This window comes from Stigmatopora argus, chromosome 19 (assembly GCF_051989625.1).
Source record: "Stigmatopora argus isolate UIUO_Sarg chromosome 19, RoL_Sarg_1.0, whole genome shotgun sequence".
Lineage (NCBI taxonomy): Eukaryota > Metazoa > Chordata > Actinopteri > Syngnathiformes > Syngnathidae > Stigmatopora > Stigmatopora argus.
In genome coordinates, this window is record NC_135405.1 from 3,234,907 (window position 1) to 3,342,227 (window position 107,321).

At 39.8% G+C, this 107,321-nt stretch overlaps 6 protein-coding genes across 9 annotated transcripts in view; 4 read left to right on the forward strand and 2 right to left on the reverse strand.

Annotated features, from left to right (window-relative positions):
- Window positions 1-395: 395 nt before the first annotated feature.
- Window positions 396-31,028, reverse strand: slc5a6a (solute carrier family 5 member 6a). Of its 2 annotated transcripts, none has more exons than XM_077587317.1 (17): window positions 30,905-31,028; window positions 17,040-17,266; window positions 16,747-16,968; window positions 14,081-14,146; window positions 13,768-13,819; window positions 13,337-13,404; window positions 11,736-11,890; window positions 11,513-11,653; window positions 11,305-11,434; window positions 11,140-11,228; window positions 10,766-10,878; window positions 8,576-8,643; window positions 7,258-7,344; window positions 6,989-7,167; window positions 6,790-6,893; window positions 6,229-6,350; window positions 396-5,381 (listed from the first exon to the last, which is right to left on the reverse strand). In XM_077587317.1, exons 2-17 carry the CDS (start codon window positions 17,163-17,165, stop codon window positions 5,187-5,189), a joined length of 1,917 nt encoding a protein of 638 aa, XP_077443443.1. In that variant the 5' UTR covers window positions 17,166-17,266; window positions 30,905-31,028; the 3' UTR covers window positions 396-5,186. The 2 variants fall into 2 exon arrangements, with proteins under 2 accessions (XP_077443443.1, XP_077443442.1); XM_077587316.1 differs by lacking the exon at window positions 30,905-31,028 and adding an exon at window positions 30,439-30,525.
- A 128-nt stretch (window positions 31,029-31,156) lies between these two features.
- On the reverse strand, window positions 31,157-36,173 carry rpl7l1 (ribosomal protein L7-like 1). The gene is made up of 6 exons (XM_077587797.1): window positions 36,032-36,173; window positions 35,522-35,630; window positions 33,354-33,520; window positions 33,100-33,237; window positions 32,918-33,027; window positions 31,157-31,674 (listed from the first exon to the last, which is right to left on the reverse strand). Exons 1-6 carry the CDS (start codon window positions 36,064-36,066, stop codon window positions 31,466-31,468), a joined length of 768 nt encoding a protein of 255 aa, XP_077443923.1. The 5' UTR covers window positions 36,067-36,173; the 3' UTR covers window positions 31,157-31,465.
- Window positions 36,174-38,190: 2,017 nt separating this feature from the next.
- On the forward strand, window positions 38,191-75,555 carry fynb (FYN proto-oncogene, Src family tyrosine kinase b). 2 transcript variants are annotated; one of them, XR_013296832.1, is made up of 12 exons: window positions 38,191-38,356; window positions 49,159-49,412; window positions 50,175-50,271; window positions 54,614-54,712; window positions 56,139-56,242; window positions 56,330-56,479; window positions 64,220-64,384; window positions 66,200-66,379; window positions 68,440-68,516; window positions 69,820-69,973; window positions 70,224-71,136; window positions 75,300-75,324. XR_013296832.1 is itself a non-coding variant. In XM_077587242.1 (12 exons), exons 2-12 carry the CDS (start codon window positions 49,169-49,171, stop codon window positions 75,506-75,508), a joined length of 1,611 nt encoding a protein of 536 aa, XP_077443368.1. In that variant the 5' UTR covers window positions 38,191-38,356; window positions 49,159-49,168; the 3' UTR covers window positions 75,509-75,555. The 2 variants fall into 2 exon arrangements, 1 of the variants encoding a protein (XP_077443368.1); XM_077587242.1 differs by having other exon boundaries at window positions 71,005-71,136; window positions 75,300-75,555.
- Window positions 75,556-80,661: 5,106 nt separating this feature from the next.
- On the forward strand, window positions 80,662-84,490 carry LOC144064951 (putative G-protein coupled receptor 139). Its single transcript, XM_077587866.1, has 2 exons — window positions 80,662-80,740; window positions 83,469-84,490. The coding sequence occupies exons 1-2, from the start codon at window positions 80,662-80,664 to the stop codon at window positions 84,488-84,490; spliced, it is 1,101 nt and encodes a 366-aa protein (XP_077443992.1).
- Window positions 84,491-86,727: 2,237 nt separating this feature from the next.
- Window positions 86,728-94,371, forward strand: traf3ip2a (TRAF3 interacting protein 2a). The gene is made up of 10 exons (XM_077587964.1): window positions 86,728-86,920; window positions 88,222-88,289; window positions 88,375-88,812; window positions 91,232-91,310; window positions 91,379-91,563; window positions 92,252-92,340; window positions 92,439-92,507; window positions 92,799-92,903; window positions 93,409-93,483; window positions 94,002-94,371. The coding sequence occupies exons 2-10, from the start codon at window positions 88,274-88,276 to the stop codon at window positions 94,146-94,148; spliced, it is 1,203 nt and encodes a 400-aa protein (XP_077444090.1). The 5' UTR covers window positions 86,728-86,920; window positions 88,222-88,273; the 3' UTR covers window positions 94,149-94,371.
- Window positions 94,372-98,927: 4,556 nt separating this feature from the next.
- The window catches only part of rev3l (REV3 like, DNA directed polymerase zeta catalytic subunit), a 55,354-nt gene continuing 46,960 nt past the window's right edge, over window positions 98,928-107,321 (forward strand). For both annotated transcript variants that reach the window (XM_077587892.1, XM_077587893.1), the window contains exon 1: window positions 98,928-99,543. In XM_077587892.1, coding sequence (XP_077444018.1) covers window positions 99,405-99,543 — 139 coding nt within the window. In that variant the 5' untranslated portion in view covers window positions 98,928-99,404. The remainder of the gene's footprint in view (window positions 99,544-107,321) is intronic.

Genomic DNA, 107,321 nt, shown 5'->3' on the forward strand with positions numbered 1-107,321 from the left:
TTGTGAGGACATTTGTGTGCATTATTTTCGGAATAATTATTTAACTTATTTTTGAGTGTCTGCATTGTAATCCAAGTTCATTTAAATTTATTTATGTTATGTTACGAGCACGTTGACGTGCGTTGGGTGTTTTTTCAGAGGGTTGGAACAATTTATTTTGTTTTTAGTTCATTTCTATGGGAAACGTTCATTTGAGTTACGAGTAAACCGACATACGAGCTCAGTCTCGGAACGAATTAAGCTTGTATCTCGAGGTACCACTGTACCAATATTGGACCGTAAAAAATTACAGTTTTTTCACTAGTGTTGTTGAATGTGGGTATTTTCTTCATTGTGCTTAAACGTTTTAAAGAGTACATCAATTAATTTTCACAAAAATCATATATACTTAAAAATAATTTCAGCAAATTTTACTGATGTAGTTTGCTTTCCTCACAGTGTAACGGGACATGTATCCATAATATCATTAAGGTAATGCTACAGGCACATACACTTCAAGTAATTTCAGGTACCATGAAGATCTTCAATCATTAAAAAGATTCATCACATACAGAGGATCATTTTAAAAAAGGTAACATTACAATGTGAAGACCGAAGCCTGAATGTGGGATGTAAAATTGCTGCAATCCCAATTCAGCCTTTCATTCACAGATTTAAAAAAAATGTTACTGCATATAGAATACCACATTTCTACTCTTGAAATGTGAGGAGGCTTATTGAGAAATTATAAAAATATACAACTTTGGTCTGAAACATATGCACTGTTAGTAGAAATCAAACAGTCAAAAATAAGCAAGATATTCTATATGCGTTGGACAAATTGAGGTATTTCAGAAAGATGAAATAAACATTTGTGAGGCTTCAAAAGGTCCAACAAGTGAGATACAGTCAGATCCTTGTAAAAATAAAAATAAATCCAAACATGCAAAGTTGCATATTTTCTATGGTTTCCTTTGTCACCTTGATTGTCTAAACAGTGCTTCAAAAACCCAGTTTAATATAAACAGGAGTATGTGTAAGGAGACTAAAACCGAGATTTCTTAAAAAAAAAAAAATGTATTATGTTAGAAAGTTCAAGTGTACTTTTCTTTAGGGAAACCATAAGATTGACTGTAGTCTTTAAACAAACCATTGGAAGCCATATTATAACTCAAAATGGCGATGGAGTTTATCAAATCTTGATAAAACTTCATTTCAAACAAAGAGAATGGATGGCTAAAATCATTATGGGATGGGCAAAAATTCTTAGATTCCAAAAAAACAAAGACGATAAAACAAACAGGGACAATGACTTCAATTAGTCACATACTGGCTATGACAGTGTACTATACCATTGTACATAATTATAAGACAGTACATTCATGGCAGTTCTGTTAAAGATAACCTGAAATCCTACTCCTATTCCCAGTCTCACAACGCAGAGATGACAAGATGAAAAAAATGAGGACATTTTAACATGGTGGCCAATGAAGAGTTTAAAAAAATATTTCACCCTAAATTCACATTTTCTGCGTACCGTCGCTAATAAAAGTTTAAAATCATCAAGCAAATGAGTAGACAAAAAAAAACCCAAGTAAATATAAAATGCATGTTTAATTACTCAACCCTTGTAAAAGCATGTCTAAATGATTTGGACTAAAATACCTAAACAAGCTGCAAACAATGCAGTAGTAGTGCGATTGTCAGGGATTGCTTTGCTCATACAAGACCTGGCCAACTTGCTGTAATTAGTGGTACCATGATTTTTTTTTTTTAACATAAAAATCTTAAAGGAGAATGTCAAGCCTTCCGGTTGTTACGGACGCCGTGAAGTGTCAGGTAATCCACCAAAATCTTAAAAAAAGAACACTACAAATATCAATAGCCACAACACGAACGCAGTAGAGATAATTAGTAGTAGAGATATCATAATTATATGATATTACCTGCTGCTCTTTTCACTCAGTAGATATCCTTGCTTAACATTAGCTGCTAATTCTATTTTACAAGATCAACAATGGAAGTACTGCATTACAAAGTAAGTACCGTATTTATTCGAGTATAACGCGCAAAATGTTGTACCAAAAAACTAAACCAGTTTTAGTGTTTTAAGTGTGCTTCCATTGTGGTCATTTTGAGTTTGTGTGGCTATTGGCATTTGTTTTCTTTTGCAAAATCTTTCTAACATGCAATTGCCTGACACTTTCCGGCAATCGAAGTTTGTGACGTAGATTTTAAGAGTACTTGGTTTACGTAGTAAAGTAATAGAATCCCAAACAAACCACCAAGATAACTTCTGGATTAAATGATAAAAGTTTGGGGCTGGCCAAATCAATATCCATATTTCAGTATGAATGAAATCCTGCGGCATGACCCTAAAATTCTGAAAACGATCCAGTGTTGCTGACCACAAAATCAGTACCGTATTTACTCCCATATAAGCCACACCCTTAAAATTGCCTTAATTTTTTTTAATTTTACAATTTCTCGCGTATAAGACGCCCCCTGATTCCCAATTTTCACCTCCAAGCGAGCAGTGATGGGAACATTAGTTTTTTCACGTTTTTTTACGTTTTCTTGAACTTCATTCATAGACGTCAAAATAAATTTTGTTTACCCTTTTGTTTATCTTTTCTCTATTGTGAAATAAATGACCGTATCGGGGGCAGTCACTTGCGTCGTGGCGTCAACTTGCAGTTCTGTGCATGTTGTGTTTTTATGCGCATATAAACCGTACCCTCGATTCAGTCATCATTTTTTGTCCGACAAAATATGCGAGTAAATACAGTATTAGGTTTAGGAACAATTAGTATATTTTTTGCACAGGGCTTTGCTAAATTAAAATAATAAAACGGGTCATTTAAAAAGAATCTTCATTTAAAGACTGTGCTCATTCATACTTGGCTTTGCTTTGTCTGACAGTTATATTTGCTTGAAGATATTAAACATGACATTAGGAGAACAGGCAAATACTTTTTCACTGTGCTGTAGTTGAAAGAAAGATGAACATCTGTCCAATGTGTCGTTTACCTGATGTGGTACAGTAGCTTGAGAAAAACTAATATATGTAGCTGTAATAAATCATTGATTAATAAATACATGGGTAAACTGACAGCTAATGTAAGCAATCGAATGCATTCATCTTTTATAAAAATCAAAAAGAAAAAAGGCCACCCAATTGACATTTGAGCAGCCTTTCTGTACAGAAAGTTAAAACCCAATCGGAGGTTTCAACGACAAATTCTCTAAAATATGTAATGCAATAGGTATTACATAAGTCCCATTATTATAAATGGATTAAAAAATATCTACCATTGTTAAACAATGTTTTTCTAGGCATAGCTTTTATGTATCTCTCTAAATTCATCAATACTTAGTATTAAATCAAAATAGTGGAGCGTGCAGGATTAACCAGCAGTGCTAAACTAGGCTTGATCTCATTTAAAAATTGACAATCTATCAGTCGTCCGTTTACATTTTAACTAATTTAATCTTGAATAGTAATCATCATACTTCAAATAATAAAAAATATGGTCGGGATAAGATTGATTTCCCATTTACAGATTAGTAATTGAGGACAGATGATGGTTGCAAAAAAACAAAAACAAAACCCAAATTAGACTAAAAGGGTTAGCACACATGAAATGTATCCTTCTGATCGAACTCAGACAATCTCAGACTAACAGTATGGCACATTAACTAACAAATCTACACCAGGAACTAAATATCGCTTAAAGAAAACCAAAGTCATGTACTTTGCACACTCCACAGCACGAGAACAAATGTTTCTGTTTTGGTTCTTTGTCATTTTATACTCTGATTATAGTTCTCTTGTAAATATTCCTATCTTTGTTAAATCAGTAGAAAATGTGGCATATTCCCACTTTCTACCTAGTTCAACTCAGAACAGCTACTTGTGTTTTTCAATCAGAAAGGATCATCTTTCTGAGCAATATTTGGAAGGTGCTACTTTAAAAAGTTGTGTTTCAAGATACAGTGGTGAAATGAGATACAAGTTAATTTTTTTCCGTAATCTAGCTAGTCTGTCAAAATATGATCTCAAAATTATAAGTGTAATTTGCATTCACATTTCAAATTTTGCATTTCAAGATAAAATGTTGCTTAAAGGGACAGACAACATTTTTTTCATGTGCATTCATTTCTGATATGTAATATAGTAATCCCTCGATTATCGTGGTTAATGTAGACCAGACATGGCCGCGATAAACGAAAAATCATGAAGTAGGGTCACACCTATTTAAAAAATAATATATATATATATATTTTTTTTTTTACTTCATTGCTGAGTCCTAGTAGCAAGCGGATGACAGAGGAGCTGTTTCCGCTTGCGAGTTTCAGTGTGGATTTTTTATGAACTTACAAAAAAAGATTAATAAATCCCCCAGAAAAAATCTGCGATGTAGTGAAGCCGCAATGTAGTGAAGTTGCGAAAGTTGAAGCCGCAATATTCGAGGGATTACTGTAGTGGATAAAAAAAGTAAAAAAGTATTTCCACTAAATGGCCACCCTTAGTGTCTTCGTCTTTTATTATTGTGGTTACTATTTTAGCCAATCAAAAAACAAGTCTCCCAAATTGCCCTTGCTTCCCTAATGATGTCATTAATACTAAATGACGAACACATGTGCTCGAGTAGATCAGTGTGCATGTGCGTAAGCATAATTGACGTCACAAAATGGCTACTCTCGTAGTCTGTCATTTTTTTGTTTTAAATATATTTTCTCCATTATCAACGGTCTGAGATATTCGCCATTTACATTCTTAAATAAACAACCATCAATCACATTAAGGTCACTTATGCTACCTGGTGTCTGTCCCTTTAAGGCACCACTGTATCAGTTAGACCAGGGGTAGGCAAACCGGTCCTCGAGGGCCGCTATAGGTGCAGGTTTTTGTTCCAACCGATCCAGCACAGACACTTTAACCAATGAGATTTCTGCAGAAAACAGGAAGCATCTGACTGCAATCCACCGATTGCACTTGTAGGACACCAGATTGGTAAAAAGGTTTTATGGGTTGGAATGAAAACCTGCACCCACTGCGGCCCTTTGTGGAATAGTTTGCTCACCACTGAGTTAGATAGTACTTTCCCTCAACAGTTACCAGTGCTTATTTAGGGTAAGTAAATTATTGCATTACCCTACCAGGTCTCACTTTAGTTATGGATTTGGTGAAGTGATGAGGCGTTTTAGAGGGCAGTTTCCTCCGTGGTATGAGCAGTGAGCTTGCATGATGGAAGAGCTGCCTTGCTTTCCTCGTCTTCTGTTTGCACACTGTCACTCTCCATTTCTTTGTCCTCGGTGACCATATCTTCTTTGCAGTAAGCCTCTCCATTTGCTCCTTTCTTCGCCCTCTCATAATTCTGGGCGTTGACTTCATTGTTCTGGTCAACAAAGACAGTTTGACTCACAACAAGAAAGGAAAAAGGAATTCCCGGGTCACTGCTATATTGACTTGCTTTTAACTTAAAAAAAAAAAATTAAAAATGAATAAATAAAATTGTAGAGATCTGCCATTGAGTCCAAATGGTGCTAAATGTATTAACGTATGCTAATGTAAACCATGCGGTAAAAACGTCAACTTCTACGCTTTTCTTAGGTTTACCTATAGATGGCATCATTTATACAGAACTACAACATTAACTATGCACTTACCGTATTTACTGGCATAGAAGCCGCACCCTTAAAATTGCCTTAGAATCATTGAATTTTACAATTTCTTGCGTATAAGCCGCCCCCTGATTCACAATTTTCAACTCCATGATTTAACATGGTTATAATAGGAGTACAAATGTGTTACTTTGTTTTTTTGGAACGTGGGAGTTAACTGGAGTACACGGAGGAAACCCACGCAGGCCCAAACATGGACGTGACCTGGATTTGAACCCGGGAACCCAGAGCTGTAAGACCGACGCGCTAACCACTCACGCCACCGGGCCACCCAAAATAAATCATGTATATGTATATATGTATGTGTATTTCTGAGATACTGTATGAATCAAAAGCACATTATTAGGGTCAATATCATAAGGAATTAATTCATAGTCATGGTTGTTTTCTTACTGCAAAACAGAAAATAACCAACAAATAGTAAATGTTAATTTGCCAACATCTACTGGTGAAAAAGAGTACACCAAGTCTTATGCGCATATTACCCGTACCCTTGATTCAGTCATAATTTTCTTTCTACAAATATGGCTTATATGCGAGAAAATACGGCAGTATGGTTACCTTTTGCGCTAGAGGAGTGATGCAACAGAGCTTCTCTCGGTAGCGTTCAGGGAGAAAGAAAAGCAGATTTCCAAAGACAGGGTAGAGCGTTCCTGGTGTCAGTTGCTTCTCTGACATTGGCCCTAATGTCAACAGATGTATGGGACAGTTCAGATATGGCAATTGAATTCAAACAAAGTACATTAATACCAAAAAAGAGAAGAAGAAATACAGTAATCCTTCGAATATAGCGGTGTGGGTTTTCTCCGGGAACTCTGGTTTCCTCCCACATTCCAAAAACATGCATGGCAGGCTGATTGGACGCTCTAAATTCCCCCTAGGTATGAGTGTGAGAGTGAATGGTTGTCCGTCTCCTTGTGCCCTTCGATCGGTTGGCCACCGATTCAGGGTGTCCCCCGCCTCTGGCCCAAATTCAGCTGGGATAGGCTCCAGCACCCCCCGCGACCCTAATGAGGATAAAGCGGTTGAGAAAATAAGATGAGATGAGAAAAGAATAATACATTTTTTAAAAGCATTAAATATTTGAAGTTAGTTTGCTATCGTGCAAAGAAGGGAATTTACCTGTAAGTAGACTGACGACGAGTCCTACTACTACCACAGTGGTGGAATTGTGAGCACTGTACCACATATACGACAATGAATAGATTGCGTCAACACCGATTGGCCTAAGAGGTCAAAGAAAAGTGAAAGTGAAAGTGAGAATTGGATTTAAAATCCTTTGTTGTACTTCAACGCAAGTATGATTTATCTATGACTTTACCTAGGTTTGGCTGTTGTAGCGTTGACCAATGAGGTCATGACTGTAGTGGTAATGTTCGTAAAGGGGGGTGGTGTGACATTACTGAGCGCTGACACAGAACTAGGCATACGCATCACGAAACTGCCAATGCCAATCCAGAAGGCCATAGCGAGACCTGATGCTAAACCAACTAATGCCCCCTGGGAAAGAGAAGCAAAAACATTATTGTAATACATATTGTGACATCATGCCCATCCACCTCAATATTGGATTGAAAAAAGTGTACTTACAATGGAGTTAGCCCAAGGGAAAAACATTCCCAGGCAAAAGACGCCTAGCAGGGGACCACCTACCATACCAAAGATGCTTAAGGCTGCCTGAGGGTAGAAAGGAGAGATGTTGCTTATGTCGTTTTTACTGGAACTTGTGTAACACTACCTGACTTTGTGGCATTTGAGAGTAATGATTTTCAATTATTCGATAGTGGGAGGAACATTCATGAACCTAAAAATGAGTTTATTAAGCTTCATCCAAAGATTCAAGGTACTTCGCGATTCCATCAAGTGCACAATACAGGCAAAGTGGGTAGAATGATTAAAACCACACCACAGCCTAGTTCAGGGTTGGCCAAACCAGTTGTCAAGTCCCATGGTGGGTCATAGTATTTGGTCCAACCAGACAAGCACAGACAGTTTAACCCAGGGGTGGGCAAACTATTCCACAATGGGCCACAGTGAGTGCAGGTTTTAATTCCAACTCATAAAGAGAACACCTTTTCACCAATCTGGTGTCCTACAAGTGCAATCAGTGGATTGCAATCAGGTGCTTCTTGTTTTCTGCAGAAATCTCATTGGCTAAATTGTCTGTGCTGGATCGGTTGGAACAAAAACCTGCACCCACAGCGGCCCTCAAGGACCGGTTTGCCCACCAATGATTTACCAATGATGTTTCTGCAGAAATAACAACCACCTGACTCCATTCCACTGATTGGTGGAAAGGTGTCCACTTGATGGGTTGGAAGGAAAACTCTAAGGCCCTTTGTGGAATAGTCTGCCCACTTGTCGCTTAGATGTATGAAATTTGAAATTAAATTGCTCTGTTTGATCTGATGATAGAGCAACACAAAAATTATTGGGAAGTCTGTTGTAGTGCTCAATGACTTAATACGATCCACAAACATGGAAGCACCAATTTTTGTGTGAATTAACAAAAAATTAATTAATTAAAAAAATTGCATTCGTGCATGCATTCATTGAGTGAAAATAATGGCGGTACCAAATTGGAGTTTACACGCATAAGAAGATTGTTGTAAAGAAAATGTAGACTACTATTTTTGAAGAGCCAATATCCATTTTGGATATAATAAATGGTTTGAAAAAATTCAGCAGCAAGCGGGGATATTTTTTAACATTTGTTTAGTTTTTCATATTCTGACCATTCTCTTGGATTTAGAAGCAACCTTTGATCCAGATCAACCACTCAAAAACATCTTGCAAAACATGGTGCCGGATAATTAGCCCCCTGTTTACATTACTATGACCAATAATTTGATGGTGTTCACGTGCCCCTAATAAAATCTTTGCAGTTGCTTGCGAAGTATTTTGTTACCTGCAAAACAGATCCCATGAGGGAGGCGAGGTAGGCCATGGCCAGACACACCAATCCATAGGCCAGTGCTGTAGGGACATATTTAAAATCAAAAATTAAATAATTTCTAGTTTATTCCGATCCAAAACGGGCAGCAGGTGGGGGACAACTCGAATTGGTTGCTAGCCAATCATAGGGCACAAGGAGACAAACAACCACTCACGTTAACACTCACACTGCCACCGGGTGGGAATCGAACTCATATTGCCCACATCAAAGCCAGGAGGAAGAACCACTGGACCAACAGGTGGTGCTACTAGTTTAAAAAATATATTAATGTATAATATTTTAAGTTCCAGACTAGTCATTTATGGTTAAAAGTAAGTTGTTTAAAAAAAATACTGGCTATAAACAACCTTTTTAATGTTCAATATAATGTTTTAGAAATTACAAAGAAAGGCAATTTATTCTCTCATTCATTCATTTTCCGTATCGCTAATCTTCACGAGGGACAGGAGGGTGCTGGAGCCTACCCCAGCCAACTACGGGCACCAGACGGGGGTTGCCAGACAATCCCATGGCACAAGGAGACAAACAACTATTCACACTCACGCATAGGGAACAGTTGGATTCAATCAGCCTACCACACATGTTTTTGAGATGGGGAAGGAAACTGGAGTACCTGGAGAAAACTCACGCAGGCACAGGGACAACATCCAAACTCAACACAGGAAGGTTAGAACCCAGCAGGGATTGAAACCTCAAACTCAGAACTGTGAGGCGGATGTGCTAACCACACTTTCACTGTACCACCATAGTACCAATACAGTGGTACTGCTGTATCTACATATGAAATTTTCAGGTTACAAAACACTTACAAAAAGCTGTCCAACGTACAAAAGATCGAGTTAATTAAAAGTGCAGATACAGTCATACCTCTACTTACGAATTCCTCTAAGTACGAAAGTTTCAGGTTACAATTTTTTAATATACAAATGAGTGACTCGAGATACGAAAAAGATCCAAGTTACAAAATCCCCCAAAAAGTAAATGCATTCCCTTATCCATTATTGTATTTTGAATTCCCCTTATTACGAGATTAAAAACGGCAAATGCAACGTGGCACATATTTTCATCCACACACACAGGGCACATGTAAACGTCTAAAATGTACTACAGTAGACGGCTTTTGGCCCTGGTAGAATGGGCTCATGCCGCTATCTGGCAGACAAACACGGGTTTTACATCTATTACGGACGCAGAGGGAGATATTTCAGTGGCGCTGGGCACATTTTCATATGCTTTATTTATCTTAACACATTAATAAATCATTTCCTTATAATTTTCTCTAATTTTTGTGTTTCTTTTTCATAAAAAAATGGGACACTTTGACTAATTTTAAAGAGTTTAGTTGGTAGTTGTGTTAGGACCATGGAACAAATTTGAGAATTTATATATAAAGTACACCTCTGCTCACAAAATTTTTAAATTTCGAAAAAAGTCTTGGAACTAATTAATTTCATAAGTAGAGATACGACTGTAATACATTGACATACGTATAATATAGCTGGGGTTAAAGTGTTTCTCTTGAATGCCCACTCTGAACTTAGCAAGCAAGACATGCTCACTTGCCACTCACCTCTGTCACAAAATCCACTCATTGTTTAGCCCCATTGACACTTATTTACAGTCATGGGCGCAATACCCATCAGGCCTTGCGCCTGCGAATGCATCACATCGCCACACACAAGCAATGCTACAATACGCTTCCTGTATCCGATAATTTTTCTTTTTTATTGTTGTGCTGGAGTTGGTTTCCTATTATCTCCCAACACCTAGCTGGCCGGGCGGCCCGGTAGAACGAGTGGTTAGTGCGTCGGCCTCACAGCTCTGAGGTCCTGGGTTCAAATCCAGGTCATGTCCACCTTTGTGGAGTTTGCATGTTATCCCCAGGCCTGCGTGGGTTTCCTCCGGTACTCTGGTTTCCTCCCACATTCCAAAGACATGCATGGTAGGCTGATTGGACACTCTAAATTGCCCCTAGGTATGGGTGTGAATGTGCATGGTTGTCCATCTCCTGTGATCGGCTGGCCACCGATCCAGGGTGTCCCCCGCCTCTGACCCGGAGTCAGCTGGGATAGGCTCTAGCACCCCCCGCCACCCTAATGAGGATTAAGCACACACACACACACACGTACACACACAAATTACCCAGTGCTTTTGACAGTAGTGTGGCTCTAGATTCATTCATGTTGGGAAAATAAGGTTTAATTAAGTCCTCCATGGTTACTGTTGCCAGAGAGTTGAAGGCTGAAGAGATAGTGCTGTAAGAGAAAACAAAATATCAACATATGAAAGAGAAGGCATTTAAATGGAGTTGTAGTTGTGAAAATTTAATTTCTATCCACTGTCTTTACGTTGATCAGAATTCAAATTAAAAAAAGACAGAATCACCATTTCAAAGATGTAGTATCAATTTCGAAACCATTATTATTTTGGAAATCTAAACGTACAATAACTGTAAAAAAGACAGTCCTCATCTCATATTAACATGAAGATGGGCATTGCTTTTCTGAATTGTTTACCTGAGTGCTCCACTGAAGAGACAGGCCACAAACAAGCCTGGAAGGCCAGGCAGATCCTTAAACACATCCATTACAAAGTATAACACCATCTGCCAAAAACACGATAACATGACGATGCATTTTTTAATTCCATATGAGAAACCATATAATGTCATTTAATATTACCTGATCATTTGTTTTTACATAGCCCTTATCAAGAGGGCTGTCCTCTCCATAGCGAGCAAACATAACCAGACCCATCAAACATCCTAAACATAAGACAATCTGTTGGCATGGGAAAACAACATAGCAAGACCTAGAAGACAGAAAATAAAATTATTTTCACAATACATTAATAAAAGTAAAATTTGACTTTAAGCAGGAGGACACTCACATAATAGCCTCTTTCTCCGTGCGGGAACTTAGGTATCTCTGGACTTGGGCCTGATTGACTCCATATAGAGCCAGCATCAGGAAAATTCCACCCACACCCAATGTCCAGAAGGTGTGGCGCTCCAATGGATCTGGGTTTAGGCTACAACAAAATAAATCTCAATTATTAAAAGGTCAGTTTAAGTTGTGTAGTTGCCCATTTTTACAATACATTCTTAACTCACTCTAGTCCAGCAATTCGGCTGCCGTTCATTGCTTTCCTCCAAACCTCTGCAATCCCACCTGCCTGGTGTGCACCTACAATGATAACCGCCAGCTGCCCAGCAAACATTACCACTGTCTGGAAGACATCGGTCCACATCACTGCCTTTAGGCCCCCCTAAGGAAAAGGAGTACAAAGAATTCTAACACAGTATTGTCCAGTATTGAGTGATTGTACACAATCAACTCAATGTTACCAATTGAACGTCTCTTACAATGTACTTATTTTATTCAGGAAATATTATCGAATACCGTACTTCCTCACATATAAGCCGCCCACGTATAAGCCGCACCCTTAAAATGGCCTTAAAATCGTAGAATTTTACAATGTCTCACATATAAGCCGCCCCCTGATTCACAATTTTCACCTCCATATTCACGGTTTTAATAGGAGTACAAATGTGTTACTTTGAAGGGAAAATCTTAAGAAAAATAATCGCAGGTGGTATTTCTGAGATACTGTATGAATCAAAACAGTCAATATCATAAGAAAGTTAGTAATTCATCCAGTAATGGTTGTTTTCTTACTGAAAAACAGAAAATAACCAACAAATAGTAAATGGTAGTTTGCCAACATCTACTGGTGAAAAAGAGTATAGCAACGCTGTAAGTATTGTGTGCATATAAGCCGTTCCCTTGATTCAATCAGCATTTTTTTGTTACAAATATGGCTTATGTGCGAGAAAATACAGTAGAAATGATGAACACATCAAGATGTTTGAGTGCAGGGGTCCTCAACACTCACAATTGAAAGATCGCACGACAATACAATTTGATGAAGTCTGTTGTTTTTTTTATGAATTTTGCTTATCTGCAGCCAATCATCTAATGGGATGAAGCCACATTTATTGGTGGTCTCTTTAGCCGATGATAACGCGGGAGGCTGCCCCTTATGTGTGTGCCTCCGAGTCATGTTTGGTTTGCTGCGAAACATAGTATACTCTCTTGCACCTCATGATGAAACAAATTTCTTTTCCAGAGGTGATTTAAAATTTTAGTCAAAGTAAAATGTACTAGGTGAACGTTTGTGTGTGCAGGGTCTGGTTTTACAGAAAAAGTTTCATATTTTGAACAACAAACAAAATTAAAGATGTGATAGCAATTACCTAAAATTTGAACAATGGAACCCATTCATATACAAATTCAATGCTGCTCTCAATGTACATCTAAATTAATGTATGTTAGCCATGCTAATTAGCAAAGTTATTGTAAATGGGTTTCAACCTGTAAAACATTTTTCTAGCTTCTAGGTACTCAAACAACTTCGACATGGTTTATAAATATTATGAAAACAGATGCATTTAAAACTCAGCAATGTAAACCTGACTCACACTAGCTTTTTCAATCTTTCGCAATTTTCAAAAGCAGTATGAAAAAAGACAGACATTACGGTCAGGAAAAATAACAATATTTAAGTTCTAGCGGGAGCCAAGCCCAAGAGCGCTTACATACTCAAACTGCAGGACAAGCATATTCTACAAACAACACATATAAAATGACTAATCCATTAAAATTTTAGAGATGATTAAAAGGAATAACTGCAGTCCAGCAATTCTCAACTTACCAGACAGGTATAGAGAGTACACACAAGTCCCATGGCAAGCACTGCTCCCCATAAATCAAAACCAGTGACTGTAAGTAAACACAGCAATACCATTAAGTTAACACAGCTTCTACATTTAATCCCATCTATGATGGAGATGATCTATTTGTTTTCAAAACCATAAAATTATTTTTAGATATTTTTGGGGGGATTTACACGGTAATTTACAAAACCAATGACAGCAAGGGTGCACAATATAGACTTAGACTTATACACACTGAATAACAACAATGTATATCAAATAAATTTATCATTTAGCATTTGTTTAAATGTTTCCTTGTTTTCCTGCCCAGTTTACAACAATTTACTTGGACATCGATGTGTCATGGTCAATTTACAAAAGAGAAGCATTTGTTACAGGAGAAAAGCAGCAAGTTTTTCTGTTATCTCACCTGCATTAAGTGCCAAAGCCGGCGCATAAAGGACAACCCCCATATATATGACCTGCAAATACAGGGAAAAAAAATTAATACATTAAGATCACTATATTGTTTTACTTTAGAGGAAAACATGACTAACCAATTACTACATGCACTGAACAAGAACTCCTTTTCAATTAGTTGAGTAAAGTGAATGATTACCCTTACATTACTAAACACCCCTGGGCTTGATTAGCACTTCGGTGGGATGGAATTTCAGTCAGACTATACACATGAATATCGTGACATAATTATGACTGAAATATGAATTTAAGAGTTAGGATACCATCTGAAAGATGAAGGTCATAGTTCCACAGATACGGACTGTCTTGTTAAAGCGCAGCTCCAGATACTGTTTAATAAAAAAGAGAAAAGAAAAGGGGGAAAAAAGAACAAAAAAACAATAAATGCCTGTTACAGATAATGTCAGAGTCATTTTCATGGTTTTAGATCATAAAACAATGTTTTCTCTTCATATGCAGTATAAAGCTGACTTAAAAGCGACTATAAAAACAGACATTTGCCTGTTTTACTGTCCGTTAACACATCGAGAAAAAGGCCGAGCTCTGAGATTATCATGACAAGACAAACATAAGAAATGGGAGTTTTGAAGGACAAATAAACAAAAGAGAGAAGATAACATTTTACATCAACTGCTGATAAATCCACCAGATGTTGTCTTCAATGTATTATTCATTCACAATAAAATTGATAAAATGTGTCAAAAAATTAAATACTAGTTCTTGTCATCTAAAGAAATTATGTATTTTTTCAATCAAATATTTACTTCAATGCAATCCCTGGCAAATTAAAAAAAAATGGAATGAGCAACCAAACAGAAAACTAGGTCTATTGCCACTCCGAAGTCAGGAATTTTTGCTAGAGTCACAAAGTATGAATGAGGGCTATTTGGCAAGCACATTCCAAGGTAACAAATCTGCTGGCTACAACTAGCCTCCTTTGTTGAATGAATTGCTCCATTTTAGGGATTTGTTGATACCTGTTGGCTTCAATATACCTAATTTGTTAAACAAATTGCTCAAGTACTCCAGTTTTAGTACATTTTAGAGGATTTTTACAGAACGGATTGGTGTTGTCCTGCCAACAAGACTCCACTCTTGTTTTAAATAGGGCTGGGGAACCTATGGCTCGGGAGCCACATGTGGCTCTTTTGATGGGTGCATATAGCTCGGAGCTAAAATATGGAAACTGGTGGTGAAAGAACCGAGTGCCGAACGCACCAATAGGAACGTCACGTTGGCACTCTGGCATTGACTTTTTTTCATTAGTCTTCTGCATCCATTCTCTCATTGATACTCATTGAACTCATTAATATTCATTGATTAGCAACAGCGTAACATTGTTGTCAAAAGAATTCTGAGACTTTTTGTACAATAAAAGTGGTAAAATGACTAAGAATTTCGCACATTTTCATGTATTTTAACTTTTAAATTGTGAGTATGGCTCTCAAGGAATAACATTTGAAAATAGGAATTGTTTATGGCTCTCTCTTTCAAAAAGGTTCCCAGCCCCTGTTTGGAAGACACAGAAAAAAATAATAAATCCGAGTAATATCGGAGTTATTACTCGGATTTATCCAACTCTTCCCCCCTGCCACACAAACAAATAGTACCAAATACTGCTCCGTCATAAAGTAAATACACCTGCCCTATCACACAGTTATCCTTGGACTTCACAAAAATTAAGAAAACACATAAATACTTGCCCTTTCCACCAACACTAAAATCTTACAAAGAGGGAAAAAATATATATTTTCCGAAAAGTGGTAACTGTTTGGGTGTGTTTTGTTTTAGCACTTACATTTTTACTATTTTAAAAATGTGTATGTGTTTTCAAGGGACATTAAAACAGCATTTATCCTTGAAAAATATCCTTCCAGCTAGACTGTTTTTTTTTAAATCCAAAAGCCTTACAATTAGTTTGTGTGCATATTTAGAGATTTGTTATAGGTGGGCATGTATAGTTTTAGAGGCTATGACATTTAACCTGTTAAGATACACCTCCATGTTAGTTTTGTGTCATATTTAATGTATCTAAATTCTTAATCTTAATTCCCATTTATATGCATATTTCGTGTTTCAATCTTTATTATTATTAGTACATATATTTTTTGTAGCGATACCTTGTTTTAATTCTAATGAGCAGCCACTTAAAACTGTCTGATGTCTGTATCAAACAAAAGCTGTCACATGATTGATGAAGTTTGAATAAAAGGAAATAAATGATTAAAAAAATAGACACTCGAAATTTGGGAATGTCAGCAAAATTAGAGGTGGGTGAGTAATTCTGAAGTTCCAACTGTTCGTGTCACTCTAATGTCAAACCTCTCTTGGCTTTGACGGAGTGATGGGCCATCACTCTCTGAGGACTGAATTGCTGCACAACAGATGCCCTTAGACGATTCAACCGGTATTTCCCGGTAGTTGCTACTTTACCAAACAAAAGCCAATGTTCAAAGCTGAAGTGGCCTATTAGCTGAATGCCGTTTCGCTAATTAGCTCTGCTTTTCTAGTGTTACACTATACTTCACATGTTGCGGTCCCTAAGGTATAGACTTAAGGAGGGCAAACGGTGCTCTTCATCAGTCTGGCCCCATCTTTCTCTGAATGATACTTCCAGATCAGTTTAGCATGTTGGAGCCTGGTTAGGGACCATTTTCTTAAAATTCCACAAAATATTTTCAAATTGGATTGAGATCCAGACTATTGTGTGTGTGTGTGTGTTTCCTGTGTCTCATTTCAAAAGTTGCTATTTGAAATGACTCTTTTCTACACAATTGAATATAACTGAAAAATCATTCTGCAAGAGTAGTGAGTCTAGGATTTTTTTTTCTAGGAATTGTACACACTTTTACAAATGTTATACAGTATTTCAAAGCCTTTAACATGAATATAACTACAAAGAGTTAGTTATCTTTTGAGCCCCATTTACCTCATATGCGCTGGAAAGCCTCAGCCTGTAAAAGACTGGTATAAAAACATGAGCTGGGATGAGGAGGCCCAGAAAGTATGAGCAGCCCAGGAACCAGTACTGTGTGCCAAAGGTGTACACTTCAGAGGGTGCACCCAAAATTGCCACAGCTGACTGGAAGGTAGCGAGCAGTGACAGAGACACGGGTAGCCAGCTCATTGAGCGGTCAGCCATAAGGAACTCCTGTGGTAAATACATTTGTTTCTAATTAGACTTAAAGCTCAGATTTTGCTTAACTTGAAAAGAAACCTTACTTGTGTTGTACGCTGGCGTCCACCAGAGAAGGCGTAAAATAAACCAATACCAGCTGAAGCCACCAATAGCAACGCAAAAATGACATAGTCCACCGTAGTAAAGTGCATCTGGACAATTCCCCCCATGTTGACTACGGCTGGGGACAGATGGTAGTGAAGTTGCCTCTGAAGTTGATCACAGTTTTAAAGATGGTACATCCTCCATTGTGATGATCCTCCTCGGCGACCTGGAGGGACAAAAGCATGGACATTAAACGGATGAGCTGTTATGATTTCTCTGAGACCTGAGGGAAGAGTTTGGAGTGGACGGTTAAGTGCTCACAACATCGAAAAAGGGACATGCGAAACAATAGTGGGTCATATTCACAGAACACCATCTTCATTTATTCCACTGTTCTAAAGTCGGGTTGCGGGGGCAGCAGCTTCAGCAAGGAAGCTCAGACTTCCCTCTCTCCAGCCACTTTATCCAACCCACTCGGGAGGATTCCAACGTCTTCCTGAGCCAACCGGGAGACACAGTCTCCCCAGTGTGTACTGTATCACTCACTGGCTTCTTCCCGGTAGGACATGCCCGTAAGCCCTCACCATGGAGGCCTCCAGGAGACATCCTAATCAGATGCCAGACACAGAGCTAACACATCTAGCTCCTCTCGATCCGGAGGAGCATCCACTCTATGACCGAGCTTCTCATCTTATCTGTAAGGGAGAATCCAGACACCCTGCGGAGGAGACTAATTTCAACCGTTTGAATCTGGAATCTTGTTCTTTCGATCTCGACCCACAGCTCGAAATCATAGATATTAGGGTAGGAATAGAGATTGGCCGGTAAATAGAGAGCTTCGCCATTCGGCTTCAGCTATTCTTCACCACGACAGACTGAATCTGCATCAGTGAAGAAGCCGGACCGATCTGCTCGTCGATCTCCCATTCAATTCATCCCTCACTCATGAACAAGACCCAGAGATACTTAAATTCCTCCACTTCTGGAAAGATTGCAACCCTGACAGGCATGCCACCTTTTTCCGACTGAGGACCATGGCGTTGATACTCAAAAGGACAATAACATGACCGCTTCACACTCGTTTGCGAATCATTCCAGTAAAATTTGAAGATCGTGGCCTGATGAAGCCAACAGAACTACATCACCTCCAAAAAGTGGGAATGCAATACTGAGGCTACCAAACCAGTTGGGTTTGTCTCAACACCACGGCTGCATTTCGTTCTGTCCACAAAAACGTATGAACAGAATTGGTGACATAGGGTAGCCCTCACTGGAAACGGATCCGACTTACTTCGGCTACGTAGACCAGACTTTGCAGTTAATTTTTTCATGCAGTTACTATATTGCAGATTTTTTAAATTACTAACAAACATTGATGGTAGAATTTCAAACCTGTTAGGTCTTTTCTGTTAGCTCAAAAATTGTTAACAATCCAAATTCAGAGTTCATTTTCAGTGTAGTACCACATGTTGCAACATCATACTCTGGAGCACTACATTAGTGGAAAAAAGCAACAATCACTGATTTATTTGTCTCAACATGATCCATGATATTTGAGGGATTACTGTATATTACAGAATTGTTCGATTATCGCGTCCATATCTGGTCGACATGATCCGCGATATTCGAGGGATTACTGTATATTACAGTAATCCCTCGAATATCGCCGATCATGTCAACCAGACATGGCCAGCAATAATCGAATAAACACCAAGTAGAATCACCCCTAACATTACTACTATACTATATGGTTGTGCCTATATTAAAATACCAGTAAACAAGTACAATTATCAAAAAGTGTATTTATTAAGGCATATGAAAACTGTAATGTGTTAATATCTAAATATAATCTATGTATTTAAAAAAGTAATTTGTTCCAACCATTCTAAATTCCCCAATACTGCCCCCCAAACCTATTTAAATGATAAAAAAATACCAGTTTTGTATGACATGTGCGAAACACAAAAAAAGCGAAAAAAATAGGAAAATTATATATTAAGCCTAGAGGTCGGCGAAACGTCCGGTCGGCGAAACGTCCGTTCGGCCAAACATCCGTTCGGCCAAACGTCCGGTCGGCGAAACGTCCGTTCGCCGAACTGTCCGTCGGCGAAACGTCTTTCGGCAAATCGTCCGAGTACCGGACCCAAATGACAAATATCTCTGGAGCTGCAAAAATGAAAAGCCTTATAATGAAGGCAACACATGCTGTATGTACATTCATTCATTTTCTGAAATGCTTATCCTCACAAGGGTCGCTGGAGGTTCTGGAGCTCATCCCAGCTGACTGGTCCTCCTGTGTGGAGTTTGCATGTTTTCTCCAGGTACTCCGTTTTCCTCTCACATTCCAAAAACAAACATGGTAGGCTGGGTGAACACTCTAAATTGCCCCTGGGTAAGAGTGTGAGTGTGAATGGTTGTTTGTCTCCTTGTGCCCTGTGATTGGCTGGCCACCAAATTAGGGTGTCCCCCCTGGTGCCCGAAGTCAGCTGGGATAGGCTCCAGCACCCCTGCGACTCTTGTGAGGATATAAGGGATTAAGAAAATGAATGAAAAAAAGCTCCAGGGAGCAACTAAGCTAGCACTACAGAGCCGCGGGTTGCTGACCCCCGTTCTAGCCAATAGGAGGCCAGCGGAGTGGTGGGATATTAATGGAAGAGCAGCGCTATCATGACAATTCCAAAATAAATACTGGATACTACAAAAATATGTTTGAATTTTTCTGATGTCGTATTTTGTAACTTGGAATTGCTTTTGTATTCATGCATGTGCGTGCGTGAGTGTATAGAGGCAATGCAGGGGTGGCCTGATTCAATGTCTGACCTTTGGCCTAAAGTGAGGTTATTTGAAGGCAAAATGCCATACAGGAAACTTGAATTGAAGACCTGTGTGAGATATCTTCAATAACATTTTTAGTATTGTGGAACATGCCAGTTTAGGGAAACAAAACCCAATCCCCTAATATGTTTTTGTTAAATTGAAAAGTAATCTTTTTCCAGGATTCACAGTATGTAGCGCAACAGGGAAGATTGGTTTCCAAGGAGCATGGGAAGTGAGTCTTGTTTGTTAAAGGTCCACTCCCCTAAAATGCTGACTGGCTACATCAGAAGTCAACTAATTCTTAATTTGGGTTGAATTCGACTCCCCAATTCCCAATCAACATACTATATTGCACACAAAGCAGGGCAAAGAAGCCAGCCAGCTATGTTGTAAAAAAAAAACCTTGGCCTTGACCTTTTAATTATTTATTTCCTAGTGCCTCTTGTAGCCATCTTTTAGATGCTTACTCAAACAAGTTTGGGATGCCTTTCGTCCACAGGAAGCTGGGAAGGGTTCCCAGAGCACTGCGACCCTGCACAGTGAGAAATAGTATGGATGGATGTCACCATCAGCTCTAAGAGCAATGGCCAGTAATGTTAACAGAAGCCATGTTACTCATAAAGATAGATGCGGTTTAAATATCCTCATGATTCTGTAACAACCATACAGCTAGGCTTGTTGATTTTATTTCAGCCCAACCATGACAATTACAACAACTCGTAGCTTCCTGCCAGATCAATATAGAGAAAAGGTTAGCGCAAATTCTGTTTATGCAGTGGTGACAAGGGACTGCTGCTAAGATAGTTTGAGAAGAGCATCTAATAAAACTGGTATTTTCAATTCATACGTTAATTGCTAGGCGGACCAGTGGGGCGAGTAGTTGGTGCGTCGGCCTCACAGCTCTGGGGTCCTGTGTTCAAATCACATCCACTTGTGTGGAGTTCGCATGTTCTCCCCGGGCCTGCGTGGGTTTCCTCCAGGTACTCCAGTTTCCTCCCACATTCCAAAAACATGCATTGTAGGCTGAGTGGACAGTCTAAATTGCCCATAGGTACGGGTATAAGTGTGTATGGTTGTCCGTCTCCTAGTGCCCTGCGATCGGCTGGCCATCCATTCAGGGTGTCCCCTGCCTCTGGCCCAGAAGCTGGGATAGGCTCCAGCACCCCCCTGCGACCCTAATGAGGATAAAGCGGTATAGAAAATGAGATGAGAGATTAATTGCACATACAGAGCTGCCAACTACTCCAGAATTTCTGGAGTTTAGCCGGAAATACAACGCAAACTCCCGGACACCGGACAACCTCCCTAAACTCTGGAAATCCCAAGAAAATGTCACTTAAATTTTTTTTGAAGCAACCTTTTCGGAAAAGTGCCAAATTTCCAATTTAAATGCCTCAAAATTCATCATGCCATCTTGATTCAACTGCACTGTAAACGGGAAGAATTCGGTAACGAGTGCATTGTGAATCATCCGAGTTACACGTTCTGCCGAATGATTCGTCTTGTGCGACTTCAGCGTGGCAATCGATTCTAAATCGATTGCATAGGTTGCCTCTATTGCTTTAACATTTTCGTTTTCGTTTTTTTCATAAGGGAAGGACATATTATTAAGGCTGACTAAACCACAAGTCTTTTGTTTTGAAACTAATCCTATAATTTCACTTCAGCGTGACACATGGTGGAATTACTGACTGTAAAACGCACGTAGATGGACCCAAACACAAAGATAAACTTATTTTCATTATGCTGTACTTTTTCAATAGTTTGCAAAAACACAATATTTCAATTAATGTATAAACATGATAATAACAGTTTGGTTTAAATTGTCCAACGTTATTTTTTCTACATTTTATATCGATTTTGCATTCACTCCGGATAAACTCCGGAAATGGGGGAAACAAAGGGTATTCCGGAAATGGGGTCGACGGAGGTTGGCAGCTCTGCACATATAATCTTGTTATATTTAAGTTCAGATTTCCTATCAGAGAAAGATTTATGGAAACAACAGTTAAATTGTAATTTGTTTTCGCAAATATCAGACAAACCCCAAAGGAAAGCTTGGTGGACCAAAATGGTAATGTGACCACGATCAAGCTATTCAAGAGTACATCATTTATCCTCTTTGATAAGTCTATCGTAAATACAGAATCAAAACAATAACAGCTTTAACTGGCTGTCAATCGACTTCTAAAATGGGAAAAGGCTTTTTATCATTGATAACTGTTATAAGTATTTACCAAAACGTATTTCTTAAAGTCTATTGATATATTATGACAATTTAATGAATACTTCAAGTGCATTTCTAGGATATGGCTCAATAAAGTAACTTTTGAGATAGGACATGTTTCTTACGCATTCCTGTCTAAAGGTCTGGTCTCCCAAGCAACCATTGTTGACTAAGTTATTCCACATTTGGGAGAGTGCAAATGTCAGCAATTTTCTATATTACGTAAAGGGGCTAACAATCTAAATGTTCTCTCTTTATCATCCTCACCAAGATGGGAAACTAGAAGCTGACACATGATCACTCCCAACAAAAGCAGTATTATTTATTCAGCTAGAACAATGCATTAAGTTCATATTGGCACCTTAAAATAATTATTTAATAAGAATTTTTTGGCCACCAACAATTTCACTTGTAAAAAACATACTATTATTTCAAGACAGTCGTGATAAATTTGTTCACTCAAGTGACCAATCTGTAATAAATACAAAATACAACGAAAACCTGTCTTGCACAACCTGACCAAATCAGGGCAAGCAAGTGCATGGAAATATGTTCATTGTGTGTGCTCCTCAAAGTGAGATAGTGATCTAGACTGAGAGGCCTGTCAGTCTGATGCAGAAGCTGTTTGATCAAACACTAGAATTAATCATATCCTCCTGACTACCAGTAGTACAAATATGTCCTCTGTAGAGGACATTTATAAACCTAAATATCTCCCACCCAGTGCATCCAATCGCATTAACTCATTTTGAGCCCTACAGAGGACATTCAGAGCTTTCCAATGATACCAAATTATTTTGCAGTATTCCAATGACTTCACATAGATTGGGGAATTTCAAAATAAATGTGATTGGACAACATTTTTTTTCCTGGTAGTCGGTAGGATATGACTATGGTGAATGCTTCATTGCTTATACAAGTGAGCATTAAAATAGTTTGGAATAAAACCCCATGTAAGTACATTTCCTGTTACGACATGTTAGGTCATCAAAATGACGGCTGTACAGTAATCCCTTGAATATCGCGGTTAATGTAGACCAGACATGCCCGCAATAATTGAAAAATCGCGAAGTAGGATCACCCCTATTATAATTACCTTTTTTTTCCTTCAGTGCCAAGTTCTAGTAGCCAGCGGAAGACGGGATTGGCTTCCACTTACGAGTTTCAGCATGGATTTTCACATTTTTATGAACATTAAAAAAAGAATTAATAGCAGAAAAAAATTGCAAAGAAGTGAATTCGCGATAAGTGAAGTCGCGATAATCGAGGGAAGACTGTAGTTTGGTATTGTTACGACACTAAAATCTTCAACTCGATACCCATACAAAAAAAAAAAACACCCAATACGTCACACGCTACTATGCAACATTGGCACTTATGATAAGGTTGTTAGAGTGCTGGACTGAAAAGTGTCTACAAAAAATATTTATATATAATTTCCAACTCTGCGGCCTGGTGACGCGAGTGGTTAGCGCATCGGCCTCACAGCTCTGGTGTCCTCTGTTCAAATCCAGGTCCTGTGTGAAGTTTGCATGTTCTTCTCAGGCCTACGTGGGTTTCCTCCGGGTTCTCCGGTTTCCTCCCACATTGCAAAAACATGCATGGTAGGCTAATCGGACACTCTAAATTGCCCTTAGGTATGAGTGTGAGCGTGAATGGTTGTCCGTCTCCTTGTGCCCTGCGATCGGCTGGCCACCGATTCAGGGTGTCCCCCGCCTCTGCCCCGGAGTCAGCTGGGAAATGCTCCAGCACCCCATGCTACCCTAATGAGGATAAAGCGGTTCAGAAAATGAGATGAGATTAGAATTTCCAACTCTCATTTATTCATTTTCTGGACCGCTTGTCCCCACAAGGGTCGGAGAATGCTGGAGCCTATCCCATCCAATTATGGGCAGCATGAATTGGTTGCCAGCGAATCGCAGGGCACAAGGAGATAGCCAACCACTCACACTCATACCAGGGGCAATTTTAGAGTGTTCAACCAGTCTTGTGTCTGTATCTGTTTTTGTTACTGCAACCAAGATGGCGCCGATTAAGTGGCAGCCGCTAGCGGTAGCTCCGTCCGCTCTTGCTCGTTTTGTGTTTTTGCTGCTTTTCTATCTTTTTAAAGTGCATTTTCATAATATTCTTTGCCTTTTACTTTGTGCTTTTTGCTTTGTTGTTTTGCGACCTTTGCGACTCGACCCCACCCAGTCGCATGGCTTGGTCTGCTTGCTACTGTCTTGCTACTGCAACCAAGGAAATTTCCCGAATACGTGATGAAATAAAGTTCCAATCCAATCCAATCCAGCCTCATGCATGTTTTTGGGAGGAAATCGGAGAAGAACACATGCAGGTGAACATGCAAACTCTATACACAAGAAGATCGGAACCCACTGGGGATTGAACCTTTGATCTCAGAACTGTAAGACGGATGTGCTAACCACGGTACTCGGATGTTTCGTCGAAAGACGTTTGGTACCCGGACGTTTGGTCGACCGGACGTTTGGTCGGCCGGACGTTTGGTAGAACGGACGTTTGGTAGAACGGACGTATGGTAGAACGGACGTTTGGTAGAACGGACGTTTGGTCGCCGGGTTGTTACTGTTGAAACCAGCTCTCAAAATTATAATCATGAGAGAGAGAGTGAGTTTAATATCTAAATATCTAATATCAAAATATCAACAGTAAACTGTCATAATTTGACAGCGAGCGAACCCGGCGACCAAACATCCGTTCTACCAAACGTCTGTTCTACCAAACGTCCTTTCGACCAAACGTCCGGTCGACCAAACGTCCAGTCGACCAAACGTCCAGTCGACCAAACGTCCAGTCGACCAAACGTCCGGGGACCAAACGACCGGGGACCAAACGTCTTTTGACGAAACGTCCGGTCACGGCTAACCACTCTTTCACCAGTCTGCCCATAATTTAAACATTACTAAAAGAAAAGAAAATTACTCTCTTGGTCTTATGCTATTTTTGTAGTGATTTTGTGGGATTGACAATAGAGAAACAGCCCCATTAGAGAAAGGTGGGACATTGGTGCTACAAAAACTGAGCTGCTTGAGCCAAAAAGAATCTATTAAACTTTAGACTCTCTGTCTGTTGTTTTTACACAAAAAATGATCAATCTGAATACCTTAGTAACAAAATCTGGCCTTTAATAGTTATTAAATAACCCACACTGAGACATTTTAAACTAAAGGGTTTAGTTGGTAGTTGTGTGAGGACCGTGGAACGAAATAGAGAATTTACATATTGTTATGTGGTATAACAGATAAGCAAGCATGATATTTATAACAATATATTTATTGGGTTTAGTAAACTTGAGCATCTTTTATAATTCTGTGATTTTGAAAAATGTTAGATCTGAGTGGAACTGCCAACAGATCTGCTGCTGTTATCTTAAAAACATAATACAAGTTTTTTTGCACTGCTGTGCTAGTGTGTAGTGTTAATATTATAAAAAAGTGGCTATTAAAACATCAGAGGATCACACAGCAGACAAGTACCCTGAGAAAGCTTAGCCTTAGAGCCTTTCATCTCTCCACAGATAAAACACCCTTTCCCCCTCATCATTCATCAGGATCCAACATTATTTTCAAAATATTGCCGCAATAAAAGATGGAAAAATTGCAACAGCAGACATACTAATTTCTCATGATTGTGGAGATGCCAATGTTTGAATTCTATGTGAATCAATTGCAGGCTTTTCATTCTACTGTAGGAAGCTTCAGTCATATTTTTTTCAGTTTTTAAAGGATAAGACTTGGGCACCCAATTGATGCCGGAATCAATCCAGCTGTGACTTATGTGCGTTGGCTGAGATGCAGGGCTCCTTTATTGTAGTAAATAAGACAAGATATTTTTATCACAAAATGTAATGATTCTATAATCATCAAAGGGTAACAAAATCCAATGTCTGCCCACACAAACAAGGACACAAACAGTTACTTAGCAACACAGGCACAATGTTTCCAAATTATCTGCTGGTAGTGGAGAATTTCATGGACAGAAATGTGGACAAACTTCTGTTTGATTTCTTTGGGTACTCAAGTTCCTGCCCGCGTTTCAAAATGTTAAAATACATCCTCACACCATGATTGTCTGTATGAACTTCTCATTGGATTCCTGATCTTGACTTGACTTTTGTGCTACTAGTACATTTTGTAGATTACGAGACACCACATGACTCCTCTGCTGTACCATGCCACCTCAAGTTTAACTTTATAACAATATTAATGAATTGTTTTACTGCTTTAAAGAAATCAAAGAAACCAGTTTTTTTCTCATTTTTATTTTGAGGATTCGGTCTGTGACATTGTGACATTATGGTAGCAGAATGATAAGCATTCGAATAAGGAGAATCCAAAGACCGATATCAAAGTAAATGAAAATTAGACTCTCCACCCTAAGCCACAGTGATGTAGAAATTATCCACGAGAAAAAAATGCTTATTGCATATTACTTAAACAAGAGACTATTTTAGTGCATTTTTTTTTAGCTTTTATTTCGGTAGCTATTCAACTCTTAAATAGATTACTGTGATCCTGCACCACTTTGCGGCTTCTACATTCGCGGCTTCAGTATATTGAGTTTTTTTATCTTAAGTATATTTTAAAAAGTTCATAAAAATGTCAAAATTCACGCTGAAACTCGCAAGCGGAAGACGGTTAGAAGAGATTAGAAGAAGGGATTAAAAAATGGCAGAAGTCAGGGCTCCGCTTCTTCTTCGGCCCTGAATTGGATGCCACTCAGCGCTGAAGAAGAAGAAACATTTCACCGTAGAAGAATAATATAAAAAGGCCGACACCTTGCCTTCTCCTGTTTTGTTGCGAGTGAATTTCCCTTTCGCACATCCCTTGACAAGACTACTATTTTGAGTCGCCCTTGAAAATGCCTCCTAATCGTTCTGACATCCAATGAGCCCAGGAAAAACAAGACATGACAGTGACCAAGAAAAAGTAACGTTGCTATGCTAAAGGGCATAGCACGCCAATGCGGCATAAATGTATCTATCTTGGTCCCTTCACCACCAGCTTTGTTTAGATTTTGAGTCGCCGTTGAAAATGCCTTCTAACCGTCCTGGCATCCAATGAGCCCAGGAAAAAAATGAAGACAGTATGTAATTGAGAAAAAGTGACGTTGCTATGCTAAAAGCGTAGCACGGCATTGCGGCATAAATGGATCTAACGTGTGTTTTATCAAGACATACGAAGCGAACATTCGGAAGACGTCCAAAATGTCCTTTTCCGAGGACACTAAGCGAGTGGTAACCATTATGAACACAAAAATTAACCAGGGTATGAGGAGGGATTTACGCCGTAGATAAGTGAAGCTGGCATGACGAGTGGACATTAACAGTGGAAAGGCAGCGGACAACAACAAGGATGAGAATAAAGAACGTGGTTTTCAGTTTGCAAGAATAGTTCCAGAGAATTGATAACAACATGGTCGGAGGAAACAAACGGTGGTCGCCATGTTCATTGTGCGCCGAAAACCTCTCGAAGAAAGAAGCTCCTCCTGAAAAGCTCTCCCACAGCGCCTCCTGAAGATTAAATCAATGATCCAATGCCTTTCGAATCTGATGAAGAGGACTTGGACTATGGCTCCCTGTTAGAATTCACTCCCAATAACCTGTTTTTTCATTATTATTTAAATCAAGCAAAGAGGAACTATTTTCACTGTGAGTATAGTACCTAAAGTATTCACATTTTTGTATTTATCGATTATATTTAAATATTAATATATAATCTTCATATGCCTATAACTTGAATATTTAATAAATACACTTCTTGATAATTGTACTTGTGTACTTGTATTTTCGTATAGACGCAAAAACATGTCGTATGGTATGTATTAATCATAGGGGTGATCCTACTATGAAGACCCGAATAATAGTAGGCACTGGAATAATAGTAGGGAGTGGAAAATTCCAAATGAATTAATAATAGTAGGCACCGGAATAATAGTAGGCAGTGGAAAATTCCAAAAATAATGAATATTAGTAGGCACGAGATAATTAGTGTCTAAACAGATTCGATGCATAGAATTGCGTATAACGTAACTCTCGTATATATTAGGCCTACCAATACATTGTAATTATGTATATTGCAACTCTACCAGTGGCAATTGCACGTTCTTACTAGTACAAGTACGTTAGTAAAAACAGCACGTGTGCTTTACACGTAGAAAGTTAATGACATAGAACAATGTTGCTGCTGCACGGACTTAATTGAGGCAAAAATTAATAATCGTAGGCACCCGAATAAGAATCGTAGGCATGCGAAAATTTGAGTTGAAAAAATAATCGTAGGCATACGATTATTCGGGTCTTCATAGTACTTTGCATTTTTTCAATTATCGCGGCCATGTCTGGTCTACATTATCCGCGATATTCGAGGGATTACTGTACCGTGTTTCGGTGTGCACTCCCCTGTTGAAAAAAAATAGAGGTCCACTACTGAAAACACTCACAGAAAAGCATACACATTTAGGCGATATGGTGCAGTGTGGTTAGCAGTCCGCCTCACAGTTTTGGGTTGAATCCGGGTGGGTTTTGACCACTCGTGTGTGGTGGAGTTTGCATGTTCTCCGGGTTCTCAGGTTTTCTACTGCATTCCTGAAGCATGCATGCTAGGTTGAATAGTTGTTCGTCTCCAGCCCTGTAATTGGCTGGCAACCAATTCAGTTCCCTGCCTACTTCAGCACCCCAGCAACCCTTGTGAGGATGAGCGGGACATGAATAATTGCATGAGCATACAAATGTTTACAACACAAGTGACTGTTCTTCTCTATGGACCCTCTTGTTTTTTTTACCCCTTTGTGACAAAAACTCAATAATTTGAGCAAACATTAAACTTCGAGTTGAACCCTGGACAAACTGAAATTATCAGAAGCTACCACATCAGGTTTGAAGTAGCTGGCATAAAATGTGGTGAGAACATGTATTAACAACAATTCATGGTATTTGGAATAAAAGCGCAAACTTTACAGTACTAAAAATGGATTGTATATGGGACATGACCTGTCACACATTAGCTTTTATGACTTCTGTTGAGACTAGAGTTAGGAAAATAGTCCCTGGTGGGGCATTGTGACTTATCACTATCTTGCAGAAGAGATTATTTCAAATATAAGATAGTAAGGGAGGTCAGAACACTTAAGTCTCATTTACAGAGAGCGGCCCACTGTTGCGAGTGGTAAGCGCGTCGGCCTCACAGATCTGGGGTCCTTGGTTCAAGTCCAGGTCGGTCCACCTGTGTGGAATTTGCATGTTCTCCCCGGGCCTGCGTGGGTTTCCTCCGGGTACTCAGGTTTCCTCCCACATTCCAGAAACATGCATGGTAGGCTGATTGGACACTCTAAATTGCCCCTAGGTATGAGTGTGAGTGTGCATGGTTGTCCGTCGCCTTGTGCCCTGCGATCGGCTGTTCACCGATTCAGGGTGTCCCCCGCCTCTGACAGCTGGGATTGGCTCCAGCACCCCCTGCGTCACTAATGAGGATAAAGCGGTTCAGAAAATGAGATGAGATGAGGTTAGTGGAGAGTCATATGCACTCATCCAAAGAGCCACATATGACTCCCGAGCCATAGGTTCCCCGCCCCTGTTATAAACCATGGCAAATTGATAATTACATTTTTTTAATACAGGGCAAGGTCGTTTTGAAAGCTTTTTTGGATTGTTTGTATTCTACAAATTGCTGGTGGTTAATTCGAGCTGAAATTTATCATGCCAGGATGTGCACTGAAAATGTGCTCGTGTGTGATTATTTAACATGAGGACCAAAATAAATGAGCTTTTTAAAAAATTGACTTGCATCCATTTTTATACGTATAACTGCGGGTGATGCAATCAACTCAGCCGGTGAGTTACATTTCTTTATGCGCAGTGACGTCGGTTATAAGCGACAATACGTTAGAAAACTACATTTCCCAAACAATTGTAGGAGGATTTGGACTCTGGAGCATTTATTTCTATATGCGGCTTTTCATTTCTTTCGTGTTGACCGCTGTGCGATTTCCGATTCTCTTTAAACACAACTGGAATCGCTGAAATCAATATCAATCTCATTGGCTAATTAATAGGCACGCGCTCGCCTTGCCATTCATTCGAGCTACAGTATTTAACCTAGGATTATATATTTCGAATACTAGCTCTTTTCTAACTGCTCGTGTGAATTAATGCCAAAACCGGTGCTTACAATCTAAAGTTACAAGTAGAGCTTCCACGAGACCAATTTTTGACATGTGGTGCTGTCACCCAGTCCAAACTTTGCTAAGCTGTTCCCCTCGAGATGAATCCTCAAACTTTGATATTGATTTAATTATAAATAACTACTTTTATGATCAAAAATATATGATCATCTTACCTTTCTGGATTGGTGAAATAAAGCAATACGTCAAGTTACGTTTGGTCGTGTAGGTTAGAGAGGTAGGTCACGGTATTGGACCGTCCCTCTCTCCTAGAGGCAGTGGTGCATTCGCGTACATTTAGTAGATTAGCACTTCACAGGCAGGCGCTGATTTCGTTTTCAAGCATTTCATCCTTCCTAATTAGTCGTTGCACTGGTTCAAAGCAACTGGCCATTTCTAACGTTCTAATGCCGTCGAATGCAGTCATAAGGTGTATTTGGTTTGTTAAACACTGCGGGGTGACAATATATCGCTTATGAGATGAATTAGCCCCTACGGATAGTGCAGTATTACACCGCTATGTACTAGCACCCGCCGTCATTACCTGAGATGCGTCTGTAGAAATGTGTCGTGACATCAGCCGAGAAACTGAATCACGATCTGTCAAGGTTATCGTGCAAAATGACATGGTTCTTTACTTACCTTTTCTTCTTACTCAGACCTTGATTTTGGTTCACTTTGAACGGTGAATCTTTTGCCGAAACACCAACCTCCAGATAAATGAGTGCAGTATTTCGCAGTAGCTGCCACTCTGTATACCCCTCAAATTGATGACGCATAGCTCTTCCATAATCTTCTCACATCAGTTACTATACTAAGCTACTACTATAGAAAAAAACAGCACGACTTCACCTTAATTCTAAGCTTATTGCAACAATCAAATGGTCCAACCTATTGCATTGTATAATTTTATTACAAATGTCATCTTGCTTTTTACAACGGAAACAGTTGAGAAAAAGACAGCACGTTTACTGCCTACATACAACAATCCACCACACTGCACAAAGCTTCCCCGATTCATCATGTCATACATTAGAATATTTTACAAGTCAACAACAAAGTTCAACTTCCAATGGGACCGAACAGCTCTTTTTAGTGACTCATAGGCTCAAAAAAGATTCCATGGAAGTCTAAATTGAAAACCATGAGCGGCACGTTTATTCCCCTTTTAGGTTGTTGCCCATTTCGTTTTATGCATTTCCCTCAGTTCAGTTGCCTGACGATGGCATTAATGTCTGTGCCACGAAATCCAGGTTCGCCTAGGTCCTTTAGCAGTCCAGCCTTGTCCTTGGCAGCATGACGCGCTACTGAAAGTTTGAAAGGCATCAGGAACCCGTTGGCTTCCTGAAAGGCCTTGCCAACAGAGTAAACTTCATGAATCAAGTCCTCCAAACAGATAATTCCATGTTCACCTGAGAATCAAAGGAAAAGTTGATATTTTTAACAGCCCATATCAGCACATCACTGTCTTACGTGCAATTATCAAGACAGAAAACACTTGTGCATCCCAGTGAGAATACGCGATATTGAAAAAAAAATGGAATTTCAATTTTTAAAATGTGTAATAGTGAAGAAATTGCAAATAAAAGGCAGTATTTCAAAGTTGCCACGTGACATGAGGGCAGGCATTTTACCAAAGCTGTTATTATTTAGACCAATGAACTGCGACTATCTTAGGCCGTCTTCAGACTAGAAGCCAAAATCCAATTTTTAGCCCCTCCAGATTTAAAAGTGGATGTTTTTTTGTAGTCCAAACAGTCACAAAGCACAGAATTTAGATTTTTGAGAGCCAACTAAAAACCGCATATGGAAGGTAGTTTTAATATTCCAATATTTACAACAGCTTTTCAATCGAAACAGCACTGTGCTCTGTCTGTGATGTCACTCTACATGATGGACTAAATTTAGGCAAAGAGCTCCAATCAAAATGTAGAGCGCTTAAAAGAATGGAGTACGCTGAGGAGAGGAAGAAATATTTTCTCGTCGGTCTGTGAGGAGATATAGCTTCACAGGCAAAGCTCAAGAAGCTAATGTATGAAAGTATTTAGTCAATTTTTTTCTCTCCAACGACCTATCTACCGTATTTTCTCGCATATAAGCCGTATTTCTAACTAAAAAAAATGAATGAATCAAGGGTACGGCTTATATGCGCTCAAGACTTACAGCGTCGCAATACTTCTTACACCAGTAGATGCCGGCAAAGTAACATCTACTATTTGTTGGTTATTTTCTGTTTTGCAGTGAGAAATCAACCATAACTGATTTAATTCCTTATTATATTGACCCTAATATTTCAGAAATACCACGCGCGATGATTTTTCTTATGATTTTCCCTTCAAAGTAACACATTTGTACTCCCTATAAAAACCATGACTATGGAGGTGAAAATTGCATATCAGGGGGTGGCTTATACGCGAGGAATTGTAAAATTCAGCGATTTTAAGGGTGTGGCTTATATGCAAGTAAATATGGTAACTTATGGTGGTTTATGCAAACATGATCCACTAATGACAAACATATCAGAAGTTAAAAAGTCAGGTTTTTTTTCCATAATCACAAAATTAGCAACCTTGTATATTTGGGGCAACTATCTTTCGCACGATGGCAATTTATTTTCAGTGTTGACTTCCCCTTAAAGGGTTGAAGAAAACTTACCCATATGTTCCTCAATGAAGTTGTTATCTGTTAAAGCAACAGCCCTTTTATCCACTTTGGCCTGTCCTCTTTTTAAAATGAGCTCACGAACAGACTTCAAGTTAGGATATCTATTTGGAAAATAGGTATTTTGTTAATGATGAGAAATAATTAACCATGTATTGCAGGGGTTGAACACTTACCCCCAAACTACGTAAGGCTCAACAATTTTTAACATGGTGAGGGAGTTGTTGCTGATCCGGACAAAAGCTCCACTAAAGATTTTTCTTAGCCTCAATGTCTGGATGACATTCCTCACTTGGGGACTGACACCTTTAATACTAAAAAGAAAATATTAATGGTTACTTACATTCAAGATATATTTTTTAACATTGCCGATTGTGTAATGCCTGCCAATTTTCAATCAACAATTATCAGATCAATAGTGAATACTCACACTCTTACGCGAATGGCTAAAGCTAATTTGTTTTTTGCAGGAGGCAGCATCACAGACGACGGCCTCTTCATAAACCGGCGTATCCGAGTCTCATCCTGGTGTTTCCTGCGGCTGTCCTTTAAAAATTCTTCCAAACGCTTGAATTTTACCGGTGCACCTTTGGAGACCTTAAAAAATATCAAAATCCAACATTAGTCGATAAATATGATGACATTGTGACCAACACTGTGTAGATACTAAATATACCATATTCTCTCGCATACAAGTCGTATTTGGAACTCAAAAAATGATGACTGAATCAAGGGTACGGCTTATATGCGCACTAGATTTACAGCGTTGCTACTCTTTTCCACCAGTAAATGTCAGCAAATTAACATACTATTATTTCTTTTTGGTTTTGAAGAAAACAACCATTACTGGATGATATGGATCAATAATGTGCTTTTGATTCATACCGTAGATCAGAAACACAACGTACGATTTTTCTTAAGATTTTCCCTTCAAAGAAACATAATTGTACTCCCTATTAAAACCATGAATATGGTGTTGAAAATTGTGAATCAGGGGGCTGCATATATGTGAGAAATTGTAAAATTGAACGATCCTCAGGGCAATTTTAAGGGTGTTCGGGGGCACTTTATCCACGGCACTCGTAAACGAACAAACAAATTTAAATTAACTTGGATAAATATATACAGACACTCAAACATATGTTTAATGTAACTTTACACAAAACTGAATTCTAGTTTTGTCTTAATCTTTTGTTACCTTCGTTTTCCGGATTCGCGGTTTGCCACGCCTCCACCCTCACGTTCGCTATCGATGGACTGTTTGTTGTTGTATTTCCTTCAAAATATTCCGAAAATGATGCACACAAATGTCCTCACAATAGGATAACGCACGACCACTTGCCAACTAGAAATAGGCTTAAATGAGCGATCGTGGGAGCTCCTTTCCTTAGAAAGAATAACAGGAAATGCAATAGCCGAGCTTCCCACGTATTGATTGTGGGTAATGACGTTTTATTCTGAGAAAGGGTGCCATTGGCTATTGGTGTTGTGTGCACGAGTATACTTCATTACCCAGAAAGCCCTCTTTTGGCCCGCGCATGCGCGTTGTGCGTTTCCTGGACAAAACTAGTCTGAATAAATCGTTCAGTCCTCGTAGATATAGTAGTTATACACGAAATAGATGCGGCAAAAAAAGACAGTGCGCTACAATGATAAACAGCCTGTCACGTCATGGCCACCTGGCTTCGTCGCATCTCGAAATTTTAATTGTATCGCGAGCAAATTATTCGATCGAAATTTTCGTCGTAACACGAGCATGTTGTATGACAAGCACGAGGTACTACTGTATATATTTATATTTTTTTCTTTCTTTTCTACTTGATAAAATCTTACTGTCATACGATCTACCAATAGTACCTAGGCAATCAACTGGTAGCTCGCGATCAACGTATTGAGCACCCCTGCCTTAGATGGTCCAGGGTGCTGAGGCATTTTCAACGGCGATTCAAAAAACAAACAAAGCTGCAATAGGCTCATCTTAGTGTTTCTCCACAGGAGCGCGATGCGAAATTCAATAGGAACAAAACAGGAAAAGGCAAAACGTCTTCCTTCTCGGCCTTTTATATTAGTTGATGTATCGTTCTTCTCTGCCGAAATGTGGCTTCTTCGGGGCTGAGTGCCACCCTATTCAGAGCAGACAAAGAAGCGCAGCCCTGTCATCCGCCAATTGTCATTCCGTCTTCCGAATGCGTGTTTCAAAATTAATTTTGACACTTATGAACATTTTGATCTGGATACTTAATATAAAAACTGCAATGTACTGACGCCGCAAGGTGGTGAAGGGTGACAGTAGTTTGGGGAGAGGCCATGACAAATAATTATACATTATGTAAAAGCATTTTTAGGTGGTCATAAAATAAAGGTTAACTTTTGTAAGTGTGAATTGATATTCCAAACAACTAATGAATGTGCAGTGTTACTGTATTTTTCTATTTGAATTGGTCATGTCTGCTAGGTGACGTGATATAGTTTGTTATGTTCCTGACTGATGCCCAGGTAAAAAAAAATGCATTACCAGTCAGTGGTTTATAACGATGGTTAGTTACCACCTTTTAACTTCAATAGTACGTTTACCACCAAAAACAACATATTACTCACCTTTCTCTTATCAAGCAGCGCAAGCTTCGCTTGTGTAGCTTTAATGGCCTGGTATTTTTTTCTCTTCTTCAAGAGAAACTCTGGAACTAACTTGATCACCTTATTTGACCTGGTAAAAGCAGTAGGGTAACTTATGAGCCAAGTAAATTTTCGTCGCCCATATGGTTAAAATAATAATACAATTGTTTCGAAAACTTTCCACGTGGAAAACAACTAGCTGTACGTTGTCAGCATGGCAAAGTAGTTAAACTATCAACCGTTTAAGTACCACAAGTAATACATTTCATATATCCCATATATCTGATATAAAAGGCAAAAAACAACAGCGGGGGTACGTTGGGCAAGTAGCTCTATGTGAAAGAAAAAACTTGTTTTCTACTAGCGTGATAATCAAAATACAAATTTGAACAATGAAACATAGGCCGTGATTATCCATGGAAGTCCAAGCATTGATGTTAAGTGATCAAACATAAGCAGATGGACTGAGATTTAAATAAAGGCGATACATACTCTGATTCAGCCATGTTGGAACGTTTGTCCGGCATGATTTTACGTCACTATTCCGCGACGCGTTTCTTCTTGAACGAATTTGTGTGCCTCACAAGGAAGGAAGTATATTACTGCCATCTAACGTATCGAGGAGGAAGTAGAAAGTATATATACGTACTATAGTATACAGGGGTCGGGAACCTTTTTAACGAAGAGAGCCATAAACAATTCATATTTTCTAATGTTATTCCTTGAGAGCCATACTCCGAATTTAAAAGTCAAAATACATGTAAATGGGTGTCTTTTATTTTAGTAATTTCACCACTTTTAAAGTGGAAAAAAGAACACTTTTGACAACATTCTTATGCAGTTGCTAATCAATGAGAGTATGCATTCTAGCAGAGTCTAATGCAAAAAAAGAAGACTAAAGCAGCACTGGACGTAGTATTTCAGTTCTGTCCCCAGCTGGTTCCATATTTTAGCTCACAGGTTAGCGAAGAGCCAGATGCACCCATCGAAAGAGCGACATGTGGCTCCAGAGCCATAGGTTCCCTACCCCTGCTATAGTACATTGTCCAATACCTTTAACGTATTACGTACATGACTTTCCCGATTGAACAATTTATTTGCAGCTGAATAAAGAAAAAAAGAGCAAGGGATTTGAGTATAATTCCAGAAATGGAAGAATTGTTGGCTTAAAAATTCTGTAAAAAAACTTTTCTGTTCTTAGTTTTGTATTTGGGCGGACCGCTGGGGCGAGTGATAAGCGCATCGGCCTCACAACTCTGGGGTTCAAATCCAGGTCATGTCCATCTTTGTGGAGTTTGCATGTTCTCCCACATTCCAAAAACATGCATGGTAGGCTGATTGGACACTCTAAATTGCCCCTAGGTATGAGTGTGAGCGTGAATGGTTGTTTGTCTCCTTGTGCCCTGCAATTGGCTGGCCACCAATTCAAGGTGTCCCCCGCCTCTTTCCCGAAGTCAGCTGGGATAGGCTCCAGCACCCCCCGCGACCCGAGTGAGGATAAAGCCTGTCAGAAAATGAGATGAGATGAAAGACAATAGTTAGCAGGTTACAACAACACAATATTAATGTTGTTCTACCTCCTTTACTCTGCTTGCAGAGGATACCCACTTGTTTCAGTGTGTATGTGTATGTGTGTGTATGTGTGTATGTGTGTAAGTGTGTGTGTGTGTGTGTGTGTGTGTGTGTGTGTGTGTGTGTGTGTGTGTGTGTGTGTGTGTGTGTTGGGGGTGGTTATTATTGTCATTATTTCAGTATACGTATTATTATTTTATTATTTTCCTTTTTTCCCCTCGATGAACAGCAAGGCAGATTTGGAACTGCCTACACACAACAAACACAATAGTAAGAAGATGGGTAATAAACATAATACAGATAAATAAATAAAAATACATGCATAAACCGACGATATATTTACGTTTTTATTGTTATTTCATTTTTATTACCTCATATTGTACAGTTCAATTGTGTAGACTGAAAGTAAACGAAAGATAGTGCTCTAAGACAGATTAATGAAGAAAACAATCACAGATAAACGCATCGAAAAGCCATTTTGTAATGCCTAAATCAAAACATGATTAGAACATTTAAGTGTTTTTTCTCTGCCGATCAAACTTGTTATCATAAAAATGTGGCTTCGTCACGACGGATTTGAAATATATCAAATAGTATTTGCTTGTAATTAATCAATCATTAAGTCACTCGTCTTTTCCAAAGTAATTGAAACATTATTCAAAATTTTGCATGGTAGGTGGTATTTTATGTTTCCACTTTCCGGTAGTCTAAGATCAATTCTTCGCTAGACACACATTGGCCAAACATTACTGTCATTCATGAAAAAAGTGGCACATTAGTGTGCAATTGGTAAACTCCGAAATTTGGATATTAAACGTTCATTAAACGTACTCTGAGTTGAATAAAAGTAAGTAACAACATGAAAAACATTCGAACTTAAAGAAAGGACACAATTTTCCTTCTAAAATACTGCTTTAAAATCAATATAGTGATTTGTTTCTCTACAACAAAACTAAAATGCACTTTAAATGTAAAAGAAAATAAACTTATGTTGTAAAAGAATTTTTAAACGGGTTTAGTATGTATTTAACGTCAAATTTGAAAATTTCCTACAGCACCTGAAAGCATCAGGAGTTTCATTGTGGCCCTGCTGTGCTAACGCCATCACACACGGCAGTACGACAGAAGGGCAGCATTTAGAATTTTAGATGGCTACAACAGAAGCAACCTTTATTAGACTTTTCTAATTACATCACGACGCCAATGGAATATAGAGCTACGGATTAATGAACACACTTTAAACGGGTAAGATCATTTTATTCATATCACCTCGTGGTAGGTTACTCCTGAATATGACAGTGAATTAAATACTTCCACTGTCTAGTTTTTCATCATTGCCCGGATTCTTATTCTACTTACTGTTTTTTTTCTTTGAAGGAATATTACATAGTCACTTTTTTCCCATTTCCAGATGAGATATACATTGTTTCACTACAATAGTTTGGTCGTTGAAAGTGGAATGAAGCCACCGTAAAAATAAAGTTAATTAATCGTCTATAATAAACCACAATTTTTATCCGAGTAAGACCAATATATGGGGATAAGAATCGGATATGTGGAATGAATTTTACATGAGTCTTTTTTTTCTACGCACGTCTCCGTTGTTTACCTTATCTCCCACCTTTAAAACCTATCCTCAGCAGCATCAGCATCTTGATGCCTAGTGGAGTCATGTGAAGGACACAACCTCCCAGGCATTGCAATGTTGCGGGATGCTTAGCAGCTTGACTGTTTGCAGGCGAGGCAAATTAAACATCTTATTTCACTAAGAAGTTACATACACACCTCTACTTACAAATGCTTCTAGGCACGAAAGTTTCAGGTTACAAATTTTTATATGCAAATGAGTGACTCGAGAAACGAAAAACATCCAAGTTACGAAATCCCCAAAAATGTAAATGCATTTTCTTATCCATTATTTTACTTTGAATTCCCCTTATTAAGCGATTAAAAACTGTACAAATGCAACGTGACACATTTCCACGGCAACGCACTCGTAACAGAACAAACAAATTTAAATTAACTTGGATTAATATATACAGACACACTCAAACATACGTTTAATGTAACTTTTCACAAAACTGAATTCTAATTTTGTTTTAATTTTTTGGACCTTTGTTCTCCGGGTTGACTCCACCCGGAGTTTCAGCGGGAGTTTTTAAAAGGAACGCATCAAGGGTTCTTTGTTTTTGCCTTCCCTTCAAATATTTCAAAAATGACGCGCACAAATGTCCTCACAATACGATAACGTGCGACCGCTTGTCAGGGTGCCTCTTTTCTGCAAAATCAGAAAACTCTTGCCACTTTGCTAGCATGTCTTTGATATCCTTTGTAGCCAGGCAGTACCCCTCTTCCACCTCCTCTTAGCTACTGAGTTCTCGCAACACCTCCAAATGTTCACTCTCCTGGAGCTCGATTAAATCCTGTGTCATCAGTTCTTCGTGGTGCTCGGCAATTAGGTCATTCACATTTGCCTCGTTAACCTCCAGCCCCAAGGAATTTCCAAGTGACATGATATCATCCATGACAACGAGCAAGCTTTGTGACACGTACTCCATTCTCGTATTTTTCAATTCTTTTGCACTTAATATTGATTGTCAATGTTCGCCTTCTTTGCACAACTCTTCATTGCACCTGTTTGCTTTGGATCCATTGTTGTTCACTTTGTATTATGCATTGACTAACGGGGGAAAAACACGGGAAAATGCAACTCTCCGCCCAGTGCTCGTAGATATCTGTTATACACGAAAGAGATGCGGGAAAAACAGACGGTGCGCTACAATCATAAACAACCTCTCATGTCTTGGCCACCTGGCTTTCTCGTATCTCGAAATGTTTCTCGTATCTAGAGATAATTATTTGCTCGAAATTTTACTCGTGTCTCAAAATGCTCGTTTGTCGGGGTGCTCGTATATCGAGGTACCACTGTACAAAGTAGATGGCTGTCAGCCCTCGTAGTATGGGCTCTTGCCACCATCTGGTGGACAAACACGGGTATTACATCTATAACGGCCGCAGAGGGAGATATTTTAGCGGCGCAGAGCACATTTTCATATGCTTTATTTATTTTAAAACATTAATAAATAATTTCCTTATAATTTTCTCTCATTTCTGTGTCAGATCTTTCTTACAAAATTGGGACACTGACCAATTTTAAAGGGTTTAGTTGGTAGCTGTGTGAGGACCCTGGTACGAATTGGAGAATTTACATATAAAGTACACCTCTACTTACGAAATGTTCAAGTTACGAAAAAGGCCTTGGAATCCATTAATTTCGTAAGTAGAGGTAGGCCTGTAGTTGTGTGAAAAAGAATACCATATTTATTTGAGTATAACACGCACCCGTGTATAACGCGCCCCCATAATTTGTGACTAAAACTTGGTATACTTTTTTTCCACTCTTTCTCACCTCACACCAACGATTGCAACGGTACTGGTAACTGGCAAATGCTGAACACATGTCGCCATGACAAAACATTTATTCACAACATATGGTACGGAAACCTGGTAAAACAAACTAGCAGTATGAACACAATTCTCAAATGGAATTTACAATTTTAAATCTGTAAAGTCTAATTCATCATCATAATATTTAAACATTTTCAAAGTCTTATTCATCATCAACGGATTCACCAATCAATTGATTCCATTCTTCTTGAGGGAGGATAGTGCTCCCTGGGCGGACTCGAGTGAGCAGCTGCCCCGCTAACGTTTCTGTGGAACAACTTTTTCAAATTTTACCCTCCCCTATAATCTTGCCAAAGGCTATTTGGATAGGGCTGGCTTTTGTAAAAAAAAAAAGGTCGATTATATCCCCTGGGCCAGGGGTCGGGAACCTTTTTGACACAGAGAGCCATAAACAATTCCTATTTTCAAATTTTATTTATTTGAGAGCCATACTCAGAATTTTTGTGTAAAAATGTGAAAATGAGATGTGACTTTTTGGGGGTCATTTTACCACTTTTAAAGTACTAAATGAATTTTTTTGACAGCAGTGTTGCGCAGTTGCTAACCAATGAAAATATGCATGCAGAAAAGTCTAATAAAAATATAATTTAAAAAAAGATGATTAAAGTTAGAGGTACTGTCAGTGCCATACCCAGTTCCCTACCCCTGCCCTGTGCCCTGGTAGAACAGACTCTCGCACGCCATCTGGTGGACAAAAACAGGTTTTTACGTCTCTCATTATAACGACTGCGGATTGCAGATTTTCCCCAGGATTTGGTCATAAAATCGAAGACGTCATATATAACGCGGACCCGAACTTTGCTTCAGTTTTTTGTGTGCTTCAGTTTGATTGTGAGCGTGAGTGGTTGTCTGTCTCTCTGTGTGCCTTATGGCTGACTGGCAATCACTGTAGGTGTGTAATCTGCCTTCCACCCGAAGTCAGCTGGAATAGGGTCCAGAAACCCCAGCAACCCTTCTGGAGTATGGAAAATGAATGAGTTTGAGTTGCCCCCAACTCTTTTCTCAAACCCCTTGCTTGTTAATTCATTTAGTCAATGAATCTGAAGGAAAAAACTCACTACAGCTGACACCACATGCATGAGGAAAAACAAGAGCCCTTTTTTTACTAGTACAAAGCATAAAGCAATGTTGAGTCTATCTATATGTGGAAATTCCAAGATAAAATGTACTGACAGTTTCTTTTAGTTACTTTTTGTGTAAAGGACCATTCCCCACTACACCCACCAAATTACGACAAAAAATAACTCGTAATAGGTCAACTTAAAAAAAACTGCATTTTGGGAATTTTTCTTTTACAGTAAAAATTTGAATTTTCTCTGTGTGCTAAGGAAAGTAAATCCTCACACAACTCATACAAGAAGCTAAAAGGATTCAGACAAACCAGAAAACTATTCTAATAGATTTGTTCTTTTAGTATTGACAAATTGCCTTACTTGCTGCATGCCACATCCCTGGTTAATTTTAGAGAGAGGGAAAAAAACATAAACAAGTTTTTCCATAAAGATTGTGATTATAGTTCAATCATCTAAATGTATATTTATCAAAATACATAAAATCTTCTGCAGGGTCTGTTGGTGGATTTCTAGTCTTGGTCTTGAATAAACAATGAATAAACAAGGGTAGAAGAAGCCGCCACTTTATTGGTTTATGTTATCACCTTGTTAAGTCAGATGGCCCAAACTCGTGTTTAAAAGTGGAAACAGTGACACACTGTTCTGCCCTTTGGGTCCTGCAGCATCTTCTAAAGGTCAGAGTCATATCAAAATAATGTTGCCCCTTGTGTCACTTTTCACTGAATAGTCCCTTTTCTCTCTTGCCTGCCTTTATTTTTTATCTAAACAGTGTGTCCTCAGTTTACTTTTTTTTTAAAGTCAGGATCCAATTTCATATACCGTGGCTAAAAGACTAGTAAGGGCATTATGACAGTCTATGTTTGCATTGAAAACCCTTCTAAACTGTAATACTTTTAAAACAATCAAGTGGACACGCAAGTATGGTTGCAACAAAATGTGGTGTTAAGTAGAGCTACAAAATGCAAAAGCATGGAGGGAGTGAGACAAAAAACATTGGGAGCTTGTAAATAAAAACTAAATGACTAAATGAGTTGGTTGTTTATCACTTGATCAAGTGGGTTGTTTATAACTTGATCAAAAGTTTAGATCCATAGGCTATAAAAGCCCAAATCTGCTCAAAATCCCCATGTTCTGTCAGGTATTAGCACAGTCATGTCCTCCTGATGGCTAAAGCTAAGAGGTTTTCTGTTTTTGAATGTGGTCGGATCATTGGGCTGCATTAATAAGGTTTTTCAGATTTGTACAAATTCTAGTGCCATTTATTAAGATGTTTTATGTATATTAATAATGAAATGTTATGGCTACATCATTTATGGGTAGTAAAAATACACCTGGTGATGGCAGTTGTCATATTGGTGTGTGACTTGTGATGTTGCTCACACTGGTCCTCAGTTTGCTCAGGTAGGTTGTCTGTATGCCCAGATATATGAAAAATTAGAGGGAACATTGGTGCCTACTGCAGTGTAATAACAAATAGACGCATCTGTGGGAATAGGATTTCATTACAAAAAAAGAAATTCAAAGACCTTGTCTGTTGTGACCAGTGTTCTGCTTGTTCCTCCAGTTCACCCCCAACGCAGGCAGTCTGGCGGTGTGATTGTGAGTGCGAATGGTCGTCTGTCCCTGTGTCCGACAGCTGACTTGCGACCAGTCTAGGGTGTAGTCTGCCTTTTGCCTGATGTTAGCTGGGATAGGCTCCAGTAACCCCTGCAAACCTTATGAGGATGCACGGCACAGATGTTGAATGAATGAATGTGCTGTGTCGGAAATTTAAACAACTGAATGGACTATTTAGCGTCTCCATTTTATGTTTAATTCACTCAGTTCAGCGTTCGGTCAGACGGAAAAAAATTAGGCTTATATCCGGAGTCGTTGTGTTTTTCTAATTTCCTATACAACATGCATTAACCATTTTCTGATTAAAAAAAAGAAATCCTGAAACAAAAAACAAAAACAAAATTAGAATTCTTGTCGCCAAAGTAATGAAACAAAACAAAAGAGGACGCGGTGCGCTGAGACACTGTACACCAGTGACATCACCTGATAACAACCGTACTCTTCTGGCCAACAGAAAAATGGGATTTAAACTGTTTTTCGCAAATGTTTGTTTATTTTACAAAGACAAGGACTATGAGTTGTGGCTCAGAAAAATTCAATCTATCAAATTCCGCAATGTGCCCTCCAACGTGATAGCGGTCCTTCAAATGTGCAGTCTCTCCTTGCGTGACCGGACGTTTCGTCGAAAGACGTTTGGTCCCCGGACGTTTGGTAGAACGGACGGGCCGTCGACCGGACGTTTGGTCGCCGGGTTCGCTCACTGTTAAATTATGAGAGAGAGAGAGACAGAGAGTTTACTGTTGAAAGCGAGCAACCAGGTAATCTCTCGCTCTCAAAATTATAATCATAAGAGAGAGACAGAGAGAGTCCGTTCTACCAAACGTCCGGTCAACGCCCCGTCCGTTGTACCAAACGTCCGGTCGACCAAACGTCCGGGGACCAAACATCCGGGGACCAAACATCCGGGGACCAAACGTCTTTCGACGAAACGTCCGAGTGCCCTCTCCTTGATGGTTGAAATGCCGATCTCCCGCTCCATTTTTCCCTCACTCGTGAACAAGATCCCAATATAATTAAAGTCCTCCACATGGGGAAGCACCTCATAGCACGCCACCTTTTTCTGACTGAGGACCATGGTCTCAGATTCTGAGGTGCTGATTCACATCCTGACCGCTTCACACAGTTGCGAATCATGCCAGTACAAGTTGGTGATCACGGCCTGATTAAGCGAACAGAACCTCATCATCTGCAAAAGCAGGCATGCAATACTGAGGCCACCAAAACGGACATCTCAACGTGACGGCTGCGTCTAAATATTCTGTCCATAAAAGTTATGAACAGAATCGGTGACATAGGGCAGCCTTGGCGGAGTCTGACACCCACTAGGAACTGATCCAATTTACTGCCGGCTACATGGATCAGGGGTTCCGTTACTCCATACCCCCGGAGTACAACCCCTCCCCAAGACTCCACAGTGGACACGGTGAAACCTGCTTCTGGTGTGACACTGAGCACAGAGAAGAAAAGTGAGGAGTAATGTTCTGACATGACAGATCTCAGTTACTCTCAAGTTGAAATCAGTTTGCATTATTTTATTGCAATGTTTTTCCGTATTCAGATTTGTTTCAAGACTCTTGAATACATTGTTATAATTTGTTTCAAATGTACTGTAATTATTTTCCGTATAAAAATTAAATTTGGTGCTCAAAAATTGCAAATTTGAGTTTGAAAAAAAGGGGATGGTCTTATATTTGGGCAAATAAGGTATATGCAAGTGAATACTTTGAATGGGCCTTGTGTGAAGCTGATTTGTTCCTGGTAAAAATCTCAATTAGTGATTTTTGGTAACATGGGTTCATGCTTGTGGACCAAGTGTTAATCGTGTTACAAAATGTCTTTTTTCCACAATCTTGTGGCGTGAAACAAACATTTTTAGGTTTATCTGAAATGTTTTTTAGTTCCTCCATAAAGTAGATTAGTGCTCCCCTTCAATTCTCAGAACGTGTCCAACCTGACCTTAAAGCAGTTCAACTTCTTCCATCTTTAATCCGCAGTGCAGCAGTTAGGTCAGCCCTTAAATTGCTGCAGAGGTAACTGTGAGGTCAGCCAGTACAAGATGAGCAATCCGTCCTGATCCTCAACTTCACTGGCACACTGTATACACTTTCTAATGATGTTCCTCTGTTCAATGCAATTGACTACAGTAATTCCTTAACATATGAGTGCCCCAACATACAAGCCATTTGAAATACGAGTAAAATTCTGAGCAAATATTTGCCTTGAGATAAGAGACAAATTTTGAGATACGACCATACTAGACAGCCAGGTGGCCGAGATGCAAGAAGCTGCTTATGATTTCATCTTTCTCGCCGAATCTCCCTTGTGTAAAGATATGTAGGAACACTGGGGGGAGGGTTTCATTCTTTCCATGTTTTTGCATTAGTCAGTGCAGAATTAAGGGGAAAACAATGGGTCCAAAGCAAGCAGGTGCAATGAAGGGTAGTGCAAAGAAAGGGCGTATGATGACAATCGATATTAAGCACGGACTAATCAAAAAACATGAGTGGTGTATGCGTGACGGAGCTGGCTCGCCAATACGAGACGAGCACCCGGACAAGTGGGCGTGCGTTATCCTTATGTGAGGACATTTTTTTGGTGTTTTTCAGAGGGTGGGAATTAATTAATTTGTATTTAGTTCATTTCTATGGGAAACGTTGATCTGAGATACGAGTAAATCGACATGCAAGCTTGGTCGCGGAACGCATTAAGCTCGTATCTCAAGGTATTACTGTACTTTCTTCATGGCTAAAAGTGGGTTAGTTTTTCTTTCTAATTGAAACATTCTCATTTAAATCCAGGTTTCTTAACCATAACCTCTTAACCGGACCTTCGTCTGAGGCAGTTTTTAAGCTACTAAAAATGAGATAATCTTATGGTGTATTGACACCTCCCCAAAACCGAAAAAGTTTGTTGTGCCACCTTTTGGGCCAAACAGGCGTTTCGAGCCCTCACAAGAGATGTGGTCTCAGTTCGCCTCTAAGCGAACACTGGTGCGAGTTAGCGGTATGTTGGCATGGAGCGAGGAGCTGGCAGAATTAACAGCCATTGACGATTGACAAACTCGCTATTGAATCATCTCATCTCATTTTATCAACCGCTTTATCCTCACTAGGGTCGTGGGGGGTGCTGGAGCCTATCCCAGCTGACTTTGGGCCAGAGGCGGTGGACACCCGGAATTGGTGGCCAGCCAATCACAGGGCACAAGGAGACAAACAACCATCCACGTTCACACTCATACCTTGGAGCAATTTAGAGTGTCCAATCAGCCTACCATGCATGTCATTTGTTTTCTACTAATTAGAATAACCTTGATATACACAACACATTGAATACAAGCTAGTTTTGAAATTAGAAGCCAGTATAACCTTTTGTTCAACAAATATTAAATCTGGAGGATGGGTAGTGAAAAATGGCTGCAATAGCTCAATGTTTTTAAAGTGACAATCTGCTTTGGCAGGCCACCCATAATGATGCAACAGTTTGTCCCCTGGCCTGTGAGTTTTCCATCTGTGGTCTATAACCATCAAGGCATGTCTTTTCAGGCTTACTTCTGTGTTTCATAGTTTCATGCATTACTCCAAATCATTCTGCTAACTGACACAGCCAGCATGACACAATTTTTCTAGTGTCAGCTATTGTTTCCTTTAAAGCTTCTGAGCGGTGACATAGAAGACATGCTTCTGCATACGTGGGTCAGCAAAAAAAGTAGGGAGCTTTCGTGTGTTAACGTGTTACACATGTACAAATGAACTAAGTTCTCTAACTGGGTGGGTGGAATTGTGGCCTGCTGTGAAACTGAAAATGAGTTACTGAATGCAACAATGTTTTTATTTCAGTGGTTTTATAAAAGCTTCAGTATTGCATTTTAAGTGGAGCCAAAGAGCACTTTTCAATTTCTGTCTGTTTTGTCTTGGACATTTTTCCATCTGAAAGTTAGACTTTTAGTTAAAATAACAATGAATAGATCTGATTTTGGAACAGTGGTCAACTCGCAGCTTGGATTTTAATTCATTGTACCACGGAAAATATTGGGAAATTCATTCATTCATTCGTTTTCTGAACCGCTTTATCCTCTTTTGGGTTGTGGGGGGTGCTGGAGCCTATCCTAGCTGACTTCGGGCCACAGGGCACAATGAGACAGACATCCTTTCACTCACACACTCATCCCTAGGGGCAATTTAGAGTGTCCAATCAGCCTACCATGCATGTTATTGGAATGTGTTGGAAAACCGGACTACCCGGAGAAAACCCACACAGGAGAACATACAAACTCCACACAGGTGGACCGATCTGAATTGGAACCCAGGACCCTAGAGCTGTGAGGCCAACGCGCTAACCACTCATCCGCGGGGCCGCCTAACATAAACTTGCTTACTAAAATAAAACGTAATGCAAAAATCTGGGAAAAGTAACAAAGTAACATTTTAAAGAGAAATACAAACTTACTGGGGGAAACATGAGGGTATGAGGAGATACTCGGGACGATGAACTGAACAGGGCATAGGCCGACAAAAACGGAAGATCTGACCTGGCTAAGGCAATGACAAATGGTTTAAATCAGTGGTTCTTAACCTGGGTTTGATCGAACCTCAGGGGTTCGGTGAGTCGGTCTCAGGGGTTTGGTGGAGCCTCTGCCGCGGAGGTCAAGACACATCGACTCATCATGTCTATTCAGGATAACATGCCCCGCTTGACCATCACTGGCTGCAGATGATCACGTGACATTGCTTTGCCAATCAGTGCTGCGAGGAATTTATATATCTTGAATTTGAAGAAAAAAAAAACATATCTCATTTTACACTGAAGTAGGGTTCGATGAATGTGCACATGAAACTGGTGGGGTTCGGTAGCTACAACTAGGTTAAGAACCACTGGTTTAAACAGAGAGTGGTTGACGAAACAACTAGAAACGGGTGGGTGACATGAGAGGCAGGCATTGGCTGAGGACACAAGAGGGCAGATCAGAAGAGGCGAAATCACACAGAGGAAAAAAATCCTAGAACAAATTACAAACCCAAAATAAACCCCAAAAGCACACAGACCTAACAGTATTCTAATGTAGTTTTTTTGTCACCTAAGCTTGAATACATTAAATTCCTTGTTATTTTAAATCCGCTCCCTCCATGCTACATTATTATCAGCGGGGTGATGTCATCACAGAAGTGTTATAACTCGGTCCTTCTCTCCAGCTAATATCCTTGACACATTTATGCCCCCTGAGAGTGAGAGAGACTTGCAGTTTCGTGATTCATCAAGAGACAGGCTCAAAAAAGATGTCTGCTTCCTAGGGTATAGTGCTAATAAGTGAAGGAATGTCATCTGAAATTGAAAGCAGTATTATGTGACTTACATTACTTAAAGGTGGTCCAAATATAGTTTTGTTTTGTTCTTTCTTCATTTGCATTTGTCGTGTCGCAATTAAATAAGATAAGTCCTGTAAAGATGCACAGATTGAGAACAATTTAGTGCATCTGAATTGATAAATTCTAAGAATAATCTCTTTTTTACCACCTCGGACGGATTTTTGGGGCCCCTCCCGCTATACATACGTATATATATGTCAGTAGCTATTTGGCACGATTCCAACTTCCTTACGACAGTAATCCCTCGAATATCGCGGCTTCACTACATAGCGGATTTTTAGTAAAGTAAAATATATAAATATATTTTTTTTAAAGTTCATAAAAATGTGAAAATCCATGCTGAAACTCGCAAGCATTAACCGCAATAATCAAGGGATTACTGTAATTCCTTTTCTTTAATAATTTGTCTATCCTGAATTGGTCTTTTGCACAGCCACCATGTTTTTAATCACTCTTTTCGGCTCTTTATCAAAATAGAACTCACTTAACTAACCTTTCGTATCTGTTGTTGTTTTTCATATCACAGATTACAGATAATGGGCTGTGTGCAATGCAAGGATAAAGAAGCAACCAAACTCACAGAGGATAGAGACACCAACCTTTCCCAGGCTGCAGGCTACCGCTATGAGCCTGAGCCCATGCCACAGCACTACCCCAGCTTCGGGGTCACGGCTATCCCCAACTACAACAACTTCCACACACCTATCGGGCAAGGGGTGGCTGTTTTTGGTGGGATCTGCACTTCTAATACTGGAACCCTCAGGACCCGTGGTGGCACAGGTAACGTCTTAAAAGAATAGTTCGCGCTTGAAGCATAGCCCTTAGCCCTCCAACCCACTGAAATCGATACAAACGCTGACGTGATCTGTGTGCATTTTATTTTTCAAGCCCCATAACTTGGTGATTTAATCACTTACGTGGTACCCTTAAAATTATCTTTTGAAAAATGGGTTCGATGAGAAACAAAAATTTCCGTCACGTGATAATGTCCGCGTCGGTTGTTTCTAAGTGGACATCACGTATCTGGCTTCTCCTTTCGAAACGAGCACGACAAACCACTAAAATCTCGAAAAGATGCTCAGACTCACATTAATGGTCGCCGAGGTAGGCGACCTAATGTTTCGTTTCCTCGAGCAGGTATGTATGGCCGAAGTCTCCTCAAACTGGTTTACATTAAAGTAAAAGTAAAGTAACCAACACAAAATTTAGATTCTACCGAGCTGGTATCTAGTTACTGAGTGTAGTGATAGATTGCTGTGTGAGATTGAGATGCTGTGATGCCAGCTGGCGGCAAAAATTGTTGTACCCATTGCCGGGCTGCTACGCGCTGCGGTGTCAGACATTTAATTTAAAAAATAAGCATCTGTTGGCCATGGTCCTACGTATGTGTGGACGTAAGTCGAGCAGGTCGTAAGTCGGTTACGTTTATTTATTTTTATGTATGTGCAATGTGGAATTTATATATGCATTAATGCTAAAGTCCAGATTTGATCAAAATAACTGGTAGATGTTCATGCTACTTTTAAAAAATTATTTGTGCAGGAGTCACCCTGTTTGTGGCACTTTATGACTATGAAGCAAGGACAGAAGATGACCTCAGTTTTAGAAAAGGAGAAAGATTCCAGATTATCAACAGCACGTAAGTCACCACAGCTTCTTTTCATAAATAATGTCCATTTTCATTTATGAGGTCAAATAGTTTTCATTATCTGTAATGAACAAGAGACAAAAAAATTAGCTTTTCTTCCTTTGAAAAATAAAACAATGTACAATAAATCAGTTTACTCCATGGTGGGTGTTGCCTGTGAAATTGAAGTCAGCTTTCCTACAATTGTGATTAGTCCAAGTTATTTGGTTATATATATATATATATATATATATATATATATATATATATATATATATATATATATATATATATATATATATATATATATATATATATATATATATATATATATATATATCATTAAATACATGAATGTCGATCGTCTAACTTATTCCCCAAATTGAGCAAACCTAAATGAAATACTTTGATACGAATCCTTATACATGATGTGCTTTGTTTCACATGATAATTTAGTGCACACTTTGAATCTTTGATAATATGCTGTTCTGAAAGAATTGAACAAACTCTCTTTCTGCGATAACTGACCTAAGTCTCGCACATCACACAACCCCATGTAACCACTTACTGCCAACTGGTTTCCCTTAGTTCTCTCTAGATCAGACATGCATATGTATTGCAGTCTGCAAATCCTCTAATTTGATGAGTTGTTCCATTTTATTCTTTGCCCCAAACTGAAATCATTTTGCTTTGGTAAGTCCATGGGTACGATTGGGTAGGATAAGTGGATTATATATATATATATATCAATATATATGTATATATATATATATTTATATATATATATATATATATATATATATATATATATATATATATATATATATATATATATATATATATATATATATATATATATATATATATATATATATATATATTCCTGGAATCAGACTTTATGTTCTTGTTTTTTTTAAACTCTCAGTCAAAAAAGGCTCTTGGTTTGCTTGATCGGCTGGAACAAAAATCTGCATCTAAATGGGCCATTGAGCACTTATTTGGACAGCCCTGCTGTATAATACGTAAAGTATTACAGGTACAGCATATGAAGCTTATAGTCTGGGTGGTTGTTTTAAACCATTTGGTTATGATACTTAATTTTAAAAGAAAACCCATTTTAGTGTAATTTGATACAAGATGGCCAGGTTTGATTTTTTGGCATTTTTCCCCATTATCATTTATTGCTTGATTCTCCATCCCTTCAAAATATTATCAACAACTCAGCTTCATCTCTGGATGCTGCTTTCAACCCCAAGTGGATTCTGCCCCATTTGGGAACAGTTCTCATTTTGGCTTTTGTTTATTTAAACAGTATTTCTTCAGGCAATGATATGAATACACTTGCATGGTAAAGTGAATGAATGCATGAGTGATTCATCTGGATAACAAAGGTCCTGTGTTTAATTATTCTCATCACAAGACAACAAGGGAGAGAGAATAAGAATCGATTCAAAGACATGAGTGAGCCTCTTTGTTTACTCCACTTGCTACTTTCAGTCATAATCTGCATGAAACCATTGCTTTAATGGGGTTTGCTTCTGGAGACGAAACATCTGACAGACCCAGGCCACTGTTCAGTGCTGCGCCATACAAAAACATTCACACCACACAACATAAACAGACCCTCCCTGTGTTGGTTGGTACAGAATACAGAATACAAGAGTCTCAGACCTATGGTGTTCCTCCTTGAAACAAGTCAGTTTATTCTGGGTCATTTGTACACATGGAATCCCCAATTATGGCATTACAGTGGTACCTCGAGATACGAACTTTGTTCCGGGACTGAGCTCGTATGTTGATATTCTCGTAACTCGAATGAACGTTTCCCATTGAAATGAACTAAAAACAAAATAATTCGTTCCAACCCTCTGAAAAAAGACCAAAAACAGGATATTGGATTGGAAATAAATGTTTTATTTCTTCTAATCGCTATCTATTAACAAAGTAACACATAACTAGTGGTTTAATATACTAAAATGTGTTTAATAGAACTAAAATTAGACGGATTTCGCAGAGGGTAGAGCGAGGGACATAGAGGGAGGCGTGGGGGGGTCAGCGGGGTTTACTTTTTGCACCGGTGAATCATAATATAACATAAACAAATTTAAATGAACTTGGATTACGATGCAGACACACTCAAAAATAAGTTTAATCTAACCTTACACTAAACTTAATTCTAATTTTGTTTTACATTTTTATACCATTCTTCCGGCCGGGTTGGCTCTGTTTGCCCCGCCTCCAACCTGACTTTTAGTATCGATGGGCTGGTTGGTGTTGAATTCCCTTCAAAATATTCCGAAAATGATGCATACAAATGTCCTCACAATAGGATAACGCACGACCACTTGCCAACAAGAAGTAGTCTTGAATTAGCGATCGCTCCGCCAACATGAGCTAACAGGCTAAAGGGAAAAAACACTGAAAAAAATGCAACGCTCCGCCCAGTGCTCGCAGAGACATTACAAAGAGAGAGTTGCGACCAGAAATATTACACAAGGAGTTGCGGAGCCAGTGCCCCTGATGTTCTTATGAGCAGCCAACGAGAAGTAATATCTACCTCGTATTAGCGATCGCTACCGGATTCGCGCTGAGTGACGGAAAAAAAACACTGAAAAAATGCAACGCTCCGCCCAGTGCTCGTAGATATCAGTTATACACTAAAGAGATGTGGCAAAAAAGACAGTCCGCTACAATGATAAACAGCCTCTCGTGTCTTAGCCACCTGGCTTTCTCAACTCGAATTTTTTCCCGTATCTAGAGATAATTATTTGCTAGAAATTTTACTCATGTCTCGAAATGCTCGTATGTAAGGGTGCTCGTACGTCGAGGTACCACTGTATTTGGCATGCATGAAATTTCTATTACCTTTCCTTGTTAATTTGCTACTCTTGACCTGCTAATCTGTCTTCAAAAACACTCACGTAGGCATACCCAAGAATTACTATTTAAAAGGACCGACAACACCTAGTAGAAATGACCTTCATATCATCTCTCTCTCATCTCATTTTCTAAATCGCTTTATCCTCATTAGGGTCGCGGGGGTGCTGGACCCTTAGTTTGGTTTTGCAATTTTGCGGTCCCCATGCGGGCTGGCCGACTAACTTTTTGTTAGGTGTTCTGGCCCATGGCTGGTGTTGACACTTATGGAGTGGGCTTCTGCGATACGTTTGCATGCTTTTGCCCAAGTGGCAAAGGAGCTCGGATGTGTAACGTCCTAACCCGTGGACGCTGATCAGCAGGTGTGGATTTCTCGACCACCTGAGTCCTTGCTATGGTTGGGTTTTGCCTTTTGTTCTCCTGCCAACTTGCCCGAGCAGTCGCAGGCACTTTCCTGGTCCCTAGCCCCATGAACCCGCCTGGGACTGGAAGACTGGGTACTGAGAGTGATTGGCTGGCTGTCGGATGGTTTGTCTGCCAGCAGCTAGGTTGTTATTCTGCAACGAAAACAAACTTTTAGAGGTTAGGGTTAGAATTTTTCTTATTTGGTTAAAATTTGTATTAAAAAATGAAGTAAATATTTTGGTAGCATTATCTGATTAATTTATGCAACAATCGATTTATTGGCATTAGCTTTCCGGTAGATATACAGTACAAACGTTGATTCATTCATTTTCTGTACCGCTTATCATCACAAGGGTCACGGGGAGTGCTTGTACCCTATCCCAGCCAACTGTGGTTACCAGGTGGGGGACACTGATTTTGTGCCTTTGAACCTTATACTCATCACCAGAAACATGTTAACTTAATTGTCAGTTTTTCTAGTTAAATTGATGTTGTTTGGTAAATCCTGCTTTAACTCCATTTATGTTCCTTTGTTAACAAAACTATTAGGGATTTGACCCCATCGTTTTATGTTTGAAGTTTTTGTTTTTAACATGTCCATTTTCTTAATAACCCAGAGTGGGAAAAACATTAGCTGATAAAAATAATTGTAACATGATGAATATTCTATTTTTAATTGACTTAAAGCTGCTAGCTCTGGTTCTAGCAATCCTGCACACAGTTCGACTATAAAATTAAGCAAAGTAGCCTCAAAGTCTAAAACAGACTGATGCAGGGCTGGGCAATAAGACTACACAGAACAGAGTCCAATCAGTGTCTGTCGAGCTGAGCAACAATTCTAAAACCACTTTCACAAATAGCAGCACTGTCATCCAAAACGGAAATGCTGCTATTAAAAAAGAATGTTTTTTAAAGTAAATGTGGGCGACTCTAGACCATATAAAGTGTCAGTCAATCAGGATGTATATTATACAACAACATGTCAAGTGGCACAAAGTATGGCAGTTCGTGAGAAGTAGAGTTTATAACAAGCTGTTCTTCTAATCATTTTGAACTATACTCTTTATTCCAGTGAAGGGGACTGGTGGGACGCACGCTCGCTAACCACGGGTGGCAGTGGTTACATCCCTAGTAATTACGTGGCTCCAGTGGATTCCATCCAAGCAGAGGAGTAAGTAGAGCTAGGCACATTGTTTTTGCACTGCATGCCGGTGAGAGTTAAAGTGTAAATTACAAAGAAAATACCAAATGTAGCTATTTGTTGTTTGCATACTCAGTATTCACTACATAATATTCCTTGAGATTCTTAGTGCAAACAGTTGCTCCCAGTGGGTCAAAGAAATAAGAAATTTCTTAGTAACAATATGTTTTCTTAGAATTTCTCCTAAATGTGTAGTTACTAGAAATGTTGAAAGAGATTCCTGAAGAATCCTAGCCCTAAAGAGTGCTCCCTTGAGATCTCTTAAGAACAACTGAGAGGACTTCAAGGTGCCTTAGGAGATCTGTAAAACAGAGAACGCCTTTGACTGTACTGTCTAACTTATAACTATGCCTTTTCTTGCTACTGTCACAATGAAATTTCCCGAATACGGGATGAATAAAGTTATTCAATCCAATCCAATCCAATCCAAAATTGCAGATGGAAAGCACAAGAGAGCTATTCACTGACACACAACAATCTCATCTCATCTCATTTTCGGAACCGCTTTATCCTCATTAGGGTCGCGGGGGGTGCTGGAGCCGGTACTCGGCCGTTTGGTCGCCGGACGTTTGGTCGCCCGGACGTTTGGTCGCCCGGACGTTTGGTCGCCGGACGTTTGACAACATGACAGAGTTTACTGTTGAAACCAGCTCTCAAAATTATATTCATGAGAGAGAGAGTTTAATATCTAAATATTTACTGTTGAAACCAGCTCTCAAAATTATATTTACCCGGGCGACCAAACGTCCGGGCGACCAAACGTCCGGTGAACAAACGTCCGGCGACCAAACGTCCGGTCGCGGCTGGAGCCTATGCCAGCGGACTCCGGGCCAAAGGTGGGGGACACCCTGAATCGGTGACCAGCAGATCGCAGGGCACAAGGAGACGGACAACCACGCACACTCACACCCATATTTAGGGGAAATTTAAAGTGTCCAATCAGCCTACTATGCATGTTTTCGGAATGTGGGAGGAAACCGGAGTACCTGGAGGAAACCCACAAAGGAGAACATCCAAACTCCACACAGGTGGAAGTGACCTGAATTTGAACCCAGGACCCCAGAGTTGTGAAGCCGACGCGCTACACTAAAACAATATTAAACAATTTTAATTAACTTTGCCACTCTTATACTTTGCCCAGTATGAGATAGAGGTGTATAGTTCACCTGCACAGGAGGTTTTATATTTGTGTGCTGAGTGCTAATTACATAATATAATATGACTATCTCTAGATAATAATTGTGTTTTTTTAAAACATTCTGTAGTCTAATTTTAGAGTACTGCTTACTATTCATTTAGCAATAAACATTTATTTATTTCCTTAAAGGTGAGGGTTTTTTGTTGTTTCCCAGTAGGTCTGTCATTTGCGTTGATATACTTTCTCTTCTGATTATAGTTGGTATTTTGGTAAACTGGGCCGAAAGGAGGCTGAAAGACAGTTGCTCTCGACTGGGAACCAACAGGGTACTTACCTTATCCGAGAGAGTGAAACCACAAAGGGTAATTTTCTTTTTTATTTTCTATCTTTAGTTGTGAGTTTACTATTCACAAAGAACTTCACTTGCAAAAACATATTACTTCCTGAAGGTGCCTTTTCCTTATCCATACGGGACTGGGATGACGTTAAAGGCGACCATGTAAAACATTATAAGATCCGCAAGTTGGACAGGGGTGGCTACTACATCACCACCAGAGCTCAGTTTGATTCACTATCGCAGCTGGTTCAGCACTACTCAGGTATGTTAGCTCTTTTGTTGATATTAAGGCTTAGTTCTTGAGTTTTACATACCAAGAGTTTGAGCTTTTGTTGTCAATATGTGCCCTGCGATTGGTTGGAGACCTGTCCAGGGTTTAACGGTCCTCTGGCTCACCTGTGAGCCTAATTTAGATAAGTGGCATAAAAAATGGAAAGATGGTGGATTTCGTCCAGCCAGGCAGTAAAAATAAAAATGATGAAACTCACAAACTTATTTAACATTCTTAGTAAGTCTACAACATAGTATCACATTACACTAATCAAAGAACTGAACCAGGTTTACAAAAACTATCATTTGCAAGATACAGTGGTACCTCGAGATACGAGCGTAATGCGTTCCGGGACTGAGCTCATATGTCGATTTACTCGTAACTCAAATGAACGTTTCCCATAGAAATGAACTGAAAACAAATTAATTCGTTCCAACCCTCTGAAAAAACAACAAAAAGAGGATATTGGATTGTAAATTGTTTTTTATTTGTTCTAATTCGCCATCTATTAACAAAGTAACAAATAACTAGTGGTTTAATAGTACTAAAATGTGTTTAATAGTACTAAAATTTGATGGATTTCACGGAGGGGAGAGAGAGGGGGACAGAGAGAGAGGGGAGGAGAGAGGGGGTAGACTTTTTGCATGGCAACACGCTCATAACATAACATAAACAAATTTAAATGAATTTGGATTACGATGCAGACAATCAAAAATAAGTTTAATCTAACCTTGCTATAACTGACCCTATTTCTAATTTTGTTTTAAATGTTTATACCTTTCTTCTCCTGGGTTGGCTCTATTTGCTCCGCCTCCACCCTGACTTTCAGATGCAACCTATCGAGGGTTGTTTGCTTTTGTCTTCCCTTCACAATATTCCCAAAATGATGCACACAAATGTCCTCACTATAGGATAACGAGAAGTAGTATATACTCCTCTCATATTAGCGATCGCTCCGCCATTCGCACTGACTAACGGGGAAAAACAAACACTGAAAAAAATGCAACGCTCCGCCCAGTGCTCGTAGAGACATTACATGAGGGTGTTGCGGGGAGAAAGACAGTGCCCATGATTTTCTTATGAGCAGCCTCTTGCGTCTGCTGTATGCCCGTATATCAAAAATTGTCTCGTATCTCAAGATAAATATTTGCTCAAAATTGTATCCGTATCTCAAATTGCTCGTATGTCGGGGCACTCGTATGTCGAGGCATTACTGTATATAGTAAAACCACATATTGAATTTTCCCTGTGCATGTATGCTGTAAAATACAGTAATACCTTGAGATACGAGCTTAATGCGTTCCGGGACAGAGCTTGTATGTCAATTTACTCGTATCTCAAATCAATTTTTCCCATAGAAATGAACTAAATACTAATTAATTCGTTCCCACCCTCTAAAAAACACAAAAAAACAAGATATTATAATGGAAATACATCTTTTGATTGGTTCTAATTCACCAATTACTCACAAAGTAATAAATACCTACCTAGTGGTTATGATATTCAATACTAAAATGTGACATTACTCGGTATAGACATAAAGCGCGACGAGAGAGACACAGAGAGAAAGGACAGTAGAGAGACTTGACAGATGTGCTTGTAATATAACCTAAACTTTAAATTTAACTTCAATGAACTTAGATTACTATACACACATAAAAATATGTTTTAATCTTACGTTACACAACATTTAAACCATCTTGTGCAATAACCAAGGCAAAGATGTTAATGTATTTCACTTCGGTTTTCGGGGCGGAACTTCCTGCTTCTCTATGCCTCAGAACAGAGTGTTTCCCAGTTCTTTTTTAAAAATGATCGAACCAGCCACAACTTCTTTTGAAGGGTTCAGCTGGTGTCAAAGAGTCCCCTTTTTCAGATGCATGGTTTACTTTCAAGTCCATGCAGATTCCGCTGGCTTTTTCGCATATTATGTCTTGGTCACGCTATCTCCCGCTAACTGTTTATCTTTTATCCATATTAAAAGAAGGCTCTCCATCTCGTTATGAATGTCACTGCACAATTTGGAAATTATGGTTAGTCCTTTGGAAGGCTTAATATCCTTCTGCTTAAGGATAGTAAATATTGTCGAAGTACTCCTCTCGTATTGGCGAGCCACCTCAGCCACGCGTACACCACTCTGATGTTTTTCGATTATTTCGTGCTTAATATCGATTGTCATCATACGCTTTTTCTTCTCACCACACGTCATTCCACTGGCTTGCTAAGGACCCATTGTTTTTACCTTAATTCTGCACCGATTAACGCAAAAAAACCGCAAAAAATGCAACCTGTACGCTCAGTGCTTGTAGTTAGCTTTACGCGACGGAGATGTGGCAAGAAAGACAGTACGCTGTTATCATAAGCAGCCTTTCGCGGATTCGGCCACCAAGCTGTCTCGTATCCTCGTATCTCGCAAATATTAAAAATATATGTATATATATGTATCTGTGTCTGTGTCACAGAATGTTGCAGAACCGTATGGCATTAGGATGTGATGATAAAAACTTTTTGTTGTGCTTTCATTTGTCACTGTTCTTTTCTTCTCTTCTGTTCATTTATCAGTGCAACCTTTTTATGTCTTTGTGGCATAGGAAATTCATTCTCCATTTTCTTTCATCATCACTAGATGCACACAGGTGTCAGAACACAGATTTCTGCCTCAATGGCTTATTCTAATACTCTGCATATATATCTTCAATGAATCAGCTTTTATTTTACTCATGTGACCTGAAGAATCAAAATGAATAATCATAGTGCATTTTAGAACAGCCTTGACTGTAACTACCCACTTGTGAATTAAAACAGCAAATTCAAACATTGAAAATAATTATACAGTGGTACCTCAACATACGAGCACCCCGAGATACAAGCATTTTGAGATACGAGTAAAAAGCAAATAATTATCTCTAGATACAAGACAATTTTCGAGACACGAGTAAAATTTCGAGCAAAGAATTATCTCTAGATACGAGACAAATTTCGAGATACAAGTAAGCCAGGTGGCCAAGACATGAGAGGCTGTTTATGATTTTAGCGCACTGTCTTTTTTGCCGCATCTCTTTCATATATAACAGATATCTACGAGCACTGGGCGGAGCTTTGCATTTTTTCAGTGTTTTTTTTCCCCGTCACTCAGCGCGAATGGCGGAGTGATCGCTATTACGAGGGGTATATATTACTTCTCGGGCAAGTGGTTGTGCGTTATCCTATTGTGAGGACATTTGTGTGCATCATTTTCAGAATATTTTGAAGGGAATACAAAAGCAAACAGCCCATCGATAGTGAAAGTCAGGTTGGAGGCGGGGCAAACAGAGCCAACCCTGACGGAAGAAGAAAGGTATAAAAATGTAAAACAAAATTAGAATTAAGTTTAGTTTAAGGTTAGATTAAACTTATTTTTCAGTGTGTCTGCATCGTAATCCAAGTTCATTTAATTTTTTTTATGTTATATTACGATTCACCAGTGCAAAAAGTCACCCCGCCCCGCTCTATGTCCCTCTCTCTACCCTCTGTGAAATCCGTCTAATTTTAGTTCTATTAAACACATTTTAGTAATATTAAACCACTAGTTACGTGCTACTTTGTTAATAGATGGCGAATTAGAAGAAATATCTTTTTTTTGTTTTTCCAGAGGGTTGGAACGAATTAATTTGTTTTTAGATGGGAAACGTTCGTTCGAGTTACGAGAATATCGACATAGGAGCTCAGTCCCGGAATGAATTAAGCTCGTATCTCGAGGTACCACTGTAACTAAAATTATCACAATTATATTGAGTGCAAGCCACCTGATGGTGTAGTGGTTCACTCGCCTGACTTTGGCCTGACAGGTGCGGTTTCGATTCCCGCTGGTGGTGGTATGATTGAGTGCAAATGGCCGTTTGTCCCTAAGCGTGCCCTACGGCTGACTGGCGACCAGTCTAGAGTGTAGTCTGGCTTTCGCCCGAGGTCATCTTGGATAGGCTGTGGCAACCCCCCGACCCTTACGAGGATGTACGGTACGGAAGATGAATGAAGATGAATGATATTGAGTGCATTTGGCTCGGTTTCATGAAATCATTCATTTTCTAGGTCAGATGAATAATGTGCCTCTGGGGGGAGCCAAGTGTTTGCTTTGTGATAGCAAAACTCTTGTGATGACCAACCCTGAAACAGAAAAAAGGCCTTTAATGGAGAACAATTGATTCAACAGATATGAAATCGTTATCTCTCCAACCCATCATCCTGACCCACTGCATTTCAAGGAAAAGCTTTGTTTTTCATTTGCTTTGGATAGAGTTCACATATTAGCAGGTTTTATGACAGGACCAACGTGCACAGAGCACCTAATTAGCATGCCATTGGCCCAGATGGGCTTTGACAGCCGGCTAAGCACCCTCACAGTTGAAACTCACGTCTTTATCTCATCTTAACTTCCCCATGCAAACACTATAGTGACTGAACACAACAGAGTGGATTTTTGCACAAATTCGGCTGTAATCTACTGGTTTAATCAATAACAAGCAAACAAGAGCTTTCTCTGGAGTGAAACGCAAGACGTTTGATTTCATGAGACAACGTCAACAAAGATAATCGAAGTAAAAGCAGTTAGTTCCTACACTAGCCTAACACGAATGCTTTTCTCTTCTATTGCATAAAGCACTGTTATTATGTTTAACGACTGCTTACGTGTACATTTCTTAGAACCAAGATTATCACTTAACACTACAGCCATAATCGTAAACCATATGGAAGTTAAAAGACCATTAAAAGGGGGTCTTTACCTGCTTTACGACCAAACATATACAATATGGGTGAAAGTGTTGGGACTATTCTCTTACTCAGTCACAGTACTAGAACCGAAACTGAGTGGAAACATGAATTCCAAATTATTTATTTTATAACAAGTATTCCTTAGTTTAGTATCCACACATTTTCAAAAGTCAGCAAGAGAAACGACACATTGTTTTAGTATACATTTTTTTTCAGCGATTTTGAAGCCCAGCCTGACCCGAACCCGAAGTAATGATTGAGATTTTAGGCCCGACCCGACCCGATTTTCGGGTCAGGTTCAGGCTCGGGCTAAAGATTTTACCTCTAATGGGGACTAGAAGGAAGTTGGTGAAATTGCTAGGGAACAGGGCTGAGCTAGAGGTTGACCGAGAAGTGTTTCCCAACCACTGCGCCGTGAGCGACGATCAGGTGTGCTGCAGGGAATTACCTGTTAAGAAACCTTACTTTTTAATATTCTGAGAGAAAATTTGTCATATTACAAGATTTAACTTTAAATATGACGATTAATAAATCCATATTCTAATATTACAAGAGCCCAATCGTAATATTACAATATCAAAGTTATTTTGTTGCTTATTTTTCATGTAATGTGAACTGGACTGGACTTTTGGTGACTTAAAGTCTGGGCGACCACAAAACTGCTTCTCGCGTAATGTAAAAAGGTGAAATTTGGGAATCAGGGGGGCGGCTTATACGTGAGAAATTGTAACATTTAAAAATTTCAAGGCAATTTTCAGGGTGCGGCTTATATGCGAGTAAATACGTACATGTTTCCATAGTGTACGTGTTTCTAATTGTCCCATGTCTGTCTATTTAAATCCTGTGTATTTATCCATTTCTTGTCAGATTGCCCTCTGTTCCTGCCCGTTTCTACACAGCCTTGTTCTGTTCTGTTCCTGCCTCTTCCCATTCAAGTTTTATTTTTGTGAACAAATGTATGTTATTATTAATTACATTACACCAACCTCATTCGATCGACCATGACCGCCTCCTTCCCTGCGTTTGAGTCCAACTCTGCACACCACATGAATCCTTAACACTTGTTTGCTTAAAATGCAGAAGTTCCCCAACGTGAATGTGCGTGGAAACCTTAAACTTAGCATTTTTTTAACAGAACTGAGCTTTTGCATTTTACAGGTTTAAAGGTCCTCAGCCTCAAACTGTGTAAAAACATTAAACTAAATCAATTTTGCAGCAGAATTGATTTTGTTGCAGTTCAGTGTCCGGTCCTGTCCTGTCCTGTTACCTGCCACAAGCTTCCATAGTGTAGTGGTTGTCACATTTGCTTTAGGCTCAAAAGGTCCCTAGTTATAAACTAAGTGGAAACCTTAAACTGAGCATTTTCTAACAAAATGTAGTTTTTTGATCTACAATGTCTGATCCCTTCCAGCCGTGCTCCCCAAGAAATATGAATTACAGTGGTACGTCGTCATACGACCGCTCGTCATACAAAATGCTCGTCTTACGGGGGAAATTTCGATCGAATAATTCGCCCGTGATGCGGTCAAAATTTCGTGATGCGACCAAGCCAGGTGGCCATGGCATTTTTTTTGCATATCTTTCGTGTATAACAATATTTACGAGCACCGGATGAGTTATTCAGACCAGGAAACGCACAACGCGCATGCGCGGGGAAAAGAGGGCTTTCTGGGTAATGAAGTATACTCGTGCACACAACGCCGACAGGCAATGGCACTCAGAATAAAACTTTACCCACAATCAATACGTGGGTAAGCTCAGCTGCTGCATTTCCTGTTATTTTTATCTAATACGAGGAGTATTATATTACTTCTCGTTGGCTGCTCATAAGAACTTCAGGGGCACTGGCTCGCAACAGCATCCCCGGTAGCAACTCTATCATAGGCGCCGTTCGAGGGGATGCGAACACAGATGCTACAAGCTAAAAGGAGCCGCTAGCCAGCACCCCTGAAGCTCCCATGAGCAGCGGAGCGATCGCTGATAAAAGACTGCTGCTCGTTGGCTGCTCATAAGAACATCAGGGGCACTGGCTCGCAAAAGCATCCCCAGTAGCAACTCTATCATAGGCGCCGTTCGAGGGGATGCGAACACAGATGCTACAAGCTAAAAGGAGCCGCTAGCCAGCGCCCCCGAAGCTCCCATGAGCAGCGGAGCGATCGCTGATAAAAGACTGCTGCTCATTGGCAAGTGGTCATGCGTTATCCGATTGTGAGGACATTTGTGTGCATCATTTTCGGAATATTTTGAAGGGAATAGTACGACAGCAAACAGCCCATCGATAGCGAACGTGAGGGTGGAGTGTTTGTTCCGTTTACGAGTGCGTTGTGTGGAAAAAAAAACCCGAAGCCCCCCGCCCCTTTTGTGCCCCTCTCCCCTCGGCGAAATCCGCCCAATTTTAGTTAGATTAAACACTTTATTTCTATTAAACCACTAGTTATGTGTTACTTTGTTAATAGATGGGGAATTAGAAGAAATAAAACATTTTTCCAATCCAATATCCTGTTTTTGGTGTTTTTTCAGAGGGCTGGAACGAATTAATTTTTTTTCCATTCATTTCAATGGGAAACGTCCGCTCGAGTTACGAGAACCTCGTCATACGATCTCAGTCTCGGAACGGATTACGCTCGTATGTCGAGGTACCACTGTACTGGTTTACACAGTGTAGTGGTTATTATAATGTCCTTCACATGCGAAATGTCGCCATCTTCATCTTTTGAACTTAATCTTTTTGTAACAGAAGTTAATCTGTTGCAGTTCTGTGTGTAGTCCTGCTACTTAAGGAATATGAAGCACCTACGTTTCCAATCAAAAGTACTCTGCTCTTGAAAAATGTAAATTGAATTGAATGCTTTTATTGTACAATTATTTTGATTTTTACTCTATTCACTCTATTTTTTTAAGCAGCAGTTAGAAACTAATTCCTTCTTCTTACTCCTGTCGTCACCTCTTTGTACACGTCTTCTATTTTCTATGTTTTGCCAGACCGAGCTGCCGGTCTCTGCTGTCGCTTGGTGGTTCCTTGCCACAAAGGAATGCCGCGCCTTGCTGACCTGTCAGTCAAAACCAAAGATGTGTGGGAGATCCCTCGGGAGTCACTGCAGCTGATAAAGCGTCTCGGGAATGGACAGTTTGGTGAAGTCTGGATGGGTATGGATCCAGCTAATTCCAAAATAAGGGTCTGTATGGAGGAGGGCAGTCGGACATGCGTGACTCCAAACCATAAGCAAATAAGCGGGGTCCTTCATTGGGATCATTTGCTTTGTATGTATTTTATCAGTCCAAAGATGGCCTCCTTCATTGTCCTTAACTGCATGTACTTATTCCTTGTAGTTAACCTCGTATGCCTTCCCTCTGGTCCCTGTAGAGCATGCGGATGGTTTGAAGTTTAAGTTAACTGACATGTGTGTGTATACCTCATCCCTTACACTGTGGGTTTGAATCATGATGCCTAGGAAATTACCACAGGCACACTAGAATTGGAGTTAAAACTGGGAACAGGATGTTTTAACAGAGGTTTTTGCGGTAAGAACGCCAACAATATGACATTTTCACGAGATTTCACCATGGAATTCAATAACATTTTTCAGTAGTATTTTCATTATTTTTGCTGTAATATTGAATTTAAATGTTTTTTCCCTTAAGATGTTAATTTTGTTAATAACATAATAGCATTTTGAATTAACTTTCAACCGAAAATCCAGATTAAATGCTTGGTTTAGGCCAGATGTTTATCACTAATAGCTGTTCCACAGATGAACTGCAAAGCTTTATTTCTGGTACAAAATTCTCTTCCTTGGGCTTGAGAAGTAACAACAACTCACACTTTTCCTCTCCACCCCAAACAAACTTTCCTAAATGCTGTTATTGTCTGATTATAAAACAAAATTTGCAAGAATAAATGAGTGTCCTTCAACTGACTGGCGACCGGTCTTGGGTGTAGTCTGCCTTTCGCCCGAAGACAGCTGGGTTAGGCTCCAGCAACCCCCGCAAACCTTACGAAGATGAACGGTATGGAAGATGAATGAATTTTTAAAAAAGAATAAATAAAATAGAATATTCAGTGGACTTTTTTTAAAGTAAAAAATATCTCTGAAATACATGTTTCCACATTTCTTGAGCCAGTTCTGTTTTTCATTAAATTATATTTTTTCAAAATTAGTTAATTTTATTATGTACTCCCATTTAATTGCAATAAGTAAACTTTACTGTAGTCTAGCTGTTCAATGCTTACTTTGTGAATCTTAAAGTGCAAAGTAAAACAAATGATGCTATATCCTGGGATGTATACACAATGGGTTGATATTGTGTTGGGCTTTTCCCAGATGACACCAAACCTCTGGAATTCTCATCCTTTACCCGGCAGATGAATCCTACACCCCCAAAAGTCAGCACCACTCTAATCTTTGGCTTTTAACCATCAAAGCATGTTGGTTAATGGTTCCTTCAATTTTACTACTTTTCTTCCTCTCACAAAATGAGATCAGCAGAACTATTATATGTTGGTCCATATTTTCTTTTGCAATATTGAAAGATGCTTGTTTATAGTAGTGCAACAGTCATGTTGGTTTTGAGCAATTGGCATGACCACAGTTGGAAGCTTACATGCTTCCTCTTGTTAATCATCTACCCAAGGATTATCTGCTCCCATGTTGGCTAGTTGTGGCTCCCCAATTCCTCACTGGATTGAATTGATGGCTTTTCAAATCCATTTCAAATCAGAGTACATTCTAAACCTTTAAACAATCAATTATCCATCTCCAGCTGTATGCATGGGAAATAAAGATGATCTTATTTTTTATAGTGTCTCCTGATCTCATGTTGTTTGTCATGTTTACATAAGTATTGGCAATATAACAGTCATTTTTTTCATGCTTTACCAGTCATTCTGGTTAGACAGTGTAGACCTGAATTGTTAAATATGGTACCAGCATACTAATCCTTGCTTGTGTATGTGGCTGTCAGGAACATGGAACGGCACCACAAAAGTAGCAGTGAAGACATTGAAGCCAGGAACCATGTCCCCCGAGTCCTTCCTGGAGGAGGCTCAGATTATGAAGAAACTCCGCCATGACAAGCTGGTGCAGCTCTATGCTGTCGTGTCTGAGGAACCTATTTACATTGTCACTGAGTACATGGGCAAAGGTACATGATTTCCCAGATTTACAAGTCTGCGCCTGAGGTTGCAAATGGTTGAATTTAAAAAAAAAATGTTTCTATCGATGTTATGAGTAAAGAAATGTCCAACTAATGGAATTAACTTTGGTCAAAAGAGTTAGCTCCTACGATTGACTGTGTTTATTTGTAACTCAACCTATCTAACTAGAAAATACAATGTCTGGTGAGTGAAATGCAAATTAAATATTTAAAGGCTTTAATGATGGGTGCAAAACTCTGGAAGGTTCATTTATATAATATAAAATACAATCAAAACGATAAAGATTATGCGTTAAATTACCGTAATTAATTTCAACAATGATTCAGAGGTTTCGAGCCATGCTTCATCTTCCTCGTCTTATCCGAGGTTGGGCAGCAGGTTCAGCAGGGATGCCCAGACTTTCCTCTCCCCACTCCATCCAGCTCTTCCGGGAGGATCTCAGGGCATTCCTAGACCTGCCGGGAGACATATTCTCCCCAGCGTCTCCTGGGTTGGCCCAGTGGGACATGCCTGGAACACCTCATTGAGAGGCGTCGAAGAGGCATCCTAATCAGATGCCTGAGCAAACCCATTTGGCTTCTCTCCACAAGACTCCCTAACGGACATGGTCGAACGCTAGGACGTCTACGACAACCCCATTTTAGTGGCTTACTCATAGTGTGCCTTCCATCAACAAAAATATCACTTGCAAGTGGTGTACCAAATTCCAAAACATATCCAGCCTGGTCTGAGATTGCACAAAAATTGCATCTTGTGTTATACATCTACGTAAATAGGGTTTTTAAATTAGTATGAATGTGATCGCATGTGTTTTTATTTGCCAAAAATTTGGCAAGTGCACATATGGAGATCCTTATGCTTGAACATGTTCATTATTGTCAATCCACGGCAATCCCAGGACTTTCATTCCCCACGTGAGCATTGAAATCCCCCAGCATTTGCCAAAAATATTGGTACCATACATTACACAAATGAACAAATAAGTGATGCAGCTCAACATTCAGACCCCCAAATGTTGAGATGTGGCGCTTATGAGTACAACTCAGTTCTCACAGCAGTTCTGCATAATATCGCTTAAAAGTAAATACAGTAATACTTTGAGATACGAGCTTAATGCTTTTCGGGACCAAGCTCGGATGTCAATTTACTTGTATCTCAAATCAACGTTTCCCATAGAGAATAACTAAATACAAATGAATCCATTCCCACCCTCTGAAAAAAACACCAGGAACAGGATATTACACTGGAAAAACATCTTTTTATTTGTTCTAATTCACCACCTACGCACAAAGTAACCAATACCTATCTAGTGGATATGATCTTCAATACTAAAATGTCACATAACTCAGTACACACAGATGGTAACGAAGTGGGCGGACGAGAGAGAGAAAAACGACTGGAGAGTCTTAACGGACGGCAATGCGTAATATAACATTAACTTTACATTTAACTTAAATGAACTTAGATTACCATACACACAATGAGTTTTTATGTTACGTAACACTAAATATAGACGTTCTTCTGCGGTAACAGAGGCAAAGATGTTACTCTATTCCACCGCAGCGTTCGAGTCGGAACTTGCTGCTTCTCTATGCCTCAGAACCCAGTGTATTCCGAGTGTTCATTTTTAAAATTATCAAACCAGCCACGACTCGGTTTGAAGGGTTCCGCCGGTGTATTTTGCAGATGCCTGCTTTGCTTTCAAGTCCATGTAGATTCCACTGCCTTTTTCGCAGGTTATCGACTCGGTCATGCTATCTCCCAGTAAAAAATGCAACCTGTACGGCCCGGTGCTCGTAGATATCTTTACGCGAGGAAGATGTGGCGAGAAAGACACCGTGATGCTGTTCTCATAAGCAGCTTCTCCCATACTCGGCCACCCGGATGTCAGCATCGGGAACCATTTCGTATGCTCGTATCTCAAATTTGTCCGGGATCTCAAGGCAAAAACTTGCTCAGAATTTTCCTCGTATCTCAAATTTCTTGTATGTTGGGACACTCGTATGTCAAGGTATTACTGTATTAATATGATATTATTCTTTTGTAGGAAGTCTACTAGACTTCTTGAAGGATGGCGAAGGGCGAGCGTCGAAGCTGCCCAACCTTGTAGATATGGCAGCCCAGGTATGTTGTGTTTTTTGGAAAAAGGCCCAAATTTCAGACACTGATAAAACAAGCCTACTTTTTATTTGAAGAATATACCATGAAAGGCGGCCCGGCAGATTGAGTGATTATCACATCAGCCTCACAGCTCTGGGATCCTGGGTTCAAATCCAGGTCGGTCCCACCTGTGTGTAGTTTGCATGTTCTCCCCGGGACTGCGTGGGTTGTTGCACGATACTCTGGTTTCCTCCCACATTCCAAAGACATGCATGGTAGGCTGATTGAACACTCAAAATTGCCCCTAGGTACGGGTGTGAGTGTGCGTGGTTGTCCGTCTCCTTGTGCCCTGTGATCGGCTGGCCACCGATTCAGGGTGTCCCCCGCCTCTGGCCCAGAGTCAGCTGGGATAGGCTCCAGCACCCCCCAGAACCCTAATGAGGATAAGGCAGTTCAGAAAATGAGATAAGATATATACATATATACACCAATTGTGCAAGTTCTGACAATGATCCCAAACACAGCCAGGGCAACAAACACAGCCAGGGCTTCGTAAGAAGCATTTCAAAGTCCTGGAGTGGCCTAGCCAGTCTCCAGATCTCAACCCCATAGAAAATCTGTGGAGGGAGTTGAAAGTCTGTGTTGCCCAATGACAGCCCCAAAACATCACTGCTCTAGAGGAGATCTGCATGGAGGAATGGGCCAAAATACCAGCAACAGTGTGTGAAAACCTTGTGAAGAGTTACAGAAAACGTTTAGCTAACGTTATTGCCAACGAAGGGTACATAACAAAGTATTGAGATGAACTTTTGGTATTGACCAAATACTTATTTTCCACCATGATTTGCAAATAAATTCTTTAAAAATCAAACAATGTGATTTTCTGTTTTTTTTAACATTCTGTCTCTCATGGTTAAGGTTTACCCATTTGACAATTACAGGCTTCTCTAATCTTTTCAAGTAGAATAACTTGCACAATTGGTGGTTGACTACATACTCATTTGCCCCACTGTATATGCACAGCACAGCAAAGCCACCCAGACAATGTAACATTGGTATGATAATGCAGCTTGAGTCTCCAATGTGAATCACCTTTCTAGCAGCCCAAATTGAAAGATGTTATGCTCGTCAATACTTTTATTGTAGTTGCAGTACCATTTCTGGCTACCAATTTTACATATTGTTCCTCCAAGTACGTATTTATCTTCATTTGATATTGTAAGTAAACAGGAGGGCATGGCAGCAAATATTCTGTAGAAAAAATGGTTTCATCTTTTATTATCTTATGATGTTAAATGCAGTAATGCGATCTTGTGTTATGCTGCAGGTGGCAGCAGGTATGGCTTACATAGAGAGGATGAATTACATCCATAGAGACCTGCGTTCTGCCAACATTCTGGTGGGAGACAACCTGGTGTGTAAAATCGCTGACTTTGGCCTTGCCAGACTCATCGAAGACAATGAATACACAGCTCGGCAAGGTTTGTCATGACAACGTTCCTCTATCTACCTTGCACATTGTCATCAGCTGATGAGCTGGAACTGATTATATGAGTTAGTAAGTTAGCTTGCTTGATCGTTAACTAATTAGTCTACTCGATTTTTGCAATGTTACGCAATTTAAGTACCGATTTCTAATAAATCCAACTTCAGTTTCATTCTTGAACTTAATTTTTAAGTATGATACGCATGTAATCACTGGGATTTCTTTTTTTATTTTTTTATTTACAGGTCCAATTTTTGTAAACCTTTTGTGCACAATACTTCCAGACTGTAAATGATTGCCTTTCACTTGTATGCCGCTTCGTCCTTCAGGGTTCTTGAAGTACATGTCTCCTCACTTTTTTAATTTTTTTATATCAAGACCAGTATTAATGTTATAACTCTTCATAAAGGTACAGTGAACATTTTGCTTCTATGCTACTAGTGATCCGGGACTTTCCTAAGGAAGACCTGGTGTAAAAAGAAACATATACCTTTTTAGGCTCTCGAGAAAACCTGTCTCATTTACCAAATCTAACGGACTGTAAATAGCATTTTTTTTTTTTTAAATGGCTAGGCCTGCAACATACTCCGGTACAAATTAAATTTTTTTTTCACTTTGACGGTTCCACTGAGGGGTTTTAAACGTACTGAAGACTTTAATTTAGTAGTGATTTTGAGATTGAGTTTGATGTTAGTGTGTTTATTGTAGTATTGTTTATAATGTTAATATTGTTTTTTTTTTTTCATGACCTCAATCTCATAACTGTCAGGCCGTTGTGCTCCCCACTTGCTCCCTAGGCCACCCAGATTTTATTTTAGAGAAAAATTAAGGCAATGCACATGCTACCCCTTTATTCAAGGTTGTGCGATTTATAGTGCGAGAAATATGCTATTCACATCAACAAGAAGAAGCTTGTCGTAAACTACAACTCAAGTGTGATTTATGATTAAAAAATGTTCTATTAAGATTGGCTTATTGGCCACCTTCACTTTAACAAATCTAAGATTGTTCATGTCATCCACGCAGGTGCAAAGTTCCCCATCAAGTGGACCGCCCCAGAGGCTGCACTATATGGGAAGTTCACCATCAAGTCAGACGTGTGGTCCTTTGGCATCTTGCTGACAGAGCTGGTCACCAAGGGTCGAGTGCCTTACCCGGGTGAGCTATACAGTTGTACCTTTCCTTACGAAATCAATTGGTTGCAGAACTTTTTTCGTTACTGGAAAATTTCGTAAGTAGAGCAGTACTTTATTTGTAAATTCTCTAATTCGTTCCACGGTCCACACACAACTACCAAGTAAACCCTTTAAAATTGGTCAAAGTGTCCCAATTTTGTATGAAAGATGTGAGAAACACACAAAAATGAGAGAAAATTATTATTTCAATTATGTATTATCTTGAATAATAAATAATGAATAACAAGCTTACAAAATCGATCCGCGTTGAAGCATGATATGCACATGCGTTTTCACATTTCCCTATGACCTGATGGCGCCGGAAAGCCGTCCACTTTGTAGTACATTTTAGACTTTTATGTGTGCCGTATGTGTGTGTGAAAATATGTGCCGTGTTGTATTTGTACTTTTTGTTATTGCTTAATGAGGGGAATTGCAACCATTAATAAGGGGAGCATTTAGCCGAGGTGGGCAGGGCATGATATACGCACGCGCATTCCTCTTTCACCCGTCCGTGTCAGAAAGTGTCCACTCTGTAGTAAATTTTAGACATTTACGTGTGCCTTATGTGAGTAAATGTGTGCCCTATGTGTGGAAATATGTGCTGCGTTGCATTTCTACGTTTTTAAATCGCTCAATAAGGGGAATTGCAATCATTAATAAGTGGAGCATTTAGCCGAGGTGGACAGGACAGAATCAGAATTTGTCCATTTTGTAATACATTTTAGACTTTTATAGTGAGGATAAAGCAGTTCAGATAATGAATTAATGAATGAATGAACGTGTGCCCTATGCGTGTACATGTAAATATGTACCGCGTTGCATTTGTAGTTTTTCTTGCTAAATAAGGGGAATTGTAATCATTAATAACCCGAGCATTATCCGGGGTTGTAAGATAGAATCTTGAAACATGGATAGTGGTTGTTGTGAGACAGCCAATGAAAGCTCAGTAAAGTGTAGCGAGGTTCTCAAGTGAGAATCAATGCATCTGCGACAATATTTTCAAAATAAAATAACGGATAAGGAAATGCATTTACTTTTTGGGGGATTTCGTAACTTGGATCTTTTTGGTATCTCGAGGCACTCATTTGAATATAAAAAGCTTTCGTAACCTGAATATTTTTGTACCTAGAGGCATTTGTAAGTAGAGGTATGACTGTACATATATATGGATGTCATTCAAGTTCATATTTTAAATCCCAGCACAAGGTAAAGCTGCTCATGTTAGCGGTGAATTCTTTTATATTAACCAAAGTTTGTTACAAAAGTACAAATTGCTCTTTTCTATGAAAGCCTCAGGGTCTCCTCATGTGTTTTTATGAGAGTAAAAGGTTCCTTAATGGTTGGGTAATCTTTGTTTTCCTGCCAGAAAGTGAGATAACACTTCATTACTGCTGTTTGCCTGTGGGTCGGCTTAAATTTCAGGCCTGAAAAAGGAGCATGGGAGACATGGGGAGGCTGAGGGAGGGCTAACACATGTTCGTCCAGATGGATCTGTAAACGAGTTGTGTTTAAAGCAGACTGAGCTCAGGGATTAAAATCTTGGTGGTAAAGATGATGGGGTCTGTTGTTTTTGAGAAATGCAGGGAGTTAAAGATTAAACATGATGTTTTCAATCGAGTGGAACCTTTACAACAGTGGTCCCCAACCTTTTTCTGACCGCGGACCGGTAAAACTCTTTCTATTTTCTCGCGGTCCGGCTAATGGGAAGGACGACAATTTAAGACAAAATTGTTTAGGGGTGGGGTTGGTTCACGAACGACGTCCACGACGGCAAAAAAATATATAATAGTATTTTTTTCTTATTATTATTATTACTTTTCTCATTTCAAGTAGGAGGGCAATATTGAAAACCTTAATGGTGGTTGGGGACCACTGCTTTGCAATATGAAGGAGCATAATTAATGAAATTCCACAAATCATTGATTGTGCTAGCGTAATCATTTTATCATTTTGCCGTGAACACCTAAATTAATAAATTGATAAATTGAAAAAATTGTGTGTATATATATATATATATGTATATATATATATATTTATATACATATATACATATTTATATTTATATATATGTGTATATATATACATATTTATATTTATAAATATATATATATATACGTATATGTATATATACATCTCTATATATATGTATATATACGTATACGTGTATATATACATATATATGTATATATATATATATATATATATATATATATATATATATATATATATATATATATATACAGCACCCCCTGCGACCCTAATGAAGCTAAACCGGTACAGAAAATGAGAGATGAGAGACACATACATGGAACTCATTTTTTCTGCAATCCTGAAAAATAAATAAAAAAAATACTATAAAAACACAGATGATAATTATTACAGTAATCCTTCGAATAATGTAGACCAGAGAAGGCTGCGACAATCGGAAAACCGCAAAGTAGAATCACCCCTATTATTACTGCCATACTATTGTCATTATACAAGTATAATGAGATTTAAAGTCTTTTTTTATACGTTTTCTGATAGGTTTATTATTAATACACTTTAATCAAACAGGGAGACATCATTAACATACTCTGGCTACAACTTGCAAGGAAAATCACTCCCTACTCGCCTTCGTCCAAGATGATTCTAAAAAAACGGCATCTTCCTCTGTCAATTTAGTCAGCGCATAATCAAAACATTTAAGGTAATCTGATTCAAACAATTGCATAAGCTAACCGAATAACACCATTAAGGTCAAAAAACAACTGCCACAACAATCTCATATTAGATCGGAACCAAAAACACCTGCGTAAGAATTTGCACAAATAAGCATAATAATTTCTTTATAAGGTAAACAGAGCGACCGTATTTTTAAACAATAATGCGAGTACAGACGCTCCCCTACTTACGAACGAGTTAGGTTCCGAGCGATTGTTCATAAGTTGAATTTGTTTGTAAGTTGATTCAGTGCTATATTTTGTATTATAATTTATGTTTAAGGCCTATATAAGTATATTGAAGGTTGATATAAGTGCATTTGTATGTTTAAGGCTTGTATAAGTAACACGCATTGGTTTGTACTGAAAAAAAACATTTAATAAAATGGAGAGAATATGTACAGTACTGTATATAGAGACATTTATGTATTAGAAACTGGCCGAAAGAAGCGATCTAACGACGATTGCACAGTTTTCTTCTTTTTTTCATCATAAATGATGCGGTAGCACTGTATGGCATCATTCAATTGATTTGCAAACTTTGTGCAACGTTCAATATTTGGGTCCTGCTGCTCGATCTTTCTGTTTATAAATGGTACTGACGGTCGAGCGATTCAAGTTGTACATATATGTGCAGCGCTCACCACTCTCACGCGCATCAAGCTTCATTATTATTGCCACTCGTTTCAAATGAAATGGCTTGCCTCTTCCTTGCAACTCCCTCAATAGAAGCATTTCGCTATTTACCAACCATATTCAACAATGGATGCATGAGATATTTAATGATACAAATGAAAAAGGTTCTTTGCACACTGGAGATACATTCACGCACTTCCGCATTGCAACGAAGAAGGTAGATGCTGGGTGAGCTGAGCTTTCACAGCGCCAGGCGTCGGTATTAGCGGCGGAAATAAGTACTACTCTGAAAAAGGCGCGAAATACAAAATTGGACTTACGAACATTTTTCGACTTAAACGCAATTTGCAGACATGTTCGTATGTACCGTTGTTCGTAAGTTGAATGTTCGTAAGTAGGGGAGCGTCTGTATTTTCGGAAGTTGATTCCATTATAGCCATCTGCCGGAATCCAAGTCAAAGCAATTTAAGAGTCCCTCGTAGATCTTCATTGTCAACTCAGATCAACAGTCTCGGCCTGGAACATGGTGTCCTGTTCGGTCAATAGTCCTGAAAACAATTAACTGGCCTCGAAAGCAGCTGTGGGGGGAAAGTATCCTCGAGCTTACTCGGTCCCAACATAAAGTATAGCACAAATTAAATTATAACTTCATTACCTATTAAATGCTTAATTAACATATAGTAACATCCCAGAATAAACCCAACATTTTCTTTTAAAGTTTTGATTGCCTTTCAAGTCTTTCATTAGCATGTCATCTGTACAATATATGTGATTTTTTTATGGTACCTCTGCCCACATATTCCAGGCATGAACAACCGCGAGGTGCTGGAACAGGTGGACAGAGGCTACAGGATGCCGTGCCCTCAGGACTGCCCCATCTCCCTGCACGAGCTAATGCTTCAGTGCTGGAAGAAAGACGCAGAAGAGCGGCCCACCTTCGAATACCTGCAAGCTTTCTTGGAGGACTACTTCACAGCCACTGAGCCTCAGTACCAGCCTGGAGATAACCTCTAACTCTTACTTCTCACCTTGAAGCTAGGGCTGGAAGCAAAAAAATCAAATGAATAAAAATAGACAAACTGGAATCTTCCTGTACTTGCCACCAATGTTCCCTCTAATTTTTTGTTTGTCTGGGCAGAAAGACAACCTCCCTGAGCACACTGAGTACTGGTGTGAGCAAGATCATCATTGCTCGCTATGGGCACACACCAGTATCACACCTGCCATAAGCAGGTGCATGTCTACTACACATAAATGATTTAGTAATAATAAAATGTAATGATTAATATCTATGAATGGGCGGCCCGGCGGATGAGTGGTTCGCGTGTCGGCCTCACTGCTAAAAAAAACAAAACAAAAACAAAAAAATTTGTGCGCTCCATATGATTTGCTGTGCGCAGAGAAGACGAGGGTAGTGCGCAATCACGCACGCGCGCATCTTAGAGGGAACATTGCTTGCCACTATTTGGTAGCTTCTGCAAAGTTCCTTCGATCAAATTGATCATTTCATTTATGCCGTTATGCCCCATCCCTGAGTGTATGAACTCAACTAGTATGCAATGATAAGAGGTGAGTTTTGAGGCAAGGTGGGAATTTGGGCTCAGATAATGCAATATGATACCTGTAGTCAATGTAAATATTTTTTTAAAGGCTTGTTTAAGTTTGTATATTTGATTTAGTTCAAGATGTATTTTTAATCTGACAAAAACAAAGCCTAAGAGCTATTCGGATATTTCGTTTATTTCTTACAGATTACTTGGGAAGCTAGTTTATTTTTCCTCTTTCTTCATCAGATGATGTCTTCCATTCTGTTCTCGCCGCCTTACACTTTCATTTTGCTTTCCTCAGACTGATTACTCTCTTACAGGCAACTGCTTTCTGTATGGAAATAGACTATACATATTTTTTATGAATTAAACATGTATAGATTGTGAACATACACCTCTTCTTTTGACATTTTCATTAAGTGAGACATGATTGTTACACAATTAGGCATCCATTTTTCTCTCCAAATTACAGTGGTACCTTGAGATACGAGCTTAATGCGTTCCGGGACTGAGCTCGTATGTCGATTTACTCGTATCTCAAATCAACGTTTCCCATAGAAATGAACTAAAAACTAATTAATTCGTTCCAACCCTCTGAAAAAAACAAAGACAGGATATTGGACTGGAAAAAATATTTTTATTTGTTCTAATTCGCCATCTATTAACAGAGTAACAAATAACCAATGGTTATGATGTTTAATAGTACTAAAATTAGACGGATTTTGCGGGGGGGAGACTTTTTGCACAGCAACGGGCTCATAACATAGCATAAACAAATTTAAATGAACTTGGATTATGATGCAGACACAAAAATTAGTTTAATCTAAATTTAATTCTAATTTTGTTTTAAATTTTTATACCTTTTCTTCTCCCGGATTGGCTCTATTTGCCCCGCCTCCATCCTGACTTTTAGCTGCAGCTAAAAGGAACCTATCATGGGTTGTTTGCTTTTGTGCTCGCAATAGGATAACGCACGACCACTTGCCAACGGGAAGTAGTATACTCCTCTCGTATTAGTGAGCGAACTCCACCATTCTGCACTGACTAACGGGGAGAAAAAAACACGGGGAAAAATGCAACGCTCCGCCCAGTGCTCGTAGAGACATTTACACGAGGGAGTAACGGGGAGAAAGACAGTGCCCATGATGTTCTTATGAGCAGCCTCTCACTTCCGCTGTATGCTCCTATATCAAAATGTTTCTCGTATCTCAAGATAAATATTTGCTCTAAATTTTACTCGTATCTCAAATTGCTTGTATGTCGGGGCACTCATATGTCAAGGTATTACTGTACTGTATTTTCCAGACAACGTTACATAATTGGGGAACAATTTCGATAGTTTTGCATCTGTGTGAGTCTTGATAGTTTATTTTTGATAACAAGATTTAACAAAATCAATTAATTAGTTTGCAAAAATATGTTATAGTATGACTTTAAGAATGTGAAGGGAAATGGATGAGTTCTAGGCAGTGTTGTGATCACAATGTTGTTCATCTGGCAGCCAGGCTTTAAGATGAATGGTAAAGAGGTTCAGAGATGAGAGGTGAAAATATTAACCTTTTTAAATACAAAAGAGCAACCACATCGGAGTAATGTTAAGTTTTTTCAGGATGGATTTCTGCTGTATAATTAATTACTATATATGGTTTGAATGTATCATATTGTACAATTCATTGTTATTAAAAAAGATTAATTATTTTCCTCCCTAATATTGTATTATTCATTTTATTTTGCGTTTTTGACATCAACCTGCAGAAAGGACTAAAGATGGAAATTAGCCTCTGGCTACAATCTTACATATTTACATGTATACGTTCATTAATATGTATTGTCCCTTTATTAAATAAATCAAACTCAATCAAACTATGAAAAACGTGTGACTTATAGTCTGGAAAATACGGTATTTATTTTGTTGTATTTAAATAATATTGCTGATGTTTATTGGTTTCATAACACTCAAATATGCAACTACTTTTAAAGTTTGAGACAAATAAAGAAAAAAATTATATACGTCAACAACATCGAGATAAAAGACGAAGTGTGCTTGTGGTACTTCAAATTACGTTTATGGAACACCTTTTACGCTTGCAGTATTTCAAATTATGGTTATGGTACATGTTTTATTTTAATGGCTTAATAAATCTTTTTAAGCACAAATACAGTCGTACCTCAACTTACAGAATGAATTGGTTCCAGAACTTTTTTTGTAACTTGAAAATTTAGTAAGTGTACCAGTACTTTATATGTAAATTCTCTCATTCGGTCCATGGTCCTCACACAAATACCAACTAGTAAACCTTTTAAAATTGGTCAAAGTGTCCCAATTTTCAATCAATCAATCAATCAATCAATTTATTGGCAAGAAAAAGCACAAGGCTAAGGGCCATGACACATTTTGTATAAAGGATGTGAGAATTAAAATTAAAATATCTTGACGAGAACCTGATGCTTTTTAATACCAGAAATTACAATTTTCTTACCAGAAGTTTGAGATTTTGTGGCGGCCATATTGAATGTCGAAATATCTCGATTCTTTCAATGGTTTATACTTCTGGAATTATAAAAACAAGAAATAAAGAGAAGAAAAATCAAAGGGGAAGATGGAAGTCACGTGAGCAGTGCTGACATGGTAAACACTAGAACACGTATCAAGGCTACTTGCGTCTGGCCAGTCAGAGCACGTTTAACTACGGTAAGATGGCGGCGCCCTGAGCGAGAAATGGCAGGCACAAGTAAGTGAGTTTTTTCACGTTTTATGCAAGGTACGTTTTTTTAAATGTCATTCATAGACGACAAAATAAATTTTGTTTAGTGTTTTATCTGTTTATCTTTTCTCTATTTTGAAATAAATGACCGTATTGGCCGCATTGTCTTGCGTTATGGCATTTCGTCTTTGTCACCTTGCAGTTTCTTGCACGTCAAGTCTAATTTGCGCGCATATATGCCGTACCCTCGATTCAGTCATCATTTTTTTTAGCTACAAATACAGCGTATATATATGGTTGAAAATACGGTAATTGTTTGATCGCTACCAACCAATGTTCCCTCTAAGCTGCGCGCATGCGCAATTGCGCACTACTCTCGTCTTCTCTGCGCACAGCAAATCATATGGAGCGCACAAAATAAAATCCCTTTTTTTTGCTGTGAGGCCGACACGCGAACCACTCATCCAGCGGGCCGCCCATTCATAGATATTAATCATTACATTTTATAATTACTAAATCATTTATGTGTAGTAGACATACACCTCCTTATGGCAGGTGTGATACTGGTGTGTGCCCATAGCGAGGAATGATGATGTTGCTCACACCGGTACTCAGTGTGCTCAGGGAGGTTGTCTTTCTGGCCAGACAAACAAAAAATTAGAGGGAACATTGCTACCAACACTCGTAGTCAAATTTGCTTGGATGTCTATCCCCGTCAACGGCAGCCAAAGAGTTGGCTATTAAATCTTTTATGAATGAAAATGCTCTCACCTGATTGGGTCGGGGACATCTCTAGTATTTACATTGACCCCCGGCGGGCTGTGTTATGGCATGGACAAGAACAGGTTAAAGTGTCTTTGAATTTAACAGACTAATTTTTGTGTTTAGCAATGAGCTACAGTCTTTTCACAGTCAAACCACTGGTAAAAACTGATAGTAGGACCAGACAGTGATGCACATTTTGTGAAAGTAGTCAAAGACTTGAACGAAAATGGGCAGAATACTGTATTCCAAATACAATGTTCAAGTTAACTTCCTTGTCTTAACCCAATAGTCCTTTAAAGTCCCATCATCAACCAGATGACTCACTCAACCGTCCGCCCTAATGCTTTTAACGCTGTCACACCCATTCTGCAATTCAAACTGATAGCCGTGCCATAGTGGAGCCATAAACAAAAAGCTGAGGTGCACCTTTACACAACAAGGAGTTTAAACCATACAGCACCAGGTACGTCAATTGTGATGGCTCTTATTCTTTGACATCGGCCTGAAATTCCTCATTTGCTTGTACAATTGATTAATGACGTCAAATTGAGGACCATCCACAAAACATTAATAATAGCACAATAGTTGAGTGTGTGATTTCCATGTAAAATTAGGTCAATTTATAATTTAACATAATTGTATTTATTTTTTCCAGGTATGCTAGTGAATGAAAATGAAAAGGGGTTAATGGTTAAATTAGTTAAAGACTAATTTTCCCCAAATAGGATGTTTATTGAATTCTTACAACCAACAGTTTAAATAGAACAGTTTGTAAATGGGGCTTTGAGAATACAGTAAATTTCAAATTTTACATTTTAGTTTTGATTTTCCCTTTTTTCACGACTGCTATTTTGGCTCTAGTTCTATAGTTGCTATACTATAGATGTTGTTTTTTTCATCAAACAAATCCCCTCAAACAGGATTAAGCATAGTGCTTTCATTTTTAAATTAAATTTGCTTTTAAAGGCTTACCTGATTTTATATATTTTCCAGTCTACTGAAAATTGAGCAAATCCATAAATTTCATAGTTCATGTTTTACATTGAATTGAGTGAAGTTACTACGTTAAAGTAGGGTATGTTGATAACAATATTGATTTGTCTAACAGCAAAGATGAGCAAGTGAGCTGTTGCCTGGCAGTAAACTCACTATGGAGGAAGTTGGTGTGACTATATTGGTGACCGTTCAGAAGATCTACTACCCGCTTCTTTGCGTCATAGGCATACCAGGTACCTGGCGTCATTTGCTCATTTTTTAACCGGTGAACAAAACATGACAGGTCAATCTTATGTTTAAAACTTAAGATATTTAAAATAGGATATTATAAGATATGTATGTATTTATTTATTTATCTGTTTGTCTGTTTGTCTGTTTTTCTGTTTATCTATTTATTTATTTATTTATTTATTTATTAACTTATTTATTATCTCTTTATTTATGTCTAAAATGTATTTTCCTGTATCTATATTCTCACCCTCTCACTACTGTGACAGGGAAATTTCCCAAATACGGGATGAATAAAGTTATCTAATCTAATCTAATAAAATTGTTTTAGGTTTTCTCCGGGTACTGGCGATTCATGGTGCCCCCCGCCATACTTAACTGGGAAAGGGTCCAGCACCCCCCGCGACCCTAGTGAGGATAAGCAGTTGAGAAAATAAATGAATGAATGAAAAATTGTCTTCTCATTTTATTCCAAATATTAACAGTTCTATCAAATAAATAGAATGTTGTACTATACAGTAATACACTAACACCATCTTTAAATGTTTTAATTATTCAAATTAATTTAAGTATATAGGCTTTAAACGGGACTGCCCGGTGGCTGAGTGGTTAGTGTGTCGTCCAAACAGTGGGAGTCCAGGTCCACCTGTGTGTAGTTTGCATGTTCTCCCTGGGCCTGCGTGGGTTTTCTCTGGGTACACCGGTCTCCTCCCACATTCTAAAGACTTGCATTTTAGGCTGTTTGGACACTCAAAATTGCCCCTAGGTATGAGTGTGAATGGGTGCTTATCTCCTTGTGCCTTGCGATTGGCTGGCCACCAATTCAGGGTGTCCCCCGCCTCTGGCCCGAAGTCAGCTGGGAATGGCTCCAGCACCCCCCGCGGCCCTAATGAGGATAAAGTGGTTCAGAAAATGAGATGAGATGAATTTAAGTGTAGTACAGGATTTAAACGTTGTTTCACCATTAATAGTCATTTACTGCCCTCATGTGGTGGAGATATCTCAATTTCCCTTTGATTTCTGTATTCATTCATTTATCTTCTAAGGGGTGGGGCGAGTGTTTAGCGCGTCTGCCTCACAGCTGTGGGTCCTGGGTTCAAATCCAGGTCGGTCCACCTGTGTGGAGTTTGCATGTTCTCCCCGCTCCTGGGTGGGTTTCCTCTGGGTACTCCGGTTTCCTCCCACATTCCAAAAAACATGCATGGTAGGCTGATTGGACACTCTAAATTGCCCCTAGGTATGAGTGTGAGCGTGAATGGTTGTTAGCCTCCTTGTGCTCTGCGATTGGCTGGCCACCTATTCAGCGTGTCCCCCGCCTCTAGCCCGGAGTCAGCTGGGGTAGGCTCCAACACCCCCCGCGACCCTAATGAGGATAAAGCGGTTCAGAAAATGAGATGAGATGATAATTGCTATTATGCTTGGGACTTTTTGTTTTGTTTTGTTCTGTCGTTGTGGATGTTGTTCGTGCACCGATCCAAGCCCCACACAATTTTGTTGCCCTCCCCATTAGCCGGTGAATCTTGTCAAAAGTATCATGGTGCAACTTGATATCCAGGCCGGTCTGCTTTTAATTGTTCATTAATGACTACATGTATTTTGCTTAGGAGTTGTTGCTTTTGCTTTATACTCCGGAGTTGTGTGTCATCGTCTCCTGTTTATTTAAGAGAATTGAAAATCTTGCGAAAAAGGGAAAGTTGACTCTGACCTTTTGTGTGCATGTGATAGAAGGTGGGATATACTATGCATCTCATTTATAATTAAAATTTTGGCTGTCAACTGAAAGCAAAAAAACAGCAACATAACATCTGCTCATAAAAGTCCCATTTGTATTTACAGTGGTACCTCGAGATACGAGCTTAATTCGTTCCGGGACTGAGCTTGTATGTCGATTTTCTCGTAACTCAAACAAACGTTTTCCATAGAAATGAACTAAAAACAAATTAATTCGTTTCCAACCCTCTGAAAAAACACCAAAAACAGGATATTGGATTGGAAAAACATTTTTATATGTTCTAATTCGCCATTAATAATAGTACTAAAATGTGTTTAATAGTACTAAAATTAGACAGATTTCGCGGAGGGGAGAGAGACGGAGAGAGAGAGGGGGGAGAAACTTTTTGCACGGCAACGCGCTTGTAACATAACATAAACAAATTTAAATGAACTTGGATTACGTTGCAGACACACAAAAATGAGTTTAATCTAACCTTACACTAAACTTAATTTTAATTTTGTTTTAAAATTTTATACCTTTCTTCTCCCGGGTTGGCTCTATTCGCCCCGCCTCCACCCTGACTTTCAGATGCAACCTATCGAGGGTTGTTTGCTTTTGTCTTCCCTTCAAAATATTCCCAAAATGATGCACACAAATGTCCTCACAATAGGAAAACGCACGACGACTTGCCAACGAGAAGTAGTATATACGCCTCTCGTATTAGCGATCACTCCGCCATTCGCACTGACTAACGGAAAAAGACACTGAAAAAATGCAACGCTCCGCCCACTGCTCGTAGAGACATTACATGAGGGAGTTGCGACCAGAAAGACAGTGCCCATGATGTTCTTATGAGCAGCCTCTTGCGTCCGCTGTCTGCTCGTATATCAAAATTTGTCTCATATCTCAAGATAAATATTTGCTCAAAAATTTACTCGTATCTCAAATTGCTCATATGTCAGGGCACTCGTATGTCGGGGTATGACTGTATTTCATATGTACTTGTCTTGTTTTCCCAGCAAACCTTTTCACCTTCTACATGATCTGCTTCCGTAAATGTGGAATGTCTGACACAGCTGTTGTGTACCTCAGCTGCCTCGCTATAGTGGACACTTTCTACCTGGTATGGGTGATCCTGATTGACCTGACCCTCACCTTTTGGCTGCTGCAGCCCTTCTGGCACTCCTACCCATGGTGTGGCATTCTGGGCTTCCTGCAGTACGGTTCTCTCTACAGTTCCTCCTGGATTGTGGTGGTATTCACTATCGAGCGTTACCTGGTTCTACGCAGCACAGAGGCCAAGCAGCCCTTCTCCCAGAAAAGGGTCACTAGGCTTACCTGCATTGCCATCGTCGTGGCGTCTCACCTGATGTCGGTGCCACTCGGATGGATCAACGTTGTCGTGCCCGTCAACATCACGGTGGATGGAGAAAACATGACAATTCCTCGATGTCAATACCAGAAGGAGATCTATTCCACTGTCATTGTGTGGATTACTACCTTTCTCTCGGGAGGTATTCCCATCGTGGTTGTCATCATCTTCAATTATCTCATCGGGCTTCATCTGTGCCGCGCCAGTAACCTATTCACCAAAGAGGAGCGTCGCGTCATGCACGGACGAAGCACAAGGGGCATGTTGAGAAGGACCATCCTCCTGTTAGGGACAGTCTCTTTGGCCTTTGTGGTTCTTAGTCTGCCTCGCTTTGTCACATACTGCATCCTCAGGACCCATTACAACACGGAACACTTCAACAGAGATGACTACACGATCCCCATCAATGTTGCTGGCGACCTGGCCAACATGCTCCAGAATCTAAACTCCACCACAAACTTTTTACTCTACTGCATGGTCAGTGGTCGGTTCCGCCAGGAGTTGTTTCGAGTGGTGACTTGTAAAGATGTGACAAGAGAAACTATCTCCTTTCTCACACATACGATGAAGGTATTTTCAGTGTCAGAACAGAGGAATACATCATCTCATACCCGTGAAGATTACCAAGCCCAGACCTGTCAAGTAGAGAAAACACACTTGTATAAATGAATATCAGACAAATTGGCTTTTTCAGACTTTTTGCCCTCTACAAGAGGTTCATAGTTTTGTAAATGGAATTTCCCTACCAAAAAAACTGTATGCTACTTGGAGTATATCTTAAACCAGCCTAACACACAGGTACAATAAACAGAGCCTATAGCAGTGGCGGTCCGTGAATTTGCGAGTGACGCCTTCAACTGTCGGAATCAATCCAACCCTCAAAAACTATTTTATGGCTATAAAACATTTACTGCAGCTACAGCTGCAACACATAAAACATCATCTTTACAACATATTTTTCTTGAGTCTGTATCCGTTTTTGCTACCGCAACCAAGATGGCGCCGTTCAAGTGGCAGCCGGTGGCGGTAGGTTGATCCACTCTGGCTCGTTTTGTGTTTTTGCTGCTTTTCTGTCTTAATGATTTGATTTGGTGATTCTTAATGATCCCATTTACTTTGCTTTGCACTTTGTGCTTTTGCTTTGTTGTTCTGCGGCCTTTGCGAATGTACTGTCTAACTTGTAACTATGTGTAACTATGCCTTTCCTCTATCTACATTCTCACCCTCTTGCTACTGTCACAATGAAATTTCCCGAATACGGGATGAATAAAGTTATCCAATCCAATCAATAATAACCTCACATCTGGAAGCAGTGCAACCAGGGGGGAAAGCAATGAAAGGAAGCTAACGGACAATTTGGAATTATTTAATAAGTATTCATGGACAAAATATAATATATGATTCAGATATTTCTTAGGCCAGCAGAGAAGGCCTTGAAGGCCCTTACGCCCCCCACTGGCCTATAGTAATTTATTTCAGTGGTGGCCAAATGGGACACTTAAAATCTTGTACTTGCACACCTCAAGTAAAATCTGTAATTTTATCAGTTTAGGATTGTACTGTAGTATTGTAACTCAGACACTCAGAAAGACTGAAGTTAATGGATAAAATATGCTTTGTCTTATTGTATTATATCTAATTTTATGAATAACGTAATTCCATAGCGCGTCGGCCTCACCGCTCTGGGGTCCTGGGTTCAAGTCTAGGTCGGTCCATCTGTGTGGAGTTGGCATGTTCTCCCCGGGCCTGCATGGGTTTCCTCCGGGTACTCCGGTTTCCTCCCACATTTCCAAAAACATGCATATTAGGCTGATTGGACACTCTAAATTGCCCCTAGGTATGAGTGTGAGCGTGAATGGTTGTCCGTCTCCTTGTGGGCTGCGATTGGCTGGCCACCGATTCAGGGTGTCTCCCGCCTCTGGCCCGGAGACAGCTGGGATTAGCTCCAGCACCCCCTGTGACCCTAATGAGGATAAAGCGGTTCAGAAAATGAGATGAGATCTACTGAAGGATTAATCCTGGAATGTTTTTTGAAAGACTCCCTCAGAGTCAGACAGTTGTCTTTACAATGTTTAAGTACTCTTCCACTTGTTTGTATATGGTTGTTAAAAAAGAAGAAATTAATCAAATACTCCTGTAATCTGTAAGTTGAATTGTAGTTGTATTGTACATCAAATGTTAAGTGTTTTTGTTGCATTTAACAGGATGGACGAGGAATGTCATAATTAAATAAATGATTATATCATTTAATAAATAGTACATTTACATCACAGTTCTGAGATCGTGGGTTCAATGCCAGGCTTCCGCCTTCCTGCGTGGAATTTGCATGTTATCTCTGCCTGTGTGGGTTTTCTATGGGTGCTCTGTTTCTGTCCCACATACCCAAAACATCCATAACAGGCTGATTGGCTGGCAACTAGTTCAGCTTTTATCACGCCTTCTGCCCATAGTTAAGTGGGATAGACTCCAGCACCCTTGCAACCCTTTTGAGAAGTGTATGAAAATTGTATGAAGAATAAAAAAATATTAATAAAAATGTAATTTATTCTTAAATTTACCGTAACACTTATTCTCAGAAGGTGACCTGGTGAATGAGTGGTTAGCAGCTTGGCCTCGCAGTTCTGAGATTTGGGGTTCAATCCCAGTTTCAGGTCTTCCTGTATCAAGTTTGAATGTTCAACCTGGACTTGCGTGAATTTTCTCCCGGTACTCTGGTTTCCTCCCACATCCCAAAAACATGCATGGTAGGCTGGTTGAACACTCTAACTTGCCCCTAGGTATGAGTCTCCTTGTTTTCTACGATTGGCTGGCCAACAATTCAGGTTGGAGTGACTATATAAAAAAAAAAAAAGGAAGGTATTTAAATTCTGATTGGCTGTTGAAGCTGAAAGGGGTAGGTAGTTGCAGGAATATTTCCTGCTTGTGTGAAAACAGGTTTGTCCTGGGGCTAAGGGCGAAGCACTTCGACAGAAAAGTTTCTAATTATTTTATTCATTTTAAATTTGTGGGTTCACATCAAACGGACCTTCATGTTTTGTTTGTGTTTTCCTTAAATCTACCTGTCAGGTGTTCCGGGTGCTGGTTTTGACCTTTGTACTGGTGAGCATAAAATGTTGTTTCTCTTCTTTCAACCCAATCCAGATGTCTCACAATACTTACTCACTACAATGTACTGTATATTCTATTCTGATTACCACAGTGCGTGCTTTGGAAGAGAACTTTTACTTTATATTTTATAAAACAATATAAAAATAATGGTAATGCTTACATAATGTACTAATTAGCTCCAAAACGATGATAAATGTCCACTGTTTTTGTTAAAATCACAAAATTTACATTATTTACAAATAATACATCTCACTTTATATGCACTGTCAAATGGAAATTGATTTAAAATGTTTTTGTGTTGCCGGCACGGTGGACGACCGGTTGGCGTGTCGGCCTCACTGTTCTGGGGTAGAGGGTTCAATCCCAGGTGGATCCTCACTGTGTGGAGTTTGCATGTTGTACCCTGGCTTGCATTGCTTTTCTCCGGGAACTCTGTTCTCCTCCCACGTCCAAAAAACATGCAGGGTAGAGAGGCTGGACACTCTAAATAGCTCGTAGTTATGCGTGTGTCCATAAATGGTTTGTGCCCTGCGATTGGCTAGCTACCGATTCAGGGTATCTCCTGCCTGGTGCCCATTGTGGCTAGGATAGACTCCAGCACCCCCCATTACCCTTGTGAGGATACATTTTTTATGTTTGTAGTTTTCAGTGGTGCATTACTGAACTTGATCCAGCGCGATTTCTTATCATTTAGACCACGGGTGGGCAATTTATTTCATAAACGGACGCAGTGGGTACAGGTGTTAATTCCAACGCATCAAGAGGACAACTTTTCACCAATCTTTTGTCCTACAAGTCCAATCACTGGATTACAGTCAGGTGCCTCTTTCATCTCATTTTATCTCATTTTCTGAACCGCTTTATCCTCACTAGGGTTGCGGGGGGTGCTGGAGCCTATCCCAGCTGACTCCGGGCCAGAGGCGGGGGACACCCTGAATTGGTGGCCAGCCAATCGCAGGGCACGACACGGACAACTATTCACACTCACACTCATACCTAGGGGCAATTTAGAGTGTCCAATAAGCCTACCATGCATTTCTTTGGAATGTGGGAGGAAACCGGAGTACCCGGAAAAAACCCACGCAGGCCCGGGGAGAACAAGCAAACTCCACACAGGTGGACCGACCTGGATTTGAACCCAGCTCCCCCACTGTGAGGCCGACACGCTAACCACTCAGCCGCCCCGTCAGGTGCCTGATTTAGACCGTTGTTTGCATCTGTTGTACACTCTAACCCACAATAATTAAAGCATAAATTTGCACTGACCAATCAATTTATATTTTTATTCATAGATTTGTTGGAATTCCTGAACTCTACTATTGCTTAAACATTAAGAGTAACCTCATGGACTTTTCAAATGGTAAGGAACTGACATTTGACCAAATAGCCTTCACAAATAAAGCAAAATAGTTTCTTAAAACTTTTTTTTACTGATGCTACGTCAGGGTTCCGCCCTCATCAAAGTATTCCTGTCGAGGTGGATGAGCACATGGCACCCTCTAGTCTCGGTTTGGACTTGCCCCCTGATTCCCATCAATGCAGTGGAACGGAGAACAGCGGAATCTGGGAGCAAACTCGGGACATAAACATCTACGACAACCGGGAAAGACTCCTTCAGCGTTATTTTCAGAGTGTATCCAAAACAAGTCCTCCTCTATCCGACCCGCTCTTCAATCCCCAGATGACAGACATCCAATATGGCCACGTTTGGCTTCCAAAACAAGAAGGAAATTACCCCAGTGGTTTTAAAAAACACCAAAACCTCTCTGAGTGTTCAATCGATGAGACACATGGTTTGGAGCAGCCACTCCCACTCATGTCTGACACCAACGCCGGCTACAATGTCCCACATCGCTATCCAGCAGCATTTGCACCTGGCCACTGTAAGTGTTTCGAAGAATTGATGTAGTGTCAGGCACTGTTCCCTCTAAGCTGCGCGCGTGCGCAATTGCGCACTACTCTCGTCTTCTCTGCGCAGCAGAAATCCTATGGCGCGCAGTAAAAAAAAAAAAAACGGATTTTTTTTTTTTTTTTTTTTTTTTTTTTTTTTTTTTTTTTTTTTTTTTACCCCTTTCTTCATGATGGGCTCGGTTCTAATGTCCAAAGAGCTCCAGTATTTGTATTTAATCATTAAACGCTGTTTTCGGCTGGATTTGACCGAATTTGAGAGCATTTTGAGCTGTTTGGCGAATGGACGTATATAGACGTTTTTTTGCCTCCATCGCGATATCATCACGACATTTTACCAAGGAATTCACTTCCCTGGGCTCGGTTCTAATGTCCAAAGAGCTCCAGTATTTGTATTTAATCATTAAATGCTGTTTTAGGATGGATTTGACCCGATTGCTGTCATTTTACGGCTCGGTTCTGCTACATCTGCCCGCCCAAGAGTGCTTATTCCCGGGCTGCCATTGATGGTAGACTAACATTGATTTTTACTATAATTTGGACAACACCGGCGGCGGGCCGGATTAAAAATCCTAACGGGCCGTATATGGCCCGCGGGCCGAGGTTGAAAAACTTGTACACACACGATCCGGGGGCGGGGCGAGCGCGCGAATCCCGTTTCGGCGAAACCTCCGTTCGGCCGAATGAACGTTCGGCGGAACGTCCATTCGGCGTCCTGCCCGTCTGTCAAACGTCCGTCGGCGAAACGTCTTTAGGCGAATCATCCGAGTACCGATGATGTCGCTCACACTGGTACTCAGTGCGCTCAGGGAGGTTGACTTTCTGCTCAGACCAACGAAAAATTAGAGGGAACATTGGTGTCAGGTCATTTTTTGACAATTTATGACATGTATCGATTCATGCAATGAGAAGATTGTTGTTTTCTGAGCCTCCTTTGTATGTGAATGTAAATCTGATACACATCTGCACTATGAACACTGATTAGAATAGATTAGAACTTTATTTCATCCCGTATTCAGGAAATTTCTTGGTTGCAGTAGCAAGACAGACACAAGACACACAAGACATTGTAGACCTAGGTAAAAAACTGGAGCCACACACAAGAAGTCCAGAAGGTGGGGACCTTCTGCAGACTGAGACTGAGGTTACCGCACAGTCCCTCAGTAGTCTGGAGGTTTTAAAGATCATCCTCCTTGCCTAGATCCTCCTAAGCTGTCCTATCACCTAATCAACAGCAGTGGAGATACACATGCAATCTATACGTTATCAACAGGTGAAAAATGCCACCATAGAAAATAACGTTTCTTTCGTGACACCAAACGTCAAGCTATCAGGTTTAGAAAATGTCGACTCCGGTATCACAAAATTCGGACTAAAAAGTGACCGCTGTGACCACGTTCTGAATGCATATTTACTTTTGTAAACACACTTCAGAAGGTAACATGTTTTTTGGGCACATGCATGTCACTTCACGAATACGTTTACCGAAGAGTCGCATTTGCTTTTGTTGCATGAACGTCTCCCAAAATATAATTTTTTTAAATCGGACTTCTCATTTTCTGCAATGTGAATTCAGCCTCAAAGAAAATGATGCCTGATAGGTTTATTAATAGGTATACTTTAATAAAAACAGAGAGACATCGTTGACATATTCCGGCTACAAAACTTGCAAGGAGAATCCACCCTGACTTCGTCCTCGTCTCAGATGATTCTGCCATCCTCTGTCCATTTAGTCGCGCATAATCAAAACAAACAAAACATTTACTGTAATCTGATTCAAACAATTGCATAAGCTAACCGAATAACACCATTAAGGTCAAAAAACAACTGCCACAACGATTTCGTATCAGGTCGGAAACCAAGAACACCTGCGTAAGAATTTGCACAAGTAAGCATACAAGGTGACCTGAGTGGATCGTAAACCAAAACAACTGCGTAAGAATTTGCACAAATAAGCATAATAATTCCATATATGGTAAAACTCGAGCGACAGTATTTTTAAACAATATGCGAGTATTTTCGGAAGTTGGTTCGATTATCGCCATCTGCCGGAATCCAAGTCCTTCGTAGATCTTCCTTGGCCTGGAACGTGGTGTCCTGTCCGAGTCAATAGTCCTGAAAACAATTAAATGTCCTCGAAGTGGCTCCGTCCTTTTGCTTGGTCCCAAATTAGATGAAGCTCCTATACATATTAATGATTTAAAATGCACATATAAGAATATCACCGAATAACCCCAACAATGCCAATCGTTGTTTAGATCGATTTGATTCGTGCTTAACCAATAAATATATCCAAATCCGTATATCATTAACCCCTATTGTTTGTCAGTTAGATCAATTCAAAACAATTGAGGCTTTGTCTGACTAAATATCTACCATTTTATGTCATTGCAGGCATCTATCCAAAGCAGGAGAGTTTTCCTAAACACTGTGTGTGTCCACACCAGAGAGTCCCTCCCTTTCAGCGGGCATGGTATTAAGCATTACTCATCCCAGTAATATTTCTCTTAGCTCTCATTTGTGAATTATTTCTCTCTGTAGGAACCATCCAGGAAATAAAATGCATTATAAAGATCTTCCAAAAGCCAATAATGCCTCTCATCCACAAGGCAGAGTGTCTCCCAAGAATGTTATGTGTGAGGTCAGTTTAGGTTACCCAATTCAGGCAGATCCAGGACCTGGTACTGGAGAGACTAGGAAGACCATCACTCTTCCTGAAGAATATCGTAAGTCAAGGATACAATTACATACCTGTCAACCTCTGCAGATAGATAGATAGATATAGATATAGTTCACTAACCCGTTTGATATGCAAATGACCGTCCTCACATAAGAAAACAAGATCCCCGGTTTCCTCCCACATTCCAAAAACATACATGGCTGGCCACCGATTCAGGGTTTGGGTGGGCAAAAACGTGGTATGAGAGCCACTGTTGTAGGTTATATTACGGCGTGACTGATTAAAGCGTCTTTAAGATCTGGCAACCCTGAGGTGAAGCGTACCATCGGCTCATGATCACCATATTTGAAAATAGACGGTGCCTCGTGTGCGTGAGGTTTCAAACGTCATTACTATTTCTTTCTCAGGCAGACCCTCAACAAGTGGCTTGCGAATGGTTACCGGGCTGTGGATTGGTCGTTGGGGAACCCTGCTATAGTACTATTCAGAAAGTTTGAATATCTTAATATAATATATTAATAGGTTGTTGATTTTTAAAGTCAAAATTTAAATCAGCAACCTTAGGGAGAAATTCCGTATATACACAAACGTGTGTGTGTCTAATTTTAAGTGATACAAACATTTTCAGTGATACAATGTTTTTAAGTGATATTACCTATATAAATTCTTTCTAGGTATAAGCAACCTTTCAAGTGTGGGTAACTAAAAATGCATGTCTCTTTCTGTAATTGCAGGGAATGTTTTTATCACATATTCAGTGGATACAGCTGATGAAATGACTGTCTTCACCAAATTTCTAATAAGTCAGGGCTTCAAACCAGCAGTAGGCGACACAATTAATTTCTTTCCTTTCCCCAATCGTCCCTTCCAAAATCAATAACATTAACAACCCCCCTACCCACTATGTCTATTTGTTTCTAGATTGACATTTTTGACAATGCGACCAGACGAATGGGCATTACCAGATGGATGGACAGATTTTTGAATGATGTAAGTCTGGATTTCCTCCCACATCTCAAAAATATGCATGGTGGGCTGGTTGAACACTCTAAATTCCCCCTAGGTATGGGTATGAGCATGAATGGTTGTCTGTCTCCTTGTGCCCTGCGATTGGCTGGCCACCAATGCAGGGTGTCCCCCGCCTGGTGCCCATAGTAAGCTGGGATAGGCTCCATGGTCCCCACGATCCTTGTGAGGATAAGCGGCTCGGAAAATGAATGAATAAGTCTGATAGTTGTACAGAATAAAAAACAAAGCAGTCATGAATTCACAATTTTGCAGAAATCTGTCCTCATCATTGTGGCAATCAGCCCAAAGTACAAGGAGGATGTGGAGGGGGATGGTGATGACGAGCATGGGCTACACACCAAGTACATCCACAACCAAGTGAGATATTATGACCCACCCCCCAATATACACTTAATCTATGGAAGATGTAGTTTTGATTGTGTGGAAAAAGAATAGCAGTGAGGATACATGCTAATATTTCGTGTGTGGTCGATTGGTCGCCGGTCTTTTGGTCGCGGTCTTTTGGTCGCGGTCTTTTGGTCGTGGTCTTTTGGTGGCCCCGACCGCCACAACGGGCGACCAAAAGACCGGCGACCAAAAGACAGACGACCAAAAGACCGACGACCAAAAGACCGGCGACAAAACAAGGTAAAACAACACGGTCTACGTATCAATAAAAGCCAACAATGACCATGAGCAGTTTCACTAAGCCGACATGTGAGTGTATAAGAGTTTGTATGTACATGCATTGTCCCTTTAAGAAGCTACGTCAGTCAGGGTCTTAACAAGTTCTCCAACAAAAAACAATAAAAGTCCGGGAAATTTGGAGCTTTTCTTTAGCCTAATAATTACTAGGGCATTAAGTATGACTATTTTTCCCCAGATTCAAAATGAATTCATCCAACAAGGCTGTCTGAACTTCAGACTTATACCAGTGTTGTTCTCCAATGCGACTAAAGTAAGTACATTACATTTCCTTGTTCCATTACTGATATTTTGTATTGTGGGGAAGAAAATGTTTTTGTTGAAAATGGAGGAAGGAATGTTGTTCGTACCATCATTTGGATCCTGCAGTAAAATCTTGGGCCATCAGTCTTACATAATGCTCCTTTAACATGTCAAAAACATTTCTTTTTTAATGATACATCTAATGAGCACCTATATTGTTGCCTTTCCTGTTTTCAATTATATGAAATGTAGTTCGCACACACCCCTTCCATTCTCACCCTTCTACCGTGCCCTCCCAAACACAGTAAAAGCCAATGAGTTTAGGGCAAACACAATTTTAGCAAAACATTGCCTATTTCACGGTGTGACACAAGAAGCTCAAAAGGATTGCATCTAAAGGCTAATCATTAATTTACAGAGTGCAAATCTGAAACATTGCTGTAATCACAATACTGTAATCTGTCCACTGCAATTAACGCGATTATTTGCCATGCCTAATTATACTCTTTTTTTATGTTTGTGGGACAGAAACATGTACCAAGTTGGCTTCAGAACACAAGGATCTACAGGTGGCCTCTTGACACACAGAACCTGCTCTTGCGCCTGTTTAGGGAGGAGCGCTACATCATTCCACAGAAAGAAGCATCTCTCACCCTCACAATTTCGCCACTGTGAAAAAATAAACAACAAATTACCGCTTGAGAAGACACAATAACAGCCTCCAAGGGAAATTGCCATTTCTAAGGACTGTCTTTACTTATCTTACCTTTTGATTCACTAGCAAGTCGTGTAAGTTCTATATGATAAATCCATTTTACAACACAAATTGTCAGGGTATCACGTTGCATGCCAGATTGATTATTTCATATAGATGCTACAATTAAATTATCCACATCAATACATGGGAAATAGTGTGGAGCATCAGCCCCACAGTTCTTAGACTGAGGGTTCAATCCCAGGTCTGGACATTCCTGTGGGGAGTTTGCATGTGTTCCCCGGGCTTGAGTGGGTTTTGTCTGAGTACTCCGGAGCAATTTCTGGGAGCTCGTGACTCAAGAAACATTTTGCCGGACTAGAACAAAGTGCCACGGACATTCGCTCGGTGGATAGCAGTGGCACACACTCACTGTCAGAGTTCGTGTGCGGTCGATTGGTCGCCGGTCTTTTGGTCACCGTCTTTAGGTCGCCGGTCTTTTGGTCGCCCCGACCGCGACAACAGGCGACCAAAAGACCGGCGACAAAACAAGGTAAAACAACACGGTCTACACATCAATAAAAGCCAACAATGGCCATGAGCAGTTCCCCTGAGCCGACGTGTGAATGTATAAGAGTTTGTATGTACATGCGTTGTCCCTTTAAGAAGCTACGTCAGTCAGGGTCTTAACAAGTTCTCCAACAAAAAGGCAAAATAAAATGGCAGATAAAGTTATGTAGCAGCCCGGCGGTCGAGTGGATAGCGCATCGATCTCACAGTTCTAGGGTCGAGGTCAACACTGTGTGGAGTTTGTATGCTCTCCCAGGGCTTCTATGGCTTTTCTTCGGGTACTCAAATTTCCTCCCACATCCCAAAGACATACAGGGTAGGCTGATTGAACACTCTAAATTGCCCCTAGATATGACTGTGAGCGTAAACTGTTTTCTGTCTTCTTGTGCACTCCGATTGGTTGGCCACCAATTCAGGGTGTTCTCCACCTGGTTCCCATAGTTAGCTGGGAGAGGCTACAGCCACCCCCTGCTAAAAATGTTTCCTAACAGCAGTTTTATGTACTTCCTGGAAATATTAAGCACAATCAAGGTCTCCTCCTCCCCTGTAAACATCATTTTCCATTTGCAATTTATATATATAACTCAATAAAAATAGCTGTTGTTGATCATCCAAATCATAGGAGCAGGAAGAAAAGAGGTCTGTGTAAGTCATGAATGTAAAAAGTATTTCCAAATAGGGACAGGAAGTCTTAAGATGACAAACACCTTTATCTAGATCAGTGTTTTTTTCCCTCGGTTTGGTGACACTCGGTTCAATACACATCGATTCATCATGTCCATACACGATAACATGCCCCGCTTGACCATCACTGACTGCAGATGATCATGTGACATTGCATGGCCTTCATCAGATCACACATGAGGGCACTTCCCTGTTAACTCCAGGCCTGCCAAGGCCAATAAATCCATCTTTTATTTTTCCGCTAATACATGCTGTTTGTTTCAGCCTTATCTTTGGAGTAAAACACTGAAAAACACTCAAAGATGTGTTTCTATAAAAGGCAATACAGTGTAATTCCACCTACCTATGGAACGCATCACTTTGCAAGAAACAACAAAACAATGGCATTCTTGATGATGAACGCTTTGTATTGATCAATAAATTGTAAAAATAACATAACCATGTGTAGACTGACCAATAATATGAATGTCTCATTTCAACTCATCTTATTTATGAACCGCATTATCCTCATTAGGGTCGCGGGGGGTGCTGGAGCCAATCCCAGCTGCCAGAGGCAGGGGATAGCCTGAATCGGTGGGCAGCCGATTGCAACGCACAAGGTGACGGACAACCATGCACACTCACACCCATAACTAGGGGCAATTCAGAGTGTCCAATCAGCCTAATATATATGTTTTCGGAATGTGGGGGGAAACCAGACTACCGAATGGACATTCATATGAACGCTTTACTCACCAGAGATGTCTTCAACTCTTTTTGGTTAAGTCGTCAACCTTGGGAACCCAGGTGCGGAGCGGAGGTCCAGCCCGTCAAAAGGGTGTTAAATGCCGTGGCCACGGACCTTCCCAGATGTCGATTCAGCACCTGGATTCCTTCGGTATATTGACTCCCAGGTTCGAAGGACCAATAAATGATAGGTTCACCAATAGGCATTCCCAAAATGCATGCACAAATAAAGAGAAAAGACAGTCTTCTGGATTTTGTACTTGCAAGGAGAACAAACCGTTGATGTCAAGTCCCCGCTCCGTTCTGGCATCACACACCTTTTTTGCTGTTTATTAAATTCAAGGACCCTAGTTACAATGAACGTCTCAACACTCAGGGGAAGGATGGAAACAGAAGTGAGACGTCAAAACAAATGAAGGTCTGAAAGTCGTGTGCAGCTCAAGGTGTTTTGTATCTTCTTTGTTTAGTCCACTCTAAGCAGTCCAAAGCATTTTGGCTTCTCTTTGTTTAGCCTAACTATGGTTCTCAGGAGCAAAGCATTTACTTCGCTGCAAGCCAACATATGATAATATGAAACTGAGTAATAGTAAAGCAAAGCATATTCTTCATTGCAAGCAAATATATAATACGTAATGTGAAACTAATAATCCTCTAATGATAATGAGGAAAGTTTAATAGTAAAGCAAAGCATTCTTAATTGCAAGCAAATATATAATAATGTGCAGCTAATACTCCTGACATGGACCGACCTGGACTTGAACCAAGGACCCCAGAGCTGTGAGCCCGACACGCTAGCCACTTGCGTCACCGGGCCGCCCTAGTACGAAAGTATGATTTTAAAAAATATATTTCACATGAATTACGGCTTTTCTCAGTGTACTCTAGTTGGTAGGCTGGTTGATCCCTCAAATTGCTCCTAAGTATGAGTGTGAATGTGAATCGTTGCCAACAATGTGACCTGTCTGGTTCCCCTAGTTGGCCCGGATAGGCTGCCCCACCCCCCGCCACCCTTGTGAGGATAAGTGGTACAGAAAGTGAATGAATGAATTACGGCCTGACACGACTAGAGATCGAGATCGTGACCGGACGATTCGCCGAAAGACGTTTCGCCGACGGACGTTGGCCGACGGACAGTTCGCCGAACGGACGTTTTGCCGAAACGGGATTTGCGCAAGGTTTAAAACGCAAGATTAAACGCAAGGATGAAATAAAAACTATAATAAATTGGCAGCACATTGTAGTACGTACTTGTATTTAGAAATATGTCCAGCGGGGGGCAATACATGCCCTTGTTATTCCTAAATGAATGTTATCTGTAACGGGCCGTATATGGACCGCGGGCCGAGGTTGAAAAACATGTTTACACACGATCCGGGGGCGGGGCGAGCGCGCGAATCCCATTTCGGCGAAACGTCCGTTCGGCGAACTGTCCGTCGGCGAGACGTCTTTCGGCGAATCGTCCGAGTACCCTAGAGATAGAAAACAAGATATCTCATCTCATTTTCTGAACCGCTTTATCCTCACTAGGGTCGCAGGGGTGCTGGAGCCTATCCCAGCTGACTTCGGGCCAGAGGCGGGGGACACCCTGAATTGGTGGCCAGCCAATCGCAGGGTACAAGGAGACAAACAACTATTCACGCTCACACTCATACCTAGGGGCAATTTAGAGTGTCCAATCAGCCTACCATGCATGTCTTTTGAATGTGGGAGGAAACCACAGTACCCGGAGAAAACCCACACAGGCTCGGGGAGAACATGCACACTCAACACAGGTTGACAGACCTGGATTTGAACCCAGCTCTCGCACTGTGAGGCCGACGTGCTAATCACTCATCCACCGGCCGACGTGCTAATCACTCATCCACCAGGCCGACGTGCTAATCACTCATCCACCAGGCCGCCCCAAAACAAGATACGTGCTGCATATTTTAGTAGTAATAATATTCAAACAGGCGACCTGTTGGATGAGTGGGTAGCACACCGACCTCACAGTTCTGGGTTCGGGGGTTCAATTCCTGGTCGGTCCTCACTGTGTGGAGTTGGCATGTTCTCGTAGGGCTTGCGTTGCTTTTCTCCAGGTGCTCCGGTTTCCTCCCTGGTCGTTTTTCAAATTAATTTATTTTTGGGGTTGTTTTTTTAACTAATTATTTTTCGTATCCTCTGTTTTTTAAATTAATTATTTTTTGTGGGTTGTTTTTTGAATTAATTACTCACATTAATAACCCAAAAAATAATTAATTAGAAAAAGGAAGGAAAAAAATAATAATTAAAAAAACAAAGCCAAAAATTGTTTAATTTGAAAAACAAAGAAGAAAAATAATAATTAAAAACCCCCAAAAATAATTATTTTGAAAAACGGAGTTATGAAAAATATTTATTAATAAAACAACACCAAAATTAAGTACTAATTTGAAAAACGAGGAAAAAAATAAAAATAAAAAAACAACCCCAGAAATTGCATTCATTTAAAAAACGGAGGTTTAAAAAAAGTAATTCAAAAAACAACCCCAAAAATAAATTAATTTGAAAAACGGCCAGGGCTTTTTTATTTTTAAGGTGAATGCAATAAGCATAATGCTCGTGGGTTTTAAAGTAGAAGAGGCTCATCGACAAGCATTTTCCAGAGGACGGCGTTTCAAAATAAACCACATGATCGTCGTGTTTTAACAGCATCATTCAGCGCAATTTTGTCTTGCTTTGAAAATTTCTACAAGAACCGGTATTATATTGTAGTATACATATCTTCTAGCTTGACAGTAGGGCACTGGCTTTTCTCGTCGTTTCGCCTCTTAAGGAAGTCCATGGATCCCCAATGGAGGGGGCTGTCGGCTCGGGCTAGCACCGATGCTTGATTAGGGAAAGACGCCGCATACCGGAAGGCCGGGGGAACGTCTTCCTGACTGAAAACAAAAACACTATGGACTCCTGAAAAGATTACGCGACAGTCACTGAAGAAGATGGAACTGACAGTGGGAGAGAGTAGCGTTACAAGTGGCGTCGTCTAGTTCGGTTCCTCTGCCGCAACTGGACCTCAACTGTTGAATATTGGTACGCGTTGGCACCGCGGAACCTTTGTTCATGTTTCCCCCCCCTTCTTCATAGACAGAGCTCGGCTTCTCCTGGTCTTCGTCGCAGTTTTTAAAACGTGACAGCACCCTCGTTGGCTCTTCTGGGCTGGCAGTCGAGGACTTGGCCATAAATGGACTCCCATCAACTGTTTGCCCTCTTCTGCTGAGTGCGTGGCGGCCGTAGCAGTCATGTTTGCCGTGCGCATCGTCACCGCAGACTACTACCTGGCAAACCCCATTAAAGACCTGGATGCGTGTTATTCTGAGTTCAGGGAAAGCAACGTGAACAAAGTACCGGTGGTGCGGATATTTGGAGCAACACCCGCAGGTTAGTCAATGAATTGTTCGTCTTTTGTTGTTTGTCGACGAAGCCACGGTGCAGCGTTCACTGTATTCCACGCGGCAACGGTATCCCGCTGTATTTTGCACGCTCGCATGCTCACTGGACCCCTGAGATCAATCATATCGAGAGTTGGACCGTGAAATTATGACAATATTACATCATGACATGGCAATCAGGGTGATTTAAGTGCGTGGTCACACGACGTCGCAAAGCGTGAAACACCGTTTCTAACCCACGCATGTCGTTTCCTGCAGCGAAGAGATCCCCCTCCCTTCCCCCTTTTAAGACCAGACGGCTTTATGGAGGCTCCAACAGCACTAACATGGCGTGGCCTAGGCGATCACCTTAGATATTCTGTATTCTGTCACATCTGGACAGTTGACGATGCATATAAGACGTTTGTGTGTTTTTAAAACCTGCCCCCAATTTCATATCAATCCGTTTTAGTCTTGTACATCAACACCATTTAAGTTGAATTGAGAATTGCTTAATGATGATCATGCAACTTAGATTAAATAGCAATGAGAAGATGCGTCCAAAAAATAAGAAAATACACATATGGGAAGAAGGCATGGTTGTAGTACAAAAATATTTTGGGCTGAGGAGTGGCAGTTGCGTTCAAATACAAATTCCCAGCAAATATGATTATATTTGTTTTTCTGCTAACCAATAGTTTTGTTTCCTGATAATTTATTCAGCTTCAGTCCAAATGATTTTGCCGCACCCTCTCTGTATTTAACAGGTGGGGGATGATGTATTTGTTGTAGTTGGAGTCTGGTGATTGATACATGGTATCAATGGCTATGTTTACATGGATGCTTCTTCAGTGGTACCTCTAGTTATAAAATGAAAATTTTCCAGAAGAGGTTTCATATCTTTGAATTTTTTGTAAATAGAAGTGTTTTTACATTGAATTTGCATGATTTGTTCCACAATCTTTAATACTAGCCCCTAAACCAGGGGTAGGCATACCAGTCCTCTAGTGTCGCTGCGGGAGCAGGTTTTTGTTCCAATCGATCCAACACAGCCATCTTAACGAATAAGGTTTGTACTGAAACAAGAAGCAACTGACTGAAATCCACTGATTACGCTTCTAAGATACCAGATTGGTGAAAAGGTTTTTTCTTACAGGTTGGAACGAAAACCCACATCCACTGCGACCCATTGTGGAATAGTTTGCCCACCCCTGCCCCAATCCCTTTAAAAAGGGATAAATGGATCCAAAGCTTGGATTAAATATGTTTGCATATCCTCCTGACTACCAGGAAAAAACGTTGTCCAATCACATTTATTGTGAAATCTATGTGAAGTCATTGGAATACTGCAAAAGAATTTGGTATCATTGGAAAGCTCTGAATGTCCTCTATAGAGCACAAAAGTTAATGCAATTGGATGCACTGGGTGGAAGATATTTTGGTTTACAAATGTCCTCTACAGAGGACAAATTGGAACTACCTGTTGCCAGGAGGATATGTATGTATGCAAAAAATGAAAATTTATTAAGAGATTCAAATGAAAAAGAAATGTTCCAACCGGGTGGAATTTCGAGTGGCACCTGAGTAGACGTACGTACACATGCACGTAAATGCAAAACCTAACAATTAAAAATTACAGAAAAACTCATTGACAAACAAAGGCACATGAACCAGGAACTCACTGCAGCCCATAGCTGATCAGCCATGTTCCTGGGGAAGATTAAAAAGTGCCCCGAAAAGGGGCTTTTCCTCTGACGGCGGCAGGTACACTGGCCGCTACCCTAACTGGGTACACGGTCGTTTGGTCGCCGATCTTTTGGTCGCCCGGAAGGTATGTGATAATTACCATTTAAATCGTTGCTCAAATTCCCTAAATACAAACTGAATTACTATTTAGTCATACTTAATGCCCTAGTAATTATTAGGCTAAAGAAAAGCTCCAAATTTCCTGGACTTTTATTGTTTTTTGTTGGAGAACTTGTTAAGACCCTGACTGACGTAGCTTCTTAAAGGGACAACGCATGTACATACAAACTCTTATACATTCACACGTCGGCTCAGGGAAACTGCTCATGGCCATTGTTGGCTTTTATTGATGCGTAGACCGTGTAGTTTTACCTTGTTTTGTCGCCGGTCTTTTGGTCGTCGGTCTTTAGGTCGCCCGTTGTCACGGTCGGGGCGACCAAAAGACCGGCAACCAATCGACCGCACATGCCCTAACCGGGACAGCTATGCCGTCGGGCTGGCACCGTGACCCCCTTGTCGGGCCGCGTGGATGCTACCCCTCGCGGGGCTGTGTTTAGTGTGACAATTTTGAAATAAAATACTGGATACAGGAAGTGTATTTATATTTCAGGGGATTTTTGATTTCTTTTGACGTTTGTTCCAATCTAAATAAATTAGATTTATTTAATAAAGGGATAATACATATTAATGAACATATACATGTTCATGTAAATCAGTGGTCCCCAAACTATTCCAGAAAGGGCTGCAGTGGGTGCGGGTTTTCCCTTCCAACCTGTAAGCGGAAACCTTTCCACCAATCTGGTATCGTAGAAGTGCAATCAGTGGATTGCAGTCAGGTGCTTCTTTTTTCAGCAGAAACCTCATTGGTTAAACTGTGTGTTGGATGGGTTGGAACAAAAACCTGCACCCACAGCGGCCCTCGAGGACTGGTTTGGAGATCTCTGATGTAAATGAACATATAAATGTAAACATGTAAGATTATAGCAGAAGGCTAGTTTCCATCTTTAGTCCCTTGTGCAGGTTGAAGATAAAATCAATAACGTGATACAGGACAAAAGACTAGAGAGCAGCATTGAAACGATGAGACATACACAAGTAGCACAGGTTTAGGCAGCGTTGTGATCACAATGTTGTTCATCCAGCAGCCAGGTTGTAAGATGATTGACAGAGTTTCTGAGACGGGAGTTCACGTATGGTAATTGGTTTTGAGTTCCAGGTATGTGAGGCACGAACAGAGAAGCTGGTTTGGCTAAAAGCTGTCTTTCTGAAGGGAACTACATAGTCACCTCTAGAACCAGCTTTGTTGATCTGTTGGATTTTTTAAAAAAGAATTCTTGCACTGAAGGAGAAACTTTGTGATAGAAGATTATTTTTTTAAACCAAGATGGCATTACCATATTTAACAGTATTCTCCTAGTTCAGGCATTTGTTTGTGATTGTACGTTTTTGGTTTTCTGTCCAATACTTTCAGAACTTGTTTATAAACTGTTTCAACATAATCATTTGTTTCAGATGTACTGTAATTATTTTCTGTGTTAAAATTGAATTTGGTGTTTAAGAAGTCTTTTTTCAAACTTGAGTCTAGTCAGGGTCGTCTTATATTCGGGCCAATATGGTATATATGTGTTTTTTGTTATTCATGGAAGCTAGCATAAATTGAGTGAATGGAAGGCAGGGTAGGCAGAAGACTAAACTGGTCTGTGTATTAGACATAAAACTTTTGCTTGAGATATAAGATCTTACAATTGCTGAAAGATGTGACAGTAATAAAACGTGAATAATACGCAACGTAACACAAACATTTCAAGTAGAAATGGACAGAGCAATGAATTTTTGCTCCTACTTTTTCTACTACCATTTCGAGTATATTTGGTCAATCTTTGCATTTCAAAACAATTTGTTCTGACCAAAGGCGTAAATGTAGCAAATGAGCTGGTGCTGTTCTTCCCAGAATGATCCTGCATGTTGGCTTCTAAGGGATTAGATATTAAGCAGGGTTTCATAAGCGCCAGTGTGTAGGTCACAGGCCACGAAGGAAAAATAACCTCATTTGAGTGAGATTCATGACAACTGACAAATCAGAAGCTTATCACTCAATTTGTGTAATAAGCAGTGAGGTTAATGATGCCACCGACGTGACATGAAAAGGCTTTACACCAATATTTGGAAATATTTTGAAAGGGAAAAAAAAGTCAAAATAAGATACAATCAGACCGCAGCTTGAAATGACCCAAATCAGAATGTCTGTTTTGGATCTTTTTTAACTGAGATTCTTTCATGATGGTTGGAACAGGCCAAGTCACATGGAATCTGATATTTTAAAATCACATGCCACGTGATGGTGTAGTTTTCACTTGCTTGAAAGTTCAAACTTCTGTGAATAAGTAATTAAATTACTATACTTATTATTCAATTATGAAAGTAACCTTGTCACCTTACTTTAAAAAAAATAAAATATTGTTGTTCTGTTGTGCAATAAAGATAAGACAATCAATAACAAAACCTGCAGAAATGTTGACAGTCACCTTTTATTTTTATAAATTTGCTTCCAAACCAAAAGTTGCTGTGGAACATGTACAAATAAAATAATCAATTGAAGACATCATCATTATTTACAAGTGGATTTTTTTCATCCTCGCAAAAAGAAACGGCGCACTCTCACGTGGCCATTAAAAAAAATAAAAAGTTGGGTGAACTTAACCATTTTAAGTTTAGAAGAAGCTATTTTTTGTGTCCTGCATTATTAGTAGTCTATATTATTAAAAAATAGTTGATGTTAATTACCATCATCGTTTTATCAGCTAGGTCTAATAATTGCAAATGCAAATGGTTGTCTGTCTCTGTGTGCCTTATGGCTGACTGGTGACCAGTCCTGGGTGTATTCTGCTTTTTAACCCAAATTATCTTGAATTGGCTCCAGCTACCCTTGCGAAAATACGCAGTACATATTATGAATGAATGAATATAGGCCACATTACCATGTTTCTAAATATAGCATTTTTCAGAATGTGATTGAGGTGTGAACAGTCCTCTTGACCAGAAATCAGAATTCATGCAACCATGACATAAATTTAGATTGCTCAGTAAGTGAAATAGCGCTAAGGTGTTATAGACGTAGTTGTGCAGTGGTGGGACAGTGAAGTGTTCAACTGATAAGGAGTTGAGTTCAAAGACAACATTTTGGGATCCTACCATAGTGGATGACCTAACTTCATCTTTCCTCACTGCATTTAATAATATAAAACTTTTTTTTTTAAATTAAGAGCGATTACAACTTGAATATTTGTGCTACTGAAACCTAACCCCTCTTACAATTGCATGAAGCCATGATACCCCATACAGATTTTTAAAGTAAGGAAAAATACACCAATTTACTATGGTATAAGCAGTTTTATTTTGATCATGATATAAAATATTTTTCCAATGCATTCTATGTAAATTAATATTTTAATGGCGGCCCGATGGATGAGTGGTTAACTCATTGGCCTCACAGTTCTGGGCTTCAGGGTTCAAGTCCAGGTCGGTCCTCCTATGTGGAGTTTGCATGTTATCCCTGGCCTGCATGATTTTTCTCTGGGTATTCTGGTTTTCCTCCTACATTCCAAAAACATGCATGGTAGGCTGGTTGGACACTCTGAATTGCATCTATGTATGAGTGAGCGGGAATGGTTGTCCGTGTCCTCGTGCCCTGCGATTGGCTGGCCACCAATTCAGGGTGTCTCATGTCTCGTGCCCGAAGTCAGCTGGTATAGGCTCCAGCACCCCTGCAACCCTTGTGAGGATAAGCGGTTCAGAAAATGAATGAATGGCTGTTTTAAAGCCAACCTCTATAGGAACTCTCTTGTACCGCAGGATTTTTGAAATACAGTAATACTATTGTCATACCTCTACTTGGGAATGTCTCTAGGTACGAAATGTTCAGTCTACAAAGCTTTTTTTATGCAAAGGAGTGCCTCGAGATACGAAAAAGATCCAAATTATGAAATCCCCCAAAAAGTAAATGCATTCCTTATCCGTTATTTTATTTGGAAAATATTGTCGCGGATGCATTGATTCTCACTTGAGAATATCGCTACACTCTACTTGGCTCTCAATTGCTGTCTCACAACAACCCTCCATGTTTCTCTGACCCGTTCTCTGCTTAATCTTATGCTTGGAAGAAGCTGTGGCCGAGTGCCTTCGAAGGATTCTCAGTTGACAAAAACTCTTCATGTTTCAAGATTCTCTTATGTTTTTTTCACCGCCGTTCATCGTCTTGAAGTTTTTCTTGGAGGAAGCTGTGGCCGCCGAGTGCCTTCAGGCGTCAACCTGAAGGACCTAAGGATGATGTTGACGAGCTGGTCGAGGGGCACCAAAACAAACTCTTAACGGAGCAGGAGTAAATGCAACGCTCGGCAATACATGAGGAATTCAACGAGAAGGCGGCTGAGGAGGAAGCAGCCACCATTCCAACAGCACCAATCAGAAAATGGGGGAGAAATTTTGCACATTTTACGACTTCATGGAAAAAACATCCTGAAAGTGTTCACGAGTCGTGCGATCGCCCACTTTAACGATGTTTGATTGTGCATTTTAAAAACATAATTAAAAGTCGTCAAAGGGAATTGTCTTTAAGATTAATTTTTCTCAATATCCGTCAACAAGCCCAGCCGAAAGGGAACTAACTTCCTCTTGTTCCCCTGCGTTTCAACACGGATAGATTTTGTATGCTTGTTATTCATTTTAAGACATTAATAAATCATTGTCTTTGACCAATTTTAAAGGGGTTTAGTTGGTAGTTGTGTGAGGACTGTGGAACGAAAGAGAGAATTTACATATAAAGTACTGCTCTACTTACCAAATTTTGAAGTTACGAAAGAAGTTCTGGAACCAATTAATTTCGTAAGTAGAGGTACGACAACATGAAACACTGATAAAAAGGGGTTATTTCAACTGTGTATGTATAGTTAGTTGTCTTGCATGTCATAGTTTATCTTATCTCCCCATATAATTTGTGAAGGACAGTTTTTTGCTTTGTTGCTTATCGCTTAAATCCCCCACAATGTATGCCCCTCCGATCCAGCCATAATTGCCTTCCACATTGTGGCATGTTTAAAATGAATTCCCGTTCCTCATGAGATGATTAAAACCCTTCACTCATTAGACAGACTAATTTCACTAGTGACTGTTGTTCCTGTGTTTGGAATCAAGCTTACGGTTTATATATATTTATATATATTTTTTTTACTAATAAAATTAGAGATGCTATCTGGTATGTGTTGACACGACTATAATATAATCAGTTTTCCTTTGAAAGTGGCCTGAAGCTGCCATTTCCAAAACATTAGCCCTTTAATTTTATGTTAACTTTTATGTCATCTGTGCCGCCTTTGTGGTGCATCTGCTCTGCACCACGTGGCTTTGGCTCCAATCCCAGACCCCAAACTCCCTGTCCTTCTATGACCTAAGCCATGAACACTCCTACCAGTCAGTCAGGTCTGTGTAATTCAATGCCTGCTCCCGTTTGTTTCCTTTTATTCTGGGGGAGGTGAGTGGAAGTGTTTTTTTTAATAACTAGAATTTACTGTGTTACCAGTCTAAACATGCTCACTATATAGAGTCTTGTCTTAAATGAATGGAAAACAAAAAAGTAATGATCAGATAAATAAATGAGCTCTCAAGTCCCTGTTTTGTTTGTTTAAATGTGCAAAACAAGAGAGGGAGAGGAAGTGAATGACCAGCAGAGAAAGGAATGAATTGGTGGGGGCCCCTTTCACCCCAGGTATGACTCTCCCCTGGGGAAACACTAATGCAATCTGACGGAATTCCTCATGGATCCATTAATAGGATAAGAGGAAGTTTCAAGGACTCCCCTGCTCATTAAGATGGCCGATTTAGAATTTTTAAACCTCAAATTTTGGTTTCTGGCTTTCTTCTTCACACCGATCTATGTGATAAGGATGATATTCAAAGGTTTATAGCAAGTAACAACATACTGATTAGTGATTTCCCAATGGAATACTAATTGTCGGTATCTTTTCCCGATACAGCTCTTTTTGAAGT

Coding starts and splice junctions, on each gene's coding strand:
- slc5a6a (XM_077587317.1), bottom strand. CDS start 17,165: ATGGGGGGAATTGTCCAGATGCACTTTACTACGGTGGACTATGTCATT. Junction 16,969..17,039: donor GACGCCAGCGTACAACACAA/GTAAGGTTTCTT, acceptor TATTTACCACAG/GAGTTCCTTATGGCTGACCG. Junction 11,654..11,735: donor AGCCGAATTGCTGGACTAGA/GTGAGTTAAGAA, acceptor ATTTTGTTGTAG/CCTAAACCCAGATCCATTGG.
- rpl7l1 (XM_077587797.1), bottom strand. CDS start 36,066: ATGCCGGACAAACGTTCCAACATGGCTGAATCAGA. Junction 35,631..36,031: donor TCCAACATGGCTGAATCAGA/GTATGTATCGCC, acceptor TGCTTTTACCAG/GTCAAATAAGGTGATCAAGT. Junction 31,675..32,917: donor CTTCATTGAGGAACATATGG/GTAAGTTTTCTT, acceptor TTTGATTCTCAG/GTGAACATGGAATTATCTGT.
- fynb (XM_077587242.1), top strand. CDS start 49,169: ATGGGCTGTGTGCAATGCAAGGATAAAGAAGCAACCAAACTCACAGAG. Junction 54,713..56,138: donor GATTCCATCCAAGCAGAGGA/GTAAGTAGAGCT, acceptor TTCTGATTATAG/TTGGTATTTTGGTAAACTGG. Junction 71,137..75,299: donor GGGTCGAGTGCCTTACCCGG/GTGAGCTATACA, acceptor CACATATTCCAG/GCATGAACAACCGCGAGGTG.
- LOC144064951 (XM_077587866.1), top strand. CDS start 80,662: ATGGAGGAAGTTGGTGTGACTATATTGGTGACCGTTCAGAAGATCTAC. Junction 80,741..83,468: donor TTGCGTCATAGGCATACCAG/GTACCTGGCGTC, acceptor TTGTTTTCCCAG/CAAACCTTTTCACCTTCTAC.
- traf3ip2a (XM_077587964.1), top strand. Junction 91,311..91,378: donor CCTCCCTTTCAGCGGGCATG/GTATTAAGCATT, acceptor TTCTCTCTGTAG/GAACCATCCAGGAAATAAAA. Junction 93,484..94,001: donor TGTTCTCCAATGCGACTAAA/GTAAGTACATTA, acceptor TTTGTGGGACAG/AAACATGTACCAAGTTGGCT.